Source organism: Martes martes, assembly GCF_963455335.1.
Source record: "Martes martes genome assembly, chromosome: 9".
Classification (NCBI taxonomy): domain Eukaryota; kingdom Metazoa; phylum Chordata; class Mammalia; order Carnivora; family Mustelidae; genus Martes; species Martes martes.
The window spans coordinates 21,518,165-21,659,346 of NC_137896.1; the positions used below are offsets into that span (position 1 = coordinate 21,518,165).

Here is a 141,182-nt window from a genome sequence, read left to right on the forward strand (position 1 = left end):
CCTGCTTCCTCCTCTCTCTCTGCCTGCCTCTCTGCCTATCTGTGATCTCTCTCTCTGTCAAATAAATAAATAAAATATTTTAAAAAAAACTTTTTTAAAAAAATTAAATTAAAAAATTAAAAAAGATAACTTTTTTTTAATGTGCTGTTTGGATTTTTTTTTTTAAGATTTTATTCCTTTATTTGACAGAGAAAGGCACAGTGAGAGAGGGAACAGAAGCAGGGGGAGTGGGAGAGGGAGAAGCAGGCTTCCCTTGGAGCAGGGAGCCTGATGTGGGGCTTGATCCCAGGACCCCGGGATGATGACCTGAGCCGAAGGCAGACGCTTAACAATGGAGCCACCCAGGTGCCCCGATTTTTTTTTTTAAGATTTTTTTTTTAAGATTTTTATTTATTTATTTGTCAGAGATCACAGGTAGGCAGAGAGGCAGGCGGGAGGAGGGGGAAGCAGGCTCCCTGCTGAGCAGAGAGCCCAATGCAGGCCTTGATCCCAGGACCCTGAGATCATGACCTTAGCTGAAGGCAGAGGCTTTAACCCACTGAGCTACCCAGGTACCCTAAAAAGTCATCTTAAAAAAAAAAAGTTATCTTCAGTCTTCATCAGAAGCCATTCTAACAATTTATCCTGTAACATTGTATTATGTTTCTACTGTGTCTTGGTGAAAAGAAATGAATTGGGGATTTTATGCACTTCTGGGTTAACTGAAAAACCATAAAGTATACAGTTTAATGTGATCTTACCACATGATTATACATAGCTGTCACTCTCTGTGAAGGTTCTCTAATGCCCAAACTCGCTTTTACCCTCTTCAGTGAGATGAGTCCACTGATTATGCTCTTGGATATTGTGTTAATGTCAAAAATGCCAGACAGAATATTAGGTCACATTTTTGTGCTTTATCGGCCAGAATATGGGAGAACAAGCCTATGGACTTTGCAGCTGTCATCATTTGAGACAAGGATAATCTTATCTTTCTTGCATACTATTCAGAGCCATCCTATAATCCTCATTGGCCTTAGCTACATGACCTGGAAGGAATAGGACCATGTGAGCCTTCATTACCTTTGTTGCTTTTCTAAAAGTCAATTTACTTTATCCAAAAGTTTCCAGTTCTTGGGGCACCTGGGTTGCTCAGTTGGTTAAGTGGCTGCCTTCGGCTCAGGTCATGATCCCAGGGTCCTGGATCGAGTCCCACATTTGGGCTCTCTGCTCAGCGGAGAGCCTACTTCTCCCCCTCCCAATGCCTGCTGCTCTGCCTGCTTGTGCTCACTATTTCTCTCTCAAATAAATAAATAATCTTTAAAATAAGATAAAATAAAAGTTTCCAGTTCTTGTTTTTTGATTTTTTAGGATGTTTTTCCACTTATTGGGAAGTGTTGAAAACATACAACAGTGTTGAAAGAATTTTACAGTGAACACTTGTACACTCACCCCCTAAATTCTAGCATTTACTGAACTTGCTTTATTACTTATCTATCACTTACCATCCATCTGTCCATCTTATTAATCCATCTTAATTTTGATGTATTGTAAAGGTTTTTTTTGTTGTTGTTGTTTTTAAAGAGTTATTTAGGGCGCCTGGGTGGCTCAGTGGGTTAAAGCCTCTGCCTTCGGCTCGGGTCATGATCCCAGGGTCCTGGGATCCAGCCTCGCATGGGGCTCTCTGCTCAGCAGGGAGCCTGTTTCCTCCTCTCTCTCTCTCTCTGCCTGCCTCTCTGCCTACTTGTGATCTCTGTCTGTCAAATAAATAAATACAATCTTTAAAAAAAAAAGTTATTTATTTCTTTTTAGGGAGAGAGAGAGCATGTACATGCACACATGAGGGGAATGGGGATCTTCAGCAAACTCCCTGTTGGGTGCAGAGCCTAACATGGGGCTTGATCCCAGGACCCTGAGATCATGACATGAGCTGAAACCAAGAGTCAGACGGTCAACCAACTGAGCCGCCCAGGTGCCCCAATTTTGATGTATTTTAAAGTAAATTGTATGGGGCAACTGGGTGGCTCAGTCAGTTTAGCAGCTGCCTTCAGCTCAGGTCATGACCCCACAGACCTGGGATCAAGCCCTGCATCAGGCTCCTTGCTGCACGGGAAGCCTTCTTCTCCCTTTCCCTTTGCCTGCCACTCCCTGTGCTTGTGATTTCTCTCCCTGTCAAACAAATAAATAAAATCTTAAAAAAAAAAATTGCAGATACCACTACACTTTACCTTAACTCCCTTAGCATGCAGATTAACTAAATTTCAACAATTATTAATAGATTTTTTTCTTCTGATGTAAAATTCACATGCAATTTATATAAATGTACAAATCTTATGTACATTTGCTAGTGTTTTGACAAATGCAAGATACAGAACATTATCTTCTCCTTAGAAAGTTCCCTCATGCTTCTTCCCAGTTAGTTCTTACCCTGCTTCACCCCCAGAAACAACCACAACTTGCCAATTCTAGACTTTTTTTTAAAGTTTATTTTTAGTAATCTCTATACCCAACATGGGGCTTAAACTCATGACCGTGAGAGCAAGAGCCACATGCTCTTCTGACTGAGCCAGCCCCTGTTCTAGACGTTTATATAAATAGAATCACACAGTGTGTACTCCTCTCTGTAGGGCTCCTTTTTACTCAATGTTATATACTTGAGATTCATCCAGATTGCATGTATCAGTAGTTTATTCCTTTTTATTGCTGAGCAATAATTCATTGTATGAATATACCATAGTTTATCTTTCCTCTCTGCTTCCTAAATTCCTATTTATAAATGTTGCTATAAGTATTCCTATAAATGTTTCAGCTTACGTGGAAGTTGGCTCTCTTAAGCATTGCAAATGTTAGGACTACTGTCTCAGGTAACCATTTTCTTACATTAGTCTTTATTGCTCAGTATTCCTAGGCAATAGGTGGACCTTACTTCCCTTCCTTCCTCTGCAAGCCCCCTTATCCCCAAATCCCTTAACTAAATTGGAATGATAGAATGCTAAATTTAAAAGAACCTTAGAGATCATCTACTTAAAACTCCTCAAAGGAGGGATGCCTGGGTGGCTCAGTTCGTTAAGCGTCTGCCTTCAGCTCAGGTCATGATCCCAGGGTCCTGGGATCGAACCCCACATCGGGCTCCCTGCTCAGAAAGAAGCCTGCTTCTCCCTCTCACACTCCCCCTGCTTGTGTTCCCTTTTCCCCTGTCTCTCTCTCTCTCTCTCTCTCTCTCTGTCAAATAAATAAATAAATAAATAAAATCTTAAAAACAAAAAACTCCTCAAGGGACACTTGGGTGGTTGGTGCTTAAGGGTCTGCCTTCAACTGGGGTCATGATCCCAAGGGTCCTGGGATCAAGTCCCGCATCAGGCTCCCTACTCAGTGGGGAACCTGCTTCTCCTTCTGCCTGTTGCTCCCCATGCTTGTGTTCTCTCTCTCTCCCCCTCTCTAACAAATAAAATCTTAAAAAAAAAAACAAAAACAAAAACCAAGAAACAAAAAAGCCTGCTCAAATGAGGAAACAGAAGCCGAGTGAAGTAAAACAACTTATCCTAATAAATGGCAAAGCTAAACTCAAGTCTTCTGATTCCAAAGTTGAATGTTGCTTATACTATTTTAGAGTGCTATATCTTTATTCAGTTTAACATACAAGCATTAACTTTTATACATAACCCTTTTCTGAACACAATTATGTGAACAAATAGAGCTTTTTCACATGGCTAGTGGGAATGCAAATGGTACAGCCACTTTGAAAAAGTTCAGCATTTTCATAAAAATGTATATTTATCCTATCATCCAATAATTCCTCTTCTACCTGCTTACCCAACAGAAATGGAAATGTAAGTCCATCTAAAAGCCTGTACCTTATAAGAACAAGGTAAAAGCCATAAGAAATACATCGGTAAAATTCTGTGGGGTTCAAAGCAAGGAGGAATTATGTCTCTAGTTTGGTTGGATTAAGGAAGATTTCACAGTGAGGTGCCTTTTGAGATGCATCTTGGGGATTAGGTAGGCTTTTTTTTTTTTTTAAGATTTTATTTATTTATTTGACAGAGAGAGACAAAGTGAGAGAGGGAACACAAGCAGGGGAAGTGGGAGAGGAAGAAGCAGGCTGAGCAGAGAGCCCAGTGCGGGGCTCGATCCCAGGACCCCGGCATCATGACCTGAGCTGAAGGCAGTTGTTTAACAGCTGAGCCACCCAGGTGCCCCTAGGTAGGCTTTCAAGAAGGGAGATTTGGGGGCACCTGGCTAGCTCACTCAGTGGAGCACGTCACTCTTGATTTTAGGGCTTTGAGTTTGAGCCCCACATTGGGTGCAGAGATTACTTAAAAAATATAAATAAAAAGAAGTGAGATTCTGTGATGGGGGAAGCATTCCATTAATTCACCTGGGAATAGGGTTGCTTAAGCCATGGATTAGAAAAGTGCAGTTTTATTATGTTAAAGTAAAATTGCTGTTTTTCAAACTGTGTATGTAATAATATGTAAAGAAATAATAAAAACTATAGATGGAAAGATGTCTTGTAAAAAGCATCACTGAGAGGGTGAAGAATATATTAACCATAGATCGGTTAGGGAGGAATGTATACACATCAGTGAGGTGAATGACAGGCTGTTAATATTTTATTTTGCCAAGAAAAAGCATCTTTAGTAAAACTCATTTTGCAAAAGGCAATAATTGAGTCCGTCAGGGATTACCAGTTAATGTTAAACCATTGGTTGAAACGTTATAGGGATAATCATACAGTCTCAGAATATTACCCTTTGGATTATTTGTTAATTACAAAAGGAAAAGTACATTTATAATAGAGAAAGCTGGGATTATTGCCTTAGCCAGCTGATGGAATTTAACAACCAATAATGGTAGCATCTCATTATGTGATTCCTGTTGCATTGACCCAGGCACATCCCTTATATAATGTTCTTGACAAGAGTGTTTAACCTAAATCTAATGGTAAAGAAACAGACAAATTCAAAGTGTGGGACATTGCCCAAAATGAGTGTCTGAACTTTTCTAAAATGTCAACATCATGAAACAAGTCAGAGGAATTATTCTAGTTCTAGATTAAAGGAGACTAAAGAATATGACAACTAATGTCATCCATAATGCTTGATTGGTTTCTCTATCCAGCAACATAAATCCATAGATTGCATTATTTTAACAATTAAGCAAATTCAAATATAGACTGTTATGTTAGTTATTTTTATATCAGTCTGTAATTTTTTGGCACTTGGTAGTGGTTATGTAAGAGAATGTTCTTGTTCTTGGGAGATGCATGCAGAGGTATTTAGGAGTGAAGGGTCTCAATGTCTGTAATCTTCAAATATTTCATAAAAATTTTGAATGTGCAAAAAAAATTGTGTGTACAAATACACAGCATATGCATATGTAGAAAAATGTTAACAGTTGATGGATTTAGGCAAAAGGTATTTTATATTGAAATTTTTCAAAGTAAAAAGTTGGAGGAATAAAAGAAAGGAAAAAGAACTAACTTATGGGACTCCTGGCTGACTCACTAGGGCATGAGACTCTTGATCTCAGGGTTGTAAGTTTGAGCCCCACATTAGGTGTAGAGATTACTTAAAATCTTTTTTTTTTTAATTTATTATTTTATTTATTTATTTATTTATTTAATTATTTTATTTATTTATTATTTTATTTTATTATTTTATTTTATTTTTTTAAAGATTTTATTTATTTGACAGACAGAGATCACAAGTAGTCAGAGAGGAAGGCAGATAGAGAGGAGGAAGCAGGCTCCCTGCTGAGCAGAGAGCCCGATGCGGGGCTCGATCCCAGCACCTTGGGATCATGACCTGAGCCGAAGGCAGAGGCTTAACCCACTGAACCACCCAGGCAGCCCTAAATTTATTATTTTAGAGAAAGAGAGTGCAAGTGGAGGGGGAGAGGCAGAGGGAGAGAAGCAGACTCGCTGGTTAGCGAAGAGCCCGACGACGCTGACGGGCTCTTACCCGTGAGCCACCCATGTGCCCCTAAATTATAATCTTAAAAGAAAAAAAACTGCCTTCTGCTTTTATCATGGAATGGAACTTTACAAAACCCTTTATTATGAAATTTACAAATTCCACCTACCACGACTTAGCTGCAACAATTATCAACACAGTGTCATCTTCTCTATCCAGCCACTCCTGTAAGATACTGTGCTGTTTTGAAATAGATGTCAGACATAATTTTATAATTACTTAAGGGTTTTATTTATTTATTTGACAGAGATCGCAAGTGGGCAGAGAGGCAGGCAGAGAGAGGGAGGGAAGCAGGCTCCCTGCTGAGCAGAGAGCCTGATGTGGGGCTCGATCCCAGGACCCTGAGATCATGACCTGAGCTGAAGGCAGAGGCTTAACCCAGTGAGCCACCAGGCGCCCCTTATAATTACTTAAATATCATTCTCTTTAAGAAAATGAAACACAACAACAAATTGATACATCCCTATTTACCCATCACCCAGCCTTAAGCCATCAACTCCAGTAAAGTCTTGCTTCATCTCTACCCTCTCCCATTCACTAGATTATGGTGAAGCAAATCCAAGACTTCAAATGTTCTACTGTGCTTACATTTGTAAACATCCACTTGAAATCATTCTAGAAGTACAGTAGTATATGAGTCTTCTTAAACCATTTGTTTTTCATCTTAATCTAACTGAAATTTTATCAAATTGGCAGATAACATTTTTCTGGAGATTTTATATTCTTCTGATCCCAAACTGGATGAAGCACGAGAGATTTTAAAAAAAATTGAATATCGTCATCTATACAAGTTTGTGGGTGAGACTAAGCCACAGGGAAAAATAAAAATTAAAAGGGTAAGTTAAGTTGTCAAACACCTTTCCAGTAGTGAAAGGTCTCTCTCTTCCGTTTGTCCTCCAAGAGGAAACCATTAACCCATCATAATACCACAACTCTGTTCTAAGTGCTTTACATTCATTTTTACTTAATCTTCTCATCAATAACTTGTTCTTTGGTCTGTCCTGTAGATGAAGGAAGTGAGGCTTAGGGGAGATTAAATAACTTGCCTATAGAAGCACAGTTAGTATTCAAAGTCTGACTTAGTCCAAACCTTTACTCTTTCATCTCAGAAGTCAGGGTGGGGGGTGCAAAATTTTGGCAGAAATTGAGGCCTCAAAATATGGTATCTACATGAGCTTCACGGAAACTCTAAGGACCTGCTGTTCATAATTTCTTCATTCACATTATATCAGGTTCTCCCAGATGGTGCCTGCCAAATATCTTTATCTGTTTTCCCCTCTTGCTTGTGGAAGGTTTTTTTTCTTTACCAGAACGCCAGTAACATGAGCCATACTGATAACTGCACCCTGCCTCATAACACGTTCCTCTTATTTTACTAATAAGCCAATTGCCCCATTTTTTTTTCACATGAAAATTTTGTTAGAATCATTCCATTGTGGTTTGTTTGAAGGATGAAAGAAGCAGAAACCATGTATTTATGAAGGCTATCTCTACCCACTTTCCTAGTTAACGTGCCTTTTATGGCATAAACACTTGATGATGAAAAACTGGGGTTCTAACATGAGGAGTCTTGTCTTTTCTAGGAAGACTATAAATACCTTCCAAAGGAAATTGCTGATGCTAAACCCGACATACTGCCTGAATCTGAACTGAAGGCTGAAGATTTAATAGTGGATGTAAGTAGTTAGCTGGAGAATATACTAAGTAAAGAAATTTTTTTAAGATAAATCCTCCCCCGTTCCATTATAAAAGGGGTACATGTTCATTAAAGAAAATTTGGAAAATACAGAAAAATAGAAGGAAGGAAGAGAATCACCTGGGATCTCAAAGGGTCAACAGTAGTCGGTTAATTGTGATATGTGGGTAACAGAACATTACGTATGTTGATTTTTTAAAGTTTTCTTGATCACAAAAGTAATCTATGCCAATTATTTTTAAAAATTGTCGGCACACACAAAGGAAAAAGACTTCAACTCCTTCATAGAGGCCGTAGTGTCTTGTATCCTAACAAGACTATCAAATGGCTTTGCCACATTGTCTTTTGTTTCTTACAGTAGCTGCTTCTCAGAATTCTACTCCTCTGAAATCTTGGGACAGTGTTGCCCATGTATTTTTTTTTTCCATAAGCCTTTCATTTGCTGTTTTCTTGTTGATACATCTTTGGTGAAGGGTGATCTCTCCACACCCAGTCTTTACCAAGGGGTACAACAAGTGAATTGTCCTTGGACCCAGTCTAGTCACTTGGCTGGGGGATCCAAGTACATCACACCTGCAGATCAAGCTATGGTTTCCTGTTTTGTTAGATGAAATTACACCATAATAAAGGGATTTTCTGAATTTCTGAGTTTCTGAGATTCTAAAAGAACTTACTCTCACGAATGTTTTCCCTGGGCTCTCACATGCCCACACTTGCCCTCAGTGCTTTACTTGAGGGTCTGCATTGCCTTCAGCTGAGTGCACGATCCTAGTCAATCCCTGACCTCCCATCTGGTTTTTCTCTCGAAGTGCAGTCTGCTAATGAATATAGGCTCAGAAGTACTGGAAGAATCATAGGAGAAGACAGCACACACATGATTAAGCTTGCTTTAACCTAAAGGCAAATTGATGGAGCAGTGAAAGCTTCTTTTGACTATCAAACATGTAAGAACAAAACATTGTATAAGGGTTTGTTATGATAAAGGTATGTGAAAATGGGAATGTAAATTGATACAGGAGTCTGAATTAGGGTCAGTGTTAACCAACCCAGCAATTTCATTCTAGGTATTTGTTGTAAGGAGATAATTAGTTTTTTTTGGGGGGGGGGGAAGGCACAAATCTGTATATTGTTTTATTATTATAGTATAAAATAAGGAGGGTATAAAGGGAAAGGATATATCTCTCAATAGGAAATACAGTGGAATAATGCAAACATTAAAAGTTGTTTTTAACATGGAAAGATATTTATAACTGAAAAAGCAATGCATTCAGAATGATTTTATTTTTGTTTCTTTAAATGTATATACATGTATGTTTATAGTGAGCACACTGAAAAAAATTTGGATGTATTGGTAAAATGTTAACATTGTTTCTACGTGGGTGGAGAATTGCAGGTACTTTTCTTTTCTTCTTTTTTTTTGGTACTTCTTTTTTTACAGTGACTATGGCAGAAGAGTTTCATAATCAGAGAAAGAAATGGGTAAAGATGGGGTTAAGATGGGTAAAGCCCTTTTATATTCTGAGAACGCAATTAAAATTGCTGATTAAATGTCATATTATGTATTAGCCTCTCAATTTTAGTTCGACAGTGTAAAATATTTATGTGGTACATTTTACTATATGTGCCTCCTTTTAAGACCATGTGTAGTAACTTTTATGGTTACTTAATGGGCTATAAAGCTTAATTTTGCTATTTAGAATGAAAGATTCATAATTGCTGATCTGTAGCTCCTTTTTTGCTCTTGAGTCTTCATTAAGAATGGGAACGCCAACTATTATAGTTTTGCCCTTCTGGAAAAATAACCGTTTTATCAAATCTGCTTTAAGGAGGAATTTCTAGTTATATATGTTTTGGAGAAAATAGGAATTGCCTTTTATTTCTAGTCTAAAAGCAAGGAAATAAATAGCAAAGAGCTCATGGCACTTCTGGAAGTTGCTGAAATTTGATTAGTGTTCATACCTGACCATGATGTTTAACAATGTCAAGGCTACATTGGGTCCCTCCCCACATGAAACAACACCCAGGAGAGAAGCCTACCATAACGCCAGCCCTGGGTTCACGGGCAGACTGAGCAGTTGCTCCCTCCCACATAAAGGGGTGCAGAACACTCGCTGCAGGTCTTAAAGCCAGTAACACACACATTCTGGGAGACATATCTCTGGTCTGACTTCAGGACCACAGCTGGATCTCAGATGTCTACTTTTCTCTCATAGGGTACTGCCAGGACAGCTCTCAAACCTCATAGACCATTTTTTTGTTTGTTTTCTTAAGGAACAGTCCCAGGATAAGCTGCTCTTACTGTCCGTTCTTTTCTGTACCACCATCACCCCATTACTCTATTTTTTTTCCTCTCTAATTTCCTTATCCTCCCTTTCTCCCAGACCTGTCCAGGGAGCCCTTCTACTCCATAATTAACACACTTGCCTGGAACTTAGCCCTTTGTTGACTCTCTTCGCCCTTGCTGCAACCCAGCTGTTCCCTGAGAGCCTGATGCTTCTGTAGCCCCTTCAGGAAAAGCATATTCCTCTGGGTCAGGAGGCCTTTCTGTTCATCAGTCCTCTTGTTCCCTAGTATCACTTCAAGACCGTATGCAAGATCCCTATTCCTCTGAGACCAGCATCTCCCAACTTGCTATCCTCTTGGTTGAAGATTTTGGCTTGGTTTAGAGCCTTTTTCCCTTTCCAGTTCCTGCAGCGGTCCTTGGTGATTTCAAGGCCGGCCAATTCTGATTGTTCTCTTCATCCTTATCCTCAGTGACCTTACCCACTCCACCTTGGCCAGCACTCAGCAAATTATATTCTGAACCTTACTGACATTTGATTTTTAAGCATCCTGTCTCTGTCCTCAAACCCCTTCTTCCTTATGTGCTTGTTCCTTGCTCTTTAAGACCTCTAGTTTATTGCCTCCTCACTTTCTTCCAACTTGTCAATGACCTTTTATCTCTACTTCTCTCCCATTCTTAGATTCTGTGATGGATTCAGTCATTTTCTACAGTTATCCTTAACTCTCTTGCCTTTCTTTGCTTCTACTCAGCAAAGGGCTGAATGGCAGTTCATAGTCCCTAACCTTAGTTGGGCCTTCTGGACTTCTGGTAGACTTAGTGCAATTCTCCAGTCTCCATAATGACTATTTCAAACCATCTCCACTCTTCTCAGACCTCAGCCCTGTTCCCTGCCCACAACTGTATTCACCCCTCTGGGACTAACCGCACTTTGGCCCTTATTTCAGAGATAAAATATAGGCCATTAGATAGGAACTCTCTCAACCTACACCACTGAATAAGCCTCCATCTGCCACTGTGTTCAGCCTTCCGGTAGTGGGGAAATGTCTCTTCTTATCAAAGGCTAAGAGTAATCATTTAGTTGAGTTCTAGATCAGGGCTGTCTGATAGAACTTTCCGTGATGCTGGAAATAGTCTATAATGGTGCTGTCCATTTTGGTAGCCACTAGCTACACACAGCTATTAAGCACTCGAAACGTCACTACTGCAACTGAGTAACTAAATTTTTTATTGTATTTAATGTTGAAGACTTTAAAATTAAAAAGCCACATGTGGCTAGTGGCTACGACATTGAGTAGCACACCATAGAGCCATTCATCTTAGCATTTCTGTGGAATCCCAGGATCCATTCTGTCCTCTCTTTCTGACTTCCCATCATCAGTTAAACAGACTTTCATCTCAGGAAAACAGCAAATGTTGCACTCCTCACTCCTCTCCTCTTCTTTAGGGTCCAATGCGTTGAAACGTTGCCCCCAGTACCCCCTTTACCTTTCCCAGGTATGATGCTCCTCTCCACATTCTTATCTCTTGCATCTTTTAACAGTCAAGCTTCTAAGAGTTGTCTTCTCTTTTTTTATTTTTTATTTACTCCTGAAACCTTTGCCTGTCGCCATCACCATATTAGAGCTATTCTTCCAAGTTCCCCAGTGACTTCACTGTTACTTAACTCAGTGGACCATGGCAGCCCTGTCTCCCTCAGAGCTATTTCTTCTGCCTGGAACTCGTTTCCTTCACACATACATAGACCGTACTCAATCCTGCTCACTTTCCCAGGAAAACATGCGTCATTCCCAGGGAGCCCCAGATTACTAGGCTCCCTGGTTCCAAAGTTCACAGCATCCTTTGCTTCTCCTTAGTAGCTCTTAGAACAAATGTAGTTCGATCATTACTTTTACAATTATTTGTTCAACCTCAGTCTAGGCTGCACATGCTGTGGGGGCTGGGAATGTTTCAAGCTTCCTTGTACCTGTGGTACCCGTCACAGTGGCTGTCACATAGGCATAGACTTTACACCCTGCTTATGTTGAAAGCACAAATACCTCCCGTACCCCATCCCGATTTCAAGACCAAATCCCTATGGCACATGCACCAGACTTATTTTTATTCTACTATGGGCTACCTTATCAGTGCCTTATTTCTGAACCTCCAGAGAGCTCTGTTCCATTTCTTGTGATGCTCCTACAACCCTGAATTTAATGCTCACCATTATGTGAGTGATCACTAATTTATTACTTTTATTAAGGTTATCAACATGGATTATGGAATGGAAGACCAGAATCCTATCGATCATGTTCGCTTCTATTCTAAGCATAACCTCAGCAAAGCAGTCAGGATTACTAAAGATCAGGTAACTACTTAGGGGTAAAACAGGCTATAGTGGCATTTTGCAAATCTATGATAAATCTGCATTTTATTTTATTTATTTTTTTAAAGATTTTAATTTATTTGACAGAGAGATCATAAGTAGTCAGGCAGAGAGGGGGAAGCAGGCTGCCTGCTGAGTAGAGAGCCCAACACAGGGCTCAGGCCTCAATCCCAGGACCCTGAGGTCCTGACCTAATTCGAAGGCAGAGGCTTAACCCACTGAGCCACCCAGGCACCCCATAAATCTGCAATTAAGATGCAGGTTAGGTCTTAAAGTCAATGTGTATGATAAAATTAAAAAATGTATTTTTAAAATTAAAGTATATCTGGGGGTGCCTGGGTGGCTCAGTTGGTTGAGCACCCAGCTCTTGGTTTTGGCTCAGGTCATGGTCTTGGAGTCATGAGATCAAACCCCACGTTGGGCTCCATGCCCAGTGCAGTCTGCTTGAGTTTCTCTGTCACTCCCTCTGTCCCTCCCCCACTCTTGCACATGCTTTGTCTCTCTCTCTCAAATAAGTGAATAAATAAAATATTAAAAAATTGGAGCACCTTGGTGGCTCAGTTGGTTAAGTATCTGCCTTCTGCTCAGGTCATGATCCCAGGGTCATGGGATCAAGTCCTGTGTTGGGCTCTCTGCTCAGTAGGGTGTCTGCTTCTCTGTCTGCTGCTCCCCCCGCTTGTGCTCTCTCTCTCTCTCTCTCAAATAAATAAGATCTACAAAAAAGGTAAATATATCTGATTTTTGTGTAGACTAGACCATCTTAGCACCAGTTTTTCCTGTTGCTGAACATAGATGAAAGCACTGTTTTTGGTTTAGAGGCTAGATTATAAATCTGATGGAGAAGTAGTGTTGTATGGTTGAAGTCATGAAAGTTAAATGTGCTTATTTGCATATCTTTTTTTTTTTAAGATTTTGTTTTATTTATTTATTTGACAGACAGAGATCACAAGTAGGCAGAGAGGCAGGCAGAGAGAGAGGAGGAAGCAGGCTCCCCGCTGAGCAGAGAGCCCGATGTGGGGCTCGATCCCAGGACCCCGGGATCATGACCTGAGCCGAAGGCAGAAGCTTTAACCCACTGAGCCACCCAGGCGCCCCGTATTTGCTTATCTTTTAATGAGAGTCTGGTCTACATATAATTACATAATACAAATTTTTAGTCTTTTATTGACATAAAATTGTGGGTCATTTTGCTATATGACAACTACCTTGAATTCTTTTCTTTGGATGATAATTGAGATAAAACAGCAAAAGAATGTGGTGCTTTTTTGTTTTGTTTTGCTTAACGATATTATTTATTTGAGATAGAGTGAGACAGAGAGAGCATAAGCTGAGGGACAAAGGCAGAGGGAAAAGCAGGCTCCCCCCACTGAGCAGGGACACTCCCCCCGTCGCCCCGCAACACGGGGCTCCATCCCTGGACCCTGGGATCATGACCTGAGCCGAAGGCAGACAGATGCTTAACTGACTGAGCTACCCAGGCACCCCAGTGTGGCGTTTTTAATATAACATCAAGAATGGAGCAGGGGCACCTGAGTAGCTCGGTCAGTTAAGCATCTGCCGTCAGCTCAGGTCATGATCCCAGGGTCCTGGGATTGTGCCCCGTGTCGGACTCTGTGCTCAGCAGGGAGTCTGCTTGTCCATCTCCCTGCTCGCTCACACTTGCTCTCAAATAAATAAATAAGATCTTAAAAAAACAAATAGAATGGAGCTTAGGAACAGCTGACCTCTCTTTAATGTATGAATTCAAAATGACAGTGAAATCTTTTCTTCTTTGAAAAGGTTTCAGAGCTTTTGCCAGAGAGATTTGCAGAGCAGCTAATTCGCGTATACTGTAAGAAGACTGACACAAAGAGCTTGTATGTTGCACACCAACATTTCGTTCAGTGGTGCTTAATCAGAGACTTCACCAAGCCGCAGGTGGGTGGTTTATTATTCACGTGCTTTGTGCAATTTTTTATTTTTAAGTAAAAAATCAAAAGAGATCTTTACTTCCCTCTGAAAAGTTCTCATTTAAATTGTAGTCACTTGATTATGGTTTTGGAAAAAAAACATTTTTCCAATTTAAGCTTTCTTTTAAAATGTCTGACTCTGTGTCGAATAGTGATTTCTTCCTACACCACTTGTCAGTGGGTACTCTGTTTATCATTATTATCCTAATACTAAAAGTTCAAAATGGTGAACATGTGATAGTTTGTAATGTTTGGTTTATAATGATAGTTTATAATGTTCTCACCAGTTGTCTCCATTCCTCCCAATTACCTGGGAAATGAGTCATAGTGTCAACATCTTTCAGAGAAGGTTACCAAAGCTGAGTAAATTGTTTAAGGCCACATACAAGTGAAAATAAGTTTTCTAACTTATTACTTCAAATTCAGCATTCCCCAAACTAAACTATTTAAATGTCTAGAATAAGACAATGGAGAGGAGGAGGAGCCAAGCTGTCACTGACAACCCTACAATGGTTGTTGTTGAAGTTGTCCCTTACTGACCTGGACACAGCAGGTGCCTGGCACAGAGAAAGTGGCCAGTCGTTCGTTTGTTGAGTGTCTGAATGAAATACTTGGCAGGCAGGTGCGAAGCAATGTTCTACTTCCTAGCCCAGTACGCTCTCCCACAACACCTTATCTGCCTTCCCCCAACCCCCATGCTCTGGGTGCTGAAGGAAACAAAAATGAGGGAGCAGCCCAGTTATTGGTATTGTATCCCGTGCCAGAAGGAATGATACAGATGAGTTCTGTTAGTTAAGAATTCTAGGTTACGAGTTCTAAGAGTTAAGAGAGCTGTCAGGAAAACCCTTTGAAGGAGAAGCCATTCTGCTGGGTCCAGAAGGCTGGATTGTGTTTGAATGAATAGCAGAGAGAAAAGGTGGTCGTAGTTGCTCGTGGGAGTAACCCAATGGCGTGAAACTGGAACAAGTGGAGTGTGTTTGGGGGCCACGAGGAGACCAGCTGTGTGGACTTGGGAATTCCTACTGTTGAGGGGTGAGAGGTTGAATGGGAGGAATAGACTAGATTATGGAGAGCCTTGCATAACCGGCTAGGAAAGACTTCTGAACAGTGGGGAGGGAATCATTGAGAGAATTCAAGAGTTTCCTTAGGTGCTGCCATCATTACTTCTGTGTTTGTTATCTCCAACTAGAATGAGACCCATGGGAATGAGGAAGTGTGTCTGTCTTAGGTATAGTAGCACCCAAGTAAACCACTGATTAAGAAAGAAAACTAGCAGCCAATGAATTGGAACTTGGAGAGACTAGAAGTAAAGAGGCCAGAGGCTGCTGAAGTTTAGCCATCTGGCAATAACTCCTTTAAGACAAAGATGCTTTCACTCATTGAATGAGGATTTTTGCCAGGTCCCATGTTAGGTACCAGAGATGGAACAGTCCCTAAGACAGACATAGTTACCACAGATCACACTCTCACTGGGGTACACAAGTGACTAACAATTGTAGTGGTGTGGTAATAATGGTAATGTGGGGTAGGGCACACAGAGTGTTAGAGGGGCCAAAAGGAGGAAACTTAAGCCATACTTGTTTGGTTGGAAAAGGCTTATTTTAAGAAGGACTTAGAAGCTGAGACCTGAAGGATGGATGAGGAGGAGTCAGCTGGGTAAAATCGATGGGTGGGTGGGGGAGGGGGAGGCCAGAATATGGGTGAGCCCTTTAGGAGAGGGGTCCAAGGGATTTTGCTAGTCCTGTAGGCCAAGAGCAATGGAAGCCATTAAGGTGGTTTTGTTTTTTTGGTTTTGGATTTTTTTTAAAAAGGTTTTATTTATTTATTTGACAGAGACACAGGAAATGGGAGAGGGAAAAGCAGGCTTCCCACCAAGTAGAGAGCCCGATTCGGGGCTCAATCCCAGGACCCTGAGCTGAACAGAAGGCAGACACTTAATTGACTGAGCCACCCAGGCGCCCCAGCTGGTCGATTAAAGTGTTTTAAGTGGGAGAGTGACATTCATGTCTGTATTTATAAAATTCACTAGAATTGAAGTTAGAATGGGTAGAAATAAGGTCACTTGATAGAAATAGAGATGAGTTTGAAGGCAAATAATGTTGACTTTGAACCAGAAATGTCTTCCAAATATGAGTATCATTTATTGCAAAGGGGACTAGGCAAGAGAGGAGCTGGCCTCCAGTGAAGTCCCTCTTTTTCCTGGAAAAACAGGGGACACCTGGGTGGCTCAGTCAGTTAAGTGTCTGACTCTTGATTTTCAGCTCAGGTCATGATCTCGGGTCATGAGATCGAGCCCCATGTTGGGTTCTGTGCTGAGTGTGGAGCCTGCTTAAGATTCTCTCTCTCCCTAAAAACCAAAATAAAATAAAGAAATAAAAGTAATTGGTATTTTCAAAAAAAGAAAAACAGAATTTGTCATTCGTGAAAAGTGTATGAAGGGAGAGGAGTCAGAACGCCGCAGTGTCCGGCTTCTGGCCATCTTTGAAAAGAGTAGGTCTGATAGCTTTTCCTACAAAGGCTCTTACCTGCTCAGTACTGTGGTGTTTCTAATTTGACCCAAGCACAGGGGATGTATATAATCTGGGGTTTCCCAAGAGTAATAAAATTGTGGGGCATTTTGCAATATGCAAAAAATACATTGCAGTAGCAATTTATCTGCCAGACGAGGATAGGTGCACATGAGGATGTCACGCAAAGATATAAAAACTGGCTTTTCTTTGTTCCTGGTTTTTCTTTTCTTGACAGGATGGAGATATTATAGCCCCACTTTTAACACCTCGGAAAGTGGAATGGAATAACATGAATTCAGCCCAGAGCCCAGATCACTTGCGGGAAGTGTCCAAATCTAGACAACGTCTTTTTCCGGATGACTCAGTGTGAATGTTTGCAGCCAGTTCTTTACATCAAGCTTCTTCCCTGTCCCTCAAGAGTATTAACTAACGTAGGGAATTCGGTCATGGAGTTCTACAAATTTAGTGATAACTAGCGCTTTTTATATTTTGAATGTATACACATGCTGAAGCTAAGTAATTTTTATCCAAAGAAACAAAGAGGTATTAGGCAAATCTTGCTATACATGCTATGGAAAGCGTTACCTTGCCTATTTTAACCATAACTAAAGCCTTTCTCTAGTAGTCTTATTTTCTTAGAATAACAAAAAAAATTTTTTTATGTACTCTGAACTGTTATGACATATGATTGTTCTTTTTTAAAAAAATGCTTGGAAATGAGAGTGTACGTAGGAATTTGAAGTTGGGACTGTCATAAACAGCCATGGTTAAGAATGAAACATAAAATCCTAGCCCCTTGAGGGAGGTACCCATTGCCTCAAATTTGAGGACAGTTCTTCTTAAGTGATCTGAATATTAATGAAGGACCTTCCCTCACCCTTTTAGCCAGATTGGACTAAACAATAGGAAATGAGGGCTGGGAGTGAGCTCCAACTTCTGAGTGAGAGGCATGATTAATTTTTTGAAAAGATCCAAGGGCTCTGGCCTTACTGGTACCTAAAACCGCCCGTGAGGAGGCTGGTCTGTGGGTCAGTTGCAGCCCCGGACCTGGGCAGTTTCTTTCTCCTGAATACTCACTGTCCATGTCCCAAGGTCTTTATCACTATCACTGACTGTTCAGCCTGGAGAAGGCTACCCTCCAACCTTCTGTCTGAATTTCCCTTGTAAGCTCATCAGGTCACGGGAACCGTTCTTGGGATTACACAGAGCTGGGACTTTGTTTTTGCTTGTTCAGTTGTGCATTTTATCCGTTTCAGAGCAAAGACTGAGCCGCCTGGGGTGAGATGAGTGATTATCCCTGGAAGTCCAAGTTCCCCTCTGTGGCCCAGTATTCCCCACACTTGCTTGTTCTTTACCTCCTGCCATGTTTTAGGCACCACTTTGGTTGAACAATCCCTGGAGCGGGCCCCCACACCCACCTCCATAAACACACAATTGCCAGTTCTACAGAACTTCACCAAGAATAATGTCTGGAGTTAGACCCAAAGCTGGTGGTAGCCAGTGGGTCCTGTAGAAACAAGGCAGTGGGGAACGGGAGTCATAAGCCCTTAACATCTTATGCTTGGACGCTCCTTTACAAAACCTCCATGGCAGGCCGGGACTGGGGAGCTGGGATGACTGTGGGCAAGAGCGAGTGGGAGGAAGCGAGGAACTCAGACCACAGGCAGCAGATTATCCACAAGTGTTAGGAGTGCTGCTACCTTCCACTGTGTAACCAAGTTCTGTTCTGTTAACAGTAGGCTGAAAAGTATTAGGAAGTCTGCCATTCTGTATGATTACCACCACCCTTCTCCATCCCCCAATAGATGATCAAGAGTTGACCCTAATTCATAGGAGAATAATGCTGTGTGAGTGAGGATATGTCCACACTGGGCTCCTAGAAGCACAAGTGAAGTCAGCCATGGGACTGGGTCATATCTGTGTTGGCCGAGGTACCACTGAAACATTCAGTGGGGAGAACGGTAGGGCTTAGACTTAGTGTATCCAGACCCAAGGTCAAGAATGTAATGTTTTTCTGCTAAGATTGTTTTATTTCTGCAACTGGTATCTTTAAATCATTGTGGTTTACTCTGGAATTTTATGTTTCAACATTGTATCATTGTGCTGAGAAGTAACTTGAATCTACTTTGCATCCTTTACTTATAAGTCAGCTGCACTTTATGCTCTTTGCAACTGTTTTAATTATCAGAACCATGTGCCATTTACAAGGTTAAATTTTTCTTAACAAACACCTTCACTATTTGTATAAAAACTGAGATTTTTAACAACTTAACCTCTAGAGTTACTGACCTGTTGTCACCTTGAGAATGGAAGAACTGCGAGTTTAAATGATTGATTATTTCATTTGGGTGAGGGAAACAGCTGCAATAAAGCTCCACGAATGTATCTCCATCTTGAAACCGAAGGTATTTTCCTTAATGACGTCTTCTCACACTTGTGTGCCCAGTCTGGACCCTGTTGTGCAAAGGAAATTTGTCTAGAGATCTGCCCAGATGTGTGCTGTGTCCATGCTATGTTTGGTTTGCAAGAGAGGGGATGATATTTAACAGGACTTATGTTATTTGGTTTTCTGGCAGGAGGCAGGCATTGTCATGGGAAGGGATATGGATGTTTCTTCATTTCCTGAGCTCTTGTGTCAGGAAACATATCTTTCCTCCTTTTTAACCTGCCCTAGGTTCCCATCTACAGAGACTCCAACTTCTTTATCCAAATAGGCATATCTTTCATTTGCTGCTTTCATATCTTCTTTGTGAAACTAGAGATTTGCAAGCACCCAGTATGCGGGTGGCCGACAGGAAGCCCTCAATGTTCTAGAAAAAGAAAGATGCAACTGGAGTCTTTAGTAGTTTCACCAGTTGAGCCCAGGTGTCTGTGGTTTGACAGTATGAAGTTAAAATTAATTATAAAAATCCAGAATAGAATCCCATTTTCTTTTCTTTCTCTTTAAAGATTTTATTCATTTATTTGACTGAGAGAGAGAGCATGCGCTGGAGCAGGGGAGGGGGAGGGGGAGGGACAGGCAGAGGGAGAAGCAGGTTCCCCGCTGAGCAGGGAGAGGAGCATGGGACTTGATCCCAGGACCCTGGGATCATGACCTGAGCTGAAGGCAGCCACTTAACCGACTGAGCCACCCAGGTGCCCCTAGAATCCCATTTTCATAAGAGATGTGTGTGTGTGTGTGTGTATGTGTGTGTGTGTGTGTGTGTGTGTGTGTGTGTGTATCTCCATGGAAAATTGTCTGGAAGTGTGTATATGAAAATGAAAATGTTAGGGTTTTGGGCAGTGGTTGAATTTTAGGCCATTTTAATTTTTTTTTAAGTCCTCTGTTTTCTCTACAATCAACATGTATTGTATAATTTCTTTTTTTTTTTAAAGATTTTATTTATTTATTTGAGAGAGAGAGAGATCACAAGTAGGCAGAGAGGGAGGCAGAGAGAAAGGGGTAGCAGGCTCCCTGCTGAGCAGAGCCTGATGAGGGGCTCGATCCCAGGACCCTTGGATCATGACCTGAGCCGAAGGCAGAGGCTAACCCACTGAGACATCCAGGCACCCCAGTTGTATAATTTCTAAGAAGAAAATTCAGGGGGGTGGCTGGCTGGCTCAGTCAGTGGAGCATGGGATTCTTGATCTCAGGGTCATGAGTTTGAACCCCATGCTAGGCATGGAGCCTACTTTAAAAAAATAAATAAATAAAAAGAAATTTCATGAGGCTCTTTGTGCTGCTCAGATGAGGTGTGAGTCCCTTTCACTCCTTCAGTCACCTCTACTGGAGAATATAGCTTGCTTGCAGGACTGTCTCGGGTCCCCAGGCCACGGAGAGGTCTGGTCATAGCCATAGTCACCCAGGTTTCTGAGAAAATGGGCAGCCCTCTCTAAGGAGGGTCCAGAAGGCATTCATGAGCAGGTCTGAGCATTTGTTGCTTCAGGAAGCTGCCCATCACGGGGTCTTCAGCTCAGGACCCAGGCCTCCAGCTCCTTGATGCAGAACTGCTCTTGCCGGGCCAGCACCTCATTATTGAAAGTTGCACAAGGGTGGCTTCCCCCACGGTACAAGTCTCCATCCAACCACAGCCCAAACTGGCCGCTAAAGAGAAGAGAAAAACCTTGGCATGACTTACTCCTGGATGTTGGTCTTCCAGGTCTACACCATCAGCCATTAGCCTCACCACGACCACAGCTCAGTTTTGCCTATTTCACCTTCCCTTAAACCAATTTATATCCAGAATTGTTGGGAACTCCACCTGTTGTTCCCCATAGGATTTGGAGCATTTTTATAAATAGTTAAATGATTTTTTTTTAAGATTTTATTCATCTATTTGGCAGAGACAGTGAGAGAGGGAACACAAGCAGGGAGAGTGGGAGAGGGAGAAGCAGGCTTCCCGCCAAGCAGGAACTTTCCTGCTGACCAGGGACCAGGACCTGGGATCATAACCTGAGTGGAAGGCAGGCGCTTAACAACTGACCCACTCATCTGCCCAACACAAACACACATACACAGGTGTCCCTAAAGTTAAATGATTTTAATAAATATATACAGTGGTGTACCACTGTCCACAGTCAAGTTTTAGAACATGTGGAACATTTTAAAGATGGCAATGCTTAAAGGAGTGACTCTTAAGGCACGGACTCAGCCCAAAGCACTTCAGAAAGCATCCATTCTAATCCCCTCACTGGACAGCAAACCAGGCTGGGGCTGGGAAGTAGGTTACTGCAAATCAGCAATGGCTTGTATGTTCTGAGCCAGACTGTCTCTGTAGAGGCTCTTCAGGGAGTTGGGAAGGCAAAGAACTTGCCTGGTACTAGTCAAACACTGCTTTCATCTTTGCCCTTGAGATAAGATTTATTCTGCCTGAATCTGGGGGTCTCACCAGGAGTAAGGCTAACTTTTTCTTCCTAATGATGAGTGGTCATCTGCCCAACACATACACACATGTACACGCATGCATGCATGCGCACACACTGGTTTCTTGGCCAGATGCCTGCCTTCCTTCAGTGAGTTAAGCATCATGATTTAGCCTCCCATCCCTTGACTCTAGCCTCATCCAACCATGCAGAATGCTGTTGCCCAAATCACATGCACTCAGACTAAGCTGTCATCAACTGTAAAGACTTTGGAGGATAGTCCATGCCATCCTTTCCCCTCAGTGTTTGGACGAAGCTTGAGGGATTTGGCTGGGGGACTAGGCAGCACCCAGGCAGTGTTGAAGGGAGAGGCCTGGAAGTTTACCACCAGCCTCTTCTTCTCTGGGGCAGCCTACCCCAGCCTTTCCGAATGGGAGAGGAACCAGAACCCAGACTACCCCAAGACTCCAGACCCTGGGAGGACTGAGACACGGACCTGCTGCTGCCCATCATCAGTGAATCCAAGTCTCCTTTCACAAAGAAAGAGTTGCTTCCTGTCCACTTAAAGACCTGGGATGACAGGAGAAAAAGCTGGGTTACTGGGTGAGTCCTGCCCTTGCAGTTTGACTCCACACCACTGGGTGGCAGTGTCGTGGAGGGAACGGAACATCTAGGCCCAAGCCCCAGCTAAGCATCAAGAAGCACCCTGGCCCCTGACAATATTTCTTTCCATTTTCCCCAGATTTCACCTCCTCTTGCCTTCCAGTCTGAGTTCCCACAAGGAAGCATCCTGCTTCCAAAGCTGGAGAGAGAAGAGGGAAGGTCCTGGTCCCGGTCAGGAGCTGGGCCCTGATTTTGCCATGAGCTGTTTCCTCTTCTCTCACTGGAGCCAGCCCACTTCCACAGGCTGCCTCATGCTCCGTTCCTGAGCAGGTCATGTGGGCCCCACCCCAAAGACACACCCAGACTACCCCCATTTCTGTCCTGTCCATGTCCATCTCCACTCGTGCCCACCCAATCCCTGCCAGTCACTCCTCACTAGCTCACAGCTGCCTTACACGTTCCTGCTTCCAGTCACCTGCCCACAGCCCATCTCCGCTCTGCCATGTGATCGGATATTACCATTCCCCAGCCTAAAGCCCTCCGAGGGCTCCCCACTGCGATGGAAAACAATCCAACCCCCTAGTCTAGCTGGAAGCCCAGCCTGCTCTGACCCCTGCTTTCCTCTCTGACCTCTCCTCCCCCTACTGACTGTACTTTGGCTACACTGGCCTTGCTGTCCCTGGGACACCCAAAGCTATTCCTGCCACAGGACCTTCACACTTGCTGATCCCTCTACTGAGAACGATTTTTTTCCAAATCCTGAAATGGCCCACTTCTCATCTTTCAGCCCAAATGTCCTCGCATAGAAGTTTCCTGGGTCACCCTGTCTAAAGTAGCCCTTCCTCCCAGGCCCTGTTTCCTTTTCCTCAGCATTTAGCAGTCTTAGAGATGACCCTGTTCATAATGACATGCCATTACTCAATCCACCTGTAAGCTGTCTGGATGCCCAGCAAAATTCCCAAGGTGTGGTAGAGATGTCTGTTGAATGAACAAATTATTCAAGAGTCAATTTGACTAATAAAAATATTTTTAGAGGGCCACAAAAGTATAGCATATTACTGTCTGTAATTAGCTGTTTAAAAAATGTTATTGGGGTGCCTGGGTGGCTCAGTGGGTTAAAGCCTCTGCCTTCAGCTCGGGTCATGATCTCAGGGTCCTGGGATCGAGCCCCACATCGGGCTCTCTGCTCGACGGGAAGCCTGCTCCCCCCCCCCCCCCGCCTGCCTCTCTGCCTACTTGTGATCTCTGTCTGTCAAATAAATAAATAAAATCTTTAAAAAAATTTTTTTTAAATAAAACTTAAAAAATATGAGCAGCTGAAAGGTTTTTAACAAGAAAATAGACTAATAAAAAAATAAGACTTGGGCTCACAAGAGATGAGATAATATGAACAAGTGACCATGAAAAGACAGAATCATTCAATTCCTTCTCTACTTTCACCGAATAATGTGACCCTCAGACTTGAAGGAGTAAGATAAACGTTGCTTAGAAGAAATGAAGACCCTGTTCATGGTGCCATTTGGAATTGCCATCAAGGAGCCACTGAGAATTTGTAAAGAACACAAGAGGTGCCAAAAGAAAGAAGATAGGCATAGATTACCCAATTAGAAAACAAAACAAGAAACAGGATTCCAAAATGGGGCTGGGAAGACAGCCCCTGTTAAAATAATTCATTTTGGGCACCTGGGTGGCTCAGTTGGTTAAGTGACTGCCTTCAGCTCAGGTCATGATCCTGGAGTCCCAGGATGGAGTCCCACATGGGGCTGCCTGCTTAGCAGGGAGTCTGCTTCTCCCTCTGACCCCCCCCCACCCATGCTCGCTCTCTCTCTCTCTCCCAAATAAATAAAATCTTAAAAAAAAAAAATTCATTTCATTCAACTTTTTTTTTTTTTTTTTTTAACATTTAGTACCAGTCACTGTTTTATGTACTGGGTAGAATGGTGAATATAACAGACAAAAATTCTTGCCTTCATGGGGCTCCCATTCCAGTAGGTGGAGGCAGGTAACTAAGTAAAATAAATAGTATGTTGACAAATGCTAAGGACAAAAAAGTAAAGAAGGACAAGAAGGGTTTTCAAAGAATGGAGTGTTATAAATTTAAATTAGTTGGTCTTAGAGAGTCTCTCTGAGATGGTGACATTTGAGTGGAATCCTAAAGGAGGTGAGACCTGAGCCATGTGGTGATCCAGTAGAAGGCAATCTAGGCAGAACAGCATGTGCAAAGGCCCTGAGGTAGGAGCAGGCCTGCATGTTTAAGGGCCAGCTCAGAACTCACTGTAGCTAGAGCAGAGTGAGGGAAAGGAAAAATAATAAGAAACAAAATAAGGGGCCAGAAGATGTAGGGTCTTGTAGGTTGTTTTATATATATATATATATATATATATATATATATATATATATATTTTAAGATTTTATTTATTTGACAGACAGAGATCACAATTAGGCAGAGAGGCAGGCAGAGAGAGAGGAAGGGAAGCAGGCTCCCTCCTGAGCAGAGAGCCCGATGTGGGGCTCAATCCCAGGACCCTGGGATCCTGACCTGAGCCGAAGGCAGAGGCTTTAGTCCACTGAGCCACCCAGGCGCCCTGGTTATTATAAATATTTTTAAGATTTTATTTATCTGAGAGAAAGAGAGAGCAAGAGAGAGCACAAGACGGTGGGGGAGCGGTGGAGGGAGAGGGAGAAGCAGGCTGAGCAGGGAGCCCATTGTGGGGCTGGATCCCAGGACCCCGAGATCATGGCCCAAGCCAAAGGCAAATAATTAACCAACTGAGCCACCCAGGTGCCCCAGGCCTTGTAGGTTATTACTCCAAGAAAGGAAGCTACTGGCAGCTTGGAGTGAAGGAATGACATGCCCTGACTTACCTTTCAAAAGGAACACTCTAGGGGTGCCTGGCTGGCTCAATCTGTTAAGTGTCTACCTTCAGCTCAGGTCAGGATCCTGGAGTCCTGGGATTAAGCCCACATCAGGCTCCCTGACCAGCAGGGAGTCTGCTTCTTCCTCTCCCTCTGCCTCTCCTCACCCGTGCTCATTCTCTCTCTCTCTCTCTCTCTCTCCTTCCCTCCCTCCCTCCCTCAAATAAATAAATAAAGAATCTTTAGGAGGAAGAAAGGAACACTTCAGGTATTGTGATGACTGAGGTGGAAGAAGGGAGACCCTTTTAGGAGGGGTATAGCAGGAACGAGGACAATAATGATGCCAGCTTGAACCAGGAGACAGGAAAGGGCATGGTGAGAGGTGGTGGGTTCCTGGATATAGAGAAGGCAGAGCCGTCAGGATTCATTGACAACTCAGCTGTAGAGTGTGACGGATAGGCATCAAAGACCCCCAAATTTTTGGTCTCAGTGGCAGGAAAGATGGAGCCATTAACTTCCCCTCCTGGGGAAGACGGCAGGAGGGGCAGATTTTGTGGGGGAAAGTCAGGAACTCAGTTTGTGACCTGTGAGACTTGAAATGCCAGGCTTGAGGCCCAAGCAAAAACTCTGGGTAGTAGTTGGATTTATGTCAGTTTGGAGTCCCGGGGCAGAGGCCATCAGCACGTGGATGGCATGCACAGTGGTGAGAATGGATGAGACCTTGAAAAAAATGAGGGTAGAGAAGAGACAAGAACAAAAACTTTGCTTTGGGACCCTCTGACGTCCAAATGTTGTGGAGGTGAGGAGGAACCAGCGAAAGATTCTGCCGAGGAGTAGTCAGAGCAGCAAGAGGAAAATTCGAGAACTTTAGGATTCTAGTATGAGAATACAGGAAGGCAAGTGGTAATTAGAAGCCTTCATGTGTTGGAACAAGGGACCCCTTTCCTGTTTCCTGGAAAGATTACCAGGCTGGCTGATGGAGACAATGAAATAGATACCTTGTGTTTTGCTTTTAGCAAGGAGTCCATATGTCCTCGTGACCTCCTTGTCATGGGACCAAATAATTGTGTTGCTGAGTATATCTGTAGGTCCATGCATTGGAGGGGAGGTCTCTCATAGCAAACAAAAACATATGGAACTAGTTCTTCATCTTTTTTTTTTTTTAAGATTTTGTTTATTTATTTATTTGACACAGAGAGAGATCATAAGTAGGCAGAGAGGCAGGCAGAGAGAGAGGGGGAAGCAGGCTTCCTGCTGAGCAGAGCGCCTGATGCAGGGCTCAATCCCAGCACCCTGAGATCATGACCTGAGCCGGAGGCATAGGCTTAACCCACTGAGCCACCCAGGCGCCCCTATCTTTTTTTTTTTTTAAGATTTTATATATTTATTTGAGAGAGAGAGAGAGAGAAAGTGAGAGAGAGCATGAGAGAGGAGAAGGTCAGAGAGAGAAGCAGATTCCCCATGGAGCTGGGAGCCCGATGCGGGACTTGATCCTGGGACTCCAGGATCATGACGTGAGCCGAAGGCAGTCGCTCAACCAATGGAGCCATCCTAGGTGCCCCTAGTTCTTCATCTGCTGAACAAATATTTCATGAGGGCATGCTATGGGAGTGCAAGGGGATATGTCCTCCCTCACACACTCTGACCCCCTACCCATTCATCTGCTGGGTTCCTAAATGGGCATTGTCTCCTTTCCAATTACTCTCCAGTTATTTTGCACATGCTCCAAGAAGACTGCTCCCTTTTGCCCTTCATCACCTGGTGATCTTGGTTGTCCATCAAGACCTGACTCAAGCAGCTCCTCCTCTAGGAAGTCTCCTTGGATCTCCCCACCCCCGTTCCATATAGGCGCTCCTCCTTGCATTTCTTCCACAGCCCTTATCCCTCTCTATTGTGATCGCTTCTCCTCTGTAAGCCCAAGAGCGTCTCCATCTGTCGTTTAGAGAGGCAGCCTAGCCGTGGCTGAGTTCAAGCCCCAGTGCCTGTTTCTGCATCTCATCCTTACCACTGACTATCAAGTCACTCAAGTTCTCTGTGCCTCTGTTTCCTCAACGCTAAGTGGGGCCGATAATAGTATGTACCTCAGAGGAATGTTGTCATGATTAAACGCGCTAATTTGTGAACGTCTCAGAATAGTGACTGGCAGGTGGTACACTAGTACCCAGTTAGCTGCGACTATTTTTATGAGTAGTAAAAGTAGTGTGCTTCATGCCAAGCCTGCAGCGCTCAGCGTCTTATTCAATAAATAGCTCAGAGATGGAAAAGCTTTAGATGGGAAATGTTGGGGACTATCCCCCTCCCTCCTTCAAAAGCCCGGCTCTCCGGCAGCAAGTACCCTCTGACTCCACCAGTCTTGTCTCTGTCATTCACCCATCTCCTAGTCACCAGTCACCATGAATTAGAGGGTTAAGATCTGGCTCACCATCCTTCCCTCCTTCCTCATTCCTGCCAGTGTCCTTGGTGAACTTCGCCATCTGCACAGACCCGTCCTGTGCCTGCCTTCAGCACCCTTCCTTTTCCGGTGCAGGGGATTTCTTACCCCACCTCAGCCACTATCCCCTCTGTCCACACCCAGGAACCTGTCCTTCCTGGTCTGTTTCCAATGCCCCTCTCTCTTGGATCTTATATTCCAACACATGGCTCAGCTGGTGTCCTCGTTCCAAGTCTCTGACCACAAGGCCACCTCTCAACTGTTGTTTTCATCTTCGTCTCATTGTCCTTCAGTGTCCCTGGCTATCCTTCTCCCACCAGTCCAGACTAGGTCCTGTGGTCCATTTTACATTTCCACTCCCTTCAACTTCTGCTTCCCTCTCTCCCTTGGTCACACCAGCTTGGCGAAAGCCCCATCCTGGAGGAGCCCTCCCAGCCACTCTCTCCATGCCAGAACCCGAGGAGCCGAACATAGCTGGTGGAAAACACGTGCCCAGGGGACGAGCTTGCCTTTAAGCTGATGCTCCCTACCTCCAGTTCACGCTGTCTAGCTGTCCTTCCGTTTCTCGGGTTCTCTCCGGGAGGCCTCCCTCTCCACACCCGTGATGACGATTTGATACCTTCTCTCTGCTTAGCTTGTACACTGTCTCCCCCAACCTCCCTCTTAGCCGATGACCTCAGCCCACACTTCATAAGAAGACTGAAGTCACTGGATGTGTCTGTCTTCATCTTCCTACCTGCACACCCACAGATCTACCTGCACTTGGACCCGTCTTGTCTTTGCAGCCTGTGTTGGGTGAGCAACACCCCTCTTCCTTGATGAGCTAGTCTGGGGTCACCAGGGACCTACTGAGCACTGTAGGAAATGAAGATAAGCAGGGCCAAGGGGGATGCCCTGCCCACCACTGGCCTGTCCCATTCCTTCTGTGGAAAGATGGAGGGATACCAAGCACCCCAGGATGGGGGTTAGAGCTAGGGGCCACTGGGGCCACAGGATCTTTATAAAACCGCCCCTCCCTCCTCCCTGGGAATTTCACCTTTAGCTGTGGGGAGAAGGAGAAGAGGAATGTCTCTCCGGTACCATAGAAGCCTTTGCTGAGTCGAATGGCCGAGGAAGAGAAGGCTCCAAACATCTGGAAAGCAGAAAAGCTTTGCTGTAGCAGCCGGCAGGGAGTGGAGCTTAGTAATATAGGCTTATCCAGCGGGGCACCCAGGGAGCCTGGGACAGAGCTGGGGGGTGGGGAAGGCCGCATGGACCCATCAATGCCTGTCCTTTCCTTTAATATTCCCCAAGGAAGACCTCTTGCTGGCGTCTTCCTAGTTTTTCTTAAACGTGCTTATTTTGTAAAAGTAATCCTTGTAGAAAAGTATTAGAAGTTATAGACAAGCAGAAAGAGAAACTAAAGTCATTCCAATACCCCCTTCTGCTCTGCAAGGTGACTGTTCTTAACGTTTTGCCGAGTTTCCTTCCAGCATCTGTTTAATGCCAGTGTATATATTCTTATACAGAAAACCAGATCTTACAGTACATCTGGGTTGTTTTTTTTAAGTTTTGTTTATTTAAGTAATCTCTGCACCCAAGATGGGGCTCAAACTCATGACCCTGAGATCAAGAGTTGCATGCTCTTCCAACTGAGCCAGCCAGGCGCCCCATACCTCTGTTTTGTAACTTCCCCTCCCCCCTTCATTTGTCTTTATAAAAGTTCAAATACACAGAAAAGCAAAAGCATGGTACAGATACCCTCCATGTGCATTCATGTGTTCTCCATATTTACTTTCTTGCTCCTTATATATTTTGCTGTTCTGTTGGATAGTAAGTTGCAGATACTACAAGCCTTTCACCTCTAAATGGTTCAGCTCCTAAGAATGGGGATTTTTCTCAGGGCACCTGGGTGGCTCAGTGGGCTAAGCCTCTGCCTTCGGCTCAGGTCATGATCTCAGGGTCCTGGGATGGAGCCCTGCATCGGGCTCTCTGCTTGGCAGAGAGCCTGCTTCCCTCTCTCTCTCTTTGCCTGCCTACTTGTCATCTCTCTCTCTCTCTCTCTCTCTCTCTGTGTCAAATAAATAAACAAATAAAAAGATTAAAAAGAAAAAAAAGAATGGGGATTTTTCTCATGTATGACCACAATACCATCATCTCACCTAAGAAAATTAACAGTAATTCCATAATACTATCTAGTATCCAGTTCCTAATACATTTTCTCCATTGGTCCAAGAGTGCCTTTCATATCCTGCTTTAGAAACAAAAACTTGGGGCGCCTGTCTGGCTCAGTCGGTGAAGCATGCAACTCTTGATCTTGGAGTTGTGAGTTCAAGCCCCACGTTGGGTAGAGAGATTACTTAAAAAATAACGTCTTAAATAAATAAATAAAAATAAAAACAACACTTTTAATAGTTATGGCTCTACATCATCTTTCTTCCCAGCCCTTGTAATAATAGTTCACTGTGAAGCAGAGCCACAGTTCACTTGGCCATTTTCTCCCGTGGGATAGTTGGTGGACTTTAAGTTTTCCCTCTCATACAGAGTGTTGAGGGGCAGAGGCAGGCCCCTGGGAGGCAGCCACGGGGAGTTGGTTTTGGCTTAATATAAGGAATCACCTCCACGGCCAGTGGCATTCTGCTAAGGAAGGGGCTCCATCTTGAAGAAGTGAGCTCCATGGCCTTGAGATGGAAGGTCCTTGATATTGGTGTCTTGGGACGGAAGGAGCGCCTGCTCCCTTGAGTGTCCTTGGGGACCCTCAGGATCTCTAACATGTTCCTCCCATGGAAGAGCAATTGAAACCAGCATTTACCCCCTCCCCTGGCCCCTGTCTAGAGAGCCTGGTGCCTGGCAAGATCCACACCCCCCACCCCCGGCCTTGGTGAGACAACAGGGATCTGAGACCATGCCCTCCCAAGGTCCGCGGCGGCCTCCTCATAGCCGGCTTTCCCTCTTAGCCCCCAACTAACAGGGGGATGTTTTCGAGCATAAATGGTTCATTAAGGTGTAGAGCCCCCTCTTGAGATGTCTCCCCATTTGATTATTTGCTTCACCTCTGGCCTGCCTCCCTAGTAGGCCTGTAGCTCCAAGAGGGCTGGAACCACTTCTGTCTTGACCTTGCTCTCGTCCACATCCACATCTAAGCTCACACATAGTAAGTGCTTAATGTACATGTGTTAAATGGCTGAAGTAGGGAAGGAAGGAAGGAAGGAAGGAAGGACGGACTGGAGGGAGGAAGGGCTCTGAACAGGGGAGGTCTCAATGTCTTCATCATTGTCCCTTGCAAGTGACAGGCTGTCACCTCTGCCTCCCACCCCTGAGGCTGCCCTGGGGCAGGGCCCCCAGTGTGTGGTTGGGTGGGGCCAGGACCCAGCTCACCTGCCCATCCTGGTCCCTCAGCACCAGCAGCACCGGCCCACTGTGGCCTTCCATCTGCCTGTACAGGCTCCGCAGGCTGAAGCCATCTCTCGATGTGCAGAAGGCGAGGCTCCAGGGATGTCCCATGACTCTTGGGGGGAGGTGGAGGCTGAGCTAGGAACAGGGCTGGAGGTAAGCAAGGGATCTGCATCCTCCCCGCTCCTTCCACCCTACCCGCAGGGTCCCAGAAGGACTGAGGTTGAATAGGCCCCACTCACAAGGCATGTGACTTTATGGGTACCAGAGGAGTTTACTGTTTCCAAGAGCCCATTGGAGAGGGATTATCATTCCCATTTTATGGTTGAAGAAAATTAGGCTCAGGGAGGTAAAGCAACTTGCCTAAAGGCCACACGGGGAGTAAGTGGCAGAGCTGGGATTTGAACCAAGTTCAGCTCTCCGTCAGGACTTTCTCCCCTTGTTCACCTTGGTCCCTAGGTGAGATGCTGAATCCCTCCCTCTAATCCTCCCTACCTCATCCTGCCACCTCCCCCCGGGGCTTTGGGACATAGCAGGAGCGACCCCAGGTGTCCCTGGACCTCGCTGGGGTAGGGCAGGAGGGCGGGACCCTGAGGCTCCTGGCACTGCGCCCGAACCTGCCTAATCTCCGAGGCTCCTAGAACCTGGCTGGCTTCTGCCAGCTGGGGCTCCACGGGATCTTCGGGAGCAGGAGCTGAGACCAGAGCTGGGGTTGGGGTTGTCTCCTCTTCCTCCTCCTCACCCTCCTTCACAGACAGAGCATCCTCCACCTGGCTGGGCTGTGAAGACAAAGAGAGACAAGGAGACACCGGCTTCCACGTCTTCGGAGCCAAAAGCCTCTGCTGCCTCATCACCCCTGCTCAGGCCCCAGCCACCACCGGCCCGGACAGAGGAGGCTGGTGCCCATGACTGACAAGACCCGCCCCTCCCAGCCCAAGGTCAAAGGTACACACGCCCATCAGATGTGGCCACCACGGACTCTGGGGTTCGTCTGCCAGCCCGCTCTAGATCCAGAGTAGATGCCAAGGATCGAGCTCAAAGCTCAGGGGCAGGGAGAAGGGCAGGTGGCAGCCCGGCCCAGCCCAGCCCTGAGAGCTGCAGCCTTGTGTGTCTGCACTTGAAACAGTGATAATAATATCATTAATCCGAACAATAACAACGCAGACAGCGGTCAATGTCGGTCAGTGCACCCTTGACCAGGCCTGGCTGAGTGCTCACTGTGCGTATCTCTCTGTATTTTCCCAAGAATCTTAAGCATGTTCTCCTTACTCTCCTTATTTTACAAAGGAAAGAAATGAGGGCCAGAGGCTTCCCTGTCAGCCAGGGAGACAATGCACTTAGCAGCTGAGAAAGCACGTGCAGGTCTGTGTGAGAAGTATGTTCGTCCGTGGGAAGGTGTGTATCAGTTTAAAATAGACTTGTGTTGGCAAATCAGTGTGAGAAGGTGTTGAATAACTTTGTGTGTTTACCCATCAACATGTTGTGAGTGTGAGTTGGGATTGTATAAATAGGTGTGTGTCGGTGTGGATGTGGGTTGGCTCATGCATTCATTCAATTGAGCTTCCACTCTGTGCTAGAGTGTGTGTTTGAGGGCATGAGCGTATGCGTGCATGCGTGCGTGTGTGTGTGTGTGTGTGTGTGTACACATGCACCTGCCCACAATGACCTGGGGACTTTTCCTAAAAAGGAGAGGGCTCTTCCAAGATGAAAAATGACCAGGACACTGCTTTCCTATTCCCCAGGTTCAGGCCTAAGGAGGGGGTCCTAGCTGCATGGGGCTTCTGGACAGAGCTCCAACTGGCTGGAGACAGGAGTCTGTGCTCCTTGGGGTCTCAGGACCGTGGGGTAGGGGATCCAGGTCCCTGGGTCCTGAACTCTGAACTCCAGGGCAGCTGGAGAGGGACTTGAAAGGGGAACAAAGCACCCGCCTACATCCGATCCTAGCCCGGACCCCACCCTGCCAGAGATCTGGCCTCCCCCACTTTGCTGGCCTGACCTCCCCGGCCCAGGCTGGGCCCCTTACCAGCCGAGTGTAACGCCAGCGGAGACCTTTCATTCTGTCCGAGCCAGGGCCTGGTAGGAAGAGTCCTGAGCTCTCCCAGGAGAGGAAGCACTGTGGTTAAGGCCTAGAGATGAGAGGGAGAGGCCTGGGCACACCCTGCTAGCTCCCAGCCACCCAGCTGCCCTTTGCTCTCTCTCTCTCCCGTCACACCCAGGATGAATCGTCACTGGGTAAGTCTGTGAGGTCACCTACCCTCAGCATTCAGGGTCTCACTTGGAGCTCGCAACTAACCTGTATTAACCACACCCAGTAAATTCTAGCTGATTCCTTTCCATCTCCTTAACCTTCTGGAAACTTGGCCTTAGGGATTCTGGCTCTTTTGGGCAGATGCCTGAGCTCCAGGCTGGGAGTCTGGGGTCTCTGGTTCTCTCTCTGACCTTGGATAAGTCCCTTATACCCTCGGGCTTCAGTTTTCCCACACGAAACATGTTGGACCAGATCATCTCAGAGGCCCTCGCAATACTGACTGCCGGCATCTCAGTTCCCTCTGAAAGCCAGTGGGTGTGTTTTAACAGAAGCTCGAAAGGAGCCAAGCCTTAACCAAAAGAACAAGTGAACAAAATCTTCATTTTTCTTATTTAAAAAGTAAGGCATGTATATTATAGAAAGTTTGAGGAATGTAGAAAAGAATAAAGAGAGATACAAAAATATTCATAATTCCATCTCTCAGAGATAAACTCTCAACCCTTAACTGTATTTTTTCCAGTCTTTTTCACTTTATAAAGTGCCTTTTCCACTTAAAAATGAGAATTTTCAAAAAAAAAAAGAGAATTTTCCAGTTACATTCAGCACCTTTTGAGCACATGATTTTTAATGACTACGTATTATCTCATCATAGGATGTATCATTTATTCCTTAACTGTTGGACATTTGTTTGCTTCTAATTTCCGTGATTATAAGCAAAACTGTAGTGAAATTCCCTGCTCATAAATACAATTATATACTTTATGATAAACTTCAGAAGCTGAATGCTGGATTAAAGGGCATACACATAGTTTTTTTTTGTTTTTTTGTTTGTTTGTTTGTTTGTTTTTAAGTACTCTCTGCACCCAGCATAGGGTTCTAACTCACGACCCCAAAGTCGAGTGTTGTAGGCCACTGGCTGAGCCAGCCAGGCACTCCCATATAGTTCTTTTTTTTTTTTTTTTTTTTTTAAGATTTTATTTATTTGGGCGCCTGGGTGGCTCAGTGGGTTGGGCCTCTGCCTTCAGCTCAGGTCATGATCTCAGGGTCCTGGAATCAAGCTCTGCATTGGGCTCTCTGCTCAGAAGGGAGCCTGCTTCCCCCTCTCTCTCTGCCTGCTGCTCTGTCTACTTGTGATCTCTCTCTCTGTCAAATAAATAAATAAAATAAATAAATTTTAAAAATTTAAATAATAATAAAAAATAAAGATAAAAAATTTTTTTAAAGGTTTTATTTACTTATTTCAGATAGAGAGACCAAGTATGAACAGGAGGAGGGCCAGAGAAAGAGGGAAAGAGACAAGTAGACTTCCCTCTGAGCCAGGAGCCTGACATGGGGCTCAATCCTAGGACCCAGAGACCATGACCCCCCCCCAAAGTCTTATGCTCAACCCACTGAGCCACCGGGCGCCCCCTATAATTCTTTTTTTTAATAAATATTTATTCATTTGACAGAGAGAGAGATCACAAGTAGGCAGAGCAGCAGGCAGAGAGAGAGGGGGAAGCAGGCTCCCCGCTGAGCAGAGAGCCCAATGCAGGGCTTGATTCCAGGACCCTGAGATCATGACCTGAGCCAAAGGCAGACGCTTAACCCACTGAGCCACCAGGCGCCCCCTATAGTTCTTGATAATGTTTCCAAGAAGGAAGGCTTCCCAGCGCTTAAAGCTGACCCCCCTTGAGGTATCTTTAGCGAATCTCAGGGAAATCTATTTCTGATCATCAAATTTTATACCCTTAAATTACAGATAAGGAAACGACCACTCAGAAAGTGGAAGAGACTTACCATAGCCCCACTAGTATAACACGGTGGTGACGAGTACAGGCTCTGGAGTCGGGGAGTTCAAATCCTGGTTTTGCTACTCTCTTACTATGTGACCTTGGGCAAGTTAATTAACATCTCTGTGCTTCACTTTTCTCTTCTGTAAAATACTAATAACCACCTCATAGGGCTGTTGTAAGAGTAAAAGAAAATAATGCCCGGGGTGCCTGGGTGGCTCAGTGAGGCATCCAGCTCTTGGTTTCAGCTAGGATCATGGTCTCATGGATGGACCCCTGCTCAGTGGGGAGTTGCTTAAGGATTCTCTCCCTCTACCCCTTCCCCCACTCATGCATGCGTGAACTCCCTCTCTCTCAAATAAAGAAATAAATAAACCTTAAAAAAAAAAAAAGATAATGTCTGAAGAACTAGGATGCTGGACCCAGCCTCCGTCCTTCTGTTAGCAATTCAGTGAGATAACCCAGAGCGCCTGGTGTTTGGTGAGCAGTGGGTAAATGACAGTGCTTCCCGCTATCCCCCCGACACCACCTCTGAGAAATCCAGGGCGCAAATTCCTGACACGTGGCCACTCAGTCTCCACCTGGGCTCTTCTGGGACAGAGGGTCACGTGGTCATTAATGGGGGGGAAGAAGTCGCTCAGTGGGCAAGGAAAAGGCAGGAACTGTGGGAAAATGTACTTACGCTGCAAAGCCTTGGCTTCTGGCAATCTCCCAGCCTGTCCAGCCCGAGGGTTTCCTTAGCCCATCTCCCAGACTCCCCGAGAGACAGGGCCACTTCCAGAACGAACTCTTCCACCCGGCAGTCTGTCTGAAGCAGCTTTAGCTCTGCACCCTGGTGCCCTCCCTCCCCCCAGCAGCAGCAACCAGCCCCTCTGCCCCAGCCAGGCTCCAGGCACTCCTCCCTTATACCTGCCTCGAGGGTGGCCAGCCTTGGCCTTGTGCCCACTCCCGTTCCAGTCGGGAAGCCTGGCGGGAAGCCTGGCAATGATTATCATCCATCAGAAACTCAAATCCCATAAACACACACAAACAAGACCTTGTCACCCTCTGACCTCCAGCTCTGCCCTCACCAGTCCAAAGGAATGGAGGACACTGACATCATAGCTGTCAGATGCCACCCAGTGCCTGAAGCCTACCATGAGGAACTTTGCTTTATCAGGTACAAATGCTACAGGAAAGCGCAATGCTATGGGACTCTCTGTTGATCACCCCGCCCAGATGTTGTGGCGGGGGAAGCCCAGGGCTGGGAGGCAGAGAGGGGTCCTGCTCTGTCCTGCTTCTTTTCCCTCTCTCTGATGAGGTGAGGATTCTTTCCTCACTGGCCTATTGTGACAGTACGTGAGATCATTCACAGGAAGCCCAGTGTTTGGCACACAGTAGGCACTTTGCCCACAGGGGTTCCTTTTCTGTCCCTGGCTCATGGTAGGAGTCCGTGAATGCTGTGTTGTCAAACCACAGAACCTCAAGTTGGAAGAGGCTTCAGCTAATCCCAGAACAAGCAGTCTCGCCCCAGGGCAGTGTCCCCTGGAGAATATGTCCACCAGTGGTCTCCTGGCCTCTGTTGGGTGGGTGAGCCCCTTGTCTCAGGAGGCCCACCTCATTCTCACACAGCTGAGAGGGTTCTCTTCTGCTGGGCTTTGCATTGAGGACCTGAGTCCCTACATAGGCTGCCCAAGGCCAGGTCTCTTGGAGCAATGCCCCCTCCAGGAAGGGTGGGATGAAGAAAAGACTTGTATTATGGGGAAAACAGGCAAGTGAAGGGCCCTGTTGCCATCCCAAACACGGCTGTTGCACTATGTGTTTAAACTGTAAATGGTCAGGGGTCACACGTTTGGCTCTCTGAGCCCTCCCGGCCCTTCTCCCGAACCTTATTTTCCCTAGGCTTAATACCTGACCCACTGGGCTCTTTGAGAAGCCAGTGAGATCTGCCTTGCTGTCCCATTCTTCGTCCTTGTGTCCAGGAAAATCCAGAATGTGACCTGTCAGGACCACCCATTGCCAATAATAGGCCCCCGAAAGCTCCCACGATGGGATCCTAGGCGCCAGAGTGCCAGACATCCCAGCTCTGCCTTGGAGCTTGTTCTCCTTTCTTCTCCCTTTCTTCTCCAGACCACACGCTGCCTCTCTCAGAACGCCAGTATTATTGCCAGGAAACAGTTTGAATGTCCGATAAAATGGGGAAAGGTTAAGTGACCCTTGGAACATCCACTCTGTGGATTATTTCTAAGTATTAAAAGTGATGTTTACAAAGAGTTTATAAATGCACGGGGAAATGCCTCTGCTGCTCTGGTGAGTGGGAAGAGGCAGGACATAAAATCCTATGTGCTGCACGGTTTCAGCTATGGGAAGTACACTTGGCTAGAGTCCTTTCTAGAAAATACTCCATGCTTGCTGGGCAGACTGGCTTCACCTCCTCACGCATCCTGGGAAATCTGGTTTCTGTTCTCTGAGAACCGAGGTCTTTGTGCTCCTTGGTTTCCTCACTCTCACCGGGTGACTTTATTCTCCACTGAGAAAACAGAAGCCATCGTCTGTCACCCCCTCACCCACCTGACAGAAGCCCCTGCATCTCATGCAAGTCTTCCATCCTTTCTCCAGGACAATGGAGGTAAGGGCCCTGCTCCTTTCAAAAGCCAAGACCCCATCCCTCTATCCGTCTGTCCCTCTGCTCTCTCTCTCTCTCCATGTGAGAGTCCCCTCCCCAAATGCTCCATTTCTCTTCTTGCTGCACTCCACCTCTATGTCCTGTTCACTTGTCAGTCTACTCCCTTTGGCTTCTGTCCCCACCACCCTGGCTCCCCACCTCCTCAGTGAGGCCTCCCTGACTACATTATATTTAAAGCAGGTTATTTAAAGCAGGTTCCCCTACTAATTCCTCTAACCACAGTCAGTGGTTTGTTTCTACCATGATTTGTACGATGAAAAGAAAAATCTATAGTTTAAAAAAAAATCACCTCCTCTTTGAAGCCTTTCTGGATTTAGTCTTCCTTCTGTTTTCACCATGTTGATCAATTTAGTGGCTTGAATGGGAGAAAATAAACTGCTTTTCCACTGGGTCACTGGCATCATTTCTTATAATCTGATATCTAATTCTTACAATCATTTGATGCTTCATTCCTTCTTGGGTAGAGCTTCATGCAGCATACACTGTGTGCCTGAGTTGAACATTGCCCATTAGCGCAGCACAACAGACTCTGAAACTGGATGACCCTGGGTTCTAATTGGTCTCAGCTTTGCCACTTCCAAGCTGTGTGACCTTGGACAAGCATTCCAGTTATCCACTGCCGCGTAACAAACTACCCCAATACCTAGCGGCTTAGAACAACAATATTTATTTTGCAGTTTGGGACAGCTCATTTCTGCTCTACTTGGCATCCACTGGGACAGTGCCAAGGTTGGGGGCTGAATCCTCTGAAGGTCCACTTTCTCACATGTCTGGGGGTTAGCGGGGACCAGAACCGCCGTTGTCGGCTGGAACACCTTCACCAACCTCTCCAGGAGGCCTGGGCTTCCTCCCAACATGGTGGCTGGGTTCCAAGGTGAGTGGATTAAGAGAGAGAGCTCGTGAGCACACAAGAGAGCGCTGAAGAGCCTTTTTTTTTTTTTTAAGATTTTATTTATTTATTTGACAGACAGAGATCACAAGTAAACAGAGAGGCAGAGAGAGAGGAAGGGTAGCAGGCTCCCTGCTAAGCAGAGAGCCCGATGCGGGGCTCGATCCCAGGAGCCTGAGATCATGACCTGAGCCGAAGGCAGAGACTTAACCCACTGAGCCACCCAGGCACCCCTGAAGAGCTTTTTATGAGCTAGCCTTGGAAGTCACAGCATCACTTTTGCTACTGTCTGTTGGTGGAGGCATTCACAAAGGCCTACTGAGGTTCAAAGGGAAGGGATATAGATCCCGTCCCTCAACGGGAAGAGTGTCAATGCCACACTCTAAAAAGAAGTATTGGGATGAGCTGTATATTGTTGTACCTCTCTTTGGAAAATACAGTCAAGTACAAGGGGCTCCTAAGCTTGGGCATCTGGGTGGCCCTGTTGGTGAAGTGTCTGCCTTCAGCTCAGGTCATGATCCCAGGGTCCTGGGACTGAGCCCCGCATCAGGCTCCATGCTCAGCAGAGTCTGCTTCTCCCTCTCCTCATGCTCCCCCTGCTTGTGTGTGCGCGTGTGCTTTCTCTCTGTCAATAAATAAATTAAACTAAAGAAAAGAAAAGAAAGAAGCTCCTAAGCTTCCCGAGATCCTCTACTGAAGAGCTGAGTGCAGAGCCTAGCCTAAGTGAGTGCCCAAGGGTCAGGAAGCTGCAGACAGCCTCCCTGTTTGCGTGTAACCAATTCTAAACTCCCAGCAAGTCTCATTCCTTCTGTAGTTTCCCTGGTCTGAACTGAGCCTAAGTCTAGACACCCCCCCCGCCCCCCCCCGCCTAGGCGCCCCCATCCCCCACCTTGGACCCCACCCTACCAGGGTCTTGCTGCTCTCCTGGAGCTACACTGTAGATTCATGACTCCTTCAACCCAAAGACCCTCAGAGCAGGAAGAGCCCTCAGACTCCCCCCACTCTGGGCCATGACTGTTGGGACCCAGGCAGAACGTACGGTAAAGCCAGGACTCACGCTCAGGTCCCAACTCACTCTCAGGACCACCAGTGTGGCCATGGGTTTGTTAGGAATGACTGAGCTGGCCTGGACTAGCATGTCCCCTGCTTGGATTCACACCATCCGTCCTCCCCAAGTCCACATTCTGCATAGAGGAGAAACCGAAACACAGAGAAGGTATACCATTTCTGAGAACTCACTAGCATTCTCTGTACCAGTCTACAAGAAATGGGGACATCAGAGCTGGAAGGACCCTGTCATCTGCTACATCAGACTAAACCAGGTGGGGACTCGGGGACACAGGAGGTGGGAAGGCTTGCTCTGGCCCTTGGCCCCATGCCACACAACACTACTTCATTTTTTAAAAAAGATTTTATTTATTTATTTGATAGAGAAATCACAAGCAGGCAGAGCAGTAGGCAGAGAGAGGGGGAAGCAGAGTCCCCGCTGAGCAGAGAGCCCCATGCGGTGCTAGATCCTAGGACCCTGGGATCATGACCTGAGCCGAAAGCAGAGGCGTAACCCACTGAGCCACCCAGGCGCCCCAACTCTACCTCATTTGTAGTGAATCTGCAGTGGCCCATCTCCTTCCTATACTGGATGCTCCACGAGGTCAGGAAGGCACCGTGACAAGTCCACTCATTGTCCTACCTGGTGCCTCTGGACTAGGCGAGTGGATGGTTGGGGGGAACAGGGGAGCTGTGCTATGACAGGATGGGGTGGGAATGCCCCAAAAGAAGGCTTTGCGGAGAACTTGCTAATTGGCCCTGCTCCACGGGGCTCTGTGGGGGCGCCTGGAGGAAAATTCTGAGGGTGGAGGGGCACTCACACACCTGGACACACCTAGATCAGGACGAAGCCATGTCTCAGGTGAGAAGGCACACCCCAGGATTCTCCGCTGCGAGAGAGGTGGGAAAGACACGAAGAAGCAGACCTGGTGTCAATCGATTGTCAAGGGCAGGAGGAAGAGAAGAAACAGGACTGGGTGGGGCAGAGGGGAGAGGAGGAAGGAGAAAAGGGTCCGGTGGATGAAAAGGGGAGGGGCAGGAACGTGGCGGGGTAGGGGAGAGAAGCAGGTGCAGGAGGGTAAACATAACCCTGCAGCCCTCCCCAGGGGGCAACGTGGTGCCACGCTGAGGATGGGTGCCCACCCGTGGGGCAGCCAAAGGACTTCAAGCCGGCTCTGCATGGCGGTGGCTAGGTGACGGGGAGGAGAGCAGCAGCAGGGAGCGGGGGAGGGGACGAAGGAGGGGAAGGTGTGACAGACACGAGAAAATCCGCAGCAGAGCCAGAAGCACAGCCCTGCAAGGAGAGAACGGAAACCCACCAGAGCCAGGGCTCTGGGCAGTCTGGGGTTGCTCGGGGGACGGAACGTGTGGGGATCAGGACAATTGTCTTTAGTCTGTGCCAGCCCCCTCCGGGGGTCAGAATCTACTCCCAAAGCATCGCCGGTCTGACACCTCATAATGGGCCACCCCCATTTTAACTATGCAGAGCCTGAAACCGGGTTGGGGTTGGAGGGAGTATGCCGGAGATCCCAGCCCGCCAAGGCAGAGCTGGGCATGCACCTAGGGCTCCACGGTCCCTATGCCTGTGAGAGGGAGACCGAGCTAGCTGAACCAGAGAGGACGCCATGGAGGTGTGAGGTTTGGGCTCCATCCCCGCTCGGCCATTGACTTTGGGCTAATCGCGCACCTTCCCTCGGCTTCAGTTTACGCATCTGTACTATGGGATAATTGGTCTTGCTTTGCAAGGTTAAGGGGGGCGGAGTTTGCGCACGCTCCGCACGGCCGCGAGGGGCGAGGCACCGGCGGTGTATATGGATGCTGGCTCCTGCGATCTGAGGTCGGCTCGGCCTCTGCCTCCGAGTCCCCTCGCTCGCCACTCCCGTGGCCCCTGCCCGGACGCTGGGCGCAGGGGAGCGTCGGCTGGGTGCGTTCCGCTGGCTGGCAGAGGAGGGGGCGGCGGCGGAGCGGAGGAGAGAGCCGGGGCCGCGGCAGCCCCGGCCTGCCTGACCCTCGAGGGGGTCGCTGTTGCCTCGCAGATCCCTCCCTCGCTCGCCGCCTGTGTCCCTCCCTGCCGCGTCCGCCTTTTGTTCGCGGAGCCGCGCGCCCCCGAGCCGAGGCGGCGGGGCGGGGAGCTGGCGGGGCTGCGCGGGGGGCGGGCCGCGCCGGGCGGAGCCGGGGCCCGGGCCGCAGTCGGACTTGGAGCCCGGGGGAGCGACCGGCGCGCAGGCAACCGAGGCCCGGGCGCGCTCCGGGGGCGCGGCGAGGCCGAGGGGGCGGGCGCCGGGCGGAGTCGCAGCCGCAGCCGGGGCGCCTGGAGGCGGTCGGGCCGCTCTCTCCGAGCCCAGGGCAGTGGAGAGCCTGTGCGGCGGGGGTCCGGGCCGGAGCGCAGTCCCGCGGCTGAGGTGGGCCGAGAGGAGCCGCCGCCGGAGCGGCCGGAGCGGCTCCGGGACCCTCCCCAGGGGCGCGGAGGCCGGGCGGGCCCGGGCCATGCGCACCGCTCGCTGAGGCCGAGGGAGGCCGCGATGGAGGTGCCGGCGGGGGAGCCCCCAGCCCGGGGCTGCGGTCCCCCGCCCGTGCCCGCCCCGGAGAGGAAGAAGAGCCACCGCGCGCCGTCGCCGGCCCGGCCCAAGGACGTGGCCGGCTGGTCTCTGGCCAAGGGCCGCCGCGGCCCAGGCCCGGGCGCCGCAGCCGCCTGCAGCGCCGCGTCCTCTGCGCGGCCAGACAAGAAGGGGCGCGCGGTGGCGCCCGGGGCGCGGAGCGCGGGGACGCGGGTGGCCGGTGTCCGCACCGGGGTTCGTGCCAAGGGCCGCCCGCGCCCCGGCACCGGGCCGCGACCGCCGCCCCCTCCGCCCAGCCTCACCGACAGCAGCTCTGAAGTGTCGGACTGCGCGTCGGAGGAGGCCCGCTTGCTGGGCCTGGAGCTAGCGCTGAGCAGCGACGCCGAGTCGGCGGCCGGGGGCCCGGCGGGGGCCCGCACGGGGCAGCCTCCCCAGACCGCGCCGCCCGCACAGCAGCCCCCGAGGCCGCCTGCCTCCCCCGATGAGCCGTCGGTGGCCGCGTCGTCGGTGGGTAGCAGCCGCCTGCCCCTCAGTGCCTCCCTCGCCTTCTCTGACCTCACCGAGGAGATGCTGGACTGCGGGCCCGGCGGCTTCGTGCGAGAGCTGGAAGAGCTGCGCTCGGAGAACGACTATCTCAAGGTGGGGGCGCCGATGGGGCAGCGGGAGGCCGCGGGAGGCGGGGGCTGTGGCGGCCCCAGGGGCCTGAGGCACTAGCCCGCTCACGGCGCCACGGAAGGAGCTGGGAAAGGGGGCCTAAATCCTCGGGGACCACCCTGAGGTCGACGTAGAGCTCCCACACATCCTGCCTCCCTTTTTATTTGGGAAACCGTCTCCCTGAAGAGGAACCCAGTTGAGGAGACGGGCCAGAGGGCCCTGATTTTGGAGGGAGGGAGTCTGGAGAAAACTGCTTTGGAAGATGCCTAGCTGCATTGCTTGGGATGGGGTGGGGGGAGTCGGTGAGGGTCTGGAGCCTGTCCTTCAGCTTCTTAGAAGTCCCCCCCTCGCACCCCCGCTAGGGGCCAGGCCTTTGGTGGCTCTCTTTTTGGGGGACAGGTATTGGGGTGTGCTTGTGCCAGGGAAACCTGTGGCTGTCCCCTGCCAAGGAGAGGCTGGAACACCGTGCTGAGTCTTCACCCAGGGCTTTCCTTGGTGCAGGCCTGTCCCCGCCTGCCTTTCAGGGCGGGTCCTCTTTGAAAGCATGACATCTGGGAACATCCCCTTGGCTAGCGTCCGACTTCCGCCCCGTGTAACGGTCCCACAGCCTGGAAGGATGATGTCGTGGGAGAACTGGTTCAGGGGCCGCTTCCTAAATCCCAGGATGTTGTCTTCTGTTCTCTTCTGCCCTGTGCACACAGCAGTCCCACCGGCGCCCCATGGCCAGGGCCCTTGTCCTTCCCGTGCTCCCGGTGAGAGGAGGGGAGCTGTCTGTCTGAAAGGGGCATTCTGTCTGGGCATCTTGGGGACCTGATACCTTCCCCGGAGAGCAGACCTGTCTTGCCTTCACCCTCTCGGGGGACATGAGCACCTACTGGGGACTGGCCAGTCTCTGCCTGCCCACTGCCTGGTCCCCAGCCGCTCCACAGGCAGCCCAGTGCTCACATACTGACCGTGGCTGGGGAGACTGATAGCTTCGTGGCCTGTCCTAGCACTGGCTGGGCATGGTTTTGGAAGAGGCCGCAGTGCTACCTGCCACTCTTGTCCGTTGATGGCCTGGCACAGCACCCCAGAGTACCCTGGCTGAGAGTCCCAGAATTAACACCCTTCTGCTGATTGATGTCTGCCTGGCGGCACTTAGCTTTGCACTGTGGCTCTTCTGGCCAAGTAGGTTTCCTTCTCGTGAGACTTTTGGGGGTCTTGCTCAACTGTGTCTCTCCCTCCCGATTTCCCCCCAGAATCGCCTCTCCATGCGCTGGGGAAATGCTTGCACAATAAAAAGACAGAGTCTGTCTGAATCAGCATAATCCACCCCTTCAGCCTCTGATCTTACCCTGAGCTAGGTCTCAGCTTCCTCATCTGTTAAATGGGTGGGTGGGTCTTCCCAAAGGCCCCATTCACGGCTGACAATTGAAGGCTCAGTCAGCGCTCACAGTCTTCAGAAGCCCGGGGTGAGGAGAGGCCACGTGGCGGGGTGGGTGGGAGGACAGAGACAAGCCAGAAAGAGGCCTGGCCCTGCCCCCTTAGTGCCCTGACTGCTTCTGGCCCTGGCTGCCGGAGCTGCTCTGAACTTAGACCTCCTGGCCCACGTTCTTCATCCTGGCAAGGGAGGTGGGCCCTGGAGCTTTGCTTCATTCAAGGTCTCCTCATGCACCAACCCTTGTGGGCTCCTGTCCATTCCATGAAGTCATCGGGCAGAGCTTTGGAGTCCACCTGGGCCAGCGGTGACTGTTAAGATGGACAGTAGTCTCCAAAGGCTGGGGGTTGAGCCTAAGGTCTCCAGGGGCCGAGGCCCGGCTGTGCATCTCCCCCTGCCTGGTCTAGGGCTGAACCACATTTCTGCTTCCGTTCAGCCCTTCAGGCTTCACGGTCAAGTCTCAAGAGGCCACGAGGGGCTTTGGGGTCTAGCTTCTTGGCTGTGTGGTCTTGGGCAAGAGACTTACTGTCTCCAGACCTCAGTTTCCTCATTGTAAAAAGGTCCATCACGCTTCTTCCAACCTTAAGGGTTAAAGGAGATAGTGTGTGTAAGCACCACGAGTGCCTGGCGTGGAGTGAGCCTCAGATGAGGGCGGTTGTGATCACGGCTGCTCTCCAGCGGGTGGGGGCACATTTCCACAGGCACCCGTCATATTCTCTGTGGGTTCTCTGGGCGGCAGAATAGCCTCCTCCCCACCCGAAGTGGGCCTGACTCTTCTGGCCTCTCATTCATTCTTTCCCTATTTATTTAGCGCCAAGTGTGTACGGGGCCCTAGTGCAGATCCGAGATACAGCTGTGGACAGGGATGACGTGTTTACATTCACGGAGCTCTGGGTCTAGTGGGGGAGACTGGGATTTAACAATAGCAGTCCAGTAAATCACAGCACAGATCAGGATAAGAGTGAAGAACGACAGCGTGTGCAGAGAGAGCACGCAGGTGGGGCTGGGGGCATTCAGGGAGGCCACAGCCTGGAGGATGACACGCAGCCAACCCATTAGAAGCTGGACTAAGAACATTCCAGAGGCTGAGGGAAGTGGGAAAAAGCGTGTTGATTTTGAAGGACAGCGTGGAGACTGGAGAGGAAGAAGGTTGGATGGAGAGGAGAGCTGGGCCAGACCATGTTGTTCTCGCTGTGTGAACTTGGGTGGGTCCCTGAACTTGTCTAGAGCTTTGTTTGACCCAGCCACCACATCTCATAGAGGTGAGGTGAAAGTCTAGAGGCTGGAGATGTGGAATGGTACCCATTCTACCGATGGGTAAACTGTGGCCAGAGAGAGGAAGGGACTTGCCTGGGTCCCTGAGCCGGATCTCCCTACAGCCAGGGCTTGGAGTAAGAGTGTATTACACTTTTTTTTTTTTTAAGATTTTTTATTTAATTATTTGACAGAGATCACAAGTAGGCAGAGAGGCAGGCAGAGAGTGAGAGGGAAGCAGGCTCCCTGCTGAGCAGAGAGCCTGATGCGGGGCTCGATCCCAGGACCCTGGGATCATGACCTGAGCCAAAGGTAGAGGCTTTAACCCACTGAGCCACCCAGGCGACCCAAGAGTGTATTACACTCTTGACGTGTTTTCTGCCCCTCTGGGCCTCTTTGCTTCCCAGATGCAGATACTGAGTTACCAGGAGAAGGACTCCAGATCCCCACTCTGTCCCCTGTAGGTTTCGTGCCTCCTGGGTTGAGTCTCAAGTCCAGTGGGGCCCTGCTTGGGTTCACCTCCCAGGTGTGGGGGCCCTGGAACTGTCAGCTGAGGAAGGAAGGCCTCACGGGCGGTGGCAGATCTCCTGTTGCATGAGGCCTGCCCAGGGGCCCAAGTGGGGAAGGAGTGAATGGGGCAGCTGCCTCCCAGTCAGAGAGAGGAGCTGCTGCAGAGAAGGGAGTGAGCTCCCTGTCACTTGAGCTGTTCAAACAAAGGCTGGATGACTTTGCATGTTTGGACAGAGACCTGGGGTTTGTGGAAAGCAGCTTGTAAACTGTACAGAATGTTGGTGGTTGTGATTAGAAGGAACATTCAGGGGGAGATTTATGTGGTGGCTACAGCCGAGCTGCCCGACCTCAGGATCCCTTCAGACCAAGGAAGCCTGGAGATGATGAACTTTTGAGGTTCCAGGATTTGAAGATGTAGCTTTAGCTGCAGAGCAGACACGTCGACTGCATTTGACCTTCAAAGCCCTGGTGGCCTGAACTCTTCCAGCTCCCCATCACCGCTAACCGTTACGTGCCATGTGGTGAGGACATGTGGGAAACCCATCAGAGTGTGGATGGAAGAATCTGAGAGTTGGGGCCCAAAGACCCAACTTTGACACCCGACTCTCCATTTACTGTGTGGCCATGAGCAAGTCACTTGGCCTCTCTTAGCTCCTTTTATCCTTTTCTCCTTTAATGAAGATGATGGAACCTACCTGGGCAGCTTCATAAGATTGTTTTCAGGAATCAGGAAGGTATGAATAGACAAGAGAACATTCTAGAAGCAGTGAAATCCACATCTCTTGGGGGAATTGTTGTCATTGTCAGCCCACGAGCATATAGGATGTCTGTGTCTTCATTCTTGGGGAAGCAGGGAGTAGCTAGGAAGGTGAATCCCTGCAGCTCTGGGATGGTAATAAATCAGGAGCTGCTTCAGGGAGGACAGGAAGGTATGATCAGATTCCATGCTGGGTCGCCCCCCCCAACCTCCCCCCACCCCCTGCCTCCTGGGAGGTTCTAGGTGTGAGTGTTTGAAGTACAGATGTCAACCCAGGAGGGCCCAGAGGAAGCATCTAATCCGTGCCCCGTTCTCACTTATAGTAGGGTAAATGGAGGCCCCGGGTCAAGCCAGGATTCCAGACCTCTGCGTCCCGTTCTTTCTGCAGCATGAGTGGAGCCATGAGCTTTGTGCTGCTAACAGTGCATCTCATCTGGGACACAGCTTGCTGAAAGGAATCCTGTTGTGTGGTGGGCTCTAGGCTAAGACTTGTCAGGAACAAGTGAGGGGAACGAATCCTGGGACCTGAGGCTGGGGACTGCAGGTGGGGGAGAAGGACGTGTGCATGCATGCATGGATGTGAGTGTACCCTGTACTGGTGTAGCACGTGATTGGATGAAGGGAATCTGAGGTCCTGGAGGAAATGATGGGGCTTTGGATCCAGCCTGAAGGGTTAGTTAAGGGTTAGGCTGGAGTCCAGGGTGCTGGAATGGGAGAGCCAGCCTGGCGACCCCCAGACCACTGATCCCTGGACTTGTGTGGCTCTGGGCTTATGAATGCCGTCCCCCATGGATCACTCCCAATGCCTCAGGCTCTGGGTTAAGTAAGCCCTTACTCCTCACGGCAACACGTGTGGAGGGTTCTGACATCAGATCTGTTGGGCAGATGAGGAAACCAAGAAGCTATGTAACATACCCACGATTGCACAGCTGATGTACTTGGGAACCTCTCTGGAAAACCCTAGGGAGCTCCCCTTGCCTCCTGGCTCTCTCACCCTCTCCCATGCAGGAGGTAGCCTGGGCCTCTGATTTTCACACATCAGGGTTCTTGTGTGGATTTGCTGGTTACATGCTGTGTGATGTTGGATGAGAGGCTCTGCCTCTCTGAGCCTCTGTTTCTTCTATAAAGTGGGAGATTAGCATGCCTCCCTCAGGGTCATACCCTTTCTGCTGGGATGCTGGGGATGCACCGTAAACGTGAGTGCCTGTCCCTGTGGTCCCTTTCCCTTATGTGCTTCTTTTTTTTTTTTTTTTTAAGATTTTATTTATTTATTTGACAGACAGAGATCACAAGTAGGCAGAGAGGCAGGCAGAGAGAGAAGGGGAAGCAGGCTCCCCGCTGAGCAGAGAGCCCGATGTGGGACTCGATCCCAGGACGCTGAGATCATGACCCGAGCCGAAGGCAGAGGCTTTAACCCACTGAGCCACCCAGGCACCCCCTTACGTGCTTCCTCAGGCATTCATTCACTCAACCCATATTCATTCATTCATTCATTCATTCATTCTTCATTTATTCACTCAACCCATGTTTTTTTCTCTTTCTTTTTTTTCCCCTCACCCATATTTTCTGAGAGCCTCCTGGCTATCAGGCTGAAGGCCAGATGTCTGGCCCAGGAGCAAGTTGTGAAGTGCTTCTCAGCAACCAGAGTGTGTCACTGGGTGGGGGCAGGGGTGGTCGTTATGGTCAGCAGAGTCCTGTCTAGTCCCTGCCTGGAATCCCAGCCCTCCCTGTGGTAGCTGAGAGGCAGCCTGGGAGAAGCTGCTCTGAGAGCTGGGTCTTTAAGAATCCTCAGCAGTCTGCCTGTGTTGGGGGGAGGAGGGCAGCTCCAGCGAGATGGAAAATGTGAGGCGGCGGCTGCCGGGAGGCCTGGGGGGACCTCGGAGCTCCCAGGGCTCCCAGCATGCCTCGCAGAGGAGCTGGGCCGGTGTCCCTGGGCTCGCTCTCTCTCGCACACATAAACATACGTATTCACAGCTCTCGCTCAGAGACCCACAGCCCTTCACACATGTGTCCCATAAACATCCGGTGACACACGTGTGTTGTTGGCTTCCAGAAGCGTACCTCAAGATCTAGTAAAGGGGATACACCCACCAAAGGACATAAACCCGTGCAGATACCAAATCTGTCTCCTCACACCCACACACTCGGAGGCACAACAGACACACCATGTAGGAGACCCCTGGCTTGGAAACACACACACACACACACACACACACACACACACGCGCATCTTACATACCTAGGCACACTTGGCTGTGTCCCAGACGGACACAGAGCTTGAAGACACCCTCAGACGTCTCGGAAGTACACATACATATGCAGGCACACACACAAACCCACGCAGCCTCATTACACTCAGGCGCTGGCATCCACGGAAATCCACAGATCCGCTGCTGCCAGGAGGGCCCAGACACAAGCTTGTCACCCAGATACTCGCCCTGTTTCTTCCACAAAGAGAGCAGTGGAGGCCCTTGCACACTTACCTGGGGCTCACACACACGCCCAGGAGACACTTACATAGGCACGAGACACACAGCTACGGATACATAAGCAGGGACATGAGCAGAGAGCACTCATTCATCAGGCCTGCGGCATTTGCCAGAGGGAACCAGAGACCCACAAACCGGGGTCCCCGGACACACGCGCGCGCACACACACACACATGCACAGAGAGGCTGTGACATTTCATCCACACGGAAACACAGGAAGGAAATCCTGGTCCCTGTCCTGTGGAGCAAATAGGTGCAAGCTCAGTATTCCACAAGGCTGCTGGGAAGAGTGAGGAGTATGGCAGGGGCTTGACAACATGTAACCTCCTGGTCTGGCAGGTCACTAAGTCAGGAGAAGCTGCACCAAAGGCCTGCAGGCCCCTGATGCCCTGCACTTGGGCCTGGGCCCACTGGGCTGAAAGAAATGGAGTAATTGTCAGGCCTGCCCACAGGAGAAGCACAGCCAGGGCAACTCCCTTCTAATCTCCTTGGAATTTCCGGCTTGCCCTCATCTCCCTCCTCCTCCCCTCTCCCTTTGCTGGGGACTGTGGAGGGCCACGCTGCTCCCATCTATGAAGGGTGCCCATTCTTGCCTGGGAAACAATGAAGGAGGCCAGAATAGAGGAGGTTGGAGGAGATGTGGGCACTCAGAAGAAGAGGGACCTGGAGGACTTCCCGGAGGAGGAGGCATTAGAGCTGCGGAGTTAGCTTGAGTGGCTGCCTCTGTGCCCAGCTGCTGGAATGGTGTTGGGTACATCATACCGACTCAGTCATGTGATTTAATGAAAGGCAGGTGATCTATAGGCTTAAAACAGAAGAGCTGGAGGAAATCGTGGGTATGGGCTGTGGTGAGGGAGAGACTGGAAAGGGGGTTGGGCCTGTTTGGGAAGGGCATTGAATGCCAAGCTGAGGCACTGTGAACACCTTGCTGGGAGGGGGCCATACAGCAAGGCTAGGAGCTGACCCCTTAGTGTGTATCGGTAGGGCCAGGCACAAGGAACAGGAGCCCAGGGTGTGAGGGAAGGAAGGCTCTGTGGTCTTCTGGACAAATTCCATCTTTGGGGTCAGGTCTAAGGACAAACTTTGCTTTGTTACCGCCTCCCTGTGCGTTATCTCCATTTGGAAAATCCCATCATCAAGCCTCAGTCCTCCTGTCTGTAAAATGGGAATCTAATCCCTTTTTTCAGGGCACTTGGGAGGATCAGCATTCAGGTATGTGGCATATCCAGTAGCATCCTGGACACAGAGGAAGGGAAGGAGCCCCACATCCTGTGTAGCCTCTGGGGGAGAGGGAGTTCCCCGGGGGAGGGGCTCGGCTAAGCTCCAGGCAGGGCCTTGATCAGCAGCCAAGGTTATTACCAAGGTCATTCCCCTCATAGTCCATGCACATGACCTCATCTGCGGTCATATTCTCTGTCCGCTGGTGCCAGAAGGAACTTGGAGCTGGGGTAGGGAAAGAGCTGGAGACTCCAGGGTGTTCTGGGACAGGCTGACCCTGGCCTTCCCTGGAGGCCCCCAGGTCAGCACGGTTTCTGTATTCTGAGCAGGTAACACTGGCCTCCCCGAGGAATTGCAGGAAGTCAGACAAGGTGGGAGCAGCAGCCCAGCCTTGCCCTTCTCCAGGCCCATAGTGCTTAGAGCCAAGCTGACCAAGGCTTGAGTCCTGGCTCTGCCTTTTCCTCTGTGAGCCTCCCCCTTTAGGAGGCTCTGTCTCCTGTCTGTTCATAGGAGATGCTGACAGTGCTCGGCCGCCAGAGTTGCTGTGAACATTAAAAAGGCAGAAGCACGTAGGTAAGGATTAGTGGGGGCCTGGCTCAGTGCAGGGGCTCAACAGCTGTCCCCCCTCCTCCCTTATTGGCAGGCTCAGGTCTGAGTGCCTGTGAGCCCTGGGTCCTTGACGGCAGACGTTGTGCCTGGATCCGGGTGTGAGTCTTGGCATGGAGCAAGGGCCCGGGAGGTGTGCGTGGAGCTGAATTGCATCGTGGGGATCCCCAAACACAGTTCTCCTGGTGCATCCCCCCATTCCGTCCCACCCCTGTCAGTCTTTTCCAAATGGTCAGTGCTACAGACTCTGTAATCTGGGGATACCCCTTTGCTGGGGGAGAGCGCCTCTGGGGTCTCTCATGCTAAGACCTGGGTGAATCATCTCCTGTTGCCTGGGCCACAGAGAGCAGCACAGGCTCCAGTGGAAAATCATCTGGGATCCCACAGCCAGGCCGGCCCGGCGAAGCAGCTTTATGCTGGTTTGGCCCAGATCTGCTCGGGATCTTCTGGGTCAATTGCATCAGCCTCTCTCCTCCTTGGCCTTGGCCAAGTGCCTGGGCAGCCTGTGTGGTTCTGCCTCCCTCAGCCTCACCTCACCCCTGTTCCATGCAAACTCCCTTGTGTTCCTCACACCGGGGCCCTCAGTCCCCATGCTCTTTCTGCCCTCGGGGGCCTTGGTGCTTGCACTTCCCTCCCCTTTCCCCTTTCCCTTGGTCTGTGTCATGTCCTCATCGTCCTCGTCGCGCCCCCCCCCCCTCCTCTGCGCGCTCATTCAGCTGCAGGCCTGGCTCCTGTGTTAGAGGACCAGGAACTTTCTGTGGGCTCCTTGGGGACATTTACCTCAACGGTAATTAGATTATTCATTGGGTAATTACAGGTTGTGCGTCAGCCCCACATGCTCTGCCTTACCTGGGTGGGACCTAGCCCCTTCCTTTTACACAGGTGTACACTGAGGCTCAGAGAGGTGGAAGGGTTTGGCAGAGGTCACACAGCCTGGAGATGCCAAGAGGCAGAAGGGCAGGCGTCTGGTGGGGCTCCTTGAAGGGCATCTGGCAGGGGGATGGCACAAGCAAAGGCTCCAAGGTGTGAGATGCTGGGATATGCTGGAGCCACTTCCTCACCCCTCTCCAGCCCCTCTTTCTCCCTCCCCAGAGACCTCTGAGCCCTGTTCTCTCCCTGCTTTGAGATTTGGCTGCAGCCCAGAGGCCATTTGGAAGATGTTTTAAACATCCAAATCTGAATGCTGCCTTCCTTCCTGTTCACACAGAAAGGACGAGAGGGACACCGTCAGGGACTCCCACTGTGAGCAGCCCCCGTGGAGGCTATGGGGGCTGCAGATGCCTCTCTGTTCTCTTGGGGGAGTCCTGGAATGGGCCAGTGGCAAGCCAGGCCCAGCCTTGGTGGGCAGTGCTCTCTGGGAGTCTTCTCAGCCCAAATGTGCACACACACGCACGCGTGCGCCTTCTCGCTCCCGCCCCCCACCTGTGTCTGGTCTCATGGGCAGAGCTGTGCCAGGTTTTGGGAGGCACACTCCAGATTGGCTGTGGAGCCTTCATCTCCTTGAGCCTCTGTTTGCTTATTGGTAAAATGGGCACCTGTGACAGGAGACTGTTGTTAAGCTGAGATAGCAGACGCTCATGCAGAGTTCAGCCAGGTATCAGGCACACAGTAAACCCTTGTAAAGATTAACTGTGGCCCCATTATAGAGACTTGTCTAGTCGAGTTTACAAGAGCTCAAACTGGACTTGACTCCCGGCTGTGCCACTTATCATGTGACCTTGAGCAACATTGTTGACCTGTTTGACCTTGGTTCCTCACCGATCAGTGGTGGGGCTGGGGGATACAGTGAGGCAGTGGGTGCTGCCCGGCCTGTGCCTGGGACGGAGAGAGTACTCTTGCCTGTTATGATTTATTGGTGTTGGAGGGGCAAGTCCAAGACCCTTGTCTTCCCTCATGACCATGTGGGTCACCAGGTAGCCTCTGTGCCAGCTGGAGCAGGGGCATTGTGTGGCATGGCCATACCTGGCTGGGTGTCCTGGCCCTTCTCTAGGACCCTTGTCCCTGATTGTCCCCAAACTAGAGCTAGCTTTCACCCAAGGAGGCTAAGCTGGATTGAGCTCTGGGCTGGGAGGCAGGAGACCAGAGTCCCTCTCTGCTTGACTCTGGATCTTTGGGGGCGCGGAAGGGGCATGTGATTGTCCCTAATCCCTCTCTAGGACTCAGTGTCCCTGCCTTTTCTGCCCCAACCCACCACCCCTTGCTACTCCTGGAGTCTTTTGTTTTGAATGGGGAGGGAAGTGGAGCTTTGCAGAGCCTTCTGCCCTCCTTGGGGTCCAACTGCAATGATCTCATCTGGAGCCTTGACAGACCTGGGGGATGGACAGAAGGGATAGCAGATGGCTGCCCTAGCCTCTCGGGGGCTGGCATGCCGCCTCTGTGGCCACTCTTGGCCCACCCTGCAGGTCACCCTTCCGGGCTGGGGTGAGTGCCTGAGGCCAGAGCCAGGGTGGCAGACGGGCAGGCAGCCTGGGCTTTCGCCCGAGGGAGGGACCATGGTGGCCAGGGCTGTGTGGGGAGAAGGCGGGCCAGGCAAAGGCTCCTGTCCCTCACTGCAGTGGTTGCTGTCTCACAGATGGAAAGTTCTGGGGCCTTCAGCTCAGCTCTGTCATTCTTCCTGGGTCTGCCTGCCAGTCGGCAGGTCAGGTCCCTGAAACCTGGGGAGGAGGCAACATACTTGGGAATGCAGTCTGGGGCTTGATAGGCCAGGATTTGAGGCCCACCAATAGCTCCAAAGCCTCTGTAGGCATTAGCTTCGCAGAATCACAGAATTAGATTTAAACACAGCAGTGCTGACTGGAGGTGATTTTTCTGCAGGGGACTGGAAAAGGATGGAATCTTCCTGTCTTAGGGCCCCTTTATTAATTAGGCAGCTCTTTACTGAGCTGATCCCTTTGTGTGCCAGGCACTGGGCTAGGCTTTCTCCTCCTGAAGCTCACCTCTTAGTGGTAGAGCCCGATATTCCATAAGCAAACAGATCAATAAGTAAAATAATTAAGATCACAGATAAGCCTGTGACGTGTCCCATGAAAGAAACAGGTTTGGAATGAACACAGTGGGCCTAGAGGGGTCTGGAAGATTTCTCTGGGGAGGAGGAATTTACGTGGAGGCTTTGAGCAGAAAGGGAGCCAGGAGCACCAAGATACAGGGACAGAAGTCCAGGCAGAGGGATGGGCAGGGGCAGAGGCTTAGTGGTGGGACAGGTGAGGTGATTGCTGGGGGAACAGCCAGTGCGGGGAGGTGGAGGTGGGGAGGTGGGCAGGGGTCAGGCTTTAGTCTTGCTGTTAGGTCAGGTGGTAAACATGCAGTAAAGTGAGTTTTGGCAGAGGCTTACAATTCTATAATCACCACCACAGTCGAGATGTGGAATGGTCCCATCGCCCCCCAAAAACTCCTCCTGTGCCCCCCCTTTTTTGTAAAGATTTTTAAAATTTATTTATGACAAAGAGATAGTGAGAGAGGGAACACAAGCTCAGGGGAGCTGGAGAGGGAGAATCAGGCTTCCTGCTGAGCAAGGAGCCCAATGTGGGGCTCGATCCCAGGACCCTGGGACCATGACCTGAGCCGAAGACAGACACTTAACGACTGAGCCACCCAGGCACCCCAGTCTTGCTTTTTCCAGATGTCATATAAAGGGGATCCTCCAGTGGCCTGCTGAGTCTGGCTTCCTTCACCTGGCAGAATACATTTGCCCCTGGGCCCCGGTGTTTGCGGGTCTCCACCATTCATTCGTTTTCATTGCTGCGTAGTATTCTCACACTTGGATGGGCCACCATGTCTTGATCTACTTGCTGAGGGATGTTTGGGTCATTTCCAAATTTTAGTGATCCTTGGAGAGTTTTATTAATTAATTAATTAATGATTTTATTTATTTATTTGACAGACAGAGATCACAAGTAGGCAGAGAGGCGGGCAGAGAGAGAGGAGGAAGCAGGCTCCCCGCAGAGCAGAGAGCCCGATGTGGGGCTCGATCCCAGAACCCTGGGATCATGACCTGAGCCGAAGGCAGAGGCTTTAACCCACTGAGCCACCCAGGTTCCCCCTTTGGAGAGTTTTAAACAGGGGAGTAACATGGTTAAAAAAACCCAAAACCCTCCGTGTACTAAGTGGAGAACAGATTAGTGGAGAGAACAGTGGCCATCCCAGGGGTTAAATTCAATGATTTGGTGATGAATCTGACTTACTATAGAGACTCAATAATTGTTCATACAAAAAGACTGTGCCCTGGGGCAGCCAGGGAGGCTTCTTGGTGGATGTGGCATTTGAGGTGGAGGGGTGTGGAGGTGGGAGACAGACAGTGGAAGAAGGCCCAGGCAGTACAGAGCCCCTATGGGAGCTGGTGGGGCTGAGATGCTGCACCCCTGCTCCGGACTCAGCCTTGGTGTACAAGGGTGGTCTGCAGGGCTCATATCCCTGCTCCCTGGGGGTGCTGGGTGAACAGGCATCCACCCTAGCCTTATGGAGGCTGACTCTCTTGGGTGGGAGGTAGATGGGGGACCTCTGCTCTGGTATGGTTTCTTCCTCAGTGGCTGGTAAGAGGTGACCTCCTGCCTTCAGGAACCTTCTGTGCTCCTGGTTCCCTCCCCGTTCCCTCAGGGCTGGCTGGCAGTTCCCAGCCATCGCCACTTGCTATGTTTCTGCAGAGGGGCCTTGAGTTTGGTCACTTTCATCTCCAGTCCTGCAGGTCAGGAGACCTCACCGTCTCTTCCTCCAGACCAATTCCATCATACCCAAGCATCTGGAATCATTGTCAAGTGCAAGTGTTCCTCTGGGCCCCAAACCTAAACTCCTCCGTTCTGTCCTCATCATACAAAGATTCATCATCTTATACATGTATGGGTTTCTTGCAGAAAGCATTCTTTCCTGCAACTTTTAAAATGTGGCTTGACAGGGCACCTGGGTGGCTCAGTTGGTGAAGCATCTGACTTTGGCTCAGGTCATGATCCCAGGGTCCTGGGATCGAGCCCCTTCTGGGGCTCTCTGCTCAGTGGGGATTCTGCTTCTTCCTCTCCCCCTCCCGCTGCTTGTGCTCTCTCTCTCTCAAATGAGTAAACAAAATGTTAAAAAAAATAAAAAATAAGAATAAGTTAAAAAAAATGTGGCTTGAAAGTGGCGCTTTGCTTCTCTAGCTTTGTGGCCCGATGGAGAAGAGAGAGGGTCGGGGGTGGCGACCCAGACCCACAGAGAGGGCAACTCTAGAAGGAATACAAGGCTCCCTCTTATTTTGTGCCGTGGACGCTCTCTGCTGAGAATAATTCTCAGAATAATGTTTTTAAATGTCTCAAACACAAAGGAAACCGGATATACTGAAATATAGTTACCAAACCATATTTCTGAATTATGATATAGTAGTGTATGTGTTTATTAACTCATCAGGTTTGGTGACTAGTATAATTTCAAAGTACTGATGAGGATAAAAACCGTGTTGAGATTTCTGCAGCTGTTATGTGATTTGAAAATACCTCTGGTTTCTCTTTGTGCCAAACTCACGGGTACTGATAACACCTGTGACTTGTCCAGGATGGAAGGAAATGTGAATTCTTAGTTAGAGGTTGGTGAAAATTAAGATATGCTTTTTTTTTTTTTTTTTTTCCTCTTCCCATCCAAGTTCATGGGCTCCCTGAATTCTGGTGAGTCTGAAGTCTGCAATCTGAGTCCTGCTTGGAGGTCTCTCTGTGTGACTTTGGGCAGAGCCCACCTTCCCTGTGCCCCTGTGCAGTTCTTCGTCTGTAGAACAGAGGTGGTAATTCCGGTCCTGTGTGTCCATAGGGTTTCTGTGACAACCCATGAGATGATTCAGATGGAAAGTCTTCGTAAACCATGAAGCCCCGCGCTGCCATGCGAGGTCTCGCTATTATTAGCGGTATCGTGAGCTCATGTTTGGTCCTCTGGCCCAGAATGGACCAAGAGACTCTTCCTGGCCAATTCCCCCAGGATTCCTGGGAACTAATCCATTTCGGGGAGCGGGTCCGCCTCTGAGAGGCTGCTTCCTGCAGGCTGACCTCATGGATCACTGGGAGGATGTGTAGGGGGGATGGACAGAGATGCACTTGTGGGTAGGGAGTGGGTGGGTGAGCAGGAGTTCCCTTGGTAGAGAGACCCTATCCGGGCTCTCCCTGATTTTTTGCAGCTGGCCTGGGGCTGAGATCTGGAGAGCCTGCCCACCCTGGTCTGTGGGGAGAGACTGGACGAGGCAGAGGCCACGCTCATCATTCCGGTCATTCATCCACCTGTAGACCGTGACAAGGGCCCGTCCTGGGCAGGGGACCAGACACAAGTCTGCTGGCGCCTGCCATTCTCCCAGCTTGGGAAAGGCAGACTTGAAAATAGGCAAATGCAACCTGAACTTTTTAGTACAGAGAAGAATGGCGTTCAGAGTGTGTGGTTTGGGAGAGGACAGAATGCTCTGGAAGGAGGATATAAATTAGGAGTTAGCCTGGCAGAGGCCTTTCTAGTGGCAGGACTAGCCCCAGCCAACCTGGGAGTAGAACACAGTTAAGGGCCGGCCTAGATTCCAGCTCTACCGGTCTCTTATTTGAGCAGCTCTGGGAAACTTGTGAGCCTCAGTTTCCTTGTCTGCAAAAAGGGAACATTTTCAGTACCTACCTCACAGGGTTGGGATCAGATTATTGTGCATGACTGGGCATTATATCAGGCTGATGAATCCCTGACCTCTACCTCTGAAACTAATAACATATGTTAACTAATTTAAGTTAAAAGAAAAGAAATTATTGGGTATGTATGTGTTTGGGCTGGGGACTGGTCATTTGTGAGCCTCATGATAGGTGGTAGCTCTTTTTTTTTTTTTTAAGATTTTTTTTTTTAACTAACCTCTACGTCCAACATGGGGCTCAAACTCATGACTCTGAGATCGAGTCACATGCTCTGCTGGCTGAGCCAGCCAGGTGCCCTGAGATATCTGGATGTGGGGGGCAGAGGATGTAGGGGCGGGGCTGGGGGGGATGTGGGGTGGCAGAAGTAGCGGGGAGGCCAGGAACAGTTTGGATTCCAGGGTAAGGGGCTGGACCTATTGCAGAAGCCAGTGGGAAACAGTGGAGGAGACAGCAAGTGACCTTTTATTTTCAAGTTTTCTCCGATAAACAGGAATGACCTCTGTAATCAGAGCGAAATAAATATTTTCAATAAAGACTGCTCTGGCAATAGGCAGGGTGCCCCATTCCTATTCTCTATCCCTGTTCACACCCGCCTTTTCAGTCCGTGTTAAATAATCAGGGTCAGCTTCAAGGAGAAGAGATGGTCAGCTTGAAGGAGTGGCCAAAGGGGATAGAGGGCTATCGAGGGGCTGGCAGGCCATGCCTGGTCTGACCACCTTTCCCCGGCTTCTTTAGGCTGGGCTTTCTGACTGTGGGGTTGAGAATAAGGGCCCCCAGGCTCTGAGATGGACGCTGCTGGCCTTTTCCTATCTGCACGGGAGAGTGAGGCTTGGGGCTCCCCCACCGGTGTTGGGGGGGTCTCCAACAACCTTGTGGTGTAGTCACTGGGCCTGCGGAGTCCAGTGGTTTGTCCCCTCCCTCCCCCTTGCACAAAGTTGGGGGGTCTGGGAGGGAGGGGTGGAGCCCCAAGGCCCCTGGGCTGTCTGTGAAGGAGCGGAGAAGGCTGAGCTCTCCTCCCTCTTTCACAGCTCTGTCGTTGGGTCAGACTGTCGGGGACTGGGACTGGAGGGCCGAGCAGCCCTGGGAGATTCAGAGGCTCAGTGAGGTATGAGAACCTCTGGAGTGGGACACCTGGGTGGCTCAGTTGGTTGGGGGTCTGCCTTCAGCTCAGGTCATGATCCCAGGGTCCTGGGATCAAGTCCCATGTCGGGCTCCCTGCTCAGCGGGGAACCTGCTCCTCCCTCTGCCTTCACTCTCCCTGCTTGTGTGCCATCTCTCTGACAAATACATAAATCTTTAAAAAAAAAAATATATATATATATATATGTATATATATATGAACCTCTGGAGTGAAACAGGGTCCTGTCCCAAGGGCCTAGCAGCTGCTTTCCCTGACCCCACCTCGGGCGGGAGAACACAGTCCTGCATTCGCCAGCTCCTGCTGCCCGCGTCCCTGCCGACCCACCCTTTGCAGGCCACAAGCCCGCCTTTGTGGCCTTGCCGTCCTGCCTGGGCCGTGCCAGGAGGGGCTGACCCGCATTCTGCCTGCAGCTGGGACAGGCCCCCACGGGCCTGGGCCCCCCTCCTTAGCCCCACAGGAGATGGAGCTGGCCTGAATGCAACATCCTGCATTTTCAGAAACTGACTATGGTCCAGGGCAGGCCCCGGGGAGCCAGCTGCTTATGTGAGAAAGATCACTGATTCATTCGCTTGTTCTGTAGATGCTTATTGAGTCTCTGCTCTGTGTCAGGCCCTGGTCTTGTGGTCCTGCCACAGATCGCTCTTGCCCTTTTAGGAAAAAGACTGGAAGGAAACCCCCTGCCTTTGTGTCACCAGGGGGGCCCCCTCCCAGAGTTTCTGATTCAGTGGATCTCAGTTGAGATCTGAGAATTTCTGACAAGTTCCGCAGTGATGGTTATGTGCTGCGAGCCCAGGAACCACTCTTCGAGAGCCAGTGTGACTTAGGACCAGGGGGAGGAATTAGGTTTCTATATTTTCAAAACTGTCTCTATGATCATAATCTACTTTTATAAATAGAAAAAAATCAGTTATTTAAAAGTAAACAAAATAAATGGTCCCCCCAAATTGACTCCAGTGCTCTGGACATGTTCCTGTGTTGAGTGATGTCACCTCCCATGACCTAAATAAATGTCATGCTTCTACTAATGCCGCCCAACATTATGAGCTTTAATGTTCTCTGCCCTTTCCCTGGGTTCATCCTGAGTTTTAGGTACACTCAGACCTCCATATCCTCCCCGTCACCTGTCTATGTGACTGCAGGGAGAATAAGCGAGATGTTAGGAAATAGCAGGGTGGGGATTTGAACATGGGCTCATCTGGAGGCTGGCTGACTTTGGGTTTAGCTGACTGGCCCGTACTTCCTGAGTACCATTTCCTCTATGCTTCCTTAAACCACCAGCTGAAGTGGCGTGTGGACCCCTCACTTCCTCATTTCTTTTGACTGGTGTGATCATTGACTGTGCCACTTCCTCTTTTTCCACTTTTAGTTCTGGCCACTTGGCATGGTGGCGGTGAGTCTGTGTGTGTATTGGGATAGAGGTGGAGATGGGGTCCCACTGAGGTGACCCTTCCTCCGCAGCTGGTGTAGGCAGAATCGTCCACTTTGGGGGTTGCTGTGGAGGCCATCCCTAGGGGAGAGGCCGTGGTGGCAAGTGGAGATGAAGTCCTTGGGTCGATGGTGGGAATGGGACCGTATCTGTCGTTGGGAGAACCAGATCCCTGTCCCCTCCGTCGTCTTCTCCTGAGTTCAGGACCATGTGAGAAAGGGGTGAGATGATGGGGTGAGAACTGCCCTGCTTTCTAACCCTCCTCCTGAATTAAACCAACCCCCCCAGTCTCCGGGGGGCACTGGACAGGCCATGCCCCCAGAGGGAGCCACCCATTCTCTTTGGGGGGAAGGAAGGTGTAGAGGGGCTGGTGAACACACGGTCTGGATTGTAGCCCCTCTCCAAGGACTGCAGCTTTTTGCTTCTTGGACCCACCTCCCTGCCCCCATCAGCACCACCCTTGGGTCCTTTCTCTGGTTCCTCAAGGATGCCTTTGGCAGATCATTCCTCCCCTGTGACTCAGTTTCTCTTTTTCATGTACCATCTTAGTTAATTCATTCATTCATACTAAGAGTAGATATTATTTCTACTTGTGACTCAGTTTTGTAGCACATTTGTTATTAGACATAATAATCATCCATTTCTCCTGCTGGGTTGCCTTACTCGCCCCCTTACACTCTAATGATTGTTTCAGGTTGTTATGTCTTTTTTGTGGTTGTTTATCTAACTGCACATGTGTGCACTCATTCAGTTAATGTTTGTTGGGAACCTGTGGGGTGCTAGGCCCATGCTGGGGTAGGCGTGGGGCAGTGCCCCAGACACTCACACTCCCAGAGGGGAGACAGACTCTTAAACAGAGAATTCAGACGTGCTCATGGTGACATAGGGGAAGTGAGGGACATCTGGGAGCTGGTGACAGAGGTGGTCAGGAGCTGCCCTGAGGAAGTGAGGTCATCCCCCAACACCCTCCACTTAAAACCCAAACACAGACTTTTTACTTGGCCCTTCAAGGCCCTAGATGGCCGACCCCCATTCTCCCTTTCCCCAGCCTCGGCTCACGCTCCTCTCACTACCCCAGCCACCTTGCTGTGTTCTGACACCCCGAGCTCTGTCCTGCCTCCAAGGTTTTGCACACACTGGACCCTCTGCCCAGAGACATCTCTCCCTGGCTGTCTGTCTGTGTGTCTGCTCCTTCTTCCCTCAGCTCAGCTGTCCCTTCTTTGGAGATGGCTACCCTGACCATATCCTGGAATACAGCCTTTCCCCAGTGCTCTATCATGTTAGCTGGGGGGGGGGGGGTTGTTTCTTGCCGTTTATTCAGATTTTTAAAATTTGTTGGTTTATCATGTACCCCCCCCCCCAGTGAGATCTGGGGCTCCATACAGAAGCTACAGGAGGGACCCCATTGGTCTCAGTACTGTCTCTTCCCACCCCCCCCGTGCTTGGCACAGGGCCTGGCACATAGTTGGTGCCCCTAAATGCTTGTCGAATGAGCCTGACCTGCTTCCCCAGAGCAGTTAGGCTCTCTTGCTGCAACAAATTACCACCAATGGAGGGCCTTAAAATAATCCCAGATTATTATCTTATATTCTGGAGGTTAGAAGTCTGAAAATTGAGGTGTTGGCAGGGCTCTCTTGGCAAGGCCACATGGCAGGGCTCTGGGGGACGATCTCCTCCTCCCTTTTCCAGCTTCTAGAGGGGGCCTGGAGTCCCCTCTCCGTGCCCCTTTCTCCGTCTTCAGAGCATGTCCATCTGACCTCTCCTCTGTCACGTCATCTACTTTGATCCCCTTGCCTCCCTCTTACAAGAACCCATGTGATTACATTGGGCTGCCGAGAATACAGGAAGATCTCCCAGTCTGGAGATCCTTAACTTCATCCGCTTTGCAAAGTCCCTTTTGCCCTGTAAAGGTAACATATCCATGGGTTCTGAGAATGAGGACACAGATGTGTTTGGGGAGGGGGCCTTACTCAGCCTCGCACACCCAGGCCCCCAAGGGGCCTAGGAGAGTGTTGGGGTTGGCCTGCGTTTAGACCAGTAGATAGTGGTTCAGACCAGTAGACAGTGGCGCAGGGCCGCCTGGTGACCTGACCACCCGGCCCCCTCTGCAGGACGAGATCGAGGAGCTGCGCGCTGAGATGCTGGAGATGCGGGACGTCTACATGGAGGAGGACGTGTACCAGCTGCAGGAACTGCGACAGCAGCTGGACCAGGCCAGCAAGACCTGCCGGATCCTGCAGTACCGGCTGCGCAAGGCTGAGCGCCGCAGCCTCCGGGCCGCACAGACTGGCCAGGTGGATGGGGAGCTCATCCGGGGCCTGGAGCAGGACGTCAAGGTAAGCTTCGGGCCTTCCCCCAATACCCCGGCAGAGCCTAGGTCAGGTCCTTGTGTGTGCTTGAGCAAGTTACCCCACCTCTCTGGGCCTCATCTTCCTCATCTGTAAATTGGGGGTCCCTGGTGAACTGACAGGGGTACCCCAAGGTAATACTGTAAATATGAAACCTACTCACAGCGGCCATTATGAGTATCAGCCACATGCTGGGCTCTGAGCTATCTCTGCACCATCTGGGAGGTTTCTTGGGGTTTTTAAAATTTTTATTTTAAAGTAGGCTCCATGCCCAACATGGAGCCCAGTGCCGGTCTTGAACTCACAACTCAGATCAAGAGCTGAGCTGAGATCAAGAGGCTGAGCCATCCAAGCGCCCCTGTGGAGGTTTCTTTATTTTGCTAATGAGCGTAGTGAAGAAGGCCTCGATTGGATAGGGCTGCTTTAAATCTGGATTCCAAAGTGCCCTAATTTGGGGATTTTGAGCAGGTCACCTAAGTTTCAGTTTCCTCATCTGTAAAATGGGTATCCCAGCAGCCCCTGCCTCACAGGGTTCTCTGAGGGTTAGAAGAGATAATACAGGTAAGATGTCACTGTAAACCCTCAAAAATGTTAGCTGTTATTATTAGTCCCATTTTCTGGATGAGGAAAGTGAGGCTCAGAGAAAGGAAGGACCCTGTGTCCAAGGCCACATGACACTGAGTGTGTAGTGGGTACCGTGCAGGCTTATCAGCCTCCTGGTGCTGATGGGCTGGGGGCTAGCAGGAGGACCTCCAGTAGAGCCAACCCCCTGCCTGTCTGTGTGCCCAGCTCCCCACTTTCAGAACTTAGCCCAGTGTGAGCAGGGGGCTGCAGGAGCTGGGGTTGGGAGTACAGCCTGGAGCGGGCCCCCCGCCCCCAGGCTGAACTGAGGCCTGAGCCTGTAGTGGGGAGGGGGAATGCTGCCGAGAGAGCCCTCTCTGTAAGGGCCAGGAGGTAAACCATGAGCGCCAGCCCTTAGGCAGGCTCGCATTTCCCATTGTCTTTGCAGGTGCGCAGCGGGATTACGGGTGGGCTGTGCAGGTGAGGAAACTGAGCCCAGAAAGGGTGTGTCTCCCAGGCTAAAGCTATCTGACCGGCAGAACCCACCCCCCAAATGGTTACGCAGATATTCAAACTCCAGGCACTGGATGGAAGGGGCGAGGGTAGAGGAAGAGCCGGGGAAGTTCAGGCGAAGCAGAGTTGGGGCCTGGGGTGGTTGGGGATTTGGGGCCAGGACACCAAAGAGTCAGCCTTAGAAAGATGAGGGAGGGAGGACGACCGACTGGGCCGGCTGGCCAGCGCCTCCTTGGGCGGAGCACAGAGCAGCTGGTGTGCGTGTGGGAGGGGGTCTTGGCTGCGGGCGCAGGGAAGCCGCCCCTTCTGTTGGGATTTGAACTAGCCAATCAGCGTCCACCTTGCCCTCTTCGCTCCCTCTTCTCCCCGCCCCTGCAGCTCCAGCGCTGAGCTCATCCCCTCAGGCCGGGTCTGGCACCATGCTACACCCCACGTGCTGGGCTTGTTCTCAGTCACTTTGGGGGTTCTCAGAATTGTGGTATCTCCTGGGAGTGCTTGATGGGCCGAGCTGGGAAGGGTCCCCAGAGCTGGGTATTCCGGGGGACTCTCTGACTTGCTCTGCTAGCTCCTTGGCCCAGGCCAGAACTGGCATTGGGCCACCTCTTGGGGGCCTCAGTTTCCCCTTCTTTAAATATGGGGCTGAGAGCAGCCAAATCTGTAGGGTTTTTGCAGTTCTAGTGGTTTTGTCCAGCAGGTAGGTTATTGGTGAGGGCGCCTTGAAAAACACCTTGGTATCTCTCCCCCGCAGGCTGCCTGTCTGTCGTCCTCACAGCCTGCCAGCCCCACAGAGCCTCAGTGGGAACATTGCCCAGCATGAGGAGGGCAAGGTGGCAGCGGGACAAAGACCCGCTCTCCCCCTTGCTTGGTATGTGGCCCTCGCAGCGCTCCTTCACATCTCCGAGCCTCAGTTTCCCCTTGCGGAAAATGGAGATAAAATTAGATTCTACCTATAGAGAATTTTTTTTAAGGTTTTATTTATTTATTTTACAGGCAGAGATCACAAATAGGCAGAGAGGCAGGCAGAGAGAGAGGAAGAAGCAGGCTCCCCGCTGAGCGGAGAGCCCCATGCAGGACTCGATCCCGGGACCATGACCTGAGCTGAAGGCGGAGGCTTTAACCCACTGAGCCACCCAGGCATTCTACCTATAGAGATTTTTGCGAGGTTAAAACAAAATGGCTCAAGTAAAGAGAGTGCTGGGCCCCAAATCTTGTGCGGGGTGCTCACCCAGCAAAGGAACAAATACTGGTTGTAGTGTTAATGTTCAGGAGAAGAACCTAGAAGGCACTAGAGGGGCAAGGGCAGGGAAGGGGAGGCCAGAATCTCAGGCCGCCTTTGTGGATTAGAATCCCCTGGCGGGCTTGTCCATAGTGCAGATTCCCAGGCCCTACCTCCCATTCCCCCTCCCTGAGGATTCAGAGTGACAGTGACAGGGACATCCATGAGCCAAGAGGCCCAGTGAGCAGGGGGGCTGTGGCCTGGAGGCTGCTGGTTGCTTTTGGCAGGAGCCAGGCCTCAGCGCTGTAAACAGTGACCTCATGGCTGAGCACATTGTGTGCGCTTTGGGGGTTTGCCCTGGTGTCCGGAAGCTGCAGCTGCTTCACCTCCCATAGTATCTCAGCCCCCTGCCCTGGGAGTAGTTGGGAGGATCGTCCGAGGATGGAATGAGACAAGCAGGTGGGGCCCTGTGAGCACATGACACCGTGAACCCTCTGCGGGGCTTATTACTAATACTTTGAGTACAGATATTAACATGATGTCTTCAAGCTTCGGGCCAGCAACAGGGTCAGGTGGAGAGCAGGACCCTAGAGTTGACCCACCTGATTTCAAACCTTATTTCTGTGGCTTCCTAGCCATGTGACCTTGGGCAGGTGACCTTTCCTTTCTGCACGTCAGAATGGGAATCGTAAAGCCCTTCCTGAGGGGGTGAAAGGCACGTGGTGTCAGGAAGTGAGAGCTGATTCTTTTTTTTTTTTTTTAACATTTTATTTATTTAACTGACAGAGAGACAGCGAGAGCAGGAACACAAGCAGGGGGAGTGGGAGAGTTTGGAAAGCAGGCTTCCCGTCAAGCAGGGAGCCTGATGTGGGGCTTGATCTCAGGATCCTGGGATCATGACCCGAGCCGAAGGCAGACGCCTAATGACCGAGCCTCCCAGGTGCCCCGTGAGAGTTGATTCTGTAAATCACCCGTGAGAGGTGATAGCACACAGGGCCACTGAGGCTCAGAGAGAGGAAGGGACAGGCAGAGAGCACCAGACTCCTGCCCTCCAGGCTACCATGGTCTTCGATTCTGTGGGCCTCTGCCGGGGGCACAGGGTCCTGTGGGATCTGAAATTAAGGGCTCTTTTGTTCACACTGGAATCCTGTAAGCTGCCTGGGGTTGGACTTTCTCCACATAGCAATCCCTGGGGGTGGGGGATAAATGGGGAAGGAGATCCTGCGGAGAATGGGGCGGAAGGAGGCTGGGGACTCATGGAAGGGGTGAAATCAATACAGTCATTTATGAACCCAAGAGGATCCAGGAATCCGCACGGATCATGACTTCTTGGCGGGGAGCGTTGCCTCCCTGGTTGAGGCCATGGTGGGGATGGAGCGACCCCTCAGTGGAGAGGAGCTGGCCCCAAGGGGGAGCACAGTTAGGAAAGAAGCTCTCACGTCAGTCAGGGACACAGCCCTCCCTGGACAGTGGGTGGAGTGGCTGATTGAGGGGAGCATCCCTAGTCAAGTTAGGGGAGGTATAGCTCCCCATATTCCAGTCATTCACTCCTTCATTTCCCTCTTTTCACTTTTTGGAACCTTGGATTTGTTTGTTCTTCCACCAGCATTTACCGGGCACTAGCGTGTGCCAGACCATGCTCTGCTGCTGGGACATGGGGATGTGAAGGAGCCCAGGCGTGATCCGGGGCCTTCATCTCTGTGCCCCCCACTCCTGCCCCCACGGTCTCAGCAGGATGAATGAATGAATGAATGAATGGAATATTCATCAGGACAGGGGCTTCTGGGTGACCTAATAGCCCCAAATTGAGGACCATAGCCAGGAGCCTGGGACTGAACACTTCCAGCAAAAACCCTGACACCAAACTCAAGAGTGAGGCTGTGGGGTATTGGGCCCAGTCCAATAAAACGAGTGCACAGAGGTGAAGCACTGATGCCAACAGTGCATTAAAAAGTTGCATTTCTCCATGTTCCAGCCACCAGCCCAGGGGCTGTGTCATGTGTTCCTCACAGAGGCCCCAGGAGTAGGTTGTCTTAGCGCTCTACTTACCAGTGACCACACTGAGGCTTCGAATGTGTCAGTAAACTTGCTGTGGGTGTCCACACAGAAAGTGCTGGAATCGGACTCAGTTTTGTTCTCCCCACCTTGCCAAGTCCTTGTTCTGATACTGACGGGTTGTTCACCCCACAATGTGGACAGGGGAAGGTTCTGGCCGTCCTTGGAGATCTTCAGGGGCAGAGTGCGGCAGTGGGCAACAGAGGGAGGGGGAGGCAGGGCTGAATTTCCTTTCTGGCCGTTGTTTTTCCTGGCCTGTCTCTCACACTGCCAGTGGGTCCATGCCGAGCTGGGCCTGGGTCCAGGCAGAGGGCAGAGGCAGGGAGGGCCCTCTTCGCTTCCGGCGTGGAGGAGGCTCTCTTCCCCTGCCATTTCCGAGACTGGCAGGCCTGGGCGTTGGGCTCTCTGCCCCTCACATACCTCTTGCAGGCAAAGCCCTCGGACGCCTCCAGAGCCTGGCCACGTTGGCCTCTCAGGCAGATACTAGGGTCTCCCCCTAGCTCAGCTTACCCTGGCTTGGCATGACCCCGAGTCAGGTCACTTAGGCAGCGAGCCTCACACAGAATTGGGGTAAAGGTGCATGAATCTGGTGCATGGTAGGTTTTTGACAAATGATAGTGCCTGGATTGCTCAGGGGTAGTTGGGACTTTTCTGCTCAGAGGAGCCTACCACACCCCAGAGGCTCCCCTTTCCTGGCCTTTGACCCTCAGGATGTCCTTGAAACGGTGCTTTGCTGCAGAGCCCTGGCACCAGGATTGGCATTTGCAACTCTGTTAGTTCCTTTCTGTAGGGATGAATTGGACCCACGCCCAGCCTTTGTCATTTAGAGCATGTTCTATATCCCAGACAATTGGAAACCAGCCTCAGGGTCACATCATGATTTCCAGCAAGTCATGCCCCTCTCTGAGCTTCGGCCTGAGCACTCCCCCAGCACTCGCTGTGCTGGCCCAGGGCCGAGGTGTTTTGTGCAATCGCTGATTCAGCCCTCCTGCTGGGCCCGTGAGGTTGCCGCTATTACTACACCCATTTTGCAGTTAAGGAGATTGAGGCACAGGGTGGGGAAATGGTTTGCTCAGGATCACGTGCTGGTTGGTGGCCGCAGCAGGATTCAGATGGCTCTGGGGCTGCCCGTCTTGCTCTGGTTTCCACTCCAGCTGACTTCCCTACCTTTAAAATGAGCTGGTCCTGCCACAGGCTCTTGTGAGAATTGGAAACACCGAATGTGCTGGATAATGGAGAAGGCCTTGCTTAAGAACAGGCAGGGTCTTCCCAGCTTCCTGGGGCCTGAACTGTGATACAGACACTGGGAGCACAGGGTGCCTGGGTTTGGGTTTTGCTTCTGCTCTTTCCTGGTTGTGTGACCCCCCTACCCTCTACTGACTTCTCTGTGCCTCGGTTTTCTCATCTGCTAGTGGGAGTGGTAAGAGACCCTGTCTGCTGGGGGGTTGCTCTGCAGCTGGGGCGGGGCGGGGTGGGGGAGTCCCTGCTCATCACCCACCCTTGCTCAGGTCTCTAAGGACATCTCGGTGCGGCTGCATAAGGAGCTGGAGGCGGTGGAGAAGAAACGGGCACGGCTGGAGGAGGAGAACGAGGAGCTCCGGCAGCGGCTCATTGAGACGGAGCTGGCCAAGCAGGTGCTGCAGACGGAGCTGGAACGGCCGAGAGAGGTGAGGAACCGTCCGTCCCAGGCAGGGCCAGGCCTGGGCAGGTGGGCGCATGCCGGTCCCACCCAGCCGGGGCTCTGAACCGCTGTGTCTGCACAGTTACGCCTCCCTGGCAGAGCTCTCTTATTCATGCGTTCATTCCTACAACACACATTTCCTAAGTACTACTGTGTGCTCTGTGTCCCAGACGCTGAGGGCGCAGTGGTGAATGAAAGACACTGATTCCTGTCCTCCAGGAGCCCACAGGCTAATGAAGGAGACAGTCATCCACCTAAGAACCACAGCTGTGGGAGGATTAACTGGGAAGCACTCCCTGGTGCCCAGCGTGGGGCCCGGCCCTCTGCCTCAGTTTCCTCACCTACAGAACAGGACAAGGATGCCCTGAGTCATTGTGAGGACTCGCTGGGGTAACTTGTGTGGACGTGATTTAGGGGCTGCCATTTGGTGTGAAGGCAGTGCTGGGGCCAGGCCTCTGGCCGGTGTCTCAACACAGATGTTAGGACGTTAGATGCTTCCTGAAATATGGCCCCCAGGCACCAGCCTCTCTGGCTTTGCTCATGTGAGTCCTTCCACGTATATGTACTTTCTGTCTTCTGCTATGTGTTGGGCATGTGGCGTGTTAAGTACTGTGCTAGACACTTCCCCTCAACAATTTTCATAAAGGCCTAGTGAGGTTGTGATTGTACCCATTTTTGGATGAGGAAACAGCCCCTGAGAGAAGGAGAGATGTCCTCAAGGTTGCATGGGGCCCAGGGGCTCTGCAGAATGCCTCTTGAAAGCCTTCTGCCTAGGTGATGCCTAGGGGCTAGAATCCTCTGGAATCAGGAGTCTGTGTTCCCGACGGCCCTGGGCAGCTTCTGACCACAGAGGCACAGCTGGGCCTCAGCTGTCTGGCTGCGCAGGAGGGTGTCCTGGGATTGTACATTGTTCTAGGGCACTCCTCACCTTCCCCAAGGGCAGGCATGCCAGTGTTCCAGGACTGGAACACCACAGCCCTGAGGCCAGAACAGTCCTCCGGCTACCCTTCCTCCTGGGCATGTTGGTGTGACGTGCCAATGGCTTCTCAGTGTAGAGACCGGGGGCATTTGCTGCTAAGGGCCAGGGGGGAGGCCCCCTCCCTCAGGCAGCCTCCTGCCCCCCGCCCTGTGATCTGGCCCACAGCACAGGGGCCCTCTTCACACATCTCACTGCTGCCACCCTTGATATTGAAAAGGGGAGACAGTTTCAGAGAGTGCCTTGAAGCTTAGCATGTTTCTTTTTTGTTTTTTAAAGATTAATTTATTTATTAATTTATTTATTTTGGAGAGAGTGTGTGTGTGTGTGTGTGAGCAGGGGGAGAAGGTTGAGAGAGGTGAGAGGTTGAGAAGCAGATTCCTCACTGAGCACATGACCCTGAGATGATGACCCGAGCCAAAATCAAGAGTTGGACGCTTAACTGACTGCGCCACCCAGGCGCCCCAACTCAGCGTGTTTCTATTGTAAAGGAGAGGAAACTGAGGCCCAGAGAGGGACAGGTTGCCTGACTTCAGCACCCCCTTCCTTAGCAGAAGCCACATCCCCTCTAAGTTTCCGTTTCTCCTTTTGATATCAGGATAATAACAGTACCCAGCCCATGAGGTTGTTTATGACAGATTGGGTAACTATAGAACTCTATGAAGAAGTTAAAAAGAATAAAGTAGTGTAGCAATTCCTGAACAAATTAAACATGCAATTATTATATGAGTCAACAATTCCATTTTGGGATCTATGCCCTAAAGAACTGAAAGCAGGGACCTGAACAGATATTTGTACCCCTCTGTTCTGAGCAACATTATTCGTGATAGGCAAAAGATAGAAGCAACCCAAATGGCTGTCAGTGTATATATATATATACAGTAGACTCTTGGTAAGCTTCAAAAAGGAATGAAATTCTGACACATGCTACACCATGGATGAACCTTGAAGACATGATGCCAAGTGACATAAGCCAGCCACCAATGGACCAGTATTAGATGGTTCCAAGTATAGGACATATCTAGGGTAGTCCAAATTCATGGAGGCAGAAAGCAGGGTAGAGGTAGCCAGGTGCTGGAGAGAGGAGGGAGTGGGGAATTGGTATTCAGTGGGTATAGAGTTTCAGTTTAGGATAATAAAAAAGTTCTAGAGATGAATAGTGGTTGCTTGGCAAAGCGAATGCACCTAGTGCCACTGAAATGTATCCTTGAAAATGACTAGAAATGGTAAATTTCATGCTATGTATATGTTAGCACAATTTTAAAAAAAGGTAGATATGTAAGTACTAGTTCTGAAAGAGATCTAATAGCAAAAGAAAGTTAGAGAGCTACGTGTGTATATATATTTATATAGTGCAGTCCCACTAAGTATTTTGAAAAGGCATACAGAGCAGACTGGTTTTGGAGCATGTGTATGTGCAAATGCATAGCAGAGGTGTAGAGGAAAATCCCCTGAACTAAGGAGTGAGAGATGGTGGGAATAGCACAGGAAAGAAAATGAGTTTGCTTCGTGTTCTTTTAATTAGTGCTGTAGTTAGGTGGATTTGGGTGGGGGGATTATTTGTGAAGTTTGAAATACAGTCAAGCATGTAAAGAACCCCATATGGGGCTGGGCATGCAGTAGGTGCTCAAGAAATACCGGTTCAGTTCCCTCAGGAAGGCAATGTCAGCAAGGCAGGTCTGGCCCTCCCGGACATGCCCCTTGGCTTGTTGGGATCTGGGCAAGGGGGTGTGGCCCTGTGTTTATTTGCTGATTGCCTGCTCCGCCTCCCCTCCTCCTTCCTGACATGGTTTCCATGGAGATGAGGGTCCCTTAGCCATTCTGCCAGAGCTGCTGGAGTCCCATCATCCAGCTCTGCCTTTGCCATCCTGACAGGTTGCTGTGGCAATACTGTCACCCAGCTGGGAACAGGAGCCCCTGGCCTGAGCTGATGTGGTTGCCATGGAGATCACTCTTCACTGGAGAGAAGGGAGGGTGGCCAGCCCCACCCACCCTCTGCAGTGGCACCGTTGCCCAGCTGGGCTGCGGCTCAAGAATCGTAACAGCAGCCTCCCCCTCGTCCAGTATCATTCCCCCGTTCTCGTGCTTTAGGCAGAAAGCCAGTATGAGTGTTGACGTGGTGTATTAGAATATAGCGGCTGTGTCCGAGTGCTTGCTCTGTACCAGGTGCCACACCAATGGCCTCCCAACATACCTAGAGCTGTTATCCTCATTTTATAGGTGCTACTCTTCTCGACAGTATTTTATCATAATTCACATTCTATGAAAGTCACCATTCAAAAATGTCAAATTTAATGGTTTTGTTTTTTTGTTTTTTAAGATTTTATTTATTTATTTGACAGAGAGAGATCACAAGTAGGCAGAGAGGCAGGCAGAGAGAGAGAGGGAAGCAGGCTGCTCGATCCCAGGACCCTGGAATCTTGACCCAAGCTGAAGGCAGAGGCTTTAACCCACTGAGCCACCCAGGTGCTCCAAATTTAATGGTTTTTCATGTATTCATGGTGTTGTACGTCCATCACCATGATCTAACTCTAGAATATTTCCATTACCCCTGAAAGAAAGCCCGTACCCGTTAGCAGTCACTCCCCGTTCCCCCTGCCCTCCAGCCCCTGGCAACCGTTAATCTCCACTCTGGCTCTGGATTTGCCTGTCCCGGACATTTCACACGAATGGAATGCTGTGATAGGTGATGTTTTATGACTGGCTTTTTTCACGCAACATCAGGTTTTCAAGGTTCATCTGTGTTGAAGTGTGTGTCAGTACTTAATTCCTTTTTATGGTCAAATAATAATCCATTGTATGGATAGACATTTTGTGTGTCCACTCATCAGTTGATGGACATTTGGGTTGTTTCCGCCTTCGGACTAGTAGAAGGAATGCTGCTCTGTACATTTGCGCACGGGTTTTGTATAAGATCCGGGTTCAGCTCTCCTGGGTGTATACCAAGGAGTGGACTGCTGCATGTAGATGGGATTGGGAAAAGACAAAGATAGGCTTCCAACCCAGAACTCTATCTCCCAAAGTCACCCCTACTCTTAGGTGCTGCCCCGCCCTCCTCAACCTGTCCAGGTACTTCCCTAGGGCCCTGCTGTGTTTTCAGAGCCTCTGAAGGGGCTGCTGTCGGCAGGGAGTGAGCCCCTCTGTCTCCGGCGCCGGCTTCTTATCCTGATTTCCACTCTGATGGGGTGGACAGGGTGCTGACCTTAGCTTCACATCACCCAGGTTCAATGCTGGGTTCTGCTGGCGGTGTCCTCTGATGCATCCAGGCCGTGGTTTGTATGGTGCAGGGCAGGCTCGAATTTGGGGTCACACGGGCCTGAGTTTGAATGCTGGCATTCAAGTTGCCACTCACTTGCCAGTGACTGTGTTGCTAGGCAAATCGTGTAACTGTTCCAGGGCTCGGTTTGTTCATTTATAAAACAGGAGTATGCATGCCTGCTTCTCAGGGATGAGCAGGTGAGGTGCTTAGCAGAGGGGAAGGGCTTGGTAAATACTGGGGATCCTCATTACCCTTACAAACTGCCGGCTGGCTCTGGGTCTGGAGTCCCAGTTAACTTAAAGAACACGTTTCTGCTGCCCTTAGCAAGGCGTGGTCTATAGCAAGCTGCCACTTGCCCAGGTAAGGAGCAGTTACATCGCAAATCATGCCTGCTGTTGTCAGTGTGTGCGTCCCCGTGACTTCTGACGGGAGGCTCATATCTAAGCCAGTCTTTGCTTCCTTCCCCCAGATGGTCTCCCCTTAGCGCGGAGCCTCGTGGCCTGTAGCTGCTTCAGCTGGTCTGGAGGAAGAAAGCCTCAGTCTTTAAGAGGTACCCCCACCGCAGGTCCCCTCTAGAGTAAATTTTGCACGCACAGCGCAGTCTGTGTTTTCAGTGAGACCCTTTCACACATCCCCTCCATATTTGGTGAAAATCTGCCCAGCTGTTTTGGCAGCAGGTTCATTTTATTCCTTGAAGGTTGGTCTTTGTTTCCTGGCAGCACGGGAGCAGGGAAGGCGTTGGAGCACAGGGGCCCCTCCAGAGCTGAGCTCAGGCAGCCTCTCTGTGTGGCCTGGACGTGCAGGGGACCCAATCTACTAGTCTCCTAGAGAAGGACGAAGGAGGACATAGGCCCTGCTCCTGCTAGGAGCCCTTAGACCAAGGATGCTGAAAGGCCCCACCCTGGCTGCTCAGAAATGGTCTTGTGAGTTGCTTCTGGTCGGTAGGGAAGTCCCTGATGTGCGCAGGCCAAAGAATGTGCCCTTGGGGTCCATCACTTAGCGACAGGCATTCTTGTTGGTGGCTGGGACTGTCCTGCCTTGCCCCTTCCCTCCCACTCTCCTGAGGCCTGGGGCCAGAACATCTGCCCCTGGGGGCTCCACAAAGGGGCTCTGACAGGCCCTGGCTCCCTGGAGGGGCACCGCAGCCCCCCAGGCCGCCTGGCCAGCTGCTGCCCTGCAGAGGGAAGGAGGTCTTTGTGCTCTGTGAGCCTGCCTTGTTTCCCCTCCAGAGCTGAAGGGTAGTGTGGGAGCCCGAATGGCTTGGGAGGGGGCGTGGAGAGGGAGGGTCAGTTCCAACCAGAAAAGGCTGGAGTCACTCTGGTCCTGAAAGTGTTTCCCCGCTCTGGCTCCTCATCTCTGCCCACTGCCCTCCCTTCCCAGTGAGGTTACATGCGAGGTTCATGGTACTCAGAGTGTACTGTCTGCCAGTTGGAGAGGTGTCCAGTGACTTTTCTTGGGACGGTGTGTAAAAAACATCTCACTATGATTTTCCTCCCTCCACCCGACAGGTTAGAGGAAGACTAATCGAAAATACAAGTAAGTCATAAGAAGGAAAAATTGACCTGTAATCCAGTATTCAGGGGGAGTTACTCTGAGTAATTATTAAAGTATTATTTGGGTGGCAGGGGCATATACTTCCAAAACATTTTTCTACTTACATGCACACACATATTGAAATGTCTAGATGCATTTTCCCCCCTAACAGAAGCGCTCAGTGAAGCAAAAATATCACTCTATACAAAAGCACATCAGGGCGGGCCCAGCCTACCACTAAGGGTACATCTGACCCCAGTGGTATCGGTTGGGCAGAAAAACTGGGGACTTGGGTTCACTGTGTTCCTTTTTGTGATCTTTTTTTTTGTTAAGTGTAGTTGACGCACAACATGATTGGTTTCAGGTGTATGACATAGTGATTGAACACGTCTGCACATTTTGCTGTCCTCACCATAGGTGTAGATGCCGTCCGTCACCATGCAGCCCTGTTATAACACCATCGACTACATATCCTGTGCTGTACCTTTCATCCCAGAGACCTATTCATTCCATAACTGAAAGCCTAGATCTCTTACATTGCACCCAAATTCCCCCATTTTTGTGGTTTTTGAAGCTTGATCAATGTGAATGTGTTATCCAAAAAAAATAATAGAAATAATAATAACCCTACATAAAAAATGAGAAGGAAGCGTCTCTTAACCACCTCCTTCAATTCTGCTCCTGACCCAGCTTAACCCGTGGTTAGCAGGTTGGTTTGTGTCTTTTTAGCCTTTCTCCGTGTTCACACAATGTGTATTTCTCTGTGTATTTTTAGAAAATAAAGATGGGATTATATTGTATCCATGGTTTCTGTAACGTGTAGAATAATGTAGCATGAACACAAACTTTTAAAAAATGCTGGGTGGTTGGGGTTTTCTTCTGCCTGAGGTGCTTATTATAAAAATCAGAGATCACAGAGTCAAGTAAACATAGGAAGGAAAGAAAAGTCTAAAAGAGCACCGTCCATTTCAGTATTTAAACACAGAGCCAAAGGTCGAGAAGGAGCTCCAACTGGCTGTCCACTGTGGTCACCCTCAGGTTGGGGAGGAGAATGGCTGGGACAGGGGAACTTCTGATTTGTCACTGTTGTGTAAATTTACAGTGAGATTGTATTTTTCTATATTAATTTATTTTTTAAAGTATTTTGGAATGAGAAAAAAAATCTTAAAGAAAAAGCTGGAGGACCGTGTCTCCCCCACCCGCCAAAAATGTGGGGGAGGAAGAGAGCCAAGTATAAGTTTGCTGTATTCTCATTGTAAACAGCCTAGGGTATGTTCTTCAGACCTACACACACACACACACACCCTTATTTCTCTCACAATAGTAACATGCTCTAAATTTTTTTTTTTTTTTTTAAGATTTTATTTATTTATTTGAGAGAGCGAGAGATCACAAGTAGGCAGAGAGGCAGGCAGAGAGAGAGGAGGAAGCAGGCTCTCCGCTGAGCAGAGAGCCCGATGCGGGGCTCGATCCCAGGACCCTGGGACCATGACCTGAGCCGAAGGCAGAGGCTTTAACCGCTGAGCCACCCAGGCGCCCCGAAATTTTTCTTTTTTATAACAGCTTTTATTGAGATATAATTCACATATGATAAAGTTCGTCTTTTTAAAGTGTACAGTTCAGTGGTTTTGTAGAATATTCAGAGCTGAACAACCTTCACCACTTTCTCCATCCAGAACCCCAAGCCCATCAACAGTCTCTCCCCAGCCGCTCGAGGGGGCCACGCCCCGCCCTGGGCAACCACTGATCTGCTCTCTATCATTGTGGATTTGCCTACTGTGGACATTTTATGTAAATGGTATCCTACATTGTGTGGCTTTTTGTGACTGGCTTCCTTCACTTAGCGTGCTGTTTTCAGGATACACACATATGGTATCAAGTACGAGTCCTTCATTATTTTCTGTGGCTGAGCGATGATACTCCCTCGTGTGGATATACCACATTTTGTCCATTTGTCAGTTGGTGGACATTTGGGTTGTGGGTTTTGTTGCACGTGTCCCTTCTTTTCCTTACCAAGATGTCTCAGAGACTAGTATGTCAGGAAATCCCGCTCCTGTCCATCCTTTTTAATGGTGTTAGGCATGGTAGGATTTCATTCCTTTATATGTGGTGGGTGAGACCTCATAGCACCCTGCCCCCACTTCCTGTCACCCCATTTCCTCCCTCCAGGGAGTCTGCAGTGCTTGAAGATCACCTGAAGCGGTCAGTTTTGTAGGGAGAGGAAGGGGTTTGACCAGGATGAGAAACTCAGTGTTGTGGGATTGCCAGAGTTCAGCTCCCAGCAGAGGCCTCCCTTCCCCCTCAGCTTGCAATAAGCCGGCCCGGATCTGCGAGCCTGACCGTCACCTCACCACTCACTCCATGTCCGGGTGTCACTCTGAGCACCCCCTTCCCAGGTGCCATTTGTGGGTGGGGCTGTTTGTGGGGGGAAACTGTTTTGTCGCTTCACCCCATTTCCGGCCTTCTCCTCCTTGATTTTGAAAGATCCCAGATGAGCCCTACTCACATCCTGGCTCTTCGCCCTCGGCCCCCAGCGGCTGAAATGTCAGCCTCTGTCTTCCTGCCTCGTTTGCATTTCAAAAGGTCTCTTTAGGATTTGATTGGGCTCCAAGATACACTTCAGACCCCAGCTGGAGTTCAATTCCTGGGCTTTCTGGTTCCAGGCTGGGCGCACAGTAGAATCAACCTGGGAAGCTGTTTAAAAATCCCGATGCCTGGGACCCACCCTGGACAATTACAGCAGCATCTCTGGGACCTGGAGCATCAGCATTTTTTGTTAAACTTCCCCCAGGTAATTGTGATGTGCACTCGGGTTGAGAGCCACTGTGCTCCCTCCACTCGGAACACATTTTCTCCTTCCAAGTCTTGGGAACTATGTCAGGACCTCGGTCGAGAACTGGCCCTGGGTCAGCTATGGATTTGCTGTGGGACCTTTCTCCCACCTTCAGCGAGGTGGGGGCTTGGATTAGATCCATGGTTCTTGATGAAGTTCTAGAATATAAGTGAGGTTTGGTGGGGTGAGGTCCGGAGGTGATGATCAAAAAAGAATTCTTGAGACATCTTTGGTGCAAAATGGTGGTTTATTAAAGCACGAGAACAGGACCGGTGGGCAGGAAGAGCTGCTGCCCCTGAGTTGTGAGGGATGGCAGGTTATGTACCATGGAGTTGGGGGTAGGTAAGGAAAAGGGAGGTTTCAATAGAATTTTCATATGCTAAAGAGGACCTACAAAAGATACTAGATACCTGAGGCCTTGCCATTGCCAAGGTCGTTTTGCCCCCTAGCAAGGTATTAACATTAAGATGGGTGGGAAATTCCTAAAAAATGTCACATATGTCCCACCCAGGAGTGTGGGGGTGGGGGAAGATTGGAGGGTGTCAGTTTTTGCTTTGTTCTCAGCCAGCCTTCTGTTCCCTCCTCATTTCTCACCTTCAGGGATGGGTGTGAGAGGTGGGGTGCTAGGGAAGCATGCATTCAAACACCTGGGAGCACTCTCAGAAAATACTTGCTGAACTTGAAAAGTCAAAGGCAACCCAAGTGTGGTTCTGTACATTTAGTATAAATCATCCTTCTCATGGGAAGGAGTATTCAACACACTCATGCATCTGAGTGACTTTTAAAAGTTATTTTTTAGGGGCGCCTGGGTGGCTCAGTGGGTTAAAGCCTCTGCATTCTGCTTGGGTCATGATCCTGGAGTCCTGGGGTCCTGGAGTCCTGGAGTCCCCGCATCGTGCTCTCTGCTCAGCGGGGAGCCTGCTTCCCCACCTCTCCTCTGCCTGCTTCTCTGTCTACTTAGGATCTCTCTCTGTCTGTCAAATAAATAAATAAAATCTTTTAAAAAAAAGTTATTTAAAAAATTTTTTTAAAAGATTGTATTTAGGGCACCTGGGTGGCTCAGTGGGTTAAAGCCTCTGCCTTCAGCTCAGGTCATGATCCCGGGTTCCTGGGATCTAACCCCGCATCTCGCTCTCTGCTCAGCAGGGAACCTGATTCCCTTCCTCCCTCTCTGCCTGCCTCTCTGCCTACTTGTGATCTCTGTCCGTCAAATAAATAAATAAATAAATCTTAAAAAAAAAAAAAAAGATTGTATTTATTTATTAGAGCAAAGAGAGGGGCAGAGGGAGAGGGAGAAAGAATTTCAAGCAGACTCCCCACTGAGCACTTTGTGGGGGATGAGTGGGGAGCTCGAACCCTTGACCTTGAGATCATGACCTGAGCTGTTATCAAGTCAGTCTCTTAACCGACTGAGCCACCCAGGAGCCCCATGAGTGACTTTTTTAAACATCAAGAGACTTTAGGAGAAATTATTGTAACATTTCCTCAAGTTCCCCTCCATAGGGCTTGTGCTATTTTGCATTCTTCCCAGAGATATAGGACTTTTCCTGCTTCTCCATAGCTTCACCAGTAGAATATATTGTCAGATGTTTGGATTTTTGCCCATCAGATGGGTGAGAAATGGTCTCTGGGTGTAGTTTTAATGTGCATTTCTCCGTCTTGAATAGGGTTGAACATCTTTCTCTGGTTACAAGCCATTTACTTTTCTTTTCCTGAGAACAGCTTTTCATATCTCTAGCACATTTTAGTATAGGTTTGTTGGCCTTTTTGTTTCGTATTTTATGAAGCTCTGTAGGTACTTAGGATATTAACCCTTTGTCAGTGCATAAACTGCAAATGTTTTTCCCAGTATCGCATATACTTTTACTTTCTTAGGGTACTTTTTTCCATGTAGAATTTGCTTATCTAAGAGTATCAATTTCTAAAAAAATTCAGTTTCTTTCCATATCAGTTCTGGATTTTTGAATTATGATTATTATGGTGTTATTTTGCATGAAAACTTACAATTTAAATTGTGAAAAACCGAGCCGTCCCTCCTGTGTAACTGTAATCTGTTGTACCCATTATGCATTTTGTTTATTAGTATGCATTCCGAATTAAAGTCCACGAGGACAGGATTCCCCCTGAAATGGAGATTTGCGTGTTTATGGAAGAGTCCCTTTGGGAATAATGCCACCAAGGAGCCTCAGAGCATTCACACTGATGGCTTCTTCCCATCTCCTGGGGAGCTCTGGAGCTGGGACGGCTGTTCAGAGTTGTTCTGAGTTGAGGCAGGAGGCCATGGACCAGTCATTGCATCTGGGCATATGACCTTGAACAAGGGGGCTGCCCTCAGCCAGTGGCATCACTTAGATCTTAGTTGGGGGAACAAGTGCCCCAGTTCTGAGGAGGCGGGGATCTGGGTGGAGCACCATAGCATCCTCCCCAGGTACCCTGTCTGGCTTGTTCACTGCTGTGTCCTCTGTGCCTAGCTATACCTGGCACATAGTAGGTACTCAAGAAATCTTCAGTGAATGAATGAAAGATGCAGAAGAACAGAAACCCAGATTTCTGGGTCTTGGCCCAGGCCAACTGGATCATAATATAGGGGTGGGATTGGAGGGGAACCCTGGGCAGGTGTGATCAGAGTCCTCTCCTTACGTGCTTCTGGTCTGCTGGGTGTTCTTGAGGACCCATGTAACTCAGTAGTTGGTGCTGGTCAAGGCTGATCGTGGCTGGGCTAGGCTGGGCAAGGACAGGGGCTTATAGTGGAACCCAAGGCACCTTGACTACTTTCGATGCCCATTATCACCCCATGAGCTTTCAGTTTTCTGAGGGTTTTTTTTGTATTTTGTTTTTAATTTCTAGCATTCCTTGAAGAAAAGGGGAACCCGCTCCCTGGGGAAGACAGACAAGAAGCCTTCGGTGCAGGTATTTCCTGGCAGCCCCCACGGCCCCCACAGGCAATTTTGAATCTGAAGGGCCGAGGCCCAACTCCAAGTCGCCTGGGAAGCCCACTCTTCCTCAGCCTCAACCCCGCCCTTCTCCTTTTCACTTTCTTGGCTTCAGTGCTCATTTCACTTCCCAATATGATGCCCAGAGCCCATGGTTCTCACACTTGCCGACGGATAAAGTGCTCCATACAGATGTGGTGCAGGTCAGGCATAGGGTACAGTTAGCCTCTCGTGGTCCTGGATTGTCAGTGTGCCAGGCACTTTCCCTACATTATCTCTTTTAATCCTCCCCGTGGCTCCGTGAGGAAGGGAGTGTTACTGCCCCATGTTACAGATGAGGAAACTATAGTAGTAATGGTAGCAGCAGTGGCAGCAGCAGTTGCCTGGCAGGATGTCGCCTACTCCGGGAAGCCCTCCCGGATTCCCCAGGCTGTGCCACATCAAGGAGGTCTCCCTCCCTCTCTCCCCTGCTCCTCGAGAGTCAAGCCCTTGTCTGATTCCTTCCTGTGTCCCCCAGCACGTAGTTAGCGCTCCCCGAAGTGCGGTCATGACACTCACCTTCCTGGGTCCTGTGTGGTGCTGCAGGAGGACAGTGCGGACCTGAAGTGCCAGCTGCACTTTGCAAAGGAGGAGTCAGCCCTCATGTGTAAGAAGCTCAGCAAACTCGCCAAGGAGAATGACAGCATGAAGGAGGAGCTGCTCAAGTACCGCTCCCTCTTTGGGGACCTGGACGGCGCCCTGTCCGCGGAGGAGCTGGCTGACGCACCCCACTCCCGGGAGACTGAGCTGAAGGTGCACCTGAAGCTGGTGGAGGAGGAAGCCAACCTGCTGAGCCGCCGCATCGTGGAGCTGGAGGTGGAAAACCGAGGCCTGCGGGCAGAGATGGACGACATGAAGGATCACGGTGGTGGCACTGAGGCCCGCCTGGCCCTCTCTGCGCTGGGTGGTGGCGAGTGCGGGGAGAGCCTGGCCGAACTGCGGCGGCACCTGCAGTTCGTGGAGGAGGAGGCCGAGCTGCTTCGGCGCTCGTCGGCCGAGCTGGAGGACCAGAACAAGCTGCTGCTGACCGAGCTGGCCAAGTTCCGCGCAGAGCACGAGCTGGATGTGACGCTGTCAGAGGACAGCTGCTCCGTGCTCAGCGAGCCCTCGCAGGAGGAGCTGGCGGCCGCCAAGCTGCAGATCGGCGAGCTCAGCGGCAAGGTCAAGAAGCTGCAGTACGAGAACCGGGTGCTGCTCTCCAACCTCCAGCGCTGTGACCTTGCCTCCTGCCAGAGCACGCGGCCCATGCTGGAGACGGACGCCGAGGCCGGGGACTCTGCCCAGTGTGTGCCTGCGGCTCTTGGCGACGCCCCCGGCCCCCACGCTGCCCGGCTCTGCAGGGCCCGGGAGGCCGAGGCGCTGCCTGGGCTGAGGGAACAGGCCGCGCTGGTCAGCAAGGCCATCGACGTCCTGGTGGCTGATGCCAACGGCTTCTCGGCTGGCCTCCGCCTCTGTCTGGACAACGAGTGTGCTGACTTTCGGCTGCATGAGGCCCCCGACAACAGCGAGGGTCCCAGGGACGCCAAGCTCATCCACGCCATCCTGGTGAGGCTAAGCCTGCTGCAGCAGGAGCTCAATGCCTTCACACGGAAGGCGGATGCCGCCCTAGGGGGCTCTCCCAAGGAGCAGCCAGAGCCCTTCTCATCGCTGCCTGCCTTGGGCTCCCAGGGGCCCTCCAAGGAGATGCTTTTGGCCAAAGACCTTGGCTCCGACTTCCAGGTAAGATGTCCCAGTCACAGCCCCCCTAATTTCTAAAAAATTAGAAATTTTTTGCCGAATCATATACAGGACAGAGGCGCACATGGCACGCGAGTGTGCGGCTTACTGGATTTTCCTGAGGGGAGCACACTGGTGTCCTCATCACCCAGAACACGACCGTGTCATCATCACAGCATGCCCTTTGAAGTCTTTTCTGTACGTGTCCTCTCGTGGGCTTGTTTCTCACCCAGATTGTTTTATGTGGTACCTGCTGTCACCACACAACTGATTTTTCTTGTGTAATGTGTCTACTGGTTCGTGTGCTTTACACTGCCATATTTATTGGTCATGTACTTTTTGTGCTTGGAGCTGGAGCAAAACCAGACCTGATTCCTGCCCTCTGGTCCCTGTCATCTAGTGGGGAAGAAAGATGTTCATCAAGATGTCAGGCCACTGGAATGTGAAATGACAAACGGATAGGAGGGCTCTCAGGGAAGGACACTTGGTTCTGTGAATAAGGGACTTGACCTCGTCTTCAGGTCAGGGAAGGCCTCTGATGTGAGCTGAGATCATAAGGGTTGATTAGCAGGGAAGAGAGTTGTAAGCAGAGAGAGCAGCCTGTGGGAAGGCATCATGGCCGAAAGGAACATGGTGTGCCCGCAGGCAAAGGGAAGGAGGGCAGCTGGGTTATGGGAGCATTTCATCTTGAGAGCAATGGGAGGGGTCTTCCCACGTCCGTACAAATTTAGCTTTCTTCCTGACAACAACACGGTGTGGTTGTGCCATAATTTCCTTAATCCGTGCCCTGCTGATCTGGCTTGATCTTACTTTTTTAAGCAAGCAGGAACCCCCCCGCCCCCACCGCCCCGCCGCAATGTTAGGTCTCCCCCTTGGTTCTTCTCGAGGTAGGAATGAGCTGAGGCTACACATGTGGCAGGACTGTTGAGGCTGGCTCAGAAGGTTTGTGCACAAGACAGACATTCACGGGACCAGGATTCTCACCCACCACTTGGCTACTCATTCATCCTTTCAACAGAGACTCGCTCACTGAGTAGTTGTAGGCCCGAGTCTGGGCTGCAGAGCTGAACCCACTGAGGCCCTAGCCCTCAAGTGGGTGGTCAGAGCCTCTTCTAGAGCCCAGGGCCCGGGGTGGGGCTGCTTCTCGCACCCCTGGGCCCCTCCCCATTGTTACCTTTGGTCTCTTCCGCCTGTGCCTCTGGGTGCAGCCGCCTGACTTCGGGGATCTGCCAGAATGGGAGCCCAGGATACGAGAGCCCTTCCGCAGTGGTGACTTGGACTCCAAGCCCGACCCCGGCCGGAACTTCAGGCCTTACCGAGCTGAAGACAATGATTCCTACGCCTCTGAGGTGGGCCTAGGCCTGATGGAGTGAGGGGGAGGGCTGGAGGAGAGTGGCTGGGGCCTCCCAGAGGTGGGGTGATCTGTGGAGAAGCTTAGCTGGTGATGACGTGGGTTTTGAGTGTTCTGTGTGGTTCCACGCTTCTAGGCAGCAAGCCGAAAGGGAGACAAGGAAGTCTGGGCCTTGGCCTGATAAAAGGAAGCTTATAACCTCATTTGAAAGGATGGATTTTGCTTCGCTGTACTAAATTTCACGGGGAATTTGATGGTTTATGTCATTTAACAAAACCACTCATTTCTTTAGCGGGAGGGCAGCAATCTTTATAGTCAGGCTGACTGCTTTCGTTCAAATTGTGCAACTACTATTTACTGGCTGTGAGATTGTAGGCCAGTCACTTGCCCTCTCTGATCCCTGTTTTCTCACCTTTACAATAAAGGTGATCCCTCAGAGGGCTGTTGAAGGGATTAAATGCCTGAAGAGCCTTATTACAGCCTGATCCTGTTGGGTGAGGAGGAGGAGGATGACACATCTCAGGGCCTCAGGGGACCCACCAGTGTAGCTTTGTGGCCTTGGGCCTGTTCCCATTCTCTGGCTGCATCTTTCCGGCTTGTAACAAGTGGGTGGAGATTGTCGAATTTCTAGGATTCCCTCATCCTGAGCCCCTCCCCAGCCTTCTGAGTCTTCACCAGCACTTCATAATGAACCTGAAGTAGGAAAAGGCTCCTGTGGTTGGGATGGAGCCTCCCTGAGACTCCTGAGCCATGGAGAACCTTGTGCGTGTCCCACCCTGAGCACCCTTTTCTTCTGAACATCCCTGGGAAGGCAATTTTGTGGTCCCAGGAAGGCCAGTCTGCAAGTGCCCAGGGGAAGAAACTCTCTGGAAGCTGATGAATCAAACTCTTAAGTGGTCTGAGCTTCCTAGCAGCCATGGCAAAAAGGGAAAAACCAAAACATAACATGAAATAACTTAGTTCTCATTTTCTGAGAAAAGGAGATAGGCCAGTGCACCTGCATGCATTTGGTTATTGTTTCATTCAGCCACTCTTGACTGAGCGGTTACAACTTGCCAGGCTCTGTGTTTGGCACCGAGTCCAAGGAGAACTCCGCAAGAATCTTTCATATAAAATAGGCATATGAGATATACCTTAAGTCAGAGTGCCTTCCATCGCCAAGTTTCCATGTTATTGGCTAGGTAAAAAAAAAAAATTTTTTTTTCCACAGAGGGACATCTTGCTGTGCCTGGGAAGGTTTAATGTAGGAGTAGCAGATGATATTTCCTTTTTTTTTTTTCCTGCTTAACATGATAGCATAAGAATTTCCCTCTGTTACTAGAAATACTTAAAAAAATTTTAAATTGAAGCATAACACACATAGAAAAGCACTTGTAAGTGGACAGCTCCAATGACTTTCACAAACTGAACACTCCTTTGAAATCAGCGAGCTCATTAAGAAGCAGAGCCTGACCTATCCTTGAAGCCTCCCTTCTCGTCCCCATCCAGTCATCATCCTAACTTCTAATAGAATAGATTAGTTCTGCCTGTTTAGCTACAGTACTTATAAATACAATTTCCCCTCAAAACGTAGAGCTTTGTCTTTTTCTTAAGATTTTATTATATGGACATTATAAGCAACAAATAACTACAGCAAAATCCCAAAGCAGCATTGCAGGAAGATACATAGAAGGAGGTCAAGATCACAAGATTGTCGGTTAACCACTGTTCACATTTATGTGTGTGTCCCCGTGTCCTTTCTGTTTTTCTATTGGGGTATATACCCTTTTTAATTTTTTATTGAAGTATAATATAATGATATATATGCAACTAAGGACACTATCCTTAAGTGTACAGTTGAATGGACTTTTATGTATGCATAGACATGTTAACCACACCTATTAATCCCCTAATCTATCCAAATTGTTTCTGAATTTTTGTAGTTATAAACAATGAGACAATGAACATCTTTGTGAAGCCAACTTAACTTTCTCAAAATGTTATTTTCTTCCAATGAATTTCAAAGAGGGAAATTATCAAGGCAAAATTATAATAATAGCTAAATTTGATGTGCACTGTTTTGCTTAATTGTCATGACAACCCCTTGAAGTAGGGCCAGCCACTGTGCCTGATTTGTACTCCAGGGACAGCTTGGACCCCACTTAACTCTTGTCCTCTGACCACAGCTCTACCCCCCTACCCCCTACTCTCTCCGTGTGTCTGTGTCCCTCATCCTTATCCCAGATCAAGGAGCTGCAGCTGGTGCTGGCTGAGGCCCATGACAGCCTCCGGGGCCTACAGGAGCAGCTGTCCCAGGAGCGGCAGCTTCGGAAGGAGGAAGCCGACAACTTCAACCAGAAAATGGTCCAGGTGGGTGGTGCCCAGTGCCCGTCCCCCATACTGACTCCAGCTTCCCTGAACGGAAGGCAGAAACCTTGGGGCTCCATGGGTCTTCAGAAGGCAAAGGTATCGGGAAACTGGAGTTTCCTGGCCCTAGCCGTGCTTGATCGTGCATCAGCTCTACTGGGCTGGAATCCTGGGCTTGTCATTGATGGCCTGTGTGACCTCAGGCCAATCCTGTCTTCTCTCTAGGCCTCAGTTTCCCACCTATGACATACTGCTCCCATCAGAGCTGAAAACCTGTATCAGAAAGCCCAGAGGTCTGACTGCTAATCCAGGCTGGTAGTCCTGCTAATAGAAAGCATGTATTAAGCCCTTACTGTATGTCAGGGCAGTGCAGTGCTCTTTTCACACATTATGTCCTTTAGTCCTCAGGATTTCCCCTGTGAGGTGTCCCCATTTTATAGATGGGGAGACTGATGCCCAGGGAGCTGAAATGCTTGGCCCAGGTTGCATATCCAGGGTGAGATTCTAATCCCAGTCTCTGCTCTCTCAGTCATGACCTTGCATTCCTTCCTCAGGATTTGCATCTTCTCTCTCCTGGCATGCCCTTCGCGCTCGACATAGGTCATGCCTTCCTGCCCTCCTTGCTCACCTGCCCGGGTTCCTCATCAGATGTGAGAGTTCCCGTGAAACTTAGGCAGCCAGCATGTGCTCATTATGTGATGTCACGATTTTTACAGTGAGGCAGAGCCGGGTTCAAATCCCACTTCCCAGTGATCCGTAACTGATCGCTGTTGCTTTTATGAGTTTCTCTTCCCTGGAGTTTATCCCAACAGAGTGAGCTGATGTTGGTAGAGCCCCTGGGATCACCAACAGGCACCTCCCAAACTTTCCTCTCTGTCTTTATCTGAGGCCCGGAATGGGAAAGGGGAGTGCTGGGAAGACAGCTGAGGGTGCTCACGCTCCTGTCCCCCTCCCAGCTGAAGGAGGACCAGCAGAGGGCGCTCCTGAGGCGGGAGTTTGAGCTGCAGAGTCTGAGCCTCCAGCGGAGGCTGGAGCAGAAATTCTGGAGCCAGGAGAAGAACATGCTGGTGCAGGAGTCCCAGCAGTTCAAGCACAACTTCCTGCTGCTCTTCATGAAGCTCAGGTGGTTCCTCAAGCGTTGGCGGCAGGGCAAGATTTTGCCCAGCGAGGGGGATGACTTTCTTGAGGTATGGTTCCCTTGGGGCTGGGACTAGGGCAGGGCTTGGGGGGGAAGATGGGAGTGGACACCCAGGTGGCATTGACACAGCCCTGAGGCTCATCCCCAAGCCGTCAGCTTGCAGGCTTCCATCCCTGCATTTATTCACTCGTTCAGCTTCTGCTTGTTGAGAACTAACTCTTTACCAGACACTGTGGCTAGAGATACTGTGATGGAGACAGACGTGGTCCCTCCCCAAAGAGAGCTGATCGGTCTTTAACACCTCTCTAAGACTTGTTCATTTCCCTTTGCAATGAACCTCAGTCCTCAGCAGGCAACAGTATCTGGGTAAATTCAATAATCTAGTTTTGTTACTATGCCATTATGGGCCCATATAGTACATATGATTTTTTACTACTTTAAGGGATACATTGTATGGAGTAAAGTGCACACATCTTAAGTGTATAGCTGGTGAAGTTTTGTCATGTATGTCTGTACATGATGTGTAACAACTGAGCCACCCAGGCGCCGGATAAAAATCTTTAAAAAAAAGAGAGAGATATAGACATAATCAGGGCACCTGGGTGGCTCAGTGGGTTAAGTGTCTGCCTTCAGCTCAGGTCATGATCTCGGGGTCCTGGGATTGAGCCCCATGTCAGGCTCCCTGCTCAGTGAGAAATCAGCTTGTCCCTCTCCCTCTCCCTGCCCCCACTCATGCTTGCTCCCTTTGTCTTAAATAAATAAATAAAATCTTTTTAAAAAGATGTAAGCATAACCATATACATTGTTAAAAAAGATACATACACATGTATAAATATGATAGAAACACATATATGTGACTATATAAATAAACTATGTACATTCACACTCAAAGAATATGTGTCCACACACGCAGAATTTTACATGTGAAATGATAACTATACGTGTGAATGATTAAAAAAAAAACGGCTCAGGCATTGAGTATGGTATTCTAGATACTGTTTTAAGTACTTTAGGTGAATGATTGCATTTCATCTTTACAGATATGCTAAGATATGTAGATAATTATTGTTCCCATTCTACTGCAGATAAAGATCTTTGATTCCTTGCCTCAGTTCTGAAATCCAGAAGTTCTGAGAGAGCTGTTTTGGTTGTATCTAAACTCGTTCGGGAAAGATTGGCCTGACATTCATTTGGCAGTAAAACCTTTATTTATCCCATTTCGTGTTAATATTCATATGTTTATAGGGAAACATGAGTGTGCTTGAGCCTAGAGTGTTACACCAGGCCCTGCTGGGGCAGTGATACCCTGTAGAGTGTGGGTACCACATTGTCTTTCTAAACCCCCATGCATTTTGAATTCCCAGCACACCTGGCCCCAAGGATTTTGGAGAAAGAATCATGCACCTGTGTCTACAGACAGCCATAGTCTGTATGTTTAGATACTCATGACCAGGGACAGAATTGGGGTGTTTATTTAGGTAGGCCCTGACCTTCTCCCCCACCATACTCGGAGTACTTCCCAGTCTCAGTGTCTGCGCTGATATTAGAAACCCTTCTTCATTTGGTTTCTAGGACATCAGACTCTCTTGGGTTTCCTTCCACCTCACTGGTTGCTCTTTCTTGATCTCCTTGGCTGGATCCTCCTTTTCTCCTTGCCCTCTCTTAACGTCAGAATCCCCAAGGCTCAGCCCTTGGGCCACGTCTCTCCCTTATCGCCACCTGCCCCCTTGGGGAGCTTATCCAGGTACATGGCTTAAATGGCCTTCCTTGCATGTTGTAACTCTATCCAGAATCTATCTAGAGTCTGACACAGCCGCTCTGCCCTCCCTCCCGGCTGAGCCACCGTCACTTCTTGCCTGGATTTTCACTGTAGCCTCTTATGTGGTCTCCCGGCTCTGCACCTTTCTGCCAAGCACCTTGCATTCAGAATGGTGCGAGGAGGTACCCCAGGCGGCATGTACTGCATGTGGATGGCATCCCCTGGAGTTTTGTGTTGGGGGTTCTGTTGCTGCCCATTAAGCTTGGCAGCTGTGGCGATCCTGAGAAACCGCAAATCAGGTGGGCGTCCCTCCTCAGCTCACAGTCCTCCTCTGGCTCCCATTTTACCCAGAGCCGAAGCTGAAGTTCCTACAAGTCCCGGGCATGGGCGACCAGCCTTGTTCCGCATACCTGTCTCGCTTTCTCCGTGGCTCTCCTGCTTCCCTCACGCAGACATGTTCCCACCTCAGGACCTTTGCATCTGCTGTGCCCTTTCACCAGAATTCTCGACCTGCAGGTGTTCACATGGCTCATTCTCTCTTAGCTCTTTCAGGACTTTGCCTGAATACTAGTGTCTCTCTGAGGACCTCCTTGACCACCCACATGGAGCACTCCCCACCCCCAGCTCCTTGGCTTGCTCTTCTGCCCCGTGGAGCTTCGCTGTGTGACATTCTAGACAGTTAATCCCATTTCATATATTGCACTTATTTGTTAGTGTTCTTGCTACTGGAATGGAAGCTAAAGGGGATAATGGTTTTTGTCCATCTTGCTCACTGGTGTATCCCCAGCTCCGAACATGGGGCCTGGTGCACGGTAGGTTTTCAATAACTCTTTGTTGAGCGAATGATGAATGAATGCCCCAGTCAGAAGTTAGCTTCCTTCTGCTTCATTCCCACCCTGAACTAGTACCCTGGCTTCCTTGGCTGGCTCTGGACTTCTCTGCAGAATCCATCAGCAGCAAACCCCCTCCCAGGAAGGTTCCTTTCATCCACTCAAACCTTTGGTTGCCATTTCTATAATTATGGGAGTGCCCATGGCCCTTTTAATCCACCCGAAGGGCCTACCTGTTGACCCAGCCTGGCAATATGGTTATTTCTGAGAATGCCTCATGGCCCTTGGGGCAGAAGAGTTGATATGGGAGGACAGGGGGGCCTGCCTTTCCAGCTGTGCTCCTAGGTCTTGATGGTGCCCAGGAGCCAAAGTTAAAATCTGGGGAAATTAGTGTCCAACTAGAGTGCCTTTGGTCCACCCTGGACCATAAACCCCCATTCTTTTCTTCTTGCCTGGCTTTGTTGTACCCTTTCCATCTGGGCCACTAGCCTGAATCCCCTCTCCTGATGGTCAGACTCCCAGGCATGACACACCCTTCCAGCTCCTGTTGAATGCGGCTTTTTAAAAACAGGTAAATAGCATGAAGGAGCTGTACCTGCTAATGGAGGAAGAGGAATTAAACGCCCAGCATTCTGATAACAAGACCTGCGCAGGGGACAGCTGGACCCAAAACACGGTGCGTTCCCAGCCCAGTCCCAGTCCTGTCCTGCCCATGCTTCCTTTGTCTGTTTAACGATCGCTTCCTGCCTCCTTCCCTGATCTGTCTTGCATGGGTCACTGGAGCTGCGGAGGGCCATTACCTGGTTACTGGCCCCAGATACTTAGTGCTGTGGGGTTCAGAAGTCATCCAGGGCAGTGGACTGGGCGGTCACATGCAGGAGAGCTGTTAATTCTGTCTGGAGTGTAGGGGACAGTGTCACAGAGAAGGGGTAATAAGTGGCGGGTTTCGAAGGATGAATGGGAGCTTGCATACTAGAGAGTGGGAAAAAGGCCCTTTTGGACCTAGAGAGAGCTGTGTGTACCGAGGTGTGGCAGTGTATTCTGGGATTGGCTTCGGCTTGGGATGCATAGTGTGGGGGTAAGGACATCCAGTTGGGGTCATGTGAAGAGAGGCCTTGTGGTCTGGAGTCAGGAACTCTCAAATCAAGCCATGGGGCAGAGAGAGCGATGGAGTCGGGCCACCAGGGTCATACACAGTGAACTTGGGTAGGTGGGAGACAGGTCATAGGCCCAGGAGAGAGGATGGGGACTGAGTCAGGCTGTCAGGGAGGCTGCATATTTGGGATTCCCCATGTGGCCCATGGTGGGTCAGAGAGGCACATCTTGGGCAAGGATGAAGACCCGGGGCCTAGAGTCTGCAGAAGCTCGAAGAAGCCGGAGTCCATCGCACATTTAGGTTGAATAATAATTGCTGTGACCTCAGAGTATTTTTGTTCATGTGAGGCTGGGGCACGTGTCAACCTAGGAGGTGGCCAGGCCTGGGCTCAGCTGGGTGAGATGGCTTGGGGAGGCCCTGGGGTTTGCTTGAGACCGGGCAGAGTCCCAGGCTGGACTCTGAGTGAGTGTTCCCAGCCCAGGCTCCCCTTCCCACCCTTCTGAAGGTCCTGACCCGGGCCTTGCCCCTTTCTGCAGCCCAATGAGTATATCAAGACACTGGCCGACATGAAAGTGACGCTGAAGGAGCTGTGCTGGCTGCTGCGGGATGAACGCCGTGGTCTGACTGAGCTCCAGCAGCAGTTTGCTAAGGCCAAGGCCACCTGGGAGACAGAGCGGGCAGAGTTGAAGAGCCATACTGCTCAGGTGAGTCCCCTACCTGTCAGAGACATTGCCCTCTTTGCTCTTTCCTCTTCTAAGCCCCCATAGCTGTCAGACCTGGGAGCACGATGCTCAAGCCGTGCTCCTAAGAAGCATAGGAACCCCTTCACTTCTTGAGACCCAGAGAGGGCAAGAGACTACCTTGAAGCACACAGCAAGGGTCCCAGAAACACGGGACTGGGAGTCGTGGGTCCGAGGAAGGAATGTGAGGGACTGACAAATGGGCACGGGACATCACTGGCCCATCTGCTGCACCATGGGTTCCCAGGTGAGGCCAGATGCTTTAATACATGTCTGCGCCTGGTGATGTCCTTCACATACATGGCCAGGCTTCTGCTGCCTGCTGTCTTCATTCGCTCCCCCCGCCCCTTCTCATAAGCATCCCCTTTGTCTCTTGCTAGCTGGCTTTGTTTTACTCCTTTCACACAAACTGAGGGATTCCCCTCCCCACAACCCAGTGTGACCACGGGGCCTTAACAAGGAGCCCTGGAGGTGTGTGGTCTCTGCTGTGTGCGCAGAGGCAAGTTGCTGCCCTCCTCTGGTCTGAAAAGTGAGAGGGTGGGTTTCCTCCCACTCAGAGAGAATGCCCTGACCATCACCAGCAACCCCCCTGCCTCAGCTCTTCAGGTCCCAGCTTCCTCCAAGCCTGCCCTTGCCGCTGTTGCCCTCCTGGGCATCACGGGCCCCGTCGGGGTGTGGGCATGACAATCACTGCTGGACAGGTAACAAAACCAGCACGGAAGGGTTAAGTTTCTTTCCCAAGGTCATCCAGCTAGTAAGTAGCAGACCTGACTTTTGCTCCCCAAACCTCTGCCCCTGCTGGCTTTTCATTACCATGATCCCAGCTTCTTCCCAGTGCTCACAACCTTCTGGCTTCCCCATGTCACCCTCCTTTCCTCTGAATGTTCCTGCTGCTCCCCAAACCCCATCATTCCGGGTGCCCCCTTACCCACTGGGAAGCTGACTGGCCCCTGTGGGGGTTCATGGACCACAGCCTGGGGGATCTGGGGTACACTGATGCTTGAGGCTGCATGTTTACCTCCTCCCACCAGGCCGTCACACTGGACTGATTCCTGCGCACATTCATTGTGTGACTGTGGGTGCATGCCCCCCCCCACCCATAAACCCAGACCACTTGTGAGAGGTGATGAAATACGAGAAGCAATAACTAGGAAACCCTCCCATTTTGTAGCTCTGTGACCCGGGACAAATAACTTAACCTCTTCGAGCCTCTTTCTCCTCTGCAAGGTATCGTAAAAGGTAGTTGTCTTGCTGAGGTTTCACAAGGGTGCTGAGACAATGCTTGAGAAGCCCTTAGTGTGTGGAAAGCGCTCCTTGCGAGCCCTGATTGTGAGGAGGGCTCAGTTCTGCGTGCGGTAGTCCTAGCCGGTGGGGGGCCTTCTGAGCAAGAGCTCTCCCCCCACCCTGCCACCTCCCCCTGCTGGGAAGGAAGGTGGCTGGATCAGGGGCAGAGGGGAAGGGTCTCCTGGTCCCAGCCACCCAGTTTGCTTTTCCTTCTGCTGCAGATGGAGCTGAAGGCTGGCAAGGGGGCTGGGGAGCGGCCGGGGCCGGACTGGAAGGCCGCCCTCCAGAGGGAGCGTGAGGAGCAGCAGCACCTGCTGGCAGAGTCCTACAGCGCCGTCATGGAGCTGACACGGCAGCTGCAGATCAGCGAGCGCAACTGGAGCCAGGAGAAGCTGCAGCTGGTGGAGCGGCTACAGGGTGAGAAGCAGCAGGTGGAGCAGCAGGTCAAGGAGCTGCAGAACCGCTTGAGCCAGGTGAGGCCTGCTGCAGCCACCATGGGGCTCCCTATGGGAGAGGTCTGGGGCTGGGCTCTCCTTCAGTTACGGCTGGATCCAGGCGCTCAGAGAACGCATGAGGTGCTAAGTCCGTCTCTCTGCCAGTCTGTCAGGCTTGCTTTCCTCTGTGCTTTATTCATAAGCAAGCTGTCCTCAGATAGGGTTGCTGTTTTGTGCTTGAATCTTGCTGGCTTACCAAAGGCAATGGAAAGAGTTTCCCTTTTCCACAAGGCTGATTGGCCAGTTGTAAGTCATGTGCCTACCCTTAGAGCCTACCGAACCCTGAAAATTTGGGAAAATTAGAGTCCTCTGGCCAAAAGAGGGGGCATGGGAAAAAAGCCATCGTGGACTGTTACACCCTACCACAGTTCGCATCGTGTACCCAGCAGCCGCTTACCAAGCTGCTCTGCGCACTCTTTATTTTATTTTATTTTAATTAAATTATTATTTTAATTATTATTTCCCCTAGGAGTACATGTCTGTGTATCATCAGTCTTACACATTTCACAGCACTCACCATAGCACATACCCTCCCCAATGTCCATAACCCAGCCACCCTCTCCCTCACCGTCTTCAAGAACCCTCAGTTTGTTTCGTGAGATTAAGAGTCTCTTATGGTTGGTCTCCCTCCCAATCCCATCTTGTTTCATTTTTTCCCTCCCTACCCTCCATGATCCCCCCGCCCTGCCCCTCAAATTCTTGTCAGAGAGATCATATGATAATTGCCTTTCTTTGATTGACTTACTTCGCTTAGCATAATATACTCTAGTTCCAGCCACGTCATTGCAAATGGCAAGATTTTGTGCTTTTTGATGGCTACATAGTATTCCAGTTTGTGTGTGTGTGTGTGTGTGTGTGTGTGTGTGTGTGTGTGTACACCACATCTTCTTTATCCGTTCATCTGTTGATGGACATTTAGGTTCTTTCCATAGTTTGGCTCTTGCACCACTCTTTATGTTGACTCTTTTCCTTGGTTTTACTTTTTCTTTTAATTACATAAATCAGGACTTTATATAAGACCCAGATAGTGCAAAAGCACACTCCAGCCCATTCCTTCCCTTTCTTGCCACTTACATTTATATTCACAGAGATCGTTTTGGTGTTTTATCGATAACATAATCGTAAGATACATATCGTTTATACTTACTCGCCTCTTGCATAGAGAGCTGTTCAGGGCAGAGTGTAGAGGCTGGCCTCATTTCTAGTGCTGGACTCCCCACCCTGCTCGTTCAGCTGTGGCTTCGCTGACCTAGCCAGCCCAGGAACTGCAGCATGAAGTGGCCTAGGAGTGACAGTGGGGACTGGAGCAGATGGGAGGGCATCCATAAGGATGCCCGTAAGTGGTTGCTTTCATGGTCATGTTTCCAGATGGTTCCAAATCCATCTTTTGGTGGCTCGGAGCTACTGCCTGCTGGGAAGATGGTTCCTCGTCCATAACTGGGTCGTCCAGGCTACGAGCATAGCCTAGGGACTGGCCCTGCACAGAGTGAGGCCCCACTTGCCAGCCTTGCCTGCCACTGACCCTCCTCTTTACCCTTGCCCAGCTACAGAAGGCCGCTGAACCCTGGATCCTGAAGCACTCAGACTTGGAGAAGCAGGACAACAGCTGGAAAGAGGTAAGCAGGGTAGCAGGCCCTCCGTGTTCTCTTGGCTCCTGGCCACACTGCCAGGTCCCTCTCTTGGGGGCGATGTGACAGGGAGGAAGCTAACTCTGGCCACCCCCTTGGTCACCCCCGTACATTTTGGGCTTCTCAGTTCTGGGATCTCTACCTTGTTATTCCAGCCGATGGCTGGGGACTTGTGAGGAGCTATCTGTCAGCTCTGTCCTTCCATGCCTGGGAGAGAGACCGGCTGTCTCTGTGTCCTTGGCCAGACGCTTGCTCTCTCGTGGTTTCAGCTGTGCCTTTCTAAAAAGCCAGGACTCTGAATAGCTGTGTGGTCCTGAGAGAGTCACTTTCCCTCTCTGGGCTCCAGTTGCCTCCGTGGTAAAATGAGAATCACATTCTCATGTAGAATACCCTCCCTGTGGAGACTGGTTAGGTCGCTTCGGTGAAATTTGCTCCTAAGCTTCAGGGGCCTTATCCATTACAGTGACATTCTCAGTAACCAAATAGTGACCATACCAGCTCTTTGCTCAGAACAGCCCGAGGAAGTTAGGAGATTTGGTTGCAAGCCACAAACACTAACTGTGGGGAACTGAGGCATGAGAGGATTTAATGGGGGCTCAAAAGGGCTGGTGGTGCAGGTTCAGAAAAACAGGTGCAAGTCCCAGGGGACCTGCTTTGGAACTAGGGGGAAGACAAGCCCTGAGCAGGAATCTTGAGGTCACTGCTGTCACCACCAACTGAACTGTGGCCACTGGCTGCTTTCTTGATGCCACCACATTCAGAAAAACTTTTAAAAATACTCTTTCCAGGGTGCCTGGGGGCTCGGTCATTAAGCATCTGCCTTCGGCTCGGGTCGTGCTCCCAGGGTTCTGGGATCGACCCACCTTGGTCTCTCTGCTCAGCGGGAAGCCTGCTTCTCCTTCTCCCACTCCCCCTGTTAATAGTTCCTCTCTCTCCATCTTTCTCTCTCTCTCTCTCTCTCTCTGTCAAATAAATAAATAAATAATAAAAAGCCTCTTTCCTTGGGGTTTTCTCTTGGAGCTCTGATTGGCCAAGCTTGGATCACATACCTATGGAGGGAGTGTTAGACCCGCTATAGCCAGAAACTGACCAGCAGGCATTCCAGATCAGTGCTGACATCACTCCTGTTTTATAAGAGGAGACTGGGGCATGGGATCCCAGGTCGTCTTGCACTGACTTCTTGTCCCCTTCCCTTGGTGCACTGGTGGCCAGAACTCACCCTTTCTCTCTTCCTTGACAGACACAGAGCGAGAAGATTCTGGACAAGGAGGCAGTTTCTGAAGCTGACCTTGGGGGCACCGCCTTAAAAAGGTGCTGGCATCCCCTCCCCCTGCCCTGCCCTCCAGCCCCTCCCCTGCCCCGTCCTTCAGACGCCTCTCCCTGCTCCACCCCTTTGCTTGTCTTTTTTCCCTCCCCACCCCCCCACTCCCCGTGCCCACCATGACATCTCAGCGGAGCTGGGAGAACCTTGGGATATGGTTTATGTGGAACCAAAGCCACTCAGGAGCCAGGAAGCTAGGGAGAATGAGAATTCCAGCCCGTGATTTTTCTTGTTTGTTTGCTAGTGGACATGCATGAAAACCCGGGGCCGCATATATCCTAGCTTTGAAAGTAACTGTTCATCTCCTCTTATGGTTCCTTCTCCCCATATCTGGAGTTAGGGGAATCAGGCTGGGCTTCCGTTCTGGAATTACTGTGCAGCTTCCTCTGGGCCTGGCTCTGTGCTATGGCCATGGAGACCCCGAGGCTGTTGGGGACGTGTCTGCACTCTTAGGAAACCCATGAATAGAACAAGGGCAACAGAATCCCATCAGAGCCGTCAGAGCAACCTCACGCCAGGCGGTCTGGGGTAGGAGGGTAGGTTCTGGAGTCAGAGGGTAGGGTATGAACTCCCACTCTGCCATTTCCTAGAGTAGTGTGACATTGGTTGATACTTGCCATCTGTCTCTAGTGGGGATAATAGGAGCTGTCTGCTGCAGTTCCTAGAGGGCCAAATGATCTGGCCTCTGAGATGCAGTTAGGTCCGCCTGGCACTTCCAGTCATCAGACAACACGTGCCATGTCTGCTAGACATGGGGACATCTTATTTGGGTTCCCCAAAAGCAGACACAGGATTTGAGAACTTGTCTCAAAGATCTCGAGACAAGGATCTGAGTGCAAATGGTTTATTTGGGAAGGGATTTGGGAAACACTGAAGTGACACGGGGAAGGGAAGGCAGCCGGTAAAGGGGGATGTTGTCATTCTGTGGACAACCGAAGCTCCGTTTCGCCGAGGAACTCTGGGGGCCAGAGCAGAACGGGCAACGCAGAGTTCTCCCACCCACGGATCAAGGAGGCCGGGTCCTGAGCCACGAGATCCACCCATTCTTGAGGGCTGTGTCTAGGGGCCAGACTCTGTGATATTTGTAGCTTCTTCTGTGTGGCGGCCAAGTGGGCCCTTGCAGGCACAGAAAAGCCTTTCGTGGAGAGTAGCAGGTGTTCACCGTGTTAACGTGTTGGGTACATAGGGGCAGGTGCCGAGGTGGCGTGGGGCTGAGCACCAACAGTGTCTTCCACAAGAGGTGAGCCAGACGGCCGTGGCCCTAGCCCTTGTGCAGTGCGGGGACCAGGAAGTAAGAACAAAGTGTCTGCTCCTTGTCTGTTTTCTCCCATTAACGTTGCTCTTTTCTCCTCCGCTTCTCCCAGGACCAAATCTGTTTCCTCCATGTCTGAATTTGAAAGTTTGCTTGACTGTTCCCCCTACCTTGCGGGGGACGCGGCCCGGGGTAAGAAGCTGCCCAACAACCCCGCCTTTGCCTTTGTGGGCCCCCAGCCAGTGGACCCGGAGAAGGAGGGCCAAGAGCAGCCAGGGCTCTCGCCACGGGACTGCAACCGCCTGGGCCCCCTGGGCTGCCAGGAGCCCGCGGGGAGGCAGATGCAGCGCAGCTACACGGCTCCCGACAAGACGGGCATCCGCGTGTACTATAGCCCCCCAGTGGCCCGGCGCCTGGGCGTCCCCGTGGTCCACGACAGGGAGGGCAAGATCATCATCGAGCCCGGCTTCCTTTTCACCACGGCCAAGCCCAAAGAGTCGGCTGAGGCCGACGGGCTGGCCGAGAGCTCCTATGGCCGCTGGCTCTGCAATTTCTCCCGGCAGCGCTTGGACGCGGGCTCAGGGGGCAGCCCTGCGGCACCGGGCCCCAGCTTCCCAGCCGCCCTGCACGACTTTGAGATGTCTGGCAACATGAGTGATGACATGAAGGAGATCACCAACTGTGTGCGCCAGGCCATGCGCTCGGGCTCCCTGGAGAGGAAGGTCAAGAGCACGTCCAGCCAGACGGTGGGCCTGGCCAGCGTGGGCACGCAGACCATCCGCACAGTCAGCGTGGGCCTGCAGACCGACCCCCCCCGCAGCAGTCTCCACGGCAAGAGCTGGTCACCCCGCAGCTCCTCGCTGGTGTCTGTGCGCAGCAAGCAGATCTCCTCCTCCCTGGACAAGGTGCACTCGCGCATCGAGCGGCCGTGCTGCTCCCCCAAGTATGGCTCACCGAAGCTCCAGAGGCGCTCCGTGTCCAAGCTGGACAACGCCAAGGACCGCAGCCTCTGGAACCTGCACCAGGGCAAGCAGAATGGCTCGGCCTGGGCCCGCTCCACCACCACGCGGGATAGCCCCGTGTTGAGGAACATCAACGATGGGCTGTCCAGCCTCTTCAGTGTGGTGGAGCACTCGGGAAGCACAGAGTCTGTCTGGAAACTGGGTATGTCCGAAGCCCGGGCCAAGCCTGAACCTCCTAAGTACGGCATCGTGCAGGAGTTCTTCCGCAACGTGTGTGGCCGGGCCCCAAGCCCCACGTCTGCAGCGGGGGAGGAGAGCACCAAGAAGCCGGAACCCCTCTCCCCAGCCAGCTACCATCAGGCGGAGGGCATGGCCAGGATTCTGAACAAGAAGACAGCCAAGTCGGGTGGCAGTGAGGAGGCCAGACTCTCGGTGCTCCCCCAGGTGGGGAAAGATGGTGTCCCCCGGGACGGAGATGGAGCCACAGCCCTTCCCAATGAGGTAGGTGGGTGGGGGTCTACTCTTTTTCTTGGGAGCGGGGAGGTTGACTTAGAAGGTCCAAAGTCTCTTGGTTTTCAAACTCAGGAATATGGTTGTATGTTTCATTAAGTCCTTTTGCTGGTCTAGAAAGAGGGGTTGGTGGTGGGGGTGGCACCTGGCTGGCTCAGTCAGTAGAGCATGTGACTCTTGGTCTCAGAGTTGTGAGTCCAAACTCCATGTTGGGTGTAGAGCCCACTTATAAATGAATAAATAAATGGATGGATGGATGGATGGATGGAAGGAATGGGGGTTAGAAGGCCCCAGACCTGGAACAACAGACCTGATGGACCCACGGTCTGAAAAGCAAGAGACAAGTGAGCGAGGCTTCACTAGCTGCTTTGCCTGCACGCGGCAGAGATCGCTAGCATCCACTCCAGGGAACACTAACTGCTCTCCTGCATCAGTGTGTTGGGGCCAGCTGATCTGGTCCATGAGAGATCATTGTGTGCATCTCTGTGTTCAGTAAAACACCTTGGCACCTTGATATTGGCCGTAGTGGGAGGACTTACACCATGGAGATTGACAAATACTCCAGATCCGGGCTTTTCCCCTCACTCCTGGAAAATTAGTTATTTAACATTTTCTAATGTTAAATAGCCCCTGCCCAGCCCCCTAAGACTCCATGCCTAGGTGCTTTCATTTTCTCTGAGAATCTTTTTTTTTTTTTTTTTCTTAAGATTTTATTTATTTATTTGACAGACAGAGATCACAAGTAGGCAGAGGCAGACAGAGAGAGAGAGGGAAGCAGGCTATCTGCCGAGCAGAGAACCCGATGTGGGGCTTGATCCCAGGACCCTGGGATCATGACCTGAGCCGAAGGCAGAGGCTTTAACCCACTGAGCCACCCAGGCGCCCCTCCCTGAGAATCTTTTGCTGCACATCCCACTCCTGATAACAATTTCAGATTTGGTTTGGGATTATTTGCATGTTAGTCAAAGAATGTGTATAAGTTAGTTTTCCAGAAAGGGAAATGGTGAGATAGCTTATGGATCCCAAGCACAAGGACACAAAGGCCTCAGCACCTTCTCTGTCTCTCTCTCCTCTCCCTCGAGCTTTGTTTTCTCTGATGTCCGCTTTCTTCCTCTGTCCCTCTGCTGCATTTACATGTGTGGTCCCAGCTTTGCTTTTTATGACATCTTCTAGTTCAAGCACCTGAGACTGACTCAGATCCCTCCATCCCAGTTCCACATTCCTAGAAGAAAGAAGAAACTGTGATTGGTTTAACTTGGGTCCAGTGTACCCCCATGGTCTAATTAGCTGTGGTCAGGGGTGGTATCATGGGGCCTGCAGTGCACTCGGTGAAGATCGCAGGTGGGGGCGCAGAGAGGTGGCATGGGCTAGGCCTGGCCCATTCGTATGAATTGTATGTTTAGGTGGTTTCTAGGTTTTCCCTACCGTACATAATGCTGTGGTGGACATATTGGTACAAAAACATTTGTCCACATTTTGGATTATTTCCTTAGGTTTAAGTTGCAGCAATGGGATTATGGGATAAAAGAATATAAAAATTTAAAGGCCTTTGATAAATGTTGCCAAATTGTTTTTTTTTAAAAGATCAAAACATTTTTTTTATTAGCTTCAGAGGTAGAATTTAGTCTTTTCATCAGTTGTATACAACACCCAGTGCCCTCCTTAATGCCTATCACCCAATTACCCCATCTCCCACCCTCCTCCCCTCCAACACCCCTCAATTTGTTTCCTAGAGTTCAGTGTCCCTTATGGTTTGCCTACCTCTCGATTTTCATCTATACACATGTATGTACACACACACACACACACACACACACACACACACACAGCCTGTTGGTTCTGTTTCTCTAGAGAACCCTGATACAGTGGGTGTGTTTAGTCTGTGAGAATTCAATAAGGCATATTTTTATCATATGTTCAGTATGTACATTAAACTGAAAAAAGATTTTTAAGTATGGACAGCTGGTTGAGAGTATAGAGAAATAAAACATTAACCGCAGGGGCGCCTGGGTGGCTTAGTCGGTTAAGCATCTGCCTTTGGTTCAGGTCGTGGTCCTGGGGTCCTGGGATCAAACCCCATATCGGACACCCAATAAGCAGGGAGCCTGCTCCTCCCTCTCCCTCTGCCCTTCCCCCCTGCCTGTGCTCTTTTTTGTGCATACTGTCTCTCTCTTTCAGTCAAATAAATAAATATCTTTTTTAAAAAAACACAAAAAACACTAACCACATACTAGTAGAGGCTGTAGAAATTGGGCACACTCTTTTGAAAGACAGTTTGGTGGGGGCAGCTGGCTGGCTCAGTCAGTGGAGCACAGAACTTTCGATCTCAGGGTTGTGAGCTCAAGCCCCCATGGCTGTACTTAAAAAAATTTTTTTAAACCAATAGGCTGTGTGTATGTATGTGTGTCCGTGTGTCTTTGTGTCTGTGTACGTGTGTGTATAGAGAAAGACAGATTTATTATAAGGAAGTGGTTCCCACAGTTATGGAGACTGACATGTCCTAAGAATACAGAGTAAGGTAGAGCAAGCTGGAGACCCAGGAGAGCTGATGGTTTATTCTAGTCCGAGCTCAAAAACCTGAGAACCAAGAGAGCCAGTGATGTTATTCCAGTACAGCACATGTAGCTAATGTAGTTCCAGTCCTAAGGCCACCAGGCAAGAAGAATTCTTTCTTTTTTTTTTTTTTAAAGATTTTATTTATTTATTTGACAGACAGATCACAAGTAGGCATAGAGGCAGACAGAGAGAGAAGGGAGGAAGCAGGCTCCCTGCTGAGCAGAGAGCCCGATACGGGGCTCGATCCCAGGACGCTGGGATCATGACCCGAGCCGAAGGCAGCGGCTTTAACCCACTGAGCCACCCAGGCGCCCCAGAAGAATTCTTTCTTATTCTGGGAGAGTCAGCCCTTTTGTTCTATTCAGACCTTTGACTGATTAGATGAGGCCCACCCACACTAGAGAAGGCAATCTGCTCCAGAAGCAACCTCACAGAAGCTCTCAGGGTAATGTGTGACTAGATACCTGGGCACCCTGTGGCCCAGTCAAGTTGACACATAAAATTAACTATCACATCCATGGGATCATATATACATCAAGAGACAAAGGTACAAGCTGGCTGTATTTTGAATATTGATTTTATTTTATTTTTATTTATTTTAAGATTTTTATATATTTATTTGACACAGAGAGAGATCACAAGTAGGCAGAGAGGCAGGCAGAGAGAGAGGAGGAAACAGGCTCCCCGCTGAGCAGAGAGCCCCATGTGGGGCTCAATCCCAGGACCCTGAGATCATGACCCGAGCCGAAGGCAGAGGCTTCACCCACTGCGCCATCTAGGTGCCCCTTGAATATTGATTTTAAAGTTGAGCCAAGTATTTTTCAGTATGTAAAATGTGCATGTTACCCATTGACCTGGTAGTTCTTCTAAGAGTGTAGCCTATGGAAATATTCACAGAGGTGGGAGAATATACTTATATAAATAAATAAATGTATGGCATTATTGGTAAAAATTGCTAATATTGGGACACCTGGGTGGCTCAGTCATTAAGCATCTGCCTTTGGCTCAGGTCATGATCCCAGGGTCCTGGGATTGAGTCCTGCATCAGGCTCCTTGCTTAGTAGGGAGCCTGCTTCTCCCTCTGCCTGCTGTACCCCGTGGTAGTGCTCCCTCTTTCTCTCTTTCTGACAAATAAAGAAATAAAATCTTAAAAAAAAAAGAAAGAAAAATTGCTAACATTTATTAATACTTCATAGGCACTATGCGAAATGCTTTGAGTATTATATTTGATTTGACCCTCACAACAATTTTGAGAAAAGTATCATGTCCTTCATCTTAGAAGGAAATTAAAGTTCAGCGAGGTTAAGCAACTTACCCAAGGGAATGACAGGGCTGGGATTTGAACCAAGCAATCTAGTTCTATACCAGCATTTCTAATCATTATTGCTGGTGTGTTGATAATAGTAAAAAAAAAGAGAAACTACCTAAAATGCACATAAACCACGAATTGGATAAATAAGGTATTTCTATTCAGTAGAGTAGCATATAGCCACTAAAAGGAAGAAATCTAGGTATACATAGTGACAGAAAAGTGTTTATGTTTTGCAGTTACAGAATAGGCAGTAAGAGGATTTTGATAAGCGTATGCTTGTGCAACGTTGAGAATTTATCTTTGGACAACACCCACTTTCTTCTCTGTATATCCCAGAATTCATTACATTCTGGAATGTTATTTATGAATACTCTAATAGGAGAAAAACAATTTAAAGAAATTGGTCCAGAGAGGGGCCACAGTCCCTGGGAACTGGTCCCCAGGCACGGCTGGGTCCAAATTCCTTTCCTGGCCAACCATGTAGCCCCTGGGTGGTCAGTGCCTCTTAGCTCCTCCTGACTTCATCCTCCCTTCTCCTAGGATGCTGTCTGTGACTGTAGCACCCAGTCTCTCACCTCCTGCTTCACCCGGCCGTCCCGCTCTGCCCTCCGCCACTCTCCTTCCAAGTGCCGGCTGCACCCTTCAGAGTCCAGCTGGGGTGGGGAAGAGAGGGCAGCTCCCCCCAGCGAGTGACAGAGCAGCCGGGCTCCCCACCTCAACCAGCCCAGTCCCCGGATCGCCGAAGGAAGCCAGCAGAGAGGAGGCAAGGCGAGGGGCCCATGCCCTCGGCATCGTCTCACCTTGGAGGTTCAGCCGCTACACCACTGCCAGAGAACAGCTTTCCCATCCAGGTAAAGCAGGGTCTCCTGCTGACTGCTGGGTGGTGATCTCTGACTTCCAGGGGAAGGCAGCAAGTGGGAGAAAGACCACAACTAGGCTTCAGAGGTGGCTCCAGAGTGATCCCTTGGGAGCCAGTCCGTTGGGAGAGCCTCGCCTGGTTCTGCCCACACCCACTTCTCAGAAGAGCCAAGGAAAGGATACACTTCTGGCTGTGCTCCTCAGGGAAAAGGGCTCACAGAGATGTTCCCTGCCAACCGTGTCCTCCTTCACGGGCAGGAAACACCATGACAAGAATGGGCTCTGCCATAGGATTCAACATGGGGTTCCTGGTGGAACTGAGCTGAGCATCCTTCCCGTCCCTTCCTTCCCTCCACGGCTTCCTCCTCCCAGCCCTGCTGCTCTGGATTGCTGTGGCTCTAGGGGGCATGATAGGGCCAGTAGCCAGGGCCAGTATCAGCCTGGAATCCTGGGGCACTGGATCTCCCTGCCCATAGCCTGGATGCAGCAAGGACTGGAAGATGAGGTGGAAACGTGTGGGGCTCAGGGTTGGGTCACTGGAACTGCCTCCCTCGTCAAGGTGACCGGGTTGGGGGGTGGGTGGCGGGCACCAACCTTCCCAGGACAGAAATAGGTAGCGTCAGTTTCAAGATCTGGTGCACAGATAAATTGCCTAAATGCCCACTGCCTTGATCGCTGGGGCCTCTTTCCCCAGCACCCTGGAGGGGGCGCCACATCTCCACTGTGTTTACATCCTGTGGCTGGTAGAAGGCAAAGCTGTTCCCAATGAGAGACTCCCAATTGGCCACGCCAGGCCAAGGAGCACCCCCAGAGGCCAGTGCCCCCAGGACACGGCTGTGGACACGGGCCTGGAAGCACATTTCTTGCCTCGGTTGTTTATTTGAAATTTTCTTACTATAAATATTTAAGGTGGTTTTCGTTTATTTTAATAATTTAATTTACCCCGAAGTCCCTAAGGTAATTTATTGGAGGTCGAGACATGTATTCTTGCCACTAGGACAACGTGAGGCTTTTAACACGATGGCCAGGCATGGGATCCCCCATACAGACAAGGCAGCTCCGCTGCTGAGCTCGAGTCTCCTGGTCAAGTTTAGAGAGCCCCCAGTAGGGCTGGAGCCCTGCAGCTTGCTCCCCAATTCTGCTGACCATCTGGCCTCAGAGCACTGCTTTTCACTCACTGCCTGGTACTTGGCCAGCCCCCAGCAGTCAGTCTGCAAACCCTCGCTGACAGGGTGGGGGGCTGGGCCAATGTCCCCACTTCCCAAACATTCTCCATCTGCCCTCTCATTTTGCTCCCTCCCTCTGAAACCTTTTTTTTTTTTTTTAATGAGTCAAACACAGATTACTAAGGCTCTTATCAAGAGCGTGGCAATCTCTCCAAGTTCCCCAAGTGAGAACTCACAGGAAAACAGGACTGAACTTTGAGAATGTTGTTTATTGCAGCTTTGCACATGGACGTGAGAGTGTCTGCCAGCCTGCCTCAGCTCTCACCACCTGCCAGCCTTCTCACCAGCCTCTTTCCTTAGCCTTATGGCCTCTCCTGGCCCCTCTTTCAGCCCCAGCTCCCCTGCCCGCCCTTCCCCACATCCCATGTGAGCTGTCTGAGCCATAGTGGCTCATGGCAGTGTGGGGGGAAGGCCTCAGATGGCCTCTCCCTTGGTGCCAGTGAATCCGTATCGGTTGCACACTTGCCCGCTCACACGCAGATGCGTGGACCTCCTGCCACTGGCTGGGGGCCCAGAGTGGAAATACCAGAATGAAGCAGCTTGTCTGCGGAATGCGGGAAGACAAAAAGCCAGCAGCTTTGTGAGCTTGCCCCCAGGACTCAGGAGACACCTCTGCACTCCCACCTGCTCCCAGTTCTGCCCTTTCAGAGTCACCTGGACAAGTTACCCCGGATCCTTCATCTCCATTCCCTATGGGCAGAATGTGAGGGCCATGTCAGGCTGATCAGGTACTCTCTTGTGCCATAGTGACTTATGTGGGCAGAACAGGCAGGTCCCTGGAGCCATGGGCCAGTTTCCCCTGGGATGCTGCTGCTCCCACTCAGAAGGTCAGGGGGTCCCTCCAAGGTTATCTCCAGGTGAGGGGACTCACACCAGGCCACATGCCACCAGAGGCCTTCTGCCACCTCCCCAAGCTATGGAGGACCAGGGAGGTTGCACTCCCGGCCTTGGGGAGAAATCCTCATAAGACCTGAACCCCAAGGCCTACGGACCGCTCAGCCTTACCATCGTCTTCGTCCAACGCTGTCCTCGCAATCTTCTTGTCTCAGCGCCTGGCCACCCGGCCCCCAACTGGTGTCAGAGGCTCCAGATCTTGGTTTTCAGTCAAGTCCTTAGTGTCAACTTCCTGCATGCCTCTGTGCAAGGCCACTCATCACTGTTCCTGCAGAAGCCTCTGGACGTGGGGCTTGATGGGGTTGAAAATGTTATGTGTAAATATTGGTTTGGTTTGATTTTTAGCATTTTAATTAGTAACTGGTTGTGTTTTCTTTTTTTGGGGTGGGGGGGTTGGTTTGTAAAAACTCTTGTACTCTTTTGGAATGTAATTTCTAAGTTTGTTTGTTTCTTCAAATGCCTTTTAAGTCTTGGTAACATTCCCAAAGCAGAAAACTGCCTGACCCACAGTGGGGATTCCCCTGGAGTCCCAGGAAGGAACACTGCCCTTCTTCCCTTTCTCCCCTTCCTGCTTCTCCACTGGACTCCCAGCACCTTCCTCCTCTTCCTTCTCCTCATCCTTCTCTATCCTTCTTCCTTTTCTGCCATCTGTACTCTCTCCCACCAAAGTCCCAAGGAACCCTGGGGGTTCTGATCCCCTACAGATCACTGGGCTTGGATCTATCGTGTTGGCATCAGTTGGTTGGGGGGGAGTGGGGGGCCGGTTGCCCAGGTTGACCCTAAACTGGACAACCTCACGTTTCTTACGTCTGACCTCTTCCCAGAGCCAAACTAGACGCTCCTGGGGACAATGATGTCTGTATTTGAAATGAAAATTAGACCACTTTGGCACATCATTGGCTCCTAGATCTTGCATGCACAAGGCATCTGTCCAATTCCTGTCCCTCTTTTCCACCCAGGTCATTCCCCACCAAAGGCTGACCAATTTAAAAATCCCTCCTAGAGGTCTCGCTTTCTATGGACTCAAAATGCGCCCCACCTCTTGGTCTTCCCAGGGATACTCTTGTCCTAGCTGCTTTCCCAGCTGACAATGTGAAGGGCCCAAAGACATCACCTTCTCACATGCTGACTGTCACATGGTTTCATCATTCCCACCCCTATGCACCTTTCACGGTTTCATTACCTAGCCTGTTCTCTTGCCCACCCAGCTTCCAGGCTCTTCCTCCCTCTCCCCTCCCATCCAGAATGTCCCCCACCTTCCATCCGTACCAGCCCCCCAAGCTCCCACTACCTCTTCACTCATACTAATAATCTTCCCCTGCACACCCCACCCAGAGTACTCTGCTATCTGGAAATTGCTCCCCTATCCCACAGCTGCTTCACAGCTCTCAGAGACAGCTCTGGGAGGCAGCCTTGGCAGGACAGGGGTAAGTGCAGATCAGGAAATGGAGGTGCAGGGCTCATCCCAGAGACACCTGACTGGGAGGTCATCGAGCCTAGATTAGGACCTGGGTCCATTGGATCCCCCAGCCCAACTTTGTCCTGGTTGCTATGTAAACCCACTGACCCACTGGAGACTTTTCTTTGTGGGTACAGGACACCTGGAATATGGCACTACCTAACCCAGACTGGAAACCATGCAACCATCACCACTATCCGTTTCTAGAACTTTTTAATCACCCGAGCTGAAACTACCCACTGAATGAACAATAAGTCACCGCCCCCTCCCCAAGTCCCTGGTAACCTCTACTCTCTGTCTCTTTGAATGTGCCTCACCTAGGTAGCTCATGTAAGAGGAATCACACAGTTTCTGTCCTTTTGTGTCAAAGCCCCTCACCTTTTTAGATGAAAAATTGGTCCCAGAGAAGAGAGTGGCTCACCATGGTCACACAGCAAACCACAGGCAGAGTCAGGACCAGAAGGCTGGTTTCCTGACTCTAGAAGATTCTGCATCCCCAGTGGTGAATGAGACCCCTCTTGTGCTATTCTTTGCTCTTGGTTGAGCCCCTTCCTCTGTCTGGGCTCAGTCTGTTCAGTCCCCTCCTCCCACCCATCCACTCTGTTACCATCTTCCTCCAAAGCTTCCCCTCCTCCTGCCTCCTTTTCTTGGCTTGTTCCCACCAACACACCAAGTGGCCCTGACCCATGACTAGGTTTTCCTCTTTTGCACCCCAAGCTTGCTTTAACGCCTGTCCCTCAGCCCTCCCAGAACGGCCTGTCTAGCTCTGCTCCCCTGCCATGGGCTTCTCTCCCTCCTCAGGCTCCCACTCCTGTCCTGTCCCGGAAGTACTTGTATCTGTGGTTGCCCGACTCCGATGTTTGCTGTCATATCTGGTGATGTTTCCTTGGTTCTGTTTCATTTATTTCATGTTTTCTCATACTAAAGGAGGCACCCTTCCAACACCTCAGAGAATATCTACCAGTCCTTCTCACTGGGCTTAGCCCAGTGACCTCCCAGCCCAGCAGGACATCCCCTAGGTCCACTGTTGAACCACATTATCTTCTCTGTCCCCAGCCTCGGGACCTCATCACTGTCCCCTGTTGGGTGTGTGTGTGTGTGAGAGAGAGGGGGGGACTTGAATCCCTCTTTCTGGGCTCCTGTACCCTGCCCAGTCCTGCCTAACCTCGTTTGTGAAGAAGGTGCAGCCTGGCTTGTGTTTTCTCTCTGTAGGTCATTCATTCATTGGTCTGTCCATTTGATTCCCCACTATCCTCTCTGTTCTGCCCTGGGCCTCACTGCCTCCAGAATATCTTGTCCCGGCTTTACCCTTTACCCCTCCCAACAGTGTGTGAAGTTTGCAAAGTCCACAGACTCAAGAACCAAAGGGGACTTGATGCTGGGCCTGCATTCCCCTGCCCAGGGCTCCTCCCCACTACCTGTTAGTCTTCCCTCACACTCCTTGGACCCTCGCTTATCCCATCACCCCCCTTTCCCTTCCCTTCTTGCCATTCACCAGCCTGTAGGATCTCAGGCCCTAAAGGAAGGAGCTCTGGTTTCCTCGAAGCATCCTTGAAGGGTCGAGGTAGTCAGGGCCTGGATGGTCACACTCCATTCTGATGCCACTCAAACTGCTCCTGGGAAGAAGACCCTCAGCCAGGAATCTGGAGACCCTGCCCAAGTCTGGGAAGATCTCTGTTTGGCTGGTTCTCTGAGCCTCCCCATTCTATGATTTTATCATGAGCACCAGGATGATCTCTAGGGTCCTGGAACAGCCCTTGTGTTTTGGGATGCTACATCACTATCCTCTCTCCATTGGACCCTGGTATCCTGGTTCCTCTTTCGACTGCCTCTGATCTCTGTGCCTTAGTTTCCTTCTCCCCACAGGGAGCTCACCACGAGACTATTTCCAGCAGCTTCCCGGGTATTTTGGTGCCTCTAAGGTTGGGCCTTGCCAGCTGTGGCCCAGTTTCCTGTCACTGCCTCAGGATACCAAGTCACTGAGCGTGAGGTGCCTGGAGGTTCTCAAAACAGCTCGAGCATTACCTGGGAACTTGACAGAAATGCAAAATACTGGCCCTACCCAAGACCTGCAGAATTAGAAATTCTGCTGTGGGGTCCACCAAGCTGGGGTTTAGCAAGCCCTCCAGGTCATTCTCATATAGCAGGACTTGGCCAACTGCTGACCTGCACTAGCAATCAGTGCGGCCTGGTGAGGGACTGAGGCTGGCCCAGACCAGAAACAGGTGGAAAATACCAACCTCATCTGGACGCCTGAGAGATTGGAACTCTCCTTACCCACCCCTCCCTGCCTAACAAAAAACTATGTCCTTTTCCAGGAAGCTGGAGGGCAGGAAGAAGGCTACGGTTTTCCTTTCCCTGCCTCTGGCTTCATTCTAGTTCTACTCACAAAAGGCTGTGTAGGGTTGTGCTAGCAAGGCATCAGGTGGGAGTCGTGGGGTGGGGGTCGGGGTGGACAGGAGACAAAGACCCTGACCATGTATCCCTTGGAAACCTTACCACAGGCTCATGACCTGTCTTCAAATAGTAAGAAACCTAACTCCTCAAGGAAAGAATCCCAAATCCCCAGCTCCTCCTCCTCTTCCTCCTTCCACCTCCAGTGAGACCAACCAGACAGTGCCCAAACCAGCTCCAACCCCCAGCAGCTGGGGAAGAGCCAAAAACTGTCCTCTCCTCTTGGTCCCCCTCCCCAGCCCCTGCCAATACTGTGAAGCCTCCTTTCTGCCCAGCCTGGTTTCTTGGTGAGGGTCCTGCAATCCTGGGCCCTAGGGGACCCCCCCCCCCCCCGGGAAAGGCCCTTGGGAGGGAAGGGACCAAGGGCATCCTTGGGCCAAATTGTCTGCCTCTCCTGTCCACTGTTCTCTCTTCCCCACTTCTGTCTTCAAAAGGCTCCTTCCCAAGACGGATTAGGTGCTAGGACAACTGGCCCAATCCTCCAGCTCTCCCTGCCCCTGTGTCTTATTTCAGACATGAGAATAAATGTACAGTGTAAACTTACAAAAGGTTTTTAATGGTTGTAGATTGAAAATAAAGTATGTAATATGAACAGTTTCCTTGGATTTGGCCTCATCTTTGATTTTCCTTGCAGGGTGGATGGGGCCCCCATCAGTTTTGAAACCTGATTCTTCCCCCACCCCCACAACCCAGTTGCCTGGGAAGGAGGAAGGCCTAGGAATGCCACAGTCAGCTGGCTAGTTTGGGGTCACTTGGGAGGAGCCACCAGGGGTTCTGGATACTGAGTCCTTATACCTCAGAATCTCCTATGAAGTGTGATATGACCACTGAGAAACCTGCAGAGTGTTCAAAAATGTTACTTTCTGCAAAAACAAAACAAAACAAAACAACCTTTTACAGATTTATCATGAAAAAAAAAAGGACACTTTAGACATGGGTCAGTTACCTATTACAGTATAATTAATTGGCCCCAAACATTAATTAGATCACGGGTGCTGTGAATCAGAAATTTGGGAGCTAGGTAGTTCTGACTTGGTGTCTCAAAGAGGTTGCAATCAAACATCAGTCAGGCGGCAGTCATGTAAAGGCTTGACTTGGGCTAGAAGATCGGTTTGCAAGGTGGCTCACTCACATGCCTGGCAAGTCAGTGTTGGCAGGAAGAGGCCTCAGTTCCTCTCCGCATAGACCATAGTGCTGCTTGAGTATCCTCACAGCATGGCGGCTGGCTTGCACTAGAGCAAGTCATCTATGAGAAATCAGGGTAGAAGTCAAAATGTCTTTTATGACTAAACTTTGAAAATTACTTAGTCATTTCTTTGGTATCTTACTGGATATACAGATCAGCTCTACTCAGTGTGGGAGAGGAACACACAGGGCATGAACATCAGGAAGCAGATACTATTGGGGACCATTTTGGAAGCTGGCTATCATTTGAAAAATCTGCATCTTTCTCCCTCCCTCTCTTTCTCTGGGGGTGGGATGTGTGTGTGGCGGGGAAGGCTAACAACTAAGTTTGTGCTAGGCATTGAGAATGCAGTAGATAGGCCTGGAAGACAGGAAAGCAAATGTCAATGGCAGAGGAACCCAGGGTGTTCAGGGAGAGGAACCAGAAGACTCCACAGAAGGACATCTGAACTGATACCTGAAGTTGAGAAGTTAAATAAATGAAGGGGATAGTGGTATATTACAGGCAGGAGACAGACAGGAGGTGGCTCCAGGGTGAGAGAGTGCATGTATGGTGCATGTATGGAAGCCTAGTAGAAGGAGGGCAGAGCAGAATGGGGAACCCAAAGATTGTCACCAGAGTTAGGAGTGATGAAACAGTCTGGGTCAGATCATGCAGTGCGTTATGAGGGAAGAAACGTGCACATCCCGTAGACCGTAGGAACCCCTGGGAGAAATGAAAGCAGAGGAAGGACAGAGGCTGTATTGGGTCTGGAATCCATGAACCAGTATTTTCACTGTGCCTCAGGATAACCAGCCCTGGCTGGGAACATTGTGTTCTGTTCTTGGGACATTGACAAATGATAAGCTGAAGAGGAGGAACTGGGTACCACTAGTCCCAGAAAGTGATATTCTGGGAACCAAGAGCAAATCTCTGCTTTCAGATGGCTATTAGAGCCAGCAGGCTGTAACCACAGGGTGGAAAATTTCAGAAAGGCAGATTTCTACCTTCCATCAGAAAACCTTTCCAAGGACCGCAGCTGCTACGGAAGGATGACCCCAGTAACATTCCAGCTGCTGCTCCCCAACTCGTCTTTCAGATTTTATGGACTGCTAATAATTCAACATTCGGTTTCAGATCCAAAAGAAAGGACTGCATATGCACGGGGACATTTCCATGGCATCATGCTAGGTGCTGCTCTCCGGGGCCTCCCATGCCAGCAAGGAATAGTGGAGTAGACACAGCTGGGCTTCTGGGAACACAGAGTTTTCAGTCTGGAGCCTCAGAGAAGAATCTAAGAGAGATGAATCCTCAGCTGAGGCTTAAAATTGGGAGAATTTTTAGAAAAAAAAGCTGGAATGGGCTTCCCAGGCAGAGGGGACGGCTTGGACAAAGAAGCAGAGGGAGGAAGCAACAAGGATTGGCAGAGGAGCTGCAAGCAGTTTGGGGAGGGGGTGGCCTGCAATAAGGCTGCACAGGAGAGTTCTTGAACTTTGTCAGTATTAAACGGGTCACAGGAAATAAAAGTGCTAGAGCAGGAGTGGGATAGAATAAAACAAACTGAGTACAGAGCTCCACTCTGCTCTGGGAGAGACACGGCCCACGTTTTTGCAGTTAACAATATAAAGGGAGGATGGAGACCATGGTCTAACCACGGAGGAGACCATCAGATGCCCCGTGACCCACTGTATTCATTTGGCAAGTACCTCTCTGGGCCTACACCTCCCCCTGCCCCATCTTCAATGGGCTCTAAGCGCGTGCAGCGTAAACGACAGGACGAGGTAAGAGTCCGTAGGAGGGGACCCCGCGGGCGTGGCGTAGCTGGGGAAATAATTTTCGCGGCCGAGTCTTAACCAGTAAGGACTTGGACAAGAGGGAAGGGGCGGGAGGGAGGCAAGAGCTTTGAACACCAGTTACGCATGCGCATCGAAGGCGGGCGGCATCCTGCGCATGCGTGCACGGACCCGGCAGGCTGCCAACTGCGCAGGCGCCCTTGGTTGGCGGGACTTTCAGAAGGTGCGGCAGCCTTGGGGTCGCAGGTAGCTGACCGCGCCCCAGGCCGGAGAGGAGCGGCGGCAGTGGTACAGGACGTCGAAGCTCGACCCTTGACCGCGAAGAGTGATTTGCATGCTCGTATCTCCGGGACGGAGGCTGCGGGCTGGCCAGGCGTCGTCCGGAAGTTGCAGACCTCTCCGTGGACGCCGTTCGGCTTATCCTAGTACCAGCTCCTTGGCATCGGACCTCTCCGCCCAGCCCAGACCGGTCGCCGCCCCCCAGACAGAGGGGACCGAGGGACTCAGGGCGCTGCGGCCTCCTCCAGGTGAGAGGAATCCCAAAGGCAGGCTGCGCTTCTCGCTCGGGGCCTGTGCAGAACGGTGTTTGAGGGCTGGGGGTGGATCACAGGCCTGGGTTCGAATTCCACCTGGGTCCCCGCACCCCGGAATTGCCCCCAGTGGGCCGAGCTTTTGCTCCTCTGAACAGTTCCCCTATCTGTACGGAGGAATAATGCTAGTATTTCCAGAGCCGTGGAAAGGATTCTGTGGGATAATGAGATAATGATGTAAATAAAACGCCTGCGTACATACATACACAGATCGTGGCATATAGTAAGCGCTTAGCAAGCAGCTTAACAAATGACATTTGTTGTTATTATCCAAGCTTGAATCTGTAATACAGCCCTGATTGTGGGGCTCTAGATCCTTGACCTCCCCACCCTTGTTCTGTTACTTTTCCCATTCTGTCCCTCCCTGTATATTCATTTCTCTTTAATTAGAGTCCCTCCCCCTCAAATAGATTTCTGCTGGGAGGGAGGGATAAGCCTTGAATATGCAAAGATGCCTCGGTCATGTCCTTCCTTGCTTTCTTCCAGTCAGTTGTCTGTGACAGCCACTAGGAATACAAATACAGTCTGGCTGGGGAGACACACCTTAACACACTTTACAGTGCTAGGAAGGCCGGGGTGGAACAACCAACTTTGCCTAGAGAAGTGGTTGGAAAGCTTCGCATTTAAGCTAGGTTGGGAAGGCTGAATAAGTCTTACAGGCAGGGTGTGTGTAGAGATTCAAGAGTGGTGCAGGGAATGGGGGTGGCAGGAGAGAGCCGGGATGAGTAGGTTAGGACTAGTTAATGAAAGGTGTTGAATATACTGGAAGAATCTCTGCTGCTGTCTAAAGAAAGGATTGGAGAGGAGCAGTACTGGATGGAGTACTAGTGGAGAGGCTGTAAGATTATTCTGGGGAGGGGGAGGCAGGTGGTGGAAGTTCTGAGATCTGAACTAAACTGAGAACTGGAAGTGAAGAAAAGCTTTCCAGAGACTGCTGGAGGTAGGATGGACAGTACTTTGGAAGTGGAGATTAAACATAAGAAGGATGATGTGATTTTTCTAGTTTGGAAGACCATGTAGATCATAATGCCATTTAGAATATGAGAGACTCGTTAAATAATTGGGAAATAAAGGAGGGTGTGTGTTAAGCAAGACATGAGTATTTCTGATGATGACTTCTGTAGAGATTCATTACAAGAGGTGATGATAGTCTGATAGTCTCTGGAGGAGGTGGATGCGGTGGGACTAGGCTGGGCCTTGTCAGGTAGGTAGTATTTCATGGGGCAGAGATGAGCTGGTTGGAAAGGCTGGACAACACAAAGTCTCTTTTGGGGTAGTAAAACCCCAGCAAGACTGAGGCTGAGATGTGAGGAACAGATCACCTTGTTTTCCTATTTTCAGGGTTCTTCATCCAGGATGACTGCAGTAATTAGATCAGAGACGACAGAAGGTAAGTACTGTAGTAAAATGGAGGCCCTCTGGCCTTGGGTTCAGTTTTCTGAGCTATTCACAAATGCTTTCTTGGCTCCTGGTGGATTTGGAATTCCATATTCACATATTTACAGAGATGCTTCCTCACTGCTTCCATGATCTGGGGCATACATTTTCTTTTTCCACCTTTTTGCTCAGATGCATTGTTGTGGTGGGTTTGATTTTGTATTCTGACTTTTTCATAACAAGTGCTAGAAGAGGAACCAGTGACATCTAAGACTCATGATCATCCACTGGAGTCGGATCCCATCCCTACGGAAGTGTGTAGCAAATCACCTGCCTCCCTGGAGATGACTCAAGGCGTTTCAGAGGAAAGAATTCACCTTGGCTGTAGCCCTAAAATGGGGGGAAGTTGTGATTTTGGCCAGGAGGAAGGACTTCAGTCCAGGTCCCTTCATTTGTCCCCCCAAGAACAATCTCCTGATCGTCAAGACAAGAGTCAATCTTGGCGGCGAGCAAGTATGAAGGAAATGAGCCGGCGGAAGTCACTGCCTGCCTTTCATCAGGGCATCACAGGTGGGATGCTGTGTACGTAAGACAGGAGTTCCAGCTCAGATAAGAGGCAGTGAGGTATGGCAGAAAGAATGGAGGATTGACTTGGCTCTGGTACTTGTTTGTGACTGAGCAAATCATGTCACCCCTGTCAACCTCAGTTTCCTCATCCGTAAGGGAGATCCTGAGTACTAATGTCAAACACCTAGTAAGTGTTCCATACGATTGCTATCTATGTTAGTAGCTGCCTGTTGTAACCTCCACCATGAACAGAAATCCTAGTTTGTAATTGTTCAACACTCACCTCTGCTAGGAGGAGAGGCATTAAAGGTTTCTTCTTATGGGTTTCTGTTATTTCCTAAAGTGAAACAGAGGTGGGTGTGTTGCTACCTGATTATAGGCTTTATAACTGAAAATATCTCAGAGGGAGGATGCGTGTAAGAATATCTTGGTGAAAACTAAGTTTTTAAACATGCCGTATTTGAATGGGATTTGTGTGAATTTACAACAATAATTACATCTCAGTAAGCATTGAAGTACAAGATTGAATGTGGAAAGTCCAGCACATTTCTGGAAGAACTTACTAGTTATATAACCTTGAGCAGACTACTTAAGCTCCTTTGCCTTAACAGTCCTTATCAGGAAATGGGATGAAATGATACCTATTTTACAGGTCTGTGTGAGAATTAAGTGAATTGATATATAACACAGTTCTTGGCTTATAGTAAGTAAATAACTGCAATGTTAAGGTATTGTGGTTACTTTAAAGATATTAGCTCATTTCCAGATGGCCTGATGTCTAGAAGGAAATCTGGCTAAAAATAGCCATTTAGCATATTGCTGCCACAATTGTGCTCATGCACTTCACTCTGTAGATGTGCCAAGAAAATAACAGCAGTTTCCTAAGATTACCCCTACCTTTATCTCTGTTCCAGGGCTTGTGGACCTAAAATTCTGTATAACAGAAAATCACTGATGTAATAAGATTGGTTTTCTCTTCGTTATTCCTGGCCATTTGCCAGGTTTCTTTGGTTATAGGCAGAAGGTATCCTGTTTTTCTGTACTAACAGCAATGAGAAGTAATTAGGAGGCAAAAAAAACCTAAAAACACAGCCAGCTGAAGCTGGAGGACAAAAATATATGTATCTCAAATTTTCTTTGCTGTATAATAATTGATGTTTTTAGAGGGACACAATTGAAAAAAAACCAGTATCTACATCTTGTAGTCATTTGAGGATTCAGTGGCATAATTATGTAAAATTCCCCACCAGTTCAGGGGGACTCACCATGTGACCTTGGACAAATTACCTATCATCCATCCTTTGTGCCTCAGTGTCCTACTTTGTAAAATGGAATTGATAAGGTACTGGCCTTCGGTTTTAATGAGGTGTGCATAACATTTAATGAAATGCTTTTTATATAGCAAATGTTCAACAAATTGCTATTAATGTTATTATAAGGTCATTATAGAGAAGCAACATGGCTCTTAGTGGGAAAATCCCCTTTTTTTGGTGGCAGACTTGGGATTGAATTCTGACTCCACCAATATCTGGCCTCCAGCTTCAGTTTTCCCATCTGTAAAATGGAGCTTATAATTTACAAGACAGTGTATTTAAAGCACACTGGAGTAGCATCTGGCTGACTTACTCCTTAGAGCATGTGACTTTTTAGTAAGATTTTATTTATTTATTTCAAAGAGAGAGAGACAGAAACAGAGCATGAGCCGGGGCGGGGGGGGAGGAAGAGGGAGAAGCAGACCCTCGGCTGGGCAGGGAGCCCTGCGTGGGGCTCCATCCCAGGACCCTGAGATCCTGACCTGAGCCGAAAGCAGGTGTTTAACTGACTGAACCACCCAGGGCGCCCCAAGCATGCGACTCTTGATCTCAGGGTCTCAGGGTCCTAAGCTCAAGCCCCACCTTGGGCATGGAGCCTACTCAAAAAACAAACAAACAAAAAACCCTGCAGTGCCTGTCATAAAGATACTCAAATGTTCCCACCTTCTTTCCTTAAATGCTGAAAATAAAACATCAAAAACAAGTTAAGTGATTTTTTTTTAAGTTACATTATTTTTATTATTATTATTTTTTAAGGACTTAATTATTTATTTGAAAGAGAGAGCTCACATGTGAGCCTCGGCAGAGGCAGAGAAACTCAAGCGGACTTTCGGCTGAGCGGGAAGTAGGTTGCAGGGCTTGATCTCACTACTCTGAGATCCTGACCTGAGCCAAAATCAAGAGCTGAACACTCAACCAACTGAGCCATCCAGGCGCCCCCTAACAGACAAGATTTTAATGTAATCAATAAAAGGTTCATAATAACTTTTTAAAGTTAGTATATTAAACTGGTAAATTTCATTTTTTGGTGATTTGAAAAAAAATTAGATATACTTTTTATGAATTCTCCTTTTAAATAGAAAATGCTGCCTAGGATTTCTTGCCTGGAGTTAGACCCCATCAAGAGGGAGGGCAATTTTTAGTTTTTTTACTTTACTGTGTTAGTACCTAGCTCCTTACATGTGGTGATATTTTATGTTAGAGCTCAGCAGATCCATCAGTGGCAACTTAACAGAAAGCAAACGGCTTGTCGCTCTCCTGCTTTCCAGTTTCCAGGTAAGATTCTTGGGATTGAGAAATGCTTTCTTTTTCTTCTTCTTTTTTTCTCTCTTTTTCTTTTTCCTTTTTTAAACTGTTACTGTGACAGCTCCAAAGAGAGATCAGTATTGTGTGATATATCAATTAAGATTAAAAGAAGTTTCTTTCTAGGTGGGATTCATTTAAAAGCCATATTTAATCCCAGCAGTAGCTGATTTTTCTCTCTGGACTAGGCCTTCTACCAGTCCCACTGGTGCTACTGCTGCTGCTAACTAAGCACCTGAGAGTCAGAGATGTCCTCAGTCTAGTATGTTTTGCCCATTGGCAGCAAATGATGGGAATTTAAAGTGGGTGAAGGTCAGTATCTAAGTTAAAGCAGACATTTGAGGTCTGACTATATACTGATTGAGAATTATATGGCTAACTGGCGATTACAGCAGTTTAGAGAAGTCATTTGTGTTACTTAAATGACCATGTTTCTCTGAACCAAAAATCAAAATATATAGTCTGAGCAAAGAGATTTTTCCTGATGTACTTATTTGTTTATATGAAAAATCTTAGGTATAAAAATTAAATCATGTTTACTTTCACATTGATTAAACATCATGAAATATGTGAACTCAAGACTGGCCTGGAAAATCTTGGTGGTTGTACTGAAAATGCTTTCCTTTATTTAGTTCTCTGTTCAGAAACTTGAACCTTTCCTAAAGGACACTGAGGGCTTCAGTCTTGAAAGTTTTAGAGCCAAAGGTAAGTTGCTAAGAATAGATGAGCAAGCTTTGGCCTTTGGCTTTACTGAAGCCCCACTTTGAGGACCCCCGTTTTTAGGAGCTGCTGCCTCACAAAACCAGCCCCCCCTTTATATCTTAGAATTATGTTTAAAGAAGTAAGAATGTATGCTTATGACATTCAGAAAGTAGAAAAGTGAAAAGTAAGCCTGCCTCCCACCCCAAGCCAGTCCGACTCCTCTCTGCCGATTCCACCACAGCCACCAGCTTCCTGTGGATTATTATAGAGATCTTACTGCATTTCCAACATTTTTACATGCATACCAAATGAACATATACTCTCTGCACTGTTCTTTACTATATCTTTTTTTAAGATGTATTTAATTTTATTATTTTTTAATTCTTTTTTTTTAAGATTTTATTTATTTATTAGACAGAAATCACAAGTAGGCAGAGAGGCAGGCAGAGAGAGAGGGGGAAGCAGGCTCCCTGCCGAGCAGAGAGCCCGATGTGGGGCTCGATCCCAGGACCCTGAGATCATGACCTGAGCCGAAGGCAGAGGCTTAACCCACTGAGCCACCCAGGTGCCCTATTTATTAATTTTAGAGAGGGTAGGAGGGAGGGAGTGGGGGGAGGGGCAAAGGATAAGGGAGAGAGAAACTCAAGCGGACTCCGTGCTGAGTGGGATACCTGATGTGGGACTCCATCTCATGACCGTGAGATCATGACCTGAGCTGAAGCCAAGAGTCAGACATTCAGCTGAGTGTGTCACACAGGCGCCCCTTGTTTTATTTATTTATTTGATTGTTTGAGAGTGAGCAAGAGAGAGAGCATGAGCGGTAGTTAGAGGCAGAGGGAAGAGGAGAAGCAGACTCTCCTGCTGAGCAGGGAGCCTGACTTGGGGCTCAATCCCAGGACCCTGGGATCATGACCTGAGCCAGGGGCAGATTCTTAACTAATTGAGCCACCCAGGCGCTCCTTGTCTTTTTTTTTTTTTTTTTTTAAACCAATTTGTCTTGCACATGTTCCATATTGCACATATAGAACTGTCTTGAGACATTTTAGTAGCCATATGATATTTCATTTTATAAATGTTCCATATGTGATTTAACCAGTTCTTTCCTGATGGGCTTTTAGGGTTGTTTCCAGTATTTTGCTATTATAATAAATAGGGTAGTGAATACCTTTTTACACAAGCCTTTTGTCATATATACAAGTAAAAATAAGATAAATTTCTAGAATTTGAATTACATAGATCAAATGAAATGAGAGAAATTACCAGATTGCTTTCCAGCAAGGTTGTATCAGTGGCACCTGGGTGGCTCAGTGGGTTAAGCCTCTGCCTTCGGCTCAGGTCATGATCTCAGGGTCCTGGGATGGAGCCCCACATCGGGCTCTCTGCTCGGCAGGGAGCCTGCTTCCCCCCTCTCTCTCTGCCTGCCTCTCTGCCTACTTGTGATCTCTCTCTGTTAAATAAATAAATAAAATCTTTAAAAAAAAAAAAAGGTTGTATCAGTTTATTCTCTTACCAGCAATATATGCAAGTACCTGCTTTTTCATGCTCAACAGTTTTAGCAAACAATTTAGATTTTTTACTATTTGATAGGTGATAAAAAGTATCTTCCAGTTTTAATCTGTTCCATTTTCTTTCTTTTTTTTTTTTTTTAAAGATTTTATTTATTTATTTGACAGAGATCACAAGTAGGCAGAGAGGCAGGCAGAGAGAGAGGAGGAAGCAGGCTCCCCGCTGAGCAGAGAGCCTGATGTGGGGCTCGATCCCAGGACCCTGAGACCATGACCTGAGCAGAAGGCAGAGGCTTTAACCCACTGAGCCACCCAGGCACCCCTCCATTTTCTTTCAAAGAGGATAAGCACTTTTTCATATTTTTTAGAACCACTTGTACTTCATTTTCTGTGTATGTTTTTATCCTTAGTTCATTTTTTTTTTAAAGATTTTATTTATTTATTTAACAGAGACATACACAGGGAGAGAAAGAACACAAGCAGGGGGAGTGGGAGAAACAGGCTTCCAGCAGAGCAGGGAGCCCGATGGGGGGCTTGATCCCAGGACTCTGGGATCATGACCCATACCAAAGGCAGACGCTTAACGACTGAGCCACCCAGGCACCCCTGTTCATTTTTTTTTTTTTTAATCCAAAATGTGTTGATTGCAATAGTTTTCCCCTCATCTTGATTCAGGATGCTTTTAGCGCTGCTTCTGTCTGAAGGAGCATCCTTCTGTTAAGCCTTGCTTTTCCCATAGGCTGGCAAAGGACAGTGGCACAGCCAACACACAAAACTAGTGTTTGTGCATGGCTAAAAACGGTGCGATTTTGTAGCATCCTGGGCACTTCACATCCATGAAGTAGGAGTTAGGGCTCTGTGCCAGGAACTTCTTGTGCTTCCTTTTCTCTTCCGGGATGGGTGGAGGAGGTTCTTGGAGAGGGGATGTTCTTGTGAGGAGGTCGGCACTGCTGGAAAGGCTCCTTTTCTCATTTTTGAAAATTGGGATTTTGGCTTTTTTTACATCAGTTTGTAGGAACTCTTTATACATTAGGGAAATTAGCTGTTCCTCTGTGATATAAATTACAAATATTCTTAGGAGTCCGTTTTTAACTTTCTAGGAGGTAGCTTTTACAGTGTAACTACATAATCATCCAGGCTCAGAAATATTTAATGTTACCCACTTAAAAGACATGGAAAATAGGGGCGTCTGGGTGGCTCAGTGGGTTAAGCGTCTGCCTTCGGCTCAGGTCATGATCTCTAGGTCCTGGGATTGAGCCCCACATCAGGCTCCCTGCTCAGTGGGGAGTCTGCTTCCCCCCTCTCTCTGCCTTCCTCTCCGCCTACTTGTGATCTCTGTCTGTCAGATAAATAAATAAAATCTTAAAAAAAAAAAAAAGACACAGGGACGTCTGGGTGACTCAGTGGGTTAAGGCCTCTGCCTTCGGCTCAAGTCATGATCTCAGGGTCCTGGGATCGAGCCCCACATCGAGCTCTCTGCTCAGCAGGGAGTCTGCTTCCTCCTCTCTCTCTGTTTGCATCTCTGCCTACTTATGATCTCTGTCAAATAAATAAATAAAATCTTTAAAAAAAAAAAGACATGAAAATATATGAACTCAGACTCTTGTTTATCTCGGTGTTAGAACATCACCATAATTAAAATAGATAGGATAGCTGTTCAACATCTGCTTTCCCCTCTGCATTTCTCACCAGAGTGCAATTGCAGATCCTTCCAAGTCAAAGCAGAGACCTGTTTTTACCTTATGCCCATAATTCTTTATTCTCCTTTAACATTTTTCATTACACCCCTGCCTATTGCCTGATTTCTGTAATATGTTCTCCCTTTCAGTGCCAGCAGTTGAAATTTCTTGAGTGAAATGTCAGTACATGTATAACTTATAACTAGTTTTCACCAGTCAAGTATAAAAAACACTATCATAAATGTCATAAAGAGGAGTTGTCTTCCATTTTATCTAAACCTACTCAAGAAAAAAGATAAAATCTCTCCCCATATTTATACTACTACTTTGAATGGGTAAGAGGGCCAGTTCGTAACAGGGGACCCTAGAGCTGAGACCACCTTGAGTATATGTTTGTCAGCAGCTTGCTGTGAAAATTCATATTCTTTTTATTTTATAATATGTTTTTTTTCCCCCGCTAGCATCTTCTCTTTCTGAAGAATTGAAACATTTTGCAGAGAGCCTGGAAAGTAATGGAACTCTACAAAAATGTTTTGAAGATTCAGAAGGGTATGTGCCGTTCCCCTTCTGTCCTAAATTATAACTTAATTACGACTTTTCATTATAATTTGTTGTTTATTCACTCAAACATTATCCAGCATCTTCTACACACCAGGCTCTTCTAAATGCTAGAGATAAAATGATAAATAAGTCAAGCGAGGTCTTTCTTATGTATTTTAACAGGAGAGACAAACAAATACATAGAAAAAAAGGATTTCAGGTAGTGATGATCTAAGAAGTTAGTTACTGTGGTAGTGACTTGTTAGAGTGGGCAACTCTAGTTAGTGTTCAGAGAAGATCTGTAAGACTGGAGTGGTGGGAAGGAACCAGCCGTGGAAAGATGAGAGGGAAAGCATTGTTCAAAGCTTTGCTAGAAATGCAAGTTGGTGATAAACTTATGTTCTTCAGGAAGAATATTAGAAGTTTTTAAATCCCGGTCTCTAACTGGTAGTTCCTCTATGGGGGCAGGGCCTAACTCTCTAGTTCCTGCCTTGCAACAAATCGTGTCACTTGGGCCTACCTTATAAAACTTTTTAGTTTTATTTATAATGGCAAATATTTCACAAATGTCTACTTTCCCACAGATTGTTAGAATTACAATTGCTATCTAGGAAATGAAAAATATGTTGGCTCGACATAGTATCTCTTTTGATGCAGTGTATTTTAGCTACCAGCTTCTGCATCTCAGCCAGAGATGATAGAGGCTGTGTGTCACAGGCCTTGGTAGAGAAAAATGAAAAGTGGAACAACTAACTTGTTTTTACCGGGTAGAGTACCAAGTACATCTGCAGAATATTGGCATTTTCAGTGCCTGCTTCTTTTCCATTAGCATTAGTCACCCAACTGAGTTGAGCCATTGGTGTAAGTAAACATAATCCCTCTCCACTGATAGTGTCATTTTGATTGGGAGAAAAGATTGTCGTATACAAAAGTATTGTTGGGCCTTAAAAGATGACTCAAAAATGATGTGAACAAGGGCACCTGGGCAGCTCAGTCAGTTGAGCATACAACTCTTGGATTCCACTCAGGACCTGATCTCATGACTTGTGAGATCAAGCCCTGAGTTGGGCTCCATCCTCAGAGGGAGTCTGCTTGAATATTCTCTCTCGGTCCCTTCCTCCGCTCACGCTTTTTTCTCTCTTTCTCTCAAATAAATAAATCTTAAAAAAAAAAATGGTGTGAACAAAATTTTGGAGGTGGGAAATTCCAGATGTTTGAGTGTCAGACTGAGTGAGATTATATGGGGCAGAATAGGTAGAAAAGAAAGGCAACAATTAGTATCAAAATTAATGAGCTGGTTGGAGCCAAAACAGGCTAAAGTGCCAGGTTAAAGAGTTTTGACTTTTATTTTGAATGTAGTCAAGAGTCACAGAATTTTAGGCAAGGAAAATAAAATTAAGGAATATTTTAGGGAAAGGTAATCTGGCTAAAGGTGAATTGGAATCAATGAGAGAAATAAAAAATAAAGAGACTACCAAGAAAACTGTTACCTAGTGCAAAAATGAGATAGAGGCCAAGAATGAATATTTGTTGAAAGATGAATTCTGAACATTTTATACTGCCATTAAAATTATATAAGGCATCTTACTAAAGCAAGTGCCCTTGAAACATTTATGTTGATCTTACAATCCTATCTGTATTCCAGAAAAGCATCAGATTTGTCTCTGGAAACATCAGTGGCTGAGATGAAGGAATACATAACAAAGTAAGTGAAAATGAGTGATCCTTTGTTAGAAAATCTAAATTTATCTGGGGAAAATAACTAGGTCTGGAAAAAATGAATAGTAAATATCCCATTCAGAGTCTCAATATTAGTGTGTCAACACTAGAATTTAGAAAGCTGCATATTGGGATCTTGTGGGCTCTACTCATCGCCAGTTTCATAGAGTGGACTTGAGGGAATAAGGATGTTAATTTGATTTTAAGAACTCGTGTTCAATTTGATTAAATTAATATCCTCTGAATTAGTCGAGCTTTCTAATCCTTGAATGACCTTTTTACTCACATCTTAGAGCCAGAGTAGACACCTAATGTACTTATTGATGCCCTGAATGATTCAGAATGAGATGATCGAAAAGTAACTGATAATTTTTTTTCCTGATTCTATAGATTTTCTTTAGAACGTCAGTCTTGGGATCAGCTCTTGCAGCACTACCAGAAGGAGGCTGAAGATATCATATCCAGGTTAGATTCATGATTGGAAATAGGAAGCTATCTTTTACCTTGTGGAATTTGATTTTCTTTTTAAAGATTTTTTATTTACATATTTTACAGAGAGAGAGCAGTGAGAGGGAGAGCATAAGCAGAGGGGGTGGGAGAGGGAGAAGCAAGCTTCCTGCTGAGCAGGGAGCTCGATGTGGGGCTTGATCCCAGGACCCTGGGATCATGACCTGAGCCAAAGTCAGATGTCGAAGGACTGAGCCACCCAGGTGCCCTGGAATTTGATTTGAATCGATTTCAGTTCTGTTAGCATAAATTGAAAGATGAGTCCTTTCTCATGGGCCAAATAACTCATCGAAGCTCTTTAAATGTGTATTAACACTCTAGGACTATAAATGGAGAGTTGGGGGAAGGGGACTAAGAATGGGTGTCTCTATTTTCAGTCAACAGAATTGCTTCTGTTCAGTGTCCTTGGCTGCTGTTCCATATCTTCGGGGCGACACACTCATCTCTGCCCTGTACCAGGGCACCTAGGGTTGGGCTAAAATCTTGGTCATGGCATGTCAGTTTGCACGTGGCCTTCAAGCTGCAGGTATGTGAGAGAACCCTGGCCAGGTCCTTCGTAGAAGTGCAAAGACATGAAAGGATAGGGTGTACAGGAGAAAGAGGATCTTTGGGTCCCAAAGACTTAAGAAAATGGGAAAGTGCTAGACTTTGATTTAGTTGGCCATGTAAGCCAGTGATTTTAAACTTATTTTTCCCCAACAGAATCTCAGCTGGAAACCCAAATATAGAATGTTACCTAAAGCCCTAACTGCAAAAGTAGCAGTAGAGAGGTGCTTTCAGGAACATGGTCTGAAAATTTCTGCAGTCCAGGCACTGATGGTTATCAGTTACTTTATTTGCCCCTTACATGGTCCTTTTATGAAGTTAGGTTAAGTATAAGATGATAGTTTCAGAATAAAAACTTTTGATGTGGCGTAGTTTACTGGTTAGGAGGAATGTGTCTGGAAGCAGATTGTCTCTGTTCAAATACTAATTACTGCTTCATTTTGTGACTTTGGGCAAGCTACTTTATCGCTAAGCTTGAAATTCCTCTTGAAAACGGGGATAATATTAGTATCTATCTCATTGGGTTATTGTGAATGTTAAATAAGGTGAAATGGAATGTGTTTAGCAGGGTCTGGCAGTCAGGAAATTGTAGGAGTGGCTGTTGTTAAAGAGTCCTCGGTTTTCACGAACTCTCCATTTTTAGTTATTTCAGATAATTGAGGTGGCCCAGCATTTTTCTTAAGAAGAGATCATAGACATGGATTTCAGGAAAGCAAGCTTTGGCTTTTCTATACCTCATGTGTAGTCCTTTTTGTAAATGGACCTTACTGTTAGGTGGAATCAACTGATGTGAAGGTTCTAGCATTTCCTGGAGTCCAGTGGTATAAAGATGTTAACACTGGCATAATCATTTCAGAACCCTCTTATTAATAAGATAGCCTACACCTATAGTAGAGCAGAAGAATGTTGGTTCTGGTTAAGAAAGCCTTATTAGAGACTTTTTCCCCTAGGTTGTCTTACATATCTTCCCCCAAAAAATGATTATAAAAATTCCTTGAGGGGCACCTGGGTGGCTCAGTCTGTTAAGCTTCTGCCTTTATCTCAGGTCATGATCTCAGGGTCCTGGGATTGAGCCCTGCTCAGTGGGGAGTCTGCTTCTCCTTCTCCCTCTCTCCTCTGCTTGTGCTCTCTTTCTCACATAAGTAAATAATTTTAAAAACCTTGAAAAAAAAATTCCTTGCGGGGTGCCTCGGTGGCTCAGTGGGTTAAGCCTCTACCTTCAGCTCAGATCATGATCTCAGGGTCCTGAGATCAAGCCCTGCATCGGGCTCTCTGCTTGACAGGAAGCCTGCTTCCCACCCTCTTCCCGCCCCCGCCTGCCTCTTTGCCTACTTGTGTTCTCTCTCTGTCAAATAAAAAAATAAAATCTTTAAAAGAAAAAAAATTCCTTGCTTTTTTTTTTTCCTCCAGAGGATCAGCTGAAAACAAAGTTACTGAAGTTGAAGTGGAACCTGCAACATATCTTGGATCTTCCCAGAGTGAAGTCCTTAAAACAAAGCCTGACTACCAAAAGATATTGCAGAACCAGAACAAAGTCTTTGATTATATGGAGTTGGTGGTGAGTGGGCTCATGTTAATTTGGTTATTTAGCTTTGCTATGTTGTCCTTGGAAATTAAGAGACCTGGAGAATATGTGTAATGAGATAAGTATATTCAGCTCTACCTTGGGGAAACATGGAGAAACAATAAAAAAAATAAATATGTGGTGATAAAAGCTAATAAAACAGGGTAAAGTAGATAGTGTACAGGAAGGACAGCAAGTTTCTGTATAGAGCAATTGTTGATGGTCCTTCTAAGGAGCATTTTTTTTTTTTAAGATTTTATTTATTCATTTGACAGAGCACAAGCAAGGGGAGCTGTAGGCAGAGGGAGAGGGAAAAGCAGGCTCCCCAGGGGCAGGGAGCCCAATGAAAGGTTTGATCCCAGGACCCTGGGATTACGACCCGAGCTGAAGGCAGATCCTTAACTGATTGAGCCACCCAGGTGCCCCTCTACGGTGCCATTTTAACAGAGACTTGAAAGAAATGAAGTGAGCCATGAGGACATTTGGGAGAATATTATCATATCACTCCCAAATATTGACAGGAAGCAGATGCACTTGATAAAGGCTAATTGAAGGTGTGATATATAAAGTATGGGTATTGAGGAAACCACAAGGATTGATGAAGTAACCTGGGACTTAGAGGCAGCTGAACTCTTACTATCCCTGGGCCTGAAGGACGGAGGGGAGGAACAGTCACTGTGGTACCAGAGGAAGAAAGTCATATAGTGGGCTGCTTTGAGAGAGCCATGACCTTCAGTTGAGAGAACTAACTCAAGACAACCCTTTCAGCAAGCCTGCATAAAAATACCCTGGATTCATTAAGCTCACTCCCACTTGGGCTCCCTCTTGGCTATACCTGCCCGGACACCCAAGGACATGGAATCCTGTTTGAGGTTACGCATGGCAGCCTCCCAGAGCATAGAGCAACATGGGGAAGTGCAGAGTGTGAATCTGGAGGAGCAAACACAATGTGTGGCACAAGCGTTCCAGGTTAAAAAGATAGCAGAGGCAAAGCTCCTGAGTTGGAGCTTGCCTGTCCTTTTTTTGAGGAACAACAAGGAAACCACAGACCCTTACAGCTCACAGCTGTCTTTCATGTGCAGATGGACGAGCTGCAAGGCTCAATGAAGCAGCTGCATGCTTTTATGGATGAAAGTACCCAGTGTCTCCAGAAGGTGTCAGTACAGCTCGGTGAGTGTGTGTCTTCCGGGGACTAGAGCTTGCACTATTTTATATACGCACTATTTTATATACGATAGCTCTTCAGATACAAACTGACCTCCAAAGCATAGGGTCTTGGAGAATAAAGCGTGTGTGAGAAGATTTCTTTTTCTCCCCTCACAATAATTATTATGCTGTGGGTACTCAAAGTTAATGGGAAATTTCTAGTTGTGAATTCCACAAAAACACAGTAGACTGAAAATGAAATCCCCACAAACCGTGTTGTTTTAGTAAATCTAAGCTTTTAAATACCCATTGCCATTTTCCTTTTCATTCCTCAAGGATTCACTAAGTGACACTGACATTACTTCCCTGTTGCTTTTCCTTGGCCTCCTCCAGCCCTAAATTATTTGCTATATATACCTTCATTTTCTCATTACATTGTATTATGGTTGCGGTTGCAGCTGGCTTTCCTGCCAGACTGCCATCTCCTTGAGGACAGAGACTCTCTCGTCACTCTAATGCCCTTCAGTGTCTGACACAGTGTCCATACAAGTTTTCAATAAATGTTATTTTGAATTCAATTGAAATTTAATTCTGTCTTTCCTCTGCAGGGAAGAGAAGCACACAACAATTAGATCCCTCACCAGCTCGAAAACTCCTTAAGCTTCAGCTCCGGAACCCGCCTACCACACATTGCTCTAGGTCTTGTCAGTGACTTCGTGTAGTTTTCCTGCACAAGGTGCTCCAGAGGAGAGAAATCGGAAGAGTGCCCGAGCACGTGGCAACTGCATGGCAGTCTGAGCTGGTGATAGCTGCCCTGTTGCCTTTGAGGATAATTGGCTGAACGTAGACCCCTGCAGTTTGTTTTTTGTTGTTTTTGTTTTTTCAAAAAGTGACAGAATTTATGCATCTGTAAGAGTGTAGCATAGATACTTTTTCCAAGAATGTGCACAATGCTTGCAACTTCTATAGTGAAATGACCTTGAGAACTAGTAGCCCATTCTTTTAAATATCCTTCATGGTCAGCAATCTTCATCTTGTGAAGATGTTCTTTTAGGTTTTGAAACAATCCAAAGCCATTTAGGACCAAATCCAGGGAAACATTTTAGGGGTCAGGTTGGCTTCTGGTAGTAAAGGAATGGGACTGATTTTCTAGTGTGGCCCTGAAGGTGATTTTTGGTAGAGGAATTTCGAGTTTTGTTTGCATCATGTGGATAAATGTGTATCACTTTACATGATGTCCGAATTGAAGGAAATACATACTCATTCTCTATCCTGTTGTCTACAGTGTGCGTTAGGTTTTAATGTTGAGTTGATATAAAAAAAAATATTGAGTTAATATCCTAAATCCTGGGTTCATGGCAGGAAGGGCTAAGTACTGTTTCATTGTTCTCTATTTTTAATAATTTGCACTATAAAATTGCATATTATTAAATGCTTTCTTTGTCTTTGTGTATACTTTGAGCATATAAAAAAAATTTTTTTTAAAGATTTGATTTATTTGTTTGACACAAAGATCACAAGTAGGCAGAGAGGCAGGCAGAGAGAGAGGAAGGGAAGCAGGCTCTGTGCTTAACAGAGAGCCCGATGCAGGGCTCAATCCCAGGACCCCGGGATCATGACCTGAGCTGAAGGCAGAGGCTTTAACCCACTGAGCCACCCAGGCACCCCTATAAAAAATTTTTTTAAGACAGTGTTGGCTTAGCAGAAAATAACATTCTTTGCCAAGATGCTGAAGTGAACAGTAGTGTGGAAATATGCCTCAGCATTAACTACCAGGAAAATACCAACTAATTTATTGTTAATATTTGTTATTCTCTGATCCTCCTAATACCTAATACCCAGTCATAATCTTAAGTCTTAAACCTTGGTCTAAGTACCAATTAGTGAAAGGTGATATCTCCTTCCTTTGACCTACATTCCTTTCTTTCTCTCTTTTTTCTTTTCTTTTCTTTCTTTCTTTTTTTTTTTTAAGAGATTTTATTTATTTGACAGAGGGAGAAACAATGAAGCTTGATCCCAGGACCCCAAGATGATGACCTGACCCGAAGTCAGATGCTTAGCTGACTGAACCACCCAGGCACACACACACCCCGTATTCCTTTTTTTTTTTTTTCTTTTCCTTTTCATTTATTTACAGAGCCCCTGCTATATGCCATGCACAGTTCTAAAAACTGGGAAGAGATGGGCGCCTGGGTAGCTCAGTGGGTTAAAGCCTCTGCGTTCGGCTCAGGTCATGATCCCAGGGTCCTGGGATCGGTCCCGCATCAGGCTCTGCCCAGTAGGAGGCCTGCTTCCCTCTCTCTCTCTCTCTCTCTGCCTCTCTGCCTACTTGTGATCTCTATCAAATAAATAAATAAAATCTTTAAAAAATAAAAAATAAATACTGGGGAGAGAGCAAAGAACGAAAACAGACATGGGAGTTGGTCATAGTGTCTGGAACTTAGGCATGTGACCTATGTGTTAAAAGCCTAAATGCCACTTACTGTCACTGAGAAAAAGTTACTTAACCTCTTATCTGTAAGATTGGGAGAAAGAAGAAACCTGTATCACAGGGATGCTATAAGTCAGATTAAATAGTATACCTTTAGAACAGTGGTAACAATGTGCTGGAAGGGCAAAAGCTTGAACAACTGGGTGGATTAATAGAGCAGCTAACCGGATAGGAAAGCTAGTAGCTCAATCTGAGATTGAGTCCAAATGGGGAATTCAACTAGACCATTGAATATAGAGGTGGAAAACTGGGTAGAAACATTTGGACTAGAGAGAAAATTTGGAAGTAACTGATATGTAGCTATTGAAGCCTTGAGAATGGATAATATTGTTAAGGCTAGAACAGGAAGGGAAACTTTGTACAGCCCCAAGGAAAGTTGGGGCTTTTAAGCATCAGAGTAGTGTTAATTGCCTACTGTTTCAGAAGCAGAGTAGTACAATGGGAAGAGCACACCGTTTGAAGTGAATCTTTATCTGTTTTGCTCAAATTTACTCATCTATAAAGTGGGGATAGATGACACCTCTCCCAGGTGATTGTACCTTCCCTCATTTTATTTCATTGTATTGCATTTTTTGTTTGTAAGAATTTATTCAAACTCAAGCATAAAAAGTGTGTTTTTGTCTGCATCTTCAACAGCCAAGTAAGATAGAGCATATTAAAATAGTAACATTTATAAGCTCTAAGGATTTTACATGCATACAGACCACAACTTAGGTAGCTTGTATTTTATTGTCTTTGTAGATGAAGAACTCAAGCACGCGGAGGCTTAATAATCTAATCAAGGACAGAGAGTAGAACCAATTTGACACTCAGTAAATGTTAGCAGATAAACAAATCATATTTAAAAAGTCTGGGGTGCCTGGGTGGCTCAGTGGGTTAAAGCCTCTGCCTTCGGCTCAGGTCATGATCTCAGGGTCCTGGAATCGAGCCCCACATGGGGCTCTCTGCTCAGCGGGGAGCCTGCTTCCCTTTCTCTCTCTCTGCCTGCCTCTCTGCCTACTTGTGATCTCTCTCTGTCAAATAAAATCTTTAAAAAAAAAAAAAAAAGCCTGCTCAATTAACTTAGTTTCCCCTCTTCCCAAGTTTCTTTCAGGAATTGTGCTTGACGAGTAACATTATTATAGACAGTCACTGTCCTCGACATGTTTGGTAACATTCCTAATATTTGTCTTAATTTAGTTGAGACTATGACTATTGATTTTTAGTCAATGAGATTTACCAAAAAGCTCTTTCAGGGAGGGAATTATGTCCGGTATATTTTGGTGTTATATCTTTGGGTCATTAAGCTTAATGTGTGTAATCATTCTTAAAACAAAAACACACCAAAACTCCATTTCTCTTGTGGCACCCAAAGAAAGGAGATGGTGTGGCTGGCAGTTGTAACAGAGGTGACAGAATGGAGGACCGGGAATTAGGAGCCCTGAATCTTGGATTCTAATTCTTCAATTAACTGTGCTCATTCCCCCAAAATTTGGTAAGCGTCTTCCACAAGCCAAGCACTGTGCTACGCTATATGCTTTCAGGTACATCTCTGGGTCCACGTTAAAGGAAGATGACTTCCTTTCCTTGCAAGGTTCGTAAGAGCTTCATTAGGGATGTGATTTGGCGGAAGGGGAGGAGGCGGGCCAGAGGCTGCACTCAACGCCCCGCCCTCCCAGCAGCTTTAGTTTCAGGTTCTCCCGGGAGACTCCGCAACATGAAAAACTACACCCAAGATGGCGTCGCCGGTCCTTCCCAGTTCAACCACCATCTTCTCGGTAGTTCTTGAGGGGGTAGGCACAACTCGCCTGCGCGGCCCCGGCATCCTCAGCGCGCCTGCGCGGCCGCAGAGCCTTCCCCGCCCCTCTCACAGCCGCCGTCGCTGCCGCTGCTGCTGCCGCTGCTGCACTGCTGGCGGTTGCCTGCGCTTCAGGTGAGTGAGCGCCTGAGCCCGGCCCGCTGGAGACGCGCGGCGCTGCCTGCGGGGGCGTCGCTCCCCGTGCTTTCTCCTTCCGCGCCTCATCTCCGCGGCGCGCGGGGGCCCGTGGCTCGCGCTGCCAGCTTCCTCCGGGTACCCCGGCGCCCTCCGCTCTCCCCGCTGGCGGGACCTGGGTCAGCCCGGCCTCCCTCAGCCTTTAACCGCGCCCGGGCTTCGTGGCCTCGCGACGAAGCTACCGATGACAGCGTACGGGCGGCAGGGGTCGAGCCTCCGGGCGCCCGGCCCCCTCGGTCTCAGGGACCCCCCTCAAGCGCGCCCGCCTTTCCCGCCCCTGCCGTGCAGGCGGTAGAGGTCGGTGGGCCTCGGGTTGGGCGTTCATCTACCCCGCCCGTCCCAAAGCCAGGGGGGCTTGAAAGGTGGGCCGGGAGCTCGCCTCGCACGCGTACGACGCCGGTGCAGCGGGAATGTCCTCGGGCTGGACCCCATGATGACCGTACGAGGGAGGGGCTTCCTAACCCCACTTTACAAATGAGGAAACTGAGGCACAGAGGTGAAGTGCCATGCCCAAGGTCACACACCTGATAGGGGCAAGGGCTAGCTCTTGAAGTCAGGGTCTCGGCTCTCAGGCCATTACAGTTGGAATTTGGTCTTGTACCTTTAAAAAATTTTGAAATACACTTGCGTCTCTGGAGTTGTTTTTGAAATACACTTGCATCTTTGGAGTTGCTTCTTCAACGTCATAAAAGTAGGCTGTGAAAACAATATCTTGTCGAAGTACAATTGAGGTGTTACTGAGATAATAATAGTAGTATGTTGAAGAGCTCACCTTCGTCCAACGCTTGCTGTGTGCCAGGGATATTAAACACTTTATGATGATTATCTCACTTTATACCTCAGCAATTCCCAATCCAGTGTGTCCCCCTTTTTCATGCAGCTCCCCCTCCTGCACCCCCCCCCCCATGGAAGCTGGCCTCCGTGTCACAGGTAGACAGACGAGAACCTCATGGCTGAGGAGGCAGGGGAGCTCTCCCCTGGTACCTCACTGGCAGAACAGGGATAAGCCTTGTCTGCCTGCATCCAAATTTTACCCCCAATCTGGTCCCCCAGAGGATATAATTAGTCTTCCTTTTCTGGCTGCCAGGAGAACAGGACTGGGCTAGCTGGGCTGGCTGGATCTGGAGGTGACAGAGCAAATTTGGTGAGCACTCACCTCATTCTGGGGCTTTTTGGCTCTGTTCCAACACTTGGCTTGAACATCTCAGTATTTAAGATAAAGTAACAAGAGAAAGAAGGCATTGACAGAGTGGTGGTGAATATAAGAAGCCTCCATGATTTAAAGCCCCAAAGGAACAGATGTAAAAATATGAGAATGTTTCTTCCCCAAAATAACTAGCTCAAGTTTTTTTTTTTCTCCCTTAGTAAATCTTCCTACATACTTCAAAGCTCCATTAAGTCACCACCTTTTCTGTGAAGCCTTCCTTGCTTGATTTTCCCAATTAAACACACAGACACAGTAGGGTAGAGGCTTTAGTCTTAGCCTCAGGACTATTAGCCCTTTGAGGTCAGGAATCATCTTTGCAGCCCCAAGTGCTTGGTTCATAGTAGGCCGTTGGTAAAGACTCTGTGAATTTCCACTGCTCCTTTTCATTACTCAGAGTGATGTTTTCCTGCTGCCCTTCTGTTCCTCCTTCTTGCCCTTCAAATTCTCTTTGCTATCCTTTCCTTTAGATTCAACTTCTGGTTGAATCTGACCCGTTACTGAGAGATCTCCATTGCACCCTGTTTCTGTAAATTTGCACATAAGGGTTTTGTATCAAGAAGCCTATTTATCCCTAGCAGTGGAGTTGGTATATGCCACTTAAGTGTACAGGGTAGTTTTTATTTGCATGTTGCAGTAAGGTAGCCTGAGGCTTATGGCGTTTTAGTCTATCCCTAGATACATGTGAGAATTTTTACGTTCTTTTGCCTTAAGTGGCTGGCTACCCCTGCTGCTATCAGGGTGATCGGAATTTTTTCCTTAAAACAATTCATATTATTTACAATGTTAAGTATTCAGAGGGCTTTTTGGGAGGCAGCAGACCTGTGTATAGGTTTTCTACCTAAATGAAGCTTTTTAAAGAGTTTTTCCAAGTAAATTCCTGCAAATACATTAAGCTGTTATTGTATATAAGGCATGGTATAAGATTTACAGTTGAATAAAATATGATTCTTGGTAAAAGACCTTACTAGCTAACTGGGAAACACACCGTATTTAGCTGTAACTCAAGTCGAGTCTAAAAAATTGGTATAATAACATTATAAGCAAGCAATATGACAGTATAATGGGATGTTTCATAAAATCATACACAGTTGAAGTTGAAAGGAAGCATCAAGTCATTGAGTCCATCTTTTTTTGCCTTCATGGACCCCATCCTGAGAAGTAAACTTGTCCAGGGTCACAGAACTGAGGATTACAACTTGAAATTCTAGACTTTTTATCCATTAATCAGTGAATTCATCTTTATGTTAACCAGCGATTCTATTAAAATTCCATTTATATGTTTAGAATGGGGGTGAGGAAGAGATAACAAAAATATGATTCATGTCTTTAAGGGGTTTTGTTGGAGAATAGTGAAGAACTGTTAATTGTAACTATAATTGTTAAGTTGTATGGTAGAGGAACTAGGTATGTCACAGGGGTCGGGGAGAGGCAAGAGGGGTCAGCATGAGCTGTGGTAGTGAGAGCACTATGGGAGGGAGTTAGGACTTTCTGGGCTTTGACAGATTGGTAGGGAAGAATGAAAAAGGACAAGGAAAGCATTTTGAAGTAGGGTGGTGAAACTGTGTATAAGAAAATAGTAAAAACAGAAACAAAAAACCCTGGGTTGACTAGGGTGACTGGACTGGATTAGAAGTGGTTCTCAGGGGCGCCTGGGGGGCTCCGTGGGTTAAGTCTCTGCTTTCGGCTCAGGTCATGATCTCGGGGTCCTGGGATTGAGCCCCGCATAGGGCTCTCTGCTCAGCAGAGAGCCTGCTTCCCACCCCTGCCTGCCTCTCTGCCTGCTTGTGATCTCTGTCAAATAAATAAATAAAATCTTAAAAAAAAAAAAATAGTGGTTCTCAACTCTTAGTGTGCATTAGAATCACCTAAAGAGTCAGGGGGTGTGTGACTGGCTCAGTCGGTAGAGCATACATCTCTTCATCTCTGGGTCATGAGTTCAAGCCACATTGGGCATAGTGCTTACTAAGCAATTAAAAAATAAAACCATAACCCCTGGGGATAAAAATACATTATATGTTTATTAAAATAAAAAAAAAAATAAAACCATATTGTGGGGGGGCTCCACTTCCATAGTTTCTAATTTAGTAGGTCCAGAGTGGGGCCTGGAAATTTGTATTTTTTTTTAAAGAGCATTTAGTTTTTAGCTTTTATCTTACTCTTTTTTTTTTTTAAGATTTTATTTATTTATTTGACACACAGAAATCACAAATAGGCAGAGAGGCAGGCAGAGAGAGAGAGGAGGAAGCAGGCTCCCCGCCGAGCGGGGAGCCCGATGTGGGGCTTGATCCCAGGACCCTGGGACCATGACCCGAGCTGAAGGCAGAGGCTTTAACCCACTAAGCCACCCAGGTGCCCTGGGAATTTGTATTTTTAACAAATTCTCAGATGATGATGCTTTTAATCCAGGGACAACACTGAAAACTTCAACTGGATTTGAAAGTTGAGAAGGTAGAGTCAGAAACTGTCAAATAATTTATTCCAAAAAAGTGTAATAGTGTGTGTTCTATACCAGGATAGAAGAGCTCTGGAAAGATACATTCCAAACTGTAATAGTAGTCACTTACGGAAGTAAGATTTAGGGGGTTGGAGAATTCACTTGTATTCTATACCTTTCAGATACTTTTGCATTGTGTATGCATTTTGCATACTTCTTTTGTATTTTAAAAAGGGAAGAAAAGAGTCCTTTTGAAGATATAAATATTTATGGATTTAAAAAGAGCTTGCTGAAGTAATCTAGTGTCATACAATAAACATTTTTAGACTGTATGCCAGATGCTACTAGGTTCTGGAAGTACAAACCCTTTGCTAAAGCTTGCAGTCCGGTCATGGAGATAGGCAGATAACAATTCTACAAAGTGTCATGTGAGCTTTGCAAGGACAGGGTCTAGTTTTATGCATGCCAGATGATAGGCATTTGGTAAATGATGAGTAAATGAGCAAATGCAGGCAGGAAGTGAAGAGAGAAAGAAAAAGAAAGGGCAAATGGAGATTTTGGAAGAAAAAAAATGACAAGACTGAACAGGGATGATAAAAGGAAAAGCTGTGTCAAGGACTTCCAAATCCAAATATTGGTAACATTTTGATTGGGTTTATTGCAGAACTGGGTGTCAAGTTGTCTATTCTCAAAGAGCTTTTTAAGTCAGGCCCCCCCCTCCTTTTTTTTTTTTTTAAGATTTTATTTATTTATTTGACAGACAGAGATCACAAGTAGGCAGAGAAGAGAGGCAGGCAGAGAGAGAGGAGGAAGCAGGAAGAGGAAGCAGAGAGCCCTATGCGGACCCAGGACCCTGGGATCATGTCCTGAGCCGAAGGCAAAGGCTTTAACACACTGAGCCACCCAGGCGCCTTCCCCCTCCCTTTTTAGGAGGGTGCTAATAGCACACAGAAACTTAAGCTAGATTGAGGGTATTTACCAGATTTCAGGGCTTTCTTTGGTAAATTAAAATTTTTATTTTTAATCACAATGCTAATTTTGTTGTATTTATAATATTTATCTACAGTTTTGCCATCAATTGTTCTTTTTTTTTTTTTAAGATTTTATTTATTTGTGGAGAGAGAGAGAGTACACACAAGCAGGCAGAGAGGCAGGCAGAGAGAGAGGAGGAAGCAGGCTCCATGCCGAGCAAGGAGCCCGATGCGGGACTCGATCCCAGGACCCCAGGATCATGACCTGAGCCGAAGGCAGCGGCTTAACCAACTGAGCCACCCAGGCATCCCCAATTGTTCTTTTATTAATGTGAAATTAACTAAGACATATGGAGACTGTCTAAAATGCAATGCAAAAATGGGTGGTATTGTATCTTCATCTTATTTCTTCAGTGAAGGGATGGTATAATTCTGTCGTGTTTTCCATAACGCCTCATAGAGTTTGACATATTATCAGTCCTAAATGAATATCCGTTGCTGATGGCTGAATGGGTTGTACTTCGGGGGAAATATGGCTCACTGCATTCTGAGGTGACTTCTGCATAAACACTAATTACATTACCAAACAAGCTGTGCTATTAAAATTGATAAAGAACATATGATATGGAGTAGGTGTTGTAATGTAATGTAATCCCCAGCTTTTTGTTTGACGCTTGTACTTTTTATCTTCCTCAGAGATTTAATATAGAAAATGAAAAATCATTTCCCAAGTAAAGGGGTGGCTTCTCCCAGGTTTTGGCTACATTTTTTGACTATAGCCCCTCACCACTTAAGAATGTCCACAGTCTAGTTTGAGTTTTCAGTTTATCAAGTATAAATTTCTGATACAGCCATTCTTTACACTCCATTTTATTACCCCTTATTTTATTTTTTGTTGTTACAGGTTTTGCAGTATCTTTTTAATGATAATGCTGTTTCAGGCCTGGGGGCCATAGTTATTGTGTTGTAGGATCTATGAGTTTGATAGCCTAAACTCTCATTAATGCGATAAATCAGGGTAAGGAAAATTGTATGGAGCTGTATGAAACTGTATGAGTTGCTTCCTATTTATACTGATATCTTAAGGTTAGAAGTCTTGTCAGCTTTTCATTTAATTGGTAATTGTCATATGGTAATCTTCCTAGAAATATTTGGTTTTTCAAAACAGACATAGTTGTTTATTAAAAATGATAGTTTTATCCTTACAGTGCTTGCACATTTTTAAGCCTGTACCTTCAACTTATGGATAAAAGTTGAATACTTTTGTAAATTATGAGGTTTTAGCTCAGAAGCCATTTTATGTGAAACAGTAATACTTGGCAGAGAAGAAGAGGGGAATCAGGCTTATTGTCTCTTTATTTCTGCAGTTGAGAAAACTCTGGAGACAGGGCCCCTCCTGCCATTTTTAAACTTTTGTAGATATCACTTCTTTTGAGTCTTTGTGTTGGGACATAGTTTTAACAGAGTGTTAATTAAAATATAACTCTGGGTGATTAGATCGGATAGGATAGATTGTTTTTCAGATACAGGCAGGTTGCAGTGTTCTCCTATTAAAGTAATAATGATCATAATCATAATACCTAAACATTGTATGGTGCTTCTTTTGTCATTAAGATCCTAGTAAACTCTGGTATCCAAACCTAAAAAAATAAGGAGAATTAATGATTAGCTGGCATCGAGTGGGAAAAGTTGGTTATAGAGGTCTGCCCAACCTCTAGATATGGGATGTTCAAGTTCAAATCTTTCTTCCAGGTTCAAATTCTAGCTACATGGCCTTCAGCATATTACAAAACTTCAAACCTCATTATCTTCATCTGTAAAGTGAGCAGAGATTATAGTACCTATCTTATAAATGGGTTGGGAAATAAAATGAAACAGTGAATGGATGAAGTATTTATCATGGTGTCTGGTTCAGTGTATTAGGTTAGTATGAGTATTGAGTTACCACATCTTATAGCTCTTGTTTGTCCTTTATTTCCACTCAGGCTGTCTTAAAGAACAAATTGTTTTCAGGGATTCTGTCTTAGAGCTGATGGGAATCCAGATCCCATCCCAAGAGCATGTACTAGAGCCTTGCCAGCAGTAGTTTTCCTGGTGTCCTGAGTTCCATCTTTCAAGAGTGGAAGACAGAGGGAGGTGCTTCTGCTTCTAGATTTACTTTAGTCTGACCACTGTGTTAGAGCTTCAGCTGGTTGGTGGGTGTCTGGGATTAGAAGAAGGCCCCTAGATGGGTGTTGCTTTGTTCTAGTAGTTATCTGTACCAGTACCCTGGAATGAATAGGATGATTATACAGCTCAGGCTCAGATTCCCAGCTTGGCAGTCTCAGCAAACCTCCTGTTTATCACCTGCTATCATGCCAGAATTTAGGAGTGACACACAACAGGAAGGTGGGCCTGTTGTAGGGGGTGCTGCTGTTTTCCTTTCCAAAAATGCAAGGTATACAGATGGCCCTTCCGGGGGCTAAGGACCAGCAGGGGTGTTTCTGTTAGAATGAAGGTCTATTAGCATGCTTTAGCGGCTGCCTTTGATCACTCCCTTTCCCCCCAACTTTTGCTTATGTGATAGCACCTCTGAGGGTATTTCTTCTGGTGGAGAGTAACCCAGACTCTATGTAGTAAAAAGGTTAGTGAGCTGTGTTTTAAAAAGTCATTGTTCTCCCATGGAGCTGGGTGGCTTGGCTTGTTTTTCTGGCTTTCTGGAGAGTCTCCTGAGACCCTTTCCTATCCTAAGGGCCCTCAGGAGACAGCAATGAAACCAACATCCATTACTCTAGACACTTAGGGGGGTGCTTAAGTCAGTAGTTTTATGCTTAGATTAATTTATGCTTTAACCCTGGCAAAACTTAAGAGCCAAGTCATCAGATAATTGTGCTTCTTATTGAGTATTGAATTTAGCCCAGTCCTCTGCGATATCTTTTAGAGCCTGGAATAGAAATCCAGGTGCCACTCCCAGCCTCACACCCAGTTGGTCATGTGGATTTAGGCAAATCACTTAAATTTCTAAGCCTCTTTTCTCATCTGGGGATGAAGGCTTGACTGTAGACTAGTGATTCTTAACCCTGGCTGCATACAGAATCACCCACAGAACTTTTTTTTTTTTTTTTTTAAGATTTTATTTAATTATTAGAGAGAAAGAGTGAGAGAGCGTGCACACAAGCAGGGAGAGAAGCAGAGGAAGAGAGAATCTGAAGCAGACTCCACACTCAGGGTGGATGAAGCCCAACACAGGGCCGGATCCCACAAACGCGAGATCATGACTTGATCCAAAACCAAGAGTCAGATGCTTAACTGACTGAGCCCCCCGCCATGGAACTTTAAAAACAATACTTGGGGATTACCCTCACCCAATTAAATTGTATCTTTAGGGTTGGAGCCTGGGTATTGATGTTCTTCAAAGGTTCCTGGTCTTTCTGATGTGTAGCTAAGAGAACAACTGGACAAGATGACCACGTTTTAAACAACTGTGTCATTCTGTTCTTCAGGAACCTTTACTGTCCACACAGTAAAGTCTAATTCATGTGTTCTGACCAGCTTGTCTTCTTTCCAGCCACATGGTTCTTGTCTCCTGGATGTTGTTCACATTTCTTTCTTTCCCAACTTGATGTGCTCACATAGAATGTCCTTTCCTCCCATTCAGCTATACAAAACATATCCATTTAAGGCCCATCGTTGTTAACTTCCTTTGGGATCACCTCAGTCTTTGCCCATTTCTCCTCTACATTGGTTTACATTGGTTCCAAACTTCATTTAGCTCTAAATGCAGTGAACATTAGATGCAATGTAGGACATGATACTCAAGCACTATTCCTCTTGGGGATATGGGACACATGGAAATACTATTGGTTTGACTTACATGCTATTAAAACATCTGTGGATATCTTGTATTTTCGGCTCTCTCATTATGTGTGTTTATCTGACAACTGTTAGTTGATGGATAGCTGTCTATGACCTGACTCCAATGGGCATTTTTAACTTTATCTCCTGCTCATAATAGGAAACTACTGTTCTTCCCAAACTGGGATATTTTCTAGCAGACCTGTGCTTTCTCATCTTCTTTTAAGTTCTCACTTTCTGAAAATTTTTTTTTCTCTCATCCTCGTCTATACGAATTTAATCCTTTCTTCAAGGTCCAGTTCAAATTTTACCTCCTCCATGAAACTTTTTCTCAGCACCCACAACCTGCATTAACTGACCTTTTGCCCTAAAGCTCCATAACCTTTAGAGCAGTGGTTCTCAAGTTGGGGCACTTTTGCCCCCCAGAGGACATTTGGCAATATCTGGAGACATTTTTGGTTGTCACAGTGGTTTGAGGAGGGTGTTACTGGCATCTAGTGGGTAGAGGCCAGAAGTGCTGCTAAACAGTCTACAGTGTGCAGGACAGCCCCCGTAACAAAGAATTATCTGGCCCAAAATGTCAGTGGTGCTGAGGTTGAGAATTTGTCCAATCCACAGGCTTTTGTTTATACTGCTTTGAACTGTAGTGATTTGTTTATAGACTTAATCTCCCTTACTCAGTGGACTTTAATGGTTGAAGGTGAATTCAGCCCCAAACCTGCGCTTTCTTGTTAACTACATAGGGTTTGATCCTACACCTGTGGCCTGATCCTAACTGCTCAGTGTAATTTAGGGCCAGAGATCAAAGGTCTTCAGCTAGGGTGGATGCAGTGAGGCAGTCAGCTAAATTTCTCTCCTTTTCACCCTCCAAGTCTTTTCATCAGTAATAACCTGGGAGGCAGTGTGACACAGAGGGTACAGGGCATAGAGGGAGCATTTGGAATCCGAAGACAGTTGGGATTCCGTTCTAGCTGTTGCATGTATTAGTTGTATTGTGTTGCTCA

The 141,182-nt window shown here is 48.6% G+C and overlaps 5 protein-coding genes and 1 pseudogene across 10 annotated transcripts in view; 4 read left to right on the plus strand and 2 right to left on the minus strand.

Moving 5' to 3' along the window:
* The window catches only part of SAMHD1 (SAM and HD domain containing deoxynucleoside triphosphate triphosphohydrolase 1), a 59,707-nt gene extending 40,556 nt beyond the window's left edge, over positions 1 to 19,151 (plus strand). The window contains exons 12-16 of the mRNA XM_080814522.1: positions 6,651 to 6,790; positions 7,538 to 7,630; positions 12,174 to 12,278; positions 14,076 to 14,213; positions 16,991 to 19,151. Of these exons, the coding sequence (XP_080670648.1) occupies positions 6,651 to 6,790; positions 7,538 to 7,630; positions 12,174 to 12,278; positions 14,076 to 14,213; positions 16,991 to 17,125 (611 nt within the window). The 3' untranslated portion in view covers positions 17,126 to 19,151. The remainder of the gene's footprint in view (positions 1 to 6,650; positions 6,791 to 7,537; positions 7,631 to 12,173; positions 12,279 to 14,075; positions 14,214 to 16,990) is intronic.
* A 1,552-nt stretch (positions 19,152 to 20,703) lies between these two features.
* TLDC2 (TBC/LysM-associated domain containing 2) lies at positions 20,704 to 32,915 on the minus strand (the record flags this gene model as incomplete). 2 transcript variants are annotated; one of them, XM_080814523.1, is made up of 6 exons in its annotated part: positions 20,704 to 20,839; positions 22,094 to 22,167; positions 28,524 to 28,619; positions 30,845 to 30,997; positions 31,477 to 31,638; positions 32,883 to 32,915. In XM_080814523.1, the coding sequence occupies 6 exons, from the start codon at positions 32,913 to 32,915 to the stop codon at positions 20,704 to 20,706; spliced, it is 654 nt and encodes a 217-aa protein (XP_080670649.1). The 2 variants fall into 2 exon arrangements, with proteins under 2 accessions (XP_080670649.1, XP_080670650.1); XM_080814524.1 differs by lacking the exon at positions 28,524 to 28,619.
* A 9,087-nt stretch (positions 32,916 to 42,002) lies between these two features.
* MTCL2 (microtubule crosslinking factor 2) lies at positions 42,003 to 103,056 on the plus strand (the record flags this gene model as incomplete). Its single annotated transcript, XM_080814215.1, has 15 exons — positions 42,003 to 42,677; positions 62,233 to 62,457; positions 68,323 to 68,481; positions 79,944 to 80,006; positions 80,615 to 81,787; positions 82,993 to 83,133; positions 85,359 to 85,484; positions 86,438 to 86,668; positions 89,780 to 89,884; positions 90,841 to 91,008; positions 92,550 to 92,801; positions 94,367 to 94,438; positions 95,691 to 95,761; positions 97,136 to 98,486; positions 102,904 to 103,056. The coding sequence occupies 15 exons, from the start codon at positions 42,003 to 42,005 to the stop codon at positions 103,054 to 103,056; spliced, it is 4,965 nt and encodes a 1,654-aa protein (XP_080670341.1).
* A 9,352-nt stretch (positions 103,057 to 112,408) lies between these two features.
* On the plus strand, positions 112,409 to 128,752 carry DSN1 (DSN1 component of MIS12 kinetochore complex). 2 transcript variants are annotated; one of them, XM_080814485.1, is made up of 11 exons: positions 112,409 to 112,739; positions 114,144 to 114,192; positions 114,423 to 114,749; positions 117,261 to 117,334; positions 117,994 to 118,066; positions 121,709 to 121,796; positions 123,433 to 123,492; positions 123,897 to 123,971; positions 125,970 to 126,117; positions 127,206 to 127,293; positions 127,878 to 128,752. In XM_080814485.1, exons 2-11 carry the CDS (start codon positions 114,159 to 114,161, stop codon positions 127,979 to 127,981), a joined length of 1,071 nt encoding a protein of 356 aa, XP_080670611.1. In that variant the 5' UTR covers positions 112,409 to 112,739; positions 114,144 to 114,158; the 3' UTR covers positions 127,982 to 128,752. The 2 variants fall into 2 exon arrangements, with proteins under 2 accessions (XP_080670611.1, XP_080670612.1); XM_080814486.1 differs by lacking the exon at positions 114,423 to 114,749 and having other exon boundaries at positions 112,423 to 112,739; positions 127,878 to 128,751.
* Positions 120,251 to 120,540, minus strand: LOC308349842 (small ribosomal subunit protein eS27-like; annotated as a pseudogene). The gene has a single exon. The product of its transcript is annotated as a small ribosomal subunit protein eS27-like (transcript).
* Positions 128,753 to 131,598: 2,846 nt separating the features above from the next.
* NDRG3 (NDRG family member 3) overlaps positions 131,599 to 141,182 on the plus strand; it is a 75,225-nt gene continuing 65,641 nt past the window's right edge. For all 3 annotated transcript variants that reach the window (XM_080813064.1, XM_080813068.1, XM_080813065.1), the window contains exon 1: positions 131,599 to 131,672. The gene's annotated coding sequence lies outside the window, so the exon portion shown is untranslated. The remainder of the gene's footprint in view (positions 131,673 to 141,182) is intronic.

Bases quoted from the DNA above. Each gene is read 5' to 3' on its own strand.
- DSN1 (XM_080814485.1), top strand. From the start codon at position 114,159: ATGACTGCAGTAATTAGATCAGAGACGACAGAAG. The intron at 117,335-117,993 runs GTAAGATTCTTG...TCCTTTATTTAG, and splicing joins TCCTGCTTTCCAGTTTCCAG to TTCTCTGTTCAGAAACTTGA. The intron at 118,067-121,708 runs GTAAGTTGCTAA...TTCCCCCGCTAG, and splicing joins TGAAAGTTTTAGAGCCAAAG to CATCTTCTCTTTCTGAAGAA.